The sequence below is a fragment of the Triturus cristatus genome, chromosome 9 (assembly GCF_964204655.1).
Source record: "Triturus cristatus chromosome 9, aTriCri1.1, whole genome shotgun sequence".
In the NCBI taxonomy this organism is placed as follows: domain Eukaryota; kingdom Metazoa; phylum Chordata; class Amphibia; order Caudata; family Salamandridae; genus Triturus; species Triturus cristatus.
In genome coordinates, this window is record NC_140592.1 from 1,023,614,458 (window position 1) to 1,023,737,057 (window position 122,600).

Genomic DNA, 122,600 nt, shown 5'->3' on the forward strand with positions numbered 1-122,600 from the left:
TAGCTTTGGTAATCTGAATTTTACACTCTTTAAAATTTGAGAGGAGCCCATCTGACCAGTAGAAAGTCTGGCCACATTAGAGTTTTATACCACTGCCGGCTTTGCAAAGTCATTGCTACAGTGAACATCAGTTGAATGATAATGTTTGAATCTGTCTAGGCTTGGGTGTTTACAGAAGCACAGGGTAGGTAGGTTCATCAATATGATACAATTAAAAAACCTTAAAAGTATACATTCTTCTAACAAGTTTTTTGATCAACTGGCTTTGATGTCTATAAGCTTTTTTTCTTGATTTTTTTTAAATCACGCTGTTGCGTCAGCTTAGTTTTCACTACACACAACAGAAACATCACAATTGGTATTTGTATTGGCAGCGCCAGCAAAGAGGCCTCTGAATGAATGACTAAATATCTGGCCCAGCATACGAATTTTGCACTATCAGAAGCAGTAGTGATGCACCAGTTCCTGGACTGTTTTCTTGAATGTGAATGAAGAAAAACAGTACTAGTTGCATGGAGCACAGGGATATTTTTAAGATGGATCCTGTCCTCCCTTCTGGGCTGGGGATGACAAGGCACAGAGATCCTGTCCTGCTATTGAAGATGAGAGATGGTGATGTCAAGATACATTGACTAGTATGAGAGACCTGTGGTCCTCACCACAAATTAGATCAGTCAGTCCAGCAAGCGTAATGTAAATACACATTTTATATTTTAAAAATCCCTGCTCTGATTTGGGTGGTTTTATTTAATTTTCAAGTTTTTTTTCTGCAACTGGGTTCTCTATGTTCAGCCCTCCTTTCAAACATTTCCAAGCCTACCCTTAGTTGTGTTCTATTTCCAAGGGATACTAGGCCTGATGTAAAAAGCCCTTCAAGGGTTACATCCACAGAAGGGCTTTTTTATATGTACTAAACCCATTTGGGTTTTGTGATCCATTCCGACTCGTAATTAGGAGGGGTCGTAAAAGGGGTAACCCTGCCTAATTACAAATAGCAAAGGCATTAATAATTTGCTATCATAATTGCGGTCGCAAACCATTGGCCAGTTACCAATACCACAAAGGAAGGGTTAACTGATTCACAAAGAGGAAGGCTCATTTGCGAACTGTGTCCACAGCCTGGGAGGGATTTGAGTAGGTGGTTTAAGGCACTTGGCCAGGGCATAGGTCGCATCACAAAAGAAAAGTAAAGACAGGTCGTAAAATGTAGGTGCACTTTTTCTGCCCATCCTTTTGATACATCTAGGACAAAATGGCTTTTCAAATTACCAGGTGGATTTAAAAAGAGTCCCTTGTCGTTTCGCACTTTACGGCTGGGTTGTTATTTGTTCTGTTAATGGCGGTAGAATAAAGTTGAAATACATGGAGATTGTCTCGAAGTATGCGACATTGCGACAGGCCCCCCCCCCTCCCCCTTCCCTCCCCCCCCCCCCGCATAGCAAGCAGCGCCTTCATAAATGCTAGCCCGCGCGCCAGAGTCCCTTTATGAGCACCAGACGCCTACAGTGCAGCGAAGCGCGCAATCCTTAATGCCACCTGCATTGATATTTTATGGCACAAAAGCGACATAACTGTCGGGAATCCCTTTGTTAAATGGCCGCATTAAGCAAGCAGTCTCATGAAATGTCTAATCCCCAGTAACCCTGGTGAAGTGTGTTTGTTTTTGCCGTGTCATGTATGCTCTGGCCGTAAGACCCACAGTAACTTGGCCAGTTATCAGGGAGCGTATTGGAGAGAAGTCTTAGAGTTCTGGAGTGAGGTCATTATTTACAAATGAGATATTAGGAAGATTTCCAAGGGTGTCATTGCTAAAATAGATAACACGGGGAAAGGAAGGCCTTGGCATTAACGGGAATGAAGTTACTGCACAAACCAAGGGAAACAACAACAGCAGCAATGCAATACAAGAGAGAGTAAAAAAGAAAAAAAAAACACTGTACGAACGACTAAAAACAGTACAGCAAAATCGTGCATCGAAATGCAACGCTGGTGACCAATTAAGAAATGTCCCAAGTATTGTATCAGAAAACCTGGGACTGCATCAGGCAGTAGATGGCTCGATGCGTTTTTCTTTATCTTTGCACATACACGTCTAGAACAGAACTATTTTACTTACTGTACATCGAAGGCCGTCAGAATGTGTGTGTAAATTTATCAATAGTATGTTAGTGCGTCTGACCAGGTATTAGTCATGTCTGAATGCGGGGACTCCAAATGTCTTCTAGGCAGCAACAATCTACTCAGTTTCACAAGTTAGTTGATGAAACGTCACTCCACTGTAGTTCATCTAAATAAAAGAGTCACTGAACGACAACTCCAAACCAAACTCACAGAAAAGGTGATCTTGTACGAGTAAGACAGCAGCAGCACACACCGTCCCTCACGACCACGAGGCTGTCAGGCTGGGCTCAGGCGACACGCACGAGTCGAGACAGAGTGGTGAAGTGAACCCGACCGTTACCTCTTACGTCACGCGCTCGGCATCCAATATGGATTGCCCGCCCCTGCGGTGACCTGCCAATCCTGGCGCAGTGGCGCTGCATGCAGCACCAGGATTGGCTTGGAGGGCACAGTGACTGCTCGCCCTGTCGCCCTTTTGCTGCCAGCGCTGCCGCCAGCAGGTCCTGCACCCCCCCCCCCCCTACTAGCTAATGGGGCCGGCCTGGGTGCGCATGCTCGGGCAAGTTGCTGCCCGAAGCATACATGCGGGGAAAAAAACGTTTTTTTAAAGACCTGTCAATCAATCCACACCAGCCAGCCCGGCCCGCCCCCCCCCCCCCTCCCGATAAAGTCGGGTGCTGCCCGGCGCCGTGTAAATGTGGTAAGTAAAGTAGTTATTTCGTAAAAGTTTCATTTACTTTAATTCTTTAACGCGGGTCCAGGGCTGGTGGGGCTACGCCCCTACGCCCCAATGGACGCACCGCGGCTGCAGGATTGGTCTGAGTGGCCTGGTTTGCCACTCAGACAGTGCCTGAGAGTCTGTGTTCTTTCTCCAACCCGTCTATGCAACACAACTGGGTTGGAGAAACCTAAGTGTGCATGTTTGTTTGGCTGGCATAAGACGACCAGCCAAACTGACATGCGTACTCTACACTGCAACTACTACTCCTCCACCTGCCCCGCCCAAGACTCCTTGGCTCAGTCAGTCAGCAGAAAATAAAATTATAATATAGCCTTATAGCCCGCTACGGCGGGCTATACCGGCTATTAAAGGCCCGCTGCAGCGTTAAAGGCCCGAGCCGAAGGCGAGGGACTTTAACAAAAGCAGCGGGACTTTAATAGCGGTATAGCCCTGCTACGAAGGGCTATAAGGCTATTAGAACATTCTGCCACTAGAGGGCAGAATGTTCTAATAAATTAAACAAAGGCTTCTCGAAGCTCGAGGGGATTTAAATCCCCTCGAGCTTCGAGAGGCTTTTGTAAAACATTGGAATGTTGCTCTGCGGGCCTTTACCGGCCCGTAGAAGCATGGAGCACTCCATTGTCTACAATGGAGCTCCCAACATTCCAATGTTCTAATATTGTTTTGTTATCATTTTATTTTTCGCTGACTGACTCAGTGGGGCAACGCTCCTCTGCCATTACAGAGGAGCCACCCTGGCTACCAGGGGGTTGAGCTCAGGTTAGTTTAGTGATTTTGAGGGACAAGGGTTCGGATTATTTCTTGAGGTGGGTAGTCACCCACCACTAATATTAGTCCAATGTCTTACAAAGCACAACATCAAAACACAACTGACAAAGACCACAAGATAGACACACGCTGTTCCATCAAAGCACTGACACGGAGTAGCCAGCTAGCCATTCGGAAATGTGCTTTGGCACTTCTTCATGGGTTCAAGTGTTGAGAAAATGCAGCTGAACAATAGTGCTTAGTCTTCATTGATGACTTTCAGCCGCTAATGATGACTGTCATTTCTGTGGATGATTTCCAGTAGGGATGTGCAAAGTTGTGGTATTTTTTGTGAAATGTCATTAAATTCCATATCCCCCTACTTGTAGTATAAAGTCTAAAGAGATGACTGCAGAAGATTTGTTCGATCAGATAATATCTCTCGGTGAGACATTGTCTATAAACCAGTCTCCCGTGGACAAAAATTATACGAAATTGTCTAATGCAAAATTGCAACAACAAAAAAATGCAGATTTCGCCGACACTATTAAATTTTATCCAGACCTATGCGTGAAGTTCGTCCTCAATTAAGCTCAGCACCTATTGATTATGCCACGACTCTTATGTATGCTCAATTCATATTAATAATGGTATGCCCAGCCTTCATTGACCTTCAGCTTCCATGATGGTGCAGAACCCTCAGGGATGAATCTCAGATGCCCCTCGCCCCCCCCCCCCCCCCCCCTTTCCCTTCCACCTCATATAGAAGGTTCAGCTACCACTGACTTTCATCCTCCCTCGAGGATGAGTCTCATTGATGATGATGCTATACTCAGCCCCCTCCCCGCCCACGCCCCTTCATTGGTAAAGCTCAGCTCCCATTGATGGACCCAGTGCTGGTTATTGGTGCTTTATTGTAAGCACAAAGAGATGAGCTCATCGGCAGCCAATCAGGTCCTTCCCGAGCGTGTGCTGCAGCCTAGCTCTGTGACGGCAGTGTTACGGTAGGAAGGAAGCCTCGAGGGTAGGAAGACTGCACTTTAGGCAGGAGGTGGGGGGAATACTACAGATGGGGGAGGAAAGGGAGGGGCCGGAAAGCAGGTGAAAATAAGGACTGTACAGGAGGTGGGAGGAGTATTCAGGACTGTAAGGGTTAAGGGTAGCAGGAGAGTGAGTCAGGGCAAGGGCACTGTGAGCTGCACGTGGGAGGGGACTAAAGGGAAGAGACGCGCTGTAGAGAGGCGGGTGGGACACTGACAGCAGAGCGCCTCTAGGGAAGTGAGGGCAGTGGCTCAGCTGGTCCCGCGCCGAGGTGGTGACCCCTGAAACGGAAGTAGTGGCTGCCCGGAAGAGATGCTGCTCTCGCCTTCTGCAGGTATGGATGATGTAACAGTGCTTGATTCTTGGCAGGTCACACGCAGAGTGCTCAAACCGCAACTCATGGTGTACCATCAGAGTACACCACGATTCAGGCGGTCGGTGCCCAGTTAGCCAAGTCCAAGCTCGCACATAGGAAGAAGGCTGGGTTTCTGTTTTATATCCACAACCAGCACACGGTTTTGCAGGAGTGAGCGCTTCAGCGTGGTCTAATGAAGCCACATAAGCGCATTTGAGTGTATCAGTCAGTATATTGATTACCGTGATGTGTACAGCAGTTGGTTAAAGTGTGTCTGACAGCTGTTTGCCTGTGAATCAATGTATAGCTTTGTATTGATGTGGTGTTTGCGCCAATCTTTGGTTTCTTTTACTCAATAGTCGGTGGTGTAACTAAGAAATGTATTCCCGGAACCCATAAATTGGGGGTCAAGATGTGGCAGAAAGGGGTTGGAATCACGAGGGGCGGAGTCATGCAATGTCGAGTCTGACAGAAAATGTACATTTTTTTAAAAAAAAACTCTGCAGAAAATACATTGACAACAAGGACAAACGTGACAGTAAATCTGCTCTGCCTTAATTGGTCACAAACGCTACATTTTGAAACGTGTTATGGAGTTAAGGCACATTTTGTGTGGCCAGCAAATCTCAGGAGATAACAATGATGGTAATATAACTGGTGGTTAATGCAGTAGCTGGAAAGAAATGTGTTTAGTGTCAGTTTTGCCTCCTAAGGTAGCATAGAGGCTTAATTTGTCTCCTGCAAAGCACATTCTGTACATGCAGATTATAGACCATGCACTCTTAACATATACCTACCAGTAAAGATATGTGACTCCTACACTTCATAATCCCCATTGTTTTATGTAATACATTCTGCATATAGATTTTCACACGTTTACATTATTGTCAATATATAAAGTGTGCGTGTGGTGTAAAGCGCTCTCATACCGCACATTGAGATGAGTAGCACTTTTGAAGAATTAAATTTAAAAAAAAAAATAGTGCTATTTAAATTATTTGTTTAAATACTCATACAGACCTATACATCTGACAGTTACATGCATATCACATATATACAGGGATTGAACAAAATCAAAGACTTGCCTCCAATGTTTCTCTTAACAGGGCCGGACTGGGAACCGAAACACGCCCAGGTAAAGAACTCGGTCGGGGGCAGGGGTGTTGTCGCCGAAAGCTTTGTGCCGCTTTTGTTGCAGGGGGCCGATATTACAGCTATACTGCAAAGCTGACCCCCGGTAACAAAAACGGCCCACCAGGGGTCTTAAACCGTCCCTACCCTGGCAGCCCAGTGGGGAAACGTCCGGTGCCCTTTGCGTCCAGTCTGGCCCTTAAGTAGGTGGGAAGAGGTAACCAGCTGCATGCCTTTGTTTATACCCATTGCATTGGCACATAGGTGATAGCCTCCAGATAGCTCTCCGGCAGGAACATACTCAAACAAAAGGAGATGTCCCCTTAAATGGATCTTGGCAAGTCTGCCTAAGACAGTAGACATGTTTAAACAAAAACAAGTGCAACCCATATGTCCATGCGAACGGGGGATCAAGTAATCCTTGGAACAGGCGTTCACATGGAACTTATTCTGAAGAAATGTATTAGTATAACAGAACTTTCTTTGTGGAATCAATCCTAAAAGGCACCGAATCGTGTAAATCGAACAGTGTCATTCAGCTACAATTTGTAATAACAATAGTAGCAAAGCCAGTATTTTTGTCAGAAACTACAGTTCAGCCGAACCAAATTTTTATTAAACAAAAATTATTTAGATAAACAATATTGATTGTTTTTTTAAAGGACGCAAGGAAAGAGTAAATAGAAAACAGGTAGACCCCTGGTGTGCAATCAAACCGAAATCACAAAGAAAAAGGTCAAGTAAGAAAGAAACATTTAAAGTGTATTGGTTGATTCTTTAAAGAGACAGCAGTTTCTATTCAGTACAATGAGGATACAGAGAATTAATCATTGTATCGCAGTTTAAAGAACGTTGTTTGTCTCTGTTAGTGTGTTGACGACTTTCTGACCCTTAAAAGGATAGGAGGCTCTCATCAGGACTGAATTGTCTGGGTTGGCTGAGAGTGTTGAGGCGCTGCTCAATATAAACAATAAGTGCTCCTATTATGGCCGCCTTGCAGTGATTCACCGAGCCGCCTCGGTGAATATCGCTGCTAGGAAGCCATAATAGGAGCACTTATTGACTCATGAGGGACTATCACATTGAAGATAGTCCACTACATGGTTTATGTTTCTACAAGACTCGGTTTCCATTGTAGCGGCTCCCATAACAGTAAGGAATTGTTCCTTCGGTTCACTCCGTAGTCAGTGCAGATGTTAACTCTATGAGCAGGAATTATTCTGATACCCTCAATGGTTTCATGTTTATATTGAGCAATGCCTCAACACTCTCCGCCAACCCCAGACAATTTCAGTCCTGATGAGACCCTCCTATCCTTCTAAGGGTCGAAATGTCGTTGACACACAGAGACAGACAACGTTCTTTAAATTGTGATACAATGATTAATTCTCTGTATCCTCATTGTACTGAATAGAAATTGATGTCTCTTTAATGAAGCAACCTATACAATTTAAATGTTTATTTCTTGCTTCAACTTTTCCTTTGTGATTTCTGTTTTAGTTTGATTACACACCTGGTATCTATCTATTTTCTATTTACTCTTTCCTTGTGTCCTTTAAAAACACTCAATATCTAAATCATTTTTGTTTAGTAAAAATTCGGTATGGTTGAACTTTAGTTTCTGACAAAAGTACTGGCTTTGCTATTTACAAATTGTAACTGAATGACACAGTTCGATATACACGATTCTGTGCCTTTTAGGATTGATTCCATACAGAAAGTTCTGTGATACTAATGCATTTCATCAGAATGAGTTCCATCTAAAACAGTAGACAGTCCCTGCTCCTTCTCAAGTACCAGTTTAGACCTTGGTCTTGAGACCACAGCCCTCGTCTTACTCCGAAGAGTCCTCATACCGGATACCAGTTCAGAGAGAGTGTAAGTTAGCTTTGCCACTCACTTCCCAGTTCCAATAAAAAATCTTAAAGTCCATTTCCAGACCAGTTGCAACCGGTCTGCTTCTTCTGGGTGCTCTATTATTTATGACCCGTAGAGCTAATCAATGATCAGCTGAAACTGACCCTTCTGTAGGACAAAACATATAATACTTGGTTTGGGCGGGTTACATTCCCATCCACATTTCAGCAGTCTGTCTCCACTTCCTGGCCACTGTAATTGTACAAGACCCTGGGAAGCAGATTGAAATGTAGGAATTCCCAGTAGAAGTCATGTGGCTGCGTACTGAAGAATTAGCATTTTTTTGTGGACCCATTTTATTGATATTGATGAGGAATGCGTTGCAGTAATCTATTTTTGAGATAATGAGGGTTGAGGATACGCTTATTTGGAAGTAATAGTTTTAATGTGCCCCATAAAAGAAAGATTACTGTCAAAGACAACACCTACATTTTTTGCCCTGGATTCAGGAATGGGAGGTGTTCCGAAATCCTGCGGCCACCATCTCTGAAACCAAAAAGATATGTTCCTACCAAACAGCAATACCTCGGTTTTTCCTGTGCTTAGTTTAAGTAATTTTGAGACATCCTTTTCCCAGTCTGCAGCATGCAGTCATGGAATCTGGAGGCAGTGTTGTTCAGGTTACTGGCCACAGACACCAGATCTGGGTGTCATCAGCGTAGGACACTTCTGCAAAACCAAATGACTTGTTGAGATCAGCAAAGGGGGTCACGCAAAGATTAAAGAGCGTGGGCTAAGTGATGAGCCCTGTGGCACCCCACATGGTAGAGGGAAAGAAGTGGGGTGTTGAACTCATCCAGGTTGACGAATTGCTCTCGGTCTGAAAGAAAAGTCTTCAGAAGCTGAAGGGCCTTGCCCCAATACCTAAAGAGGATAAACAGTCTATAATAATGTTGTGGTTTACTGTATCGAATGCTGCAGAGAGGTCTAATAATATTAGGGCAGCATTCTCACCTGCATCTAAGGTTTGTCTGATTTCTTCCGAAACAGTAATGAGGGCTGATTTGGTGCTGTGTTGACTTCTAAAGCCAAAATGGGTGTCATCCATTAGACCATTGATACTGCTCAAAGCTTTCAAACTATTACACTAGTAACATTAGAAAATTGGGCTGCCCTCGAGTATGCCATTACATTGATTCTCTCCAATGGAAGACCGAGGCGGTCTCACCCAAATTGGCTTGTTGACCTCTCATCTTAGGCCGAAAGGCATAACAGTCTGATAACATAGCTCCCCATTCTAGAATATCAACTCTGCTATTCTTTTGCAAATTTCTTGTAGCAGTGGACTAGGCCTGACCATTCACATTCCTTTTTTAATCTCTTTTTGGGCTTCCTAGTTGATAGAGGATAGAAATTAGCACCCCCTCTCTCTTTGGACAGCAGACCCCTGTGACGCATTGGATAGGGAATCAGCCCTTCTGCAGCTCCCTCCTGCAAAGATCAGGAAGGTTGTTCATCTGTGGCTAGGAAACTGAATACAGTGAACTTTTATACCATAAAGGAAAAACATGCCCTGAGAAATCAGTCTGTGTCTAGTGGAGAGAAATGACGGAAACTAGGCAAAAAGCAGATTGTTTTACAGTTAACAAATATCTTTCTAAATGTACTGTGATGATACCCAAATTCACTTCTGACTGGACAACAACTCCGAGTCAGAAAAACATAATAGAATGCCTCGACCAAACTTCCTAGTAGACAAAAGAAAATTGTCTTTGACTGGAAGAAAAAAGCACATGAAATTAGGTGGTCCTCACAGGGATACGTTTTCTTTTAATTGGTCCACATGCCTCTCTCCCTCCTTACTACTTCTCAGACATAACATATATTGGGGTAATCTTTAGTACAGATTTTTAATTTTTTTCTCAAGTTAATGCTGTGTTTAATGGCCTTAACCTACAATTGTAGTTGCTCAATAAGATCATGCCACTTTTGCAAAGCAGTCATCAAATGGGACTGACAGAGCATTAGCAAAGATTCAGCATGGTCCATACAAGACTCCCCAAAAAAGCCTACTGACGGGATGAAAACACTGCAGATTAATGCAGCCTAACTCTGCCTCAACCTCTGGAATCATGGGTATACGAAACCGGCCTTGAACTCCCTTCACAGATTCCCAATGAAATCCAGGATTTAATTCAACATTCTGTGTATTACCACAAGGCCTACTGGAAACAAGCATTTACAATGCAATGGTCTCGGCAATATTTTAGGTAGAGCTATTGGTATTGCTCATTATTTTTTTATCATTTTTGTATCTCTAAATAAATGGCATTGTCATTTCTATTGGCATTAGCTTTTTTTTTGCATATGTGATACCTATTGCATTAGCAGAGAGAGAGTGAGGTAGTGAGATAGAGAGAGAGAGAGAGTGGGGTATTGAAATAGAGAGTGAGGTAGTGAGAGAGAGTGAGGTAGATAGAGAGTGAGGTAGTGAGAGAGAGTGAGGTAGATAGAGAGTGAGGTAGTGAGATAGAGAGAGTGAGGTAGTGAAAGTGAGGTAGTGAGGGAGAGGGATGTTGTGAGGTAGTGATATATAAGCATAGAGTGATGTTGTGATGTAGTGAGATAGAGAGAGAGGTAGTGAAAGAGAGAGTGAAAGTGAGTTAGTGAGATAGAAAGAGTGAGGTAGTGAGATAGAGAGTGATTGAGGTAGTGAGTGAGAGAGTGAAGTTGTGAGGTTGTGAGCTAGAGAGTGAGGTAGTGATGTTTTGAGAGAGAGAAGTTGTGAGATGGGGAGGTAGTGAGATAGAGTGGAGTAGTGAGGTAGAGAGAGTTATGTAGTGAGAGAGAGTGAGGTAGTGAAACAGTGATGTAGTGAGGGAGAGGGATGTTGTGAGGTAGTGAGATATAGGAAACATTACAACACCCTAAAGACCAAGAGATGTAAACATTAGGAAGACGGTAAGGGATGTGGCGTTATGGCCAGCGCCGTCGAATTTGAAACCGAGGAACCGGTTTCGAATCTCGGCGTCTGCTCAACCACTTGTGATTCGAGACAAATTACTTAATCTCCTCGTGGCTACAAAAACGAATAAACCATGTGTAATGGAACTGGTGAACAGTAATGCCCTCCAATAGCTCCGTTCGACGTAGCGCTACATAAAACTGCAAAAAATTTACCAAATTCTGGCGAAAGGGCAACAGACCCCCGAAAACACTAGACCTTTTCACCAGGATTTAAAAAAAATGTTTTACTGCCTGCAGCACACACATCAACACATTTTAACTCAATTTCAAATGTGATTTCTAAGCCTTTTTATCTCAGAAGTATGTAAAACTCTGTGATGGCGAATTAGAATTTTCGAAAACATTATGAAATCTGAAATATAATATGACGTGTGCCCACAAACTTTTTACATTCGATTACGCTGACGGTGGGCTTCCGAATAGTAAATTGCTAGGATATTGGGGACTGCTTGGGTGCCAAGGACGGTTTCTGCTGTTTTTTGGGGCAGGGTGAGTATTGGGGCTATATTCACTAACTCAGATTTATTATGAAGGCAGTAAATACACCCGCCTGTGAATATTAACCATTGATGGGGTGGCAGGCTAAAATTCATGTTGTCGGGGTGTGATTTATATTTGCATAATGGCATGTTCACATTGTGCATGGTGTTACTGTGCTGCTTCCCATCCCCAGAAACGCACACACCTGCAGTGGCGTGATGCAGGGTCCTTGCCTAGTCCCAACCAAGGCTTCAGGAGTGGATGGGAGGGTGGCTTCACACAGGGGAGGCGCAGGCTCGCCTGGGAGAGAGGGGTTAATGCCCCGCCCGTGCCTTCAGTGCGACGCTGTGCTGACGGCGGCGCGGGCTCTGAAGTCCAGGGCGCTCCCAGCTGTAAAAGGGAGTCTGCAGGGGGGGGGGCGCAGAGCTGAGGGCGCTCCTGGAGCAGAGAGCCAGTTCTGTAGTGGCCTTCCATGGGGCTGTGGTGTGCCCCCATCCCTCGATCTGACCGGTTCCTTGTTTGTGCGAAGGCACCTTCGGGCCGTGTCCCTGCACTGCATGCGGTGTGAGTGCACAGCTGTACATAACCCTCCAGTGTAGAGGAAGGGGGTTCTTTCCACCCAGACCTACGGCTCTAACAGCCCCCACCAATAAACACTCAATACGTGGCTGTGTTCGATGATAGTAATCGTTTGTAGACTGGCAAGCTGCGGACCGACCTCTCACCTCAAAAAGATACGCACAACCCCAATAATCATTTTTGGGGAAAGTATGGGTCATAGTCATTTACAGTAACATTTGTCAACTTTCAAAGCCACTATATGGGACACAACTGGGAGCACACGGGGCTCCCGGTTGTGCACAATCCCAGAGCTGTTCGCTGCTGGTGCCGCGGCGCGGACGGCACTGGAAGATAGCGGCCGGGCTGAGGGTGGAGCGCAGCCACCGGGATCCTCGGGAGGAGGCTGTCGGTCTGTGATGCGCACAGGGCAGCCGGGCATGGAGCAGGCTGCACCTGGGAGCTGTGCACAGGATTCCCGAGCCCGGCGCCGCCTGCAACGCCCTCGGAGCTTCGCATGATTGCTAAAAAATGGCAGATGGAAGCTTCGAAACTTTTTCGGATTCGAGGGCGTGTTCCTGCTGTTCGAAAAAGGGCGTGGCTAAAAAGTGGAAAGAACAGCACGGAACACGCCCCCGAATCCGGAGCCTATTTGGAGGGACGGCTCTCTCCTCCAATGGCTGGCCTCCGTTTAGGAAGCCAGCCAATGGAGGAGAAGCAAAAAGAGAGGCGGGCTAAATAGCCACTCTAAGAAACATTAAATCTCCGACTTCCGGTTCTGCCTTCGGCAGACCGGACGGTCCTCGACCTAAAAAGGAACCAGCTACCTTGCAACCTAGTCCCACTTACATTGCAGCTAGAACCTTTTGAGAAAGACATCTGGACCATATCTAGCAGACATCTTAAAACATATGAAAGCATATCATTTCTTGTCAATGGCCCTAAACTCTGGAAAGTCTCGGGCCATTGCGTGAGAGCAGCCTCCCAACAACATCCTCTTAGAAGACGCCTACAGACCGAACAGGAAATCAGCTGATCGCCGACGTGGAGAGTAGCAGAGCTAGAGAAACACCTATTTGGGATGCTTCATCTTAAATTCAATGAGAATATCCCCCCTTCATTCAGACTCCTTTTATTTCAGTGATCTGCAGTAGCCGCTGGGCTATATTTGCGGAGCTTAATAAAACGTTTAATTTAGTATTAAATACATTGCACTGAGCAAGCAAAATAAGCAAGTCCAAGTTCCTCCATTGAATTGTTTGGGGGGGGGGGGGAGCATGGTGCAGCCCCTTCCTTCCCCAAAATGCTTAAACTATGGGCACAATGGTGCATTTTATTGCCAACTTTTCACATACAATTGCTAATAATCCACAAGTTATATATTGCAATATGTTCATGGTGTGTGGAACAGACCTGGCCATCCTCACAGAGGTGTGGAGATTCAAACTGAAATAACTGCATTTTTAGCAAAAGTTATACAAATTTGCAAAAAGACAGTTTATATAAGTTAGGTATGTAGTTTCACATGGTCTTTCGTTTTTCAAAATTTACTATGCATTTTGCGTTTCTTCAGATCTGCATTGCACTTCCTTAATGTCCCATTGTTTTGTTTCTACGGATGTTCACAGTCACATGTTATATATACTCAAGAAGATGGGGACAAAAGTGTTGTTGACGGTTGGCTCCACTTCCAATGTACAAACAAATATCAAAAAGAAAGACAACCCACTCTCATTGTTTTATTGTCTCCCTAGACTTACCCAGAAGGTCATTCTAGTTGTTTTTAAAATCGACTATCACCCCACAGAACTTCTAGTGGCATGCTTCATCATTTAGTCCCCACCCAGTAAGCCCGTCCTAGCTGGTCAGGCTCTATCGACCTTGAATCTCAATGGAGCACTTTTTTAGGAGACCGGATCTAATATTACAAATGCCTAGTGGGCACCCCTAATATTTTTCTTTTTGAGAAGCTTGCTGGCAAGATAAAAAACAAATGTAATATTTATGGAGGGAATTAGTTACACCAGCATCCATAGGCCTACATGTTTCAGCCACAGTAGTTGGCCATATGGTTGTGTGTCTTTCTTCAGGACCAGCCTTAGATCCCTGTTTTCCAACTCTTGTTGAACGTATCATCGAACTTGATGTTTCACTCGTGAATTTGACCCATTCATCCTCATGCCAAACACACAGGCCAGTCCAAGATTCTTTCTTTTTTTTCTGTGGCTAGAAGAGATTAATGGCGTATTATTCACTGCGAGAACTGCACGTACTAACTGTAGACCAACAAGCAAATTGATTTAAAATGTGCCACACGATGGGACCCACTTGCAGATTAGTTAGGGAATGCGTATTCTGATTTGCTTGTTCGTTATCGTGATATTTCAAGGAGAACTCTTTAGTGCAAGTCATTTAGTGTCCTGTATGCTGCTGACCTATATGACCGGTATACTTCCTGTGCCCACTAGTGTGCTAGAGTAGGGCGGACCTTGTAGTTAAACACTATAGGGATCAAAAGCCAGAGCCTGTGTTTTAATTTGCACTGAGCATCAAAGCTTTCTACTAGTGAAATTACCCCCGACCCCAGGACTTGTCAAATGAAATATACGTGTGGACCCAAGCTCCTGAATGTTAGTCGGAGTTTGAGGCCGACACCATTTAACCTGTTTCAATCCTTTTCCATGTTACATGACCCAGCCATGTCTGCATCATGATGTCATACGTTGAAATAGCTTAATGAGCATCACTACTGTTCTTGTTCACTGTTGTTATGTATAGTGATAATTTAAGATTGTTGGTTCAAATCCCACGGCAAGTAATAGCGTTTATGAGCGGTTACGTTTACCTTGTTGTTTTAAATATTCAATTATGTACATAAAACATAAGTTTTGTAGATGTTCTTCTTATTGCGAGAAAGTAACAAAAGACAGGCTGAAAAGTGACCAAAACTTTCCTAACGCTACTCCTGCACCTATTTGCTGTCGTTATGTATAGGGTTTACATAAGAGTGCTGGTTCAAATCCTGCCGGCAATTTAAGACGTTTTAATTCATCCTACGTTTCAAATACTCAACTCAATACGCAAAACATAAATGTGGTCTTTGTCTTTACTTTTGGCAAAAAAATTAGTACGAAACTGATTTTAAAAAATTCACCAAAATATCTGGTTTTCATTTTAAGAGTCCATCATAGGTCTGGCTTAGGTAGCATGTAATACTTTGTTATCATCTCAAAACTCTATAGTCTTATGGTCTCAGTGGTGCTACAAGTCTCACATATTCATGGCCTATTCAGATGTACCCACACTATATCCTCACTCATGCCTGGGATGTGGGTGGTTGGCCCATATATCCACAGTTGTTCCTTTTCTTATAGTAATTGTTGCGGTTTTTTTTTTACCATTTCGTCAGTTGTTCAATAATGACCCAATTCAGGTCATTGACAATATGATCCATGCTTAGATAGTGGTTGGTCATTTTTTGGGGTATTGTGTTTACGTCGTAAGTTACTCCGATGTTTGAATGTGTGTGTTTTGACCTTCCTGCGTGTCATCCATACATACGTATGTATGATAATGTAATCATGTATTCTACTAGTGTTGAGTTACAATTCATGCATTTGTGTAAGACCCACAGTTTTTGTAAATACAGTTCCAGTGTCTTTGTTGGTTCTGCCAGATGGCACAATCTACAGCTGCCAAAGGGGTAGTGCCCTACTATCTTTGATAAGCCCCACGTGCTTGTTAAATAAATAAATGTTAGTATGTTCTTTCTTTGGTCTAGTGTGTATTAACATGTCCTTGCGACTCCTTCCCCTCTTGTATGAAAACATAGGCTTCTCTAGGGAGAGTTTCCCTGTGTTTAGTAGGTTCCAGTTTTTATTTATTATCTTTTTTAACGGTCTTTTTGTACATTTTTGGAAATTTTCGCTAAAAATGCAATGTTGTTTTAAAGTTTTCTACGAAAGGATGAACCTGAAAGCAACGGATCATTAGCCATTGTGTGTGAAAGCTTTGCCCTAAAATGCACCATTGTGCCCATCTTTACAGTATTTTGGGGAGGAGAGAGGTTGCTCGATGATGCAGCATGCCAGCAGAAGTTCTGGAAGGCTGAAGATGTACACTAAATGTTTCTGGTCTCTTCGGCTGCAAGTTCTTGGAATCAACCAGTCCCAAGAATATTCTTTTCCATTTGTTTGTATTAAATATTTAAATTGTTCTGAGTCCGTGAACATTTTTTAGTCCAAGACCGTTCTCACTGTGTGTTAGTGAAGGAGCCTCCACTTTCTGCCTCATTTACAGTGTAACTTATTTGAATGCAGTAGTTTACACGTAAAACACACCTACATTTTTGTAGACAATAAATGTATATCTTTGAATATGTTCTATAATTTCCTTACTTTTTACTCCGTATACAATTATTTTAGGCCAGTGCATGGTCATGCAAGTAGAAAATGGGAAAAACTGTGAAGAAAATAAATAAAATGTCCAAACATCAACTGATTCAGAGGGTCTCCATACCCATTGAAGAGATTCTTTTTAAATAACTTCCTACACCTCTAAACAAAATGGGCAGGCTCTAGTCGAGGCCTTTTTGAGGAGCAGGTTGGCATATTCCCTTTGTCTCTGTGTCAGGTGGCCCACATGTGAGGCACAGAGGATTGAGAGGAGCTCCTGGCCCCGGACCGCTGACTCCTTTAAACTGTTAATTGTAAATGCACAGTGTGATACTAAGGGTTACCAACCCCACAGGAAAGTGTCAGGATAAAAGGGGAGAGTTAGTTCACCTAAAGACTTTGGCACACTGCAGCTCTTCTTAGACATACATTTATCAGTTGGAAACATCAGCCACAGCCTAATAGGGTACTTGGACTTGAAAGCGCCTTGCAAGGTGGTGGGGATTGTCCCCACACCTGTTAGCATAATGTAGTTACCCACTTATGGTTTCCTAAGCTGCTAAATCAAGAGTATGACCTTTATGGGTGGATATAACTAGGGAAGGTGACGGTGTCTTCTTGCGTGGTATGAGAGTGAATAACTGTAGCTGGAGAGTGAGCCACATGCATAGGCATGTGTGTGTTTCCCGAATGGGTGAATGTACTGTGTTTTCCAGAGAGGGGTACATGTGTAAATAAACACTCCAGAGTGTAAGTTGCTGTAGTAACAGCCTGTAGGTATGGAGTGCCAAAATATATATATGCACATTTATATCCAAGAGTTTCTCTTACCTTATTAGGTGAAAAGACCCGTTGGGTGGGCTGCATCGTGATGGACGGGCAGGAGCCAGTCCGGAAAAGCCAGAAGCGGAGATGAACCGGAGCTGTATGGAGGGCCATCCTGGCCCAGAGGCTGAGACCCGCTCTAGAGCACTGTCACAGGCCCGTGTGTACATCGAGCAGATCCGTACCCGCGTGTCAGCCGGTGGCTCCTCTGACATGCAGAGCATGCCGAAAGGCTCCGCTCTGGGTGCCAAGCGGGACTACCTAGTGGACGCTGCCAAGCAGATCCGCTTGGCACTGGAAAGGGATGTCGGCGAGGACTACGAGGCCGCCTTTAACCACTATAAGAACGGAGTGGACCTGCTCTTGGGGGGCATTCAAGGTATGAGGCATGGTGGGTATGGGGTGACATGGGTCTTCCACAGTAGGGGGAGAGATACCATGATGGTATCCATGGTACCAAAACTAATGTGTGGGAGATAGGACCCTGCTAGATGTATGTAGTCAAAGGTGGAGGGCCTTTGGACGATTGAATTCTTGGGAAGGCATTCTAGAACGCACTAGTATCTCAGAATAAGAAAAGGCTCTCTGAGATCGCAAAAACGGTACACAAGCACACCCTCCACTGCTTACCATAAAGCATATTAACAGGCGATTTATTTACCAAGGTTTTGGAGTGAAAGACCTAATTCAAAATCATGGATAATGCATTATAAAGTCTGCATAGTTGCAACCTTAATTAGTTTACAGTATCCAATTGTATGTATGGAATGTCAATTAAGAATAGATATAAAATGTATTTTTAGTTTGTTTAATAAGATTTTATTGAGGTAAAAAGAGAAGCAAATACAAGCATAAAGTATATGAAATGTACATAAAGAATTATCATCATGAAGCAATAGAGAACGTTTCATATAACTAAAAACATTGATGAATCAAATTATATGGTAATGATATAAACTCCTACTATGAAATGAAAGAGGTGATAATTGAGAAGAGAAATAAGACATTAATTAAGGAACAGTGTTTTACAATGTAGTAAAAGGTAGCCATAATCAATCAGACTTAATTTTAGATTGAACAGTTTGAGTAGACATTGTATGTATTCTATGATTGGCACATATAATATTCCACCAAGAATAAATCCAGAGTTAAATAATCTTTCCATGTGGCAGTAATCTGTCTAAAAGCAGTAGCAAGAAGATTATTAAATAATATAACATAAACTATAGGATATAGAGTCAGTGAGAAACAGTTGGACCAAGAAAGATATTATTAAATGTTAACAGTGATGACAACTTAAATATTGATGCACATTTACCTCAAAGCTGTTTCCAATATTGTTAAACATTAGTGCATTGGAATAACATATGTAGTAATGTACCAGTTTCTTTAGCACAGGACCAACATAAATTGGAATCATTAGGGTGAAACTATCCAATTCGCATAGGAAAAATCAATAATTTATTATAAGTAGAAAGGAAAGATTGTGCAACGACTGCTGACATGGAAGGGTGAAACGGTTTCTTCCAAATTATTAACCATTCAGATATTTCAAAACATTGCTGCTGGTCACTTTCCTACGTGAGTTCCAAAGCAGATTTAGTTCTATTTGAAGTTGGGTCATGTAAAAAAATGTATAAATGGCGGCATCCTGGGGAATAGTATGATTACAAATAAGCTAATAGTAGTTATTTGGTGGAATAGATAGGCAGTTGACTGTGGCATTGGATACTGGAAACAAAATCATCAGGTAAATTATATTTCAACTAGAGCGTCATATAAGGTAAAACAGAAACACCACCTCAAAGCTGATTAATCCAGAATATTTCTTTTATTTGTACAATATTCCCAGGAGAAAGATGGATTATTGATTTTTTTAAACATTTGTTGTGCAATAATAAGGACTAAAGCATACATTGAGGTTTAGTGTAGTCAGAAAAGAGTAAGTTTGAAACAGTTTTATGTGTGAAATTCAGTACTAAACAATAATTCAAATAGTTAACATTGAACATATGGAGAGTATCATGAAAAGAAAAACAGTCCAGAAAAGGCTTTTCCATACATACTTATAATGGAGTAAACACTCTGAAGTCTAAAAATAATATATATGCTTACCCAATAATAAATAAGGTATGATGCAATTTGAAATCAGGGACTCTAACTCCACCTTCTGAGTTTAGTTGTTTAAGTTTAGCCAAATCTATACGTGGAGTTTTATTGTTCCACAACAACATTTGAGCTAATGGCATCTAGATGCCTATAAAGGAATCTCATTGGGTAACACAGTTAATAAGTTTTATTCTCAAGTAACAACCATAATTTTATCGTATCCAGACTACCCCACCATGACAGATGTAAAGTGGACCAAATAGCTGAGAGAGCGAGATGGCTCTATCTTTCAAGGAGAAAATGGTCAATTCTTTAGTCTTCCTGGGATTTGTAGCAAACAATGTACCAACATTTTTAATTTTACAGAGAGTCCATACATAGTACCTTGAAAATATGTTACTAGTACAAAAACATGTAATGGTACTACTTTGGTTTTATTTAAGTTAGATTGAAACCCTGAAACCTTTGAGTATATGTTAACCCATTCTAAAAAGTGGAACAGTGAGGAAGAGGGATTGGACATGTCTAATAAAAATAAAAGATCATTGGCATAAGCAGATAATTTGATTTCCTTAAAATTACATTAATTGCCAGAAATATGGGAGCAGAAGATCAGATTGAGGGCTAGATCCCTGAGCTGACAATAGACAACACAGAAATGCATTCAATAGCAACATCTCAACATAACCCCCAGAGCTACAAAATATTGAAAGACTATATATTAATGAATTTGGAATGGAGAATATCCATTGAAGGTGGAGACGTACCTGTTAAATACTCCTTCAATGTAAGTAGATCCTCATAAGATCTAGTAACACCATTGTGCGTGATCTTGCACAAACAAGGATGTATAATATCATATCTTATAATGTCTGAACATGGGACGAAGAGCCAAAACGTATTTTCATGAAAGGTTGTAATGCTAGTATTATGTCAAGGACCTTATAGAGAAAAAGATTATTAGATGCAGCAATAAAAGCAGGATTCTTTTTTTTTGTCTTTTCTGCTTTGCATGATAAGTAAAAGATTAGGGTTTACTAATAATCTGTAAATCCGATATTTTCCCAGTATCAGTTTTGAAACTTTCAATAATAGTTTGGAACTTTCCATAAGCAACCTTTAATAAGTATGGCAAAGTGCTAGCAGTACAAGAATATTACAATAGCACTCCATAGATGTGTTGTGCAAAAGATATTTACCCACAACATTTGTAGAACATGAATTTTCTCCAGCAAACAGATAATCCAGTAGAAGAATACATTATAGGCAAATACTTCATTTAAGTTAATATGAAATATTCATCATATTATAAAAATGAGAAGCTCACAAAATGGTGGACCAGTAGGAGAAAGAAAAACTGACCTCAACGTTGTTTCAGTGATGCAAGCAGTAAAAAGCTTTCGTATAGAAAGATAATTTTAGAATATATATTGAGTACCTCATCTTAAGAGCGGTTATGGATAAAATGATTGCCTACGCGCAGCATTACAGAAAAAACAAAATGCTGGCTGACTGACATTTGTATGAAAGTGTGGCGGTCAAAAAATACTTCTTTAAACAAAAGTAAGTAAGCTAAAACATGAACATAAAGATAGTATTACCACTCCTGAGGTGGAAGCCGGGAGAGTTTGTTGCACATTTCGTCTTGTTTTTAGCCTTGCAATTGTTACTGCTTTTAATTTGCACTGTACTCTTACCTGTGAGCACTTTACCCCTTGAAAGCTGCTGAATCGCCCCTGCACAGCGGATCCTAGCGCTGTGACGGGAAGGTGACAACATCGACGCCATCGCGCGCCAAACCTCGGGGCCACGCCCACTTCCTGAGGCCACGCCCACTCCAATTTCAAATCCTTCTTAATCGCGCAGAACCGCGAGCGCGCTAAAGATAGTATTACCACTCCTGAGGCGGAAGCCGGGAGAGTTTGTTGCACATTTCGTCTTGTTTTTAGCCTTGCAATTGTTACTGCTTTTAATTTGCACTGTACTCTTACCTGTGAGCACTTTACCCCTTGAAAGCTGCTGAATCGCCCCTGCACAGCGGATCCTAGCGCTGTGACGGGAAGGTGACAACATCGACGCCATCGCGCGCCAAACCTCGGGGCCACGCCCACTTCCTGATGCCACGCCTCCCCTCCCCCTACATCAATGTGCCTTCCCCGGACGCGCAGCGGACGTGCGCAGCGGGCGCGTCGTATGCGCGGCGAAGGCGCGCCAAAGGGAAGCCCGTCTGCGCCCGTCCGCGCCAGGTCGGGCCTAGGGACCTCCTCCCCAGGAGCCCACGTTTGTGGACAAAGGGTGTACTCGTCTCATCTGATAATGTCCATGCGACCGCCTGTTAAGCAACACTGCAAGACCCTACCAAATGACAGGTATGACACCATCTCATGTTCTAACTGCAATTTCCAACTCGATGTCCCCAAGCTTTGTAGGCCCACCTCCCAAGGTCACAAGCCGACACATACTTGGCGCCTTGGAAGCCTAAACTGTAGATCCCTTGGTAAACATAAAAGAAATATATACGATCTACTATCCGACAATTTACTGGATGCCTTATTCCTCACTGAGACGTGGCTTCACGCCAGCTCAGGCCCAGATATAGCTGAAGCTCTTCCGCCAAACTATGCGATAGTCAGACAAGATCATACCACCGGAGTAGGGGGCGGCATAGCAGTCATTTTCAAAAAATCACTGCATTGTACCTTGGAACATGTCTCTTTAAATGCCTGTGAGATAGCCCTCTTTAAACTTTTACTCCATCCGAAATTCTCTTTCATGGGTCTCTTGATTTACCGACCACCTGGCCCGTTGAATTCTTGGGTCACGCAACTGGTGGACTGGATTGCCTCGGTCAGGTTAAATTATAGCAACCTATCTATTATTGGTGACCTGAACATACACTTAGATGACCATAAGAACAAATTTGCCACAAATCTAATTCATGATCTGGCTGCCATGAATCTTACTTTGTGGAATTCGGGAGCTACGCACAAAGGCGGCCATTTACTGGATCCAATTTTTTCCAGTTTTCCCCTGTCACTTAGCCATCCAGCCACGCCCTTACAGTGGTCAGACCACTTTCTCATTTACTTTAGTGTGTCTAACCATCTGACTTTCAGATCCTCCGGCTTGACAGGGCAGTCCGGCAAAAGAAACTGGAAGAGACTGGACATAACTTACTTCATGTCTGTATTAAACTCTGCCCCTCTAGATGAATTCTTTAATACTGAAGATATTGAGATTGTTGCCTCTAATATAAACAATTGGCTATTAGGAGCTCTAAACATCTGTCTCCCGTTGGCACGTAATAAATTTGCATCCCACAATGCTCCTGCGCCCTGGTACAACGAGGAATTGAAGGCAGCCAAATCCAAGTGTAAACGCTTGGAACGTCTTTGGAGGACGGACTACTCCCCTGCAGCCTGCCTGACTTACCGAAAAGAACTTAAGCTCTATCACAAAGCATGTTCCATGGCCAGAGCTAATTACGTGGCGAAATCAATTTCAGATGCCACAAATAAATCCAAAATTTTGTTTAATCTTGTAAAAGATTTAGCAGGCTCAAACACTGCAGCCAAACCTCTTCCACTGAATTATGTTCAATGCGAAGAACTGGCGCGCTTCTTCACAGATAAGATCGACATAATTCACCAGGACATAGTAAAGCAACACCAGACACAAACAGCGACAGATCGGGACCTCGTCCCGAAGATGATCACCTTCTCCCCTGCATCATATCTGTCCTACGAGCCACTTACAGTATGGCCCGAGATAAATCTTCAGGGTCTCCAAGACATTTTAGGGAAAGTTAAATCTGGCTCTCCCAATGACCCCCTCCCAATCTCTGTACTTAGACTTCTCGACATCCCACAACTCTCTATCATCTGCCAAGCCTTAAATTTATCTCTCACAACAGCTAAGGTTCCAGCCATGTGGAAACATGCCATGGTCTCACCTCTTCTTAAGAAACCATCGGCAGATCCAAAAATCCTGGCAAATTTCCGCCCAATATCTCTCTTACCTGCTTTCTCCAAAGTTATGGAGAAACATGTTCATGGACATCTCGCTAGTTTCTCAGAGGCGAATAACATCTGCCAAGCCTTAAATTTATCTCTCACAACAGCTAAGGTTCCAGCCATGTGGAAACATGCCATGGTCTCACCTCTTCTTAAGAAACCATCGGCAGATCCAAAAATCCTGGCAAATTTCCGCCCAATATCTCTCTTACCTGCTTTCTCCAAAGTTATGGAGAAACATGTTCATGGACATCTCGCTAGTTTCTCAGAGGCGAATAACATACTTCATCCCTCCCAGTCGGGCTTTCGCCCTGGTTTTTCAACAGAGACCACACTGCTGGGTGTGACGGAAAATCTTCGCCTCCTAGTTGACAGAGGTGAGACCGCCGCACTGATCCTACTCGACCTCAGTGCAGCGTTCGATACTATCTCCCATGACACTCTGTTAAACTCACTTTCCACTATAGGTATCAGGGGCACAGCATTGGACTGGATATCATCTTTCCTAACTCTTAGGACTTTTCAAATCACCTCCAGTAATGCGACCTCGAATGTCCACCTATCTCCTCACGGTGTCCCCCAAGGTTCGGTATTAAGCCCTCTGCTCTTCAACCTATATGTCACTCCGCTTGCTCAGATCGCTGAAGCAGCAGGTCTAAACATGTTTACCTATGCCGATGATTCACAGATTATTTTCTCACTCTCCAATGGTGACCATGACTCCCCCTCCCTTTTGAAGTCTGGTCTTAGGAACATCTCCACCTGGATGAGCAAAAATATGCTCAAACTCAACGGTAGCAAAACGGAGGTTGTAATCGTGGGCCCAAATCAAACCCTTTGGAACCCAAGACACTGGCCATCCGAAATGGGTTCCCTACCCATTCCTTCACAAAAAGTTCGCAATCTAGGCATTATCATTGACAACGGCCAAACCATGGAGCCCCAGGTTATTAACCTAACATCCACCTGTTTTACCATCCTGAGGTGGCTCGGGAAAATCATCTGGATGCTACCGGACGACACCCAAAAGTCTGTGGTCAATGCACTAATCACCTCCCGTTTAGACTACGGAAATGTTCTCTACCTGGGGTCCTCACAGGGAACCATGCGCCGCCTACAATTGGCGCAGAATGCTGCGGCAAGGTTGCTCTGCAAATGCAACAGAAGGGAACATATGTCCGGACATCTTAAGGCACTCCACTGGCTACCGATCGGAAAAAGGGTCAAATTTAAAACACTCAGCCTTCTGCACAGAATCAAATTGGGCAATGCCCCTAGTTATCTGCAAAACCTTGTGCGAACCTACATTCCGGCTCGCTGTCTGAGATCATCAAACCAAGGTCTTTTCTGTGTACCTAAAGTTCGCTTAGCAAGGATGGGGGGCAGATCTTTTTCCCTATTGGGTCCTAAGCTTTGGAATTCCCTTCCTCAGCACTTACGTTTGGAAACCAACTATACGCGCTATCGCAAAGCCATCAAAACCTGGCTCTTTTGCCAGTAATCTGCTCCAACCTCTCCTCTAAGTTTCTAGTTTCCTCAAGTGGTCCATATCTTTAGCGCCGGGAAACCCTTTTTGGGTAGCTGTCGCGCTTTATAAACTTATATAATAAATAAATAAATAAACCCTCATGCACTGCACACCTCGGTGACCTAGAGACTATAAAAATAATATCTCCAGGAAGAGAAAAGATCGTAAGATTCTGTGAAGCCGCACGCGCACTCTGAGCTCACAGAAGTGCAGCCATCTTGAATGTCGCCTGAAGACTGCACCCAGTTACAACATTTCTAATAGATGATAAAATATGACAAAAATAACAAGATTTCTTTTCAGCACCCTGCAACGTTTCGCATTAAAAGCTCTAATATGTATCTTGGAATGGCATCCTAGTGTGAGCTATTACTTGGGGTGGGAGAGGCCTATCTTACCCTCTCTGAGACAGAGATGACTCTGACACAGAAAGAGGCAGCCGAAGGAAAAGACTAACAGATGCATGGATGGTCAGGGCTGTGCACAGGTTACAAAAGGCCTTTAAACTATCAAATAATCTGCACGCACTTCTGTTTTTTCCCAAAATGCAGTGAAATGGAAAATTGCGTTTGGCCAGTAGGAAAAATCAGAACACTTTACAAAATGTTAGACAACGACTTCTAAATAACCACTAGAAACAAAGGCAAATGGAAGTACCCTGGGATTTTAAAGTCTCATTCTACTACAGGTGCAATGTGATGAGTAAAGAAGATTAAAATGAAGCGTGGAATTTAAGGGAAGAGGCTGGTAAAAACACAAACACCTCCCACTTTATCCCTGTTTAATCTGAAAACGTGTGCTGTGTGGGGTTCTTGGTTTGAATTGGACACACATCCCTGTGTGGGATACCGAAGTATGTTGGGATTGTAGCAAAGGTGGTTTGGAGAGACGCATGGTGGTACTCCCTCCACCCCTCACATCCATGTTTTTTTTATCAAGTCAGGGATTGGTTTATGAAAATAGTCCCCGTACACACTCACTCATTTACCCATCTCTCTGGTGTCCCCGTATTTTGAGATTTAGGGAAGGGTAATATGGAGGGTCAAAGAATGGCAACGCCTGCCCCCAACTTTATTTGGTGACATGTTTTTATTCTGAGGTTATAAATGGTGGTATAGGGATTATGAATGGTTCCCCCACACACTTCTCAATGGGACACCTGTATTCTGACAATACCACTCTGGGATGCAGGAAAGATGGTATTGGAGGGTTAAAGGATGGTACAGCCTGCCCCCATCTTTGGTCGGTGATTTGTTTATCTTGGGGTTTTATAAATGGTGGGGTATGCATTATGAATGATGCCCCACACACAAACTTAAATTTCTCAGGGGCACCTGTATTCTGGGATACTAGCAAAGATGGTATGGAGGGGTCGGAGCACGGTGTCTTTATTTATTCTAGGGGTTTGTAAATAGAGATGTACAGATTATGAATGACGTCCCCACATGCATATGTCCATGGGCACCTGTATTCTGGGATTCACATAAGGGTGGTATGGAGGGCAGCGGATGGCACACCTTGCCCCATATTAATGTGGTGCATTTGTTTATTCTGGGGTTCGTAAAGGTTGTACAGAGATTATAAAAAATGCCCCACACATATACATATCTCTATGGGGCACCTGTATTCTGGGATTTTGGCAAGGTTGGTATGGAGGGTCAAAGGATCGTACATCCCGCACTCATCTTTATCGTGCCCTTGTTTATTTGAGGCATTTGTAAATAGTGGTATAGAATCATGAATGCCTGGCGCATATTCTCTTCTCGTGCTGCTGCCCCTGAATTCTGGGATTATGGGGAGTGTGAAGGATGGTACAGACTGTCCCCCCATCTTTATGCAACGCCCTTATTTACCATTGTGTTTTGTAAATGGTGGTGGAGAGATTACAAATGGTTCCCCCACACACACACGCATATATCTGCTGGGGCACCTAAATTCTGAGATTCTGGAAAGGATTGTATGAAGGATAAAAAGGATGGTTCCGCCCCGACCCATTGCTCTCTGGTGCCTTTGTTTATTTTGGGGTTCTGGTGAGGGCATTACTGGGATGACGGAATGCAAAAACCCTTCCCATGATTTGCAGTGCTTCAGTTTATTATAGGGTTCTGGGATGAGTTGTGTGTAGGCCAGCGCATATAACCCCTTGCCCCATCTTTCACTATGCTATTCACTTATTCTTGGATACTGGAGAGAGGGTGACCTTGATGTAGAATGGTACCCCTGCAGGCCTGGATACATAGACTTCACTCTCTGGTTCCACTGTATTCTGGGCTTGTGGTGATGTGTGTGAAGGGGTATTTGATGGAATGTTTCTCTGGTGCGCCTGTTTGCTTTGGGGTCTGGGAAAGGGGTATGTGCTGCAAGATGCTGGGAAGCTCTCGGGCAGCCATGCGCTTTACAAATCCCCAAAGCATAAGCAAATGTTACATCTCCATATATCCTTTTATATCCCTGCTTTCTCTACATGCTGGATAGTGGAGAAGAGTGGTGTAACTCTTCATTATCACAATGCTCTTTTTATAGTTTTTTAAAACAAAGGGCTTTACGATGGAGAAAGTTCCAAAGAAAGGTTTTGGGGTCTGTTAGATGTTATCCTTTCTGCCCATAGTGTCAGTAGAAACCCCCTCTTTTTTTCTTGGTGAAGTGCAGGTCGTAGGTTTGCAGCATTGCAACACCTATTTGCTCCTGTTTTATGAAGTATGGCACCGTACACTTGTGTGTCTGTCCACTATTTATTCTGAAGTTTTGCATAGGGTGGTGTGGAGGTGTCGAATGGTAAAGTCCTCTGCTCTTCCTGCTAATGTGCTTTCATTCTGGGTTTTTGGTTGCTATTGAGTGCATGGCAGGACCCGCGCATCTCTCCTGCCTGTCCTTCTGCATCCTTGTAGTGATGGAGCTGTAGGCAAGTGCAGGTTGGTGGCTCCCATATATTTATGCAGCACTTTTTTCAGTCTGACTGTTGAAAAGGGTCTATAGTGGTTGATGGGTGGTAGCACCCAGATCTGTGTTTTTTTTTTTTATTAAGCACCGTGTAAGGGGGTATGGGGATGCAGGATGTTTGACTGTCCTTACACTTCTCTGTGACTCTCCATTTGACAGTTGAATCGAACAAGGAGCGTCGTGAGGCAGTGAAAAGGAAGGTAGCGCAGTACTTAAAAAGAGCCGAAGAAATATTCAATTCTCACCTGCAAAAGGCTTTGGGGAATGGACTCTCGATTACAGAGGTAAGGCCACTTGGGTAAACTGTCAGAGGGCTGGAGAGGCCTCTTGCGAGAATGGGGTGATGGAAGGGTGGGGGTACATCAATGAAAACAATGGAGTTGTCGAGAACTCTGGGAGGAAAGGTAACTTGAGAAGGGCTCTTTCAAACATCTCTTGATCCAGAGGTAGGGTTCACTGCAAAGGATTCTGGGAAATAAACTAGTAGGGCTCCAAAAAATGCCTAGAAATCCATCAATGGGAACAAGCACAGTCTCGAGGACTTGGGGAACAAAACGAATGACTGCAAATGAAAATCAGCTGAAGTAAAGTATACTGAAGGGTGAGAAGGCATCACTTCTTTCTCACAACTAGTGACTCTTAACTTTTACTTCCTCACAGGGTTACAGCAGCCTGCGGTTTCGACCCATCAGAAACCTGAGCTCGCCCATCGAGCACCTGAGGATGTGCAAGGTCGTGGGAATCCTAGATAAGGTACTGCAATGCGGGATGGAATCCTAGATAAAGCACTGCAAGGCGGGATGGAATCCTAGATAAAGCACTGCAAGGCGGGATGGAATCCTAGATAAAGCACTGCAAGGCGGGATGGAATCCTAGATAAGGTACTGCAAGGCGGGATGGAATCCTAGATAAGGTACTGCAAGGCGGGATGGAATCCTAGATAAGGTACTGCAAGGCGGGATGGAATCCTAGATAAAGCACTGCAAGGCGGAATGGAATCCTAGATAAAGCACTGCAAGGTGGGTTGGAATCCTAGATAAAGCACTGCAAGGTGGGTTGGAATCCTAGATAAGGTACTGCAAGGCGGGATGGAATCCTAGAGAAGGTACTGCAAGGCGGGATGGAATCCTAGATAAGGTACTGCAAGGCGGGATGGAATCCTAGATAAGGTACTGCAAGGCGGGATGGAATCCTAGATAAGGTACTGCAAGGCGGGATGGAATCCTAGATAAAGCACTGCAAGGCGGGATGGAACCCTAGATAAAGCACTGCAAGGCGGGATGGAATCCTAGATAAGGTACTGCAAGGCGGGATGGAATCCTAGATAAGGTACTGCAAGGCGGGATGGAATCCTAGATAAGGTACTGCAAGGCGGGATGGAATCCTAGATAAGATACTGCAAGGCGGGATGGAATCCTAGATAAGGTACTGCAAGGCGGGATGGAATCCGAGATAAGGTACTGCAAGGCGGGATGGAATCCTAGATAAGGTACTGCAAGGCGGGATGGAATCCTAGATAAAGCACTGCAAGGCGGGCTGGAATCCTAGATAAAGCACTGCAAGGCGGGATGGAATCCTAGATAAAGCACTGCAAGGCGGGATGGAATCCTAGATAAAGCACTGCAAGGTGGGATGTAGTCTCATGCTACGGGTCACAAAGAGGAACTCTTCAGTGTTTCAAGGGGTCTCAGTGTTACAAGTGAAGGAATGGGAGTCACTGGAGAAATCTAGGGTTTATGACAAGCATGACTTGTCGTATAAAGATTTTGGGTCCCAGAGAATGTGTGTGGTACTACAAAAATGTAATTTAAGATTTACATGAAGCAGAGGGGGTTAAAAAGGACGTATGAGATGACAGGACACGTCTGAAGGGCATAAGGGAAACTGGGGGCTTATCAATGAAGTATCCGAGGCAAAGGTGGTTTACAGGAAAAGTTGGGCGCTCTCTTAAATCCAATCAATCAACCCTCATCGGCTCTAGACTGTCGGAGACAGAATGTTGAAACTTTGCATGATCTTGTGTACATCTGATCTGAAGGATAATAGGCCAGGAGGAACATATGTCCTACATATGTTTCCTGGACAAATATACATTGCATCTGTAAGGCCTCAACGTGCTTTGCAATAGGGAAAGAGAGGCTTCACCATACCTCATATTGTATTGTACTTTCCCAGGGATAACTCACCCAGACACCAAGCACATACATAGGTGTAAGCATAATTGTGACTTTGTATCTCTTGGTTAAATGTCAACTATTAGAGCTTTCATAGATTTCATTAATCCGCTATATCAATTGGTGACTGTGGAAACCTTTTGAGAGAGTATACTAAAACGGTGTTAATGTCTCTGACTCACAAACCCAGATATGTAAGTTATGGTTCGAGGCATATGAGCTGCAGATCACACACTAAGGATAAGATCGCCATCTGGGCTCGGATGATTGCAGGTTGTTGTTGTCTTCGGAAGAAGTCTTTGGTCACGAGATTGATGACTCCTCCCCTGGACAACAGTGCGCATGGGCATCCACTCCATCCTCAGATTGTTTTTTTCCGCCATTGGGTTCGGATGAACTTTTTTCCGCTCCAGCAGAAAACTTATAGCAATCCCTACAACTCTCATAACTTCAAAACTCGACGTCGAAAAAACCATATCGGACCGACTCCGGACGCGGCTGATGGAAAGGACACCTTTTAAAAAATGCCCCCAATGTGGAGCAAAGTTCCCTCATAGCGATCACCACGAGGTCTGTAATTTGTGCCTTTCACCAGACCACAACGAATCCAGCTGTCCAGCCTGCGCCGCATTCCGTTCGAAGGAAACCATCCGGGACCGAAGAGCTGGATGCCATATCATGGCCAAGCCGGTTCCGGAACCAGAAGACATCTTTGCACAGGACGTCCCTGACGATGACTCCGAAGATCTCCAAATCGTGTCCGAGGCCGACGATTCAGATCCGGGGCAGCCTGTGAGTACCAGCCCCCCTACCCCAACACCACCCAAAAAGACATTGGTCAAGACTCTGCCAACTGGGCCCAGTTGCGATCCAAAAACATCTTCTGGAGCCCTGCCCTCGGGCCCGGCTCCGAAGAAAAGTAAGCCTGCAGGTGGCTCGGGCTTGAGCAAACCTCATGTCATTGTGCCTATAATACCTTCGGCACCAAAGCAGGCTTCGGGACCGAAATCTCCATCGGGCCCGAAACGTCACTCGGTCCCGACATCTCCACCGGCACCGAAACGTTCTTCGGCGCCGAGGTCTCCACCGACACCAAAAGGCTCGTCGGCACCTAAAGGTTCTTCGGCACCGAAAAATCCACCGGAACCGAAAAGTTCTTCGGCACCCAAAACATCTTCGGTGCCAAAACACGTCCATAAAGTCCCGAAAAAGTCGGCGCCACAGCCGCCTTCGGACACTGAGGAACTCTTTCGACCTGATCCTAAGCAAATACGGATTTACATAAATCCAAACACTGGACATGTCACAGCGGTGCCCTACAAGAAAAGGAAGCTGGACTCACCACCTCCTCCAGCACCTCCAAAGAAGAAGGACTGTGCCACTTCACCCATACGTCCTTCCTCTCCTACATTACCTCCTATTCCATCCCCACAACCCCTACCGCCTGCACCTCTACCATCTCCTTCTCATACACCACCTCCACAGGATGATGATTATTTTGGGGGAGGGGGAGACCCAGATTTCTTTACTTATCCCACTGATCCTACTGATCCCTTTACACTCCCGGACACAGCACCAGTAGATGACTCGACTTACCCTATGCCTGATGTGCCTGACCCCGCTCCATACCCCTCGAAACCCTCCCCTCCTGATGACCATTTAGGGTTTGGTCAGCTTATTAACAGAGCAGCATCGTTTCATGGTGTCACCATGCACACCGACACTGTTGAGGAGGATTTTCTACTTGACACTTTTGAGCAGTCCCAGAAAACAGTCCACATTCTACCCATGATTAAGGGAGTGATCAAGCATGCCACTGAGGTTTTTAAAGACCCTGTCAGGGCCAGGGTTCTCAACCCCAGAATAGAAAAAAAATACAGACCAGCGCCACAAGATCCTGCGTACATCAAGGCACAACTCCCCCTAGACTCACTAGTCATCTCCAATGCCAGAAAAAGGGCCAACTCCCAAACAACCGGAGACACGCCACCCCCAGACATGGAGTCGAAACTCCTGGAGGCTTCCGGCAAAAGGGTTGCCGCTCAAGCGGCTAACCACTGGCGTATCGCAAATACACAAGCCCTATTGGCTCGTTATGATAGAGCCCATTATGATCAACTGGAGGATCTCTTGCAACACCTGCCTGAACCTTTCAAAACAAAGGCCACTGACCTCATACAAGAAGGCAAACTAATATCCAATGCCTCCATTAAATGTGCATTAGACGCAGCGGACACCGCTTCTAGGGCAGTCAACACAAGCGTATTGCTTAGACGCCACGCATGGCTGCGCATCTCCGGCTTCAAGCCGGAAGTACAAACCTCCATTCTTGCTCAACCCTTTAATCAGGAGCGACTATTCGGCCCGGCAGTGGACACTGCCCTAGAAAAAATGAAGAAAGATAATAAAACTGCAAAATCTATGGGAGCATTGCAGTCTACTCAACCCAGAGGCTCCTTTCGTCGCTCCTTTTATAGAGGAGCTTCCAAAAATGTGGGAACAGACAACTCTTCCACTTTCAAAACATCAGGTCAAACATCCCCTAACAAAGGATATTTTAGAGGAGGGTTTCGGGGAAACAATAATAAGGGACGGGGCAACAACAACAACACCCGTTCCTCTACAGCCACCAAACAGTGACTTGCCACCACTCCCCCCAGACCATTCCACTCCGGTCGGGGGCAGACTTCAACAGTTCCTACCTGTCTGGAATACCATCACTACAAACAGGTGGGTAAGACAAATTATCCAATATGGCTACTGCCTCGAACTCATAAACCCGCCCCCAAACATACCACCCAGACACCGTCCCATGACGTTTCACCACCTCACGCTGCTGAAACAGGAAATACAGTCTTTGCTTCAGAAAAACGCAATAGAACCTGTTCCACTACAACATCAGGGCACAGGAGTATATTCTCTATACTTCCTCATTCCCAAAAAGTACAAAACCTTGAGACCCATACTGGACCTCAGACTACTGAACCAGTACATACAATCAGATCATTTCCACATGATCACTCTCCAACAGGTCCTTCCATTACTTCAACAAGGAGACTTCCTTGCCACATTAGACCTCAAGGATGCATATTTTCACATCCCTATGCATCCCGCTCACAGGAAGTATCTACGATTCGTGGTAGACGGTCAACACTATCAGTTTACAGTTCTCCCATTTGGAGTAACAACTGCACCAAGGGTGTTCACAAAGTGCTTGGCAGTTGTGGCAGCATATCTCAGGAGACAACAAATCCATGTCTTCCCCTATCCGGACGACTGGCTCATAAAAGCCAATACTCTAGACAAATCTGTTCACCACACCCACCGCACTATTCAAACCCTGCACAACTTGGGATTTACCATCAACTATCCCAAATCTCAACTACAACCCTCCCAAGTACAATACCTGGGAGCCACCATAGACACAGCCAAAGCTGTAGCTTATCCCAGCATAGCCAGGATAGCCAACATACAAAGTCTGATCAAAACATTTCAAACACAACACTCTCTCCCTGCAAGAGTGTTCATGCAACTCTTAGGCATGATGGCGTCATGTATCTCCATAGTACCCTACGCACGCCTTCAAATGCGTCCCTTACTGGAATGTCTAGCACAACAGTGGAATCAGGCCCACGGACAACTTACCGATCTGGTGTTGGTGGACAGCCGCTCACTTCACTCACTGAAGTGGTGGAACACCATCAACCTGTCCAAAGGGCGGCCGTTCTTGGAGCCCCTTCCACAAGTTGTGCTGACCACCGACGCATCTCTCACAGGGTGGGGAGCCCACCTCCTTCAACACACCACTCAGGGACGGTGGACCACTCAACAAAAACAGTTCCACATCAATCACCTAGAACTTCTAGCGGTGTTCCTAGCACTAAAATCATTCCAAGTGCATCTCCAGAACAAAACTGTCCTTATCCGCACGGACAACATGACCACAATGTATTACATACAGAAACAAGGAGGGACACATTCTCTACAACTGTCCCAACTGGCGCAACAAATTTGGAGATGGGCGATTCCCCGGAACATCTACCTGCTAGCAGAACACCTCCCAGGGGTTCAGAACCAGGTGGCCGACCTCTTAAGTCGCCACACACAGCAGATACACGAATGGGAACTACACCCCAAAGTCTTACTCCCATTCTTCCAAAAGTGGGGACAACCAGACATAGACCTGTTCGCCACACCAGAAAACGCAAAATGCCCAACCTTCGCCGCCAGGTACCCACACCCGCGATCAAAGGGCAATGCAATATGGATGAACTGGTCAGGCAGATTTGCGTACGCTTTTCCGCCTCTCCCTCTCATTCCATTTGTGGTACGCAAACTGAAACAACAGTCGCTGACACTCATCCTAGTGGCTCCCACTTGGGCACGTCAACCCTGGTTCACCACACTTTTGGAACTATCGCTAGTTCCACATCAAAAACTGCATCTCTCCCCGGATCTCTTAACCCAGAACCATGGAGAAATCAGACACCCAGATCCTCAAACACTGAACTTGGCAATCTGGCTCCTGAAGTCTTAGAGTTCGGGTACCTCAACCTTCCTCCAGACTGTATGAATATCATTAAAGAAGCCAGGAGACCTACTACTAGGGCATGCTATGCTGCAAAATGGAAACGATTTGCCATTTACTGCGCTAACAATGACATACAACCACTGGATGCTTCCATCCAGAACATCATTTGCTATTTATTGCACTTGCAAAGATGCAATTTAGCGTATTCCTCTATACGTCTACATCTAGCGGCATTAGCAGCCTATCTGCAAAATAGACAACACCTGTCCCTCTTTAAGGTACCAGCTATTAAAGCATTTATGCAGGGTCTTAAAAGAATCATTCCTCCTAGGTTACCGCCTTCCCCGGTGTGGAACCTTAATATTGTTCTAACAAGGCTCATGGGTCCACCATTTGAACCAATGCACAAATGCGAACTGCAGTTCCTAACATGGAAAGTGGCTTTCCTCATCGCAATCACATCCCTGCGAAGAGTAAGTGAAATACAAGCCTTAACTCTAGAAGAACCCTTCCTACAACTACATCGGAACAAAGTGGTTCTTAGGACGAATCCAAAATTCCTCCCTAAAGTCATTTCCACTTTCCATCTAAACCAGTCTGTGGAACTGCCAGTCTTCTTCCCTAATCCAGACTCAGTAGCCAAGAGGGCACTTCATACCTTAGATGTTAAAAGAACCTTGCTCTATTACATCGACAGAACCAAACCCTTTCGGAAAACCAAGCAACTGTTTGTTGCTTTTGCTCCACCACACAAAGGCAACCCCATTTCAAAATCGGGTATCGCCAGATGGATAGTCAAATGTATCCAAATATGTTACCAAAAAGCTAAACGTACTCTTACCGTTCCCCCTAGGGCGCACTCCACGCGTAAAATAGGGGCCTCTATGGCATTCTTAGGGAACATCCCCTAAGAAGACATTTGCAAAGCAGCCACATGGTCTACTACACACACCTTCACTAAGCATTACAGTGTTGATGTGCAATCCAAACAACAAGCTTCAGTAGGCCAAGCTGTCCTAAAAACTCTATTCCAAACTGCTGCAACTGATACAGGTGATCACCGCTAGGGGAGACACTGCTATATAGTCTATCCTTAGTGTGTGATCTGCAGCTCATATGCCTCGAACGGAATATGCTACTTACCAGTATGCATCTGTTCTTGGCATGTAGAGCTGCAGAGCCACACACTCCCACCCACCTCCCCGGGACCTGTATCTGTTCCAGCATTGTCTTAATTAGACACTACACATGGACATCCTTTCTCTTTACTTCTTACACACTCCATCATTTCCCATCATGGCGAAAAACAATCTGAGGATGGAGTGGATGCCCATGTGCACTGTTGTCCAGGGGAGGAGTCACCAATCTCGTGACCAAAGACTTCTTCCGAAGACAACAACAACCTGCAATCATCCGAGCCCAACACCAGATGGCGATCATATCCTTAGTGTGTGGCTCTGCAGCTCTACATGCCAAGAACAGATGCATACTGGTAAGTAGCATATTCCTTACTTATTCCAACATCTGTTTTTTTATAGATACAAGCACCAGACGTTGTTGTCCAATTAAAGAAATCACCTTTGTTTTTGGTCATGGTTTCTTGAATATAATTTAATATTGTTTGGAATATTGTCTAATGTGAAACTTATTTCTCGTTTATTATGATTGCTCTTTTTATTTAACTGTGATTATTTTAATTATTCAGTGCTCTGTTAACCTACAGAAAGATTCATGCTATAGAAGAAAAAGAGGCAAGCATTGGCAAAGCCAGTTGATCTGGCTTTGATGTGCCAAAGCCTGTGAACACAGACATTCCCAAATGTATTTTTCAGATGTAAAATATTCTCTCATGCATTCCGCCGGAAGCACTTCTCAGAAGTTGGAATCGTACACCAAACCACCCATAGCATTAAGTGAGATAGTTACTGTTTTGAGTGGAGCGAAATGTGTATTGTAAAACATTGGTAACGATAGGTCGTGCATACAGCTTCCAAATACCGAAGTGTCCACTGTAAAGAAGGTATCCTAAAAAAACGCTCCAGCAGATCTGGACGGACACTTGATACAGCAGACACCAGTAGGAACGGCCCAGGCAATTGACAGCATGTCCGGCCTGGAGCCTGGCTATTGGTAGACAGCTGAGCACCTGAGCCTTTGTAGTTGTCTAAGATGTTAGGAACGGCCCAGAGCAAAGACAAGAGAGAAATGGATAGAGAGATCGAGTTACAGAGGGAGACATGAGGGGAGAGCAACAGCAAGAGAATAACGAAAAAGACAGGAAAAGGTAGACTAAATTCAGGGGAAAACATGGGGAGAGAGTTTAGGGAAAGACCGAGAAACAGATAGGGAGAGGCAGGAGAGAGCGATGTGGAGAGAGGGAGGAGAGAGGCAATGGGCGAGGGAGAGAGAAACTGAAAGACAGAAATACAGGGAGAGAGAGGAAGAAACAGAGAAGCAACAAGAAAGAGATGGAAACCGAGAAAGAAGCAAAAAGAAAGGAGGACAGGGTGGGATGGGGAGTTGGAGTTGGGTCCATCTGCCTTTGAATTCTGCTTTGTCTACATGTTTCTTTCCCTTTATCTCTATACCTGTCTGTGGGTCGATCTGTCATATCTATGGGGCTGATTTATGATTTGACGGACAAGGTACTTCCTTGAAAATATGTCAGAGTACCCTGTTTGCCAAAGTAATGGTCTACGCGGCCTATTTAGCATAGGGAGGGCCACCAGCTTTCTGTGGACAGAGCCCCTTTTGACTCCATCGATGGAAAGCCTCCTCTGACGGCCTGAAACACTAGGCGTTTATCGGAAAAAGGGCATTACATAGCCTACCCTAGTCAGAGTGGACGGTGTGATGGTTTTTTTCTGTCAGTCTCATAGCAATTTCTGGTTTTCAAAAAAACTTCTAAGTTGTATTTAAAAAAAAAAAAAACTTTTTAAAGTTCGATGGCGGCTATCAAAACTGACGGCGCCGTCCCCCAAACATTTTGTACCTTGACAGGGATCGCCTGATGGTGGTTCCTGTCAACGTACAGAGATTGCTGATGGGCCAGTGGTGATCTCTGAATGTGCCAGTCGCTAGTCCTTCAGGGTGGCAGATGTATTGTCCTCTGCCACCCTGACTGATGGGGTACCATTCACCAAACTATAGATCAGCTCACTTCTTCCTACCTGTGGCCATTTATCTGTCTGTCTCTTACATATCTATATATTCATATATCTAGTTGGCGATCTCATATCTTCCGATATCCATCTCTGTCTGTCTGCTCTGTCTACATATTTATATTTCATCTCCCTCACTATTATGTCTCCCCCCCCCCCCCCTCTTAATTTGTGGCTGTCACTATGTTTGTCTCTGTGCTATATTTGTATATATATCTTTGTATAAGACTGTGTCGCTCGGTCTGTCTGTTGTCTATCCAATTGCCTGTCTATATATCTTCCCCTATCAGTTTACCAGTTTCTCTAGCTGCCTCTGTCCATCTGTGTATCTCACTGCCTGCCTGTTTGTCTCTAAACCTATCTATGCCTGACTCTCCTTCTGTGTTTGTCCGTCTCTAAGTCCCTGTCTCTTTTTCTTCCTCTGGCATCAGTGTCACCCTTTCATTATCTTTACCCTTCCTTCTGCCTTCCAAGCCTTTTTAAATTGCAGTCTCTTGCGGCACTAGAGGGGCACAAGTGCATCACGGTCACAATGTCTCTGCATCTGAAGGGCGGCAGTCTCAACATAAATAAAGGAAGTAATGTGTTTACTTGGCATATGTAGTTGGCAATACATAGAATACCATAGGAGGACTTGGCTTTCAAACTATGATCGCGGTGCTACGAGGGAAGCCTGAGTCCTGAGGGTTTGACAAGGAGGGGTAGATGGGCTTTGCACAGAAGTATGGTACAGAGGTGGCTGGGAGTATTGGAAGAGTGACACAGGAGTAAGGTGTATCAGTGGCAAGTGGCCTTATATGTGATAGCAAATGTGAGATATGTAGGCATAGAGGATTAGATGGACAAGCACATGAGGTAGAAGGCAGGGCCGGGGTTGTATTAATGCATGGGTACTCACAAAAATGTTCCCGAGGGTCAAAAAGGTTTGTCTGTGGTGTGGCCGAGGGCCGCATTGATGCTAGCAGGGTGGCAGTATTGGAGGGGAGGTGGCGGTGTTGTCTACTGTTAGGTGGGTGTAGGGGAAGTGAAGCATGCACATCTATTGGCTGAACTGCATAATGTGTAAACCAGAATACCTGGGTCAATCTCGGCTTTCCCACTTTGTGTGATTCTAGACAATTGTTTTATTTCACTTTCCCTCCTTTTTTCTTCATTATCCCATATAAGAGGAACTTGAAATACATGACTTCGTGAATTCAGGACGTGCGCTGTACGAAACCTTCTCCTGTGTATGACTTAATAAACTATAATGTTGTCCATGTATAATAGCAACCCAGGCCACCCAAAGGGTGCATATAACAAGTAACTTGCCTCCTAATTCACTATTGCGATTGTTGTTAGTATGGGTGGAAGGAAGTAATGAATGTTTCTTAAATTCATGTTTGAAAAATATCACTTTAAAAAAAACACTTCTCAATGCACTGATATAATCTGATGTTGTAAGGTGAGCTGTATGCTAAAGAAATACACATTTTGAATTTTGAAGCTTTATCATATTTTTATAGATTTTAAAGACCAAGGTCCATATGTATGAAAATGCTCATTTGCGGTTCTCAAATAGCGATCTTTTGCGAATCGCTATTTGAGAATCGCAAAACCCTATGTATGTAGGATTTGCAATAAATTTTGCGAATCTTACATATTCCTTAATTGCGAATCGCAAATTGCGATTTGCAATTAAGGAATACCTCCCCATTCATTCCTATGGGCCTAGAGGCCCATAGGGATGAATGGGAAGACATTCTCAATTTGCGATTCCCAATTAGAGAATCGCAAATTGGGAATGCAATTTCAAGGGTGCCAGGGTGTCAAAAGGACACCCTGTTGCACCCCTGAAATGAGCATGGGTGCAGATGTGGCGCACATACATGCCCTAAGGGCATGTATGTGAGTCACATGGCACTTTGAAAAATGCATAAAAGTGCATTTTTCATAGAAATCGCAAATTACCACCAACTTAAAGTTGGTGGTAGTTTGCGATTCCTTAAGTCCAAATTGCACTTTTTGTGTGCTTTTTACATTGCATTTAAGGAATCGCAATTTGCGATTCCTTAAATGCAATCGCAAAATAGGGAATTGCAAAATTTGCGATTCCTTATTTTGCATGGGGTGGTTTGTGTCATACATATGACACTGCTGTTTTGCGATTGCAAATGCCGAAATTCTGCGAATTTCGGCATTTGCGATCGCAAAATTGCCTTCATACATATGGCCCCAGATGTCTTTAAAAATGAATGTGTTCCTAAAGTTAATTGGTGCAGGAAACCTTAGTTACCTCCTTTCTATAACTTCAACTAATCTGAAAACAATACTTGCATGTTTATTTAACATCTTTATAATAATAGGGCTGTTTTGAGTAAACGGGAGCCAATGCTGCTGACGACCAAGGGGCCGCATCTAAAGGTTAGGAGAGCCGCATGCAACCCCCGGGCCATACTTAGAGTATCACTGTTATTTTAATGATGCACGATATAATATAGATGTATTTCTCTCTCTAATGCATTTTATTCCTCGTTCTCTAGGTACAGTTGGTCCAGGACCCCTGCACAGGCGAGACCTTCGTCCTAAAGGTACCCGAGACTTCTTTCTAGTCACCCCTAACCTCACTCACCTAATTTTCAACTTGCCATTCACCTATCACACATCACTTAATCCTCACACCATCTAGATACCCTTTAAACATCCTCCTCTCACCCACCCTTGTTAATGCCATCCTTGTTCCCGCTATTTATCCACTAGCCACCCAATCTTGCATTCATCCATCCTCCCAACATACCTTCAATCTATTCTCCTTATATGTCCGTTCATCATATTTTAATTTTATCCTCCAACCCTGCTATCCATCTGTCCATCCTTTCAATCAGTCATGCATCTTGTCCACCTACCAACTTACTCTCCCATCCATGTGCTACCCTGTCCCCCATCAGCAGCCACAAGCCAGTGGGTAACCGCTTTAAAACCTGTTTGGGGTATTCTCTGAAAAGTCCTGGGAATATTTTTGTGGCATTGTATAAATGGGCATTATAGTTGGGTTACTTAATCTCTGCATGGTGTAAAGCAATACTTTGTGAGAATGGAGGTGAATAGTTTCAGACTTGTTATTTTGGGGGTTTTCTCTGTCTATTATCACTAACCATATTTTACCATTTGGCAAATCTATGAATTGCTTTTGTCGAAATCGCTAGTTTTGCTGTGACAAACAACGTATTGTGGTGCACAACGTTATCATACTCCAGCACCGATAAAAGCTGCTCCTGTAAAGCCCCCAACTGCTACTCATTGTATTGGCCTCAAAAGGATCTAAGGCTAAGTAAGGGGGTAATTTAGAGTTTGGCAGGATGAGAAAACCTGACGGTGCACCAAGCCTTTCCAAGGTCACTGAACCCCCACTCCATTGAGAGGGCTGAGTGCTGCCAAGGTTCAGATGAAAGAGGCTCAGCTGTCAGAAACCTCTTCATGGCCACGCGTCTGCCAGAGGGTTGCTGCAGCCAGGGCATCAGATGTGACATTTTAGAGGTGGGCATTCCAACGCTGGTGACGCATGACGGCCTTGGGCCTTAAAAATCACAGAGCATCCTCGCAGAGGGAGAAAATTCCCTTTGAGTGAGGGCAATTGATTTATTTTGTTTTAGTAATAAACCAGGGTTTTTTTCCCCCCACCTTTACATGTTTGGTAAAAGAGCTCAGGGCCATCCGTGGATTCTTTTTTGCCAAAATTATCCCAGGCTGACTTGGATTTCCTAGTACAGCAGGCTGGGCTCTGTCAGGCGGGAGGTGGTATTTGCCTGGCTGGTGGGCCTCCCTCTTCCCTCCTTAAGTCTTCAGGGGAAGACTGGCATGGCTCCCAGTCACCGGACTGATTAGGTGAGCATCCATCAAGGAAGATTAACCCTTCTTCCTTGTGCATCTCTGTGGAGTCACTGTAGCAGATGGCGACTCGGCCCACATGAAATACGCATATAGATTTAAAGCGACTCAGCAACCACTGGCAACATTCTGGCACCACTGCACCTAGAGGGAGAGGCAAGACTCATCCCCTAGTTGACTGGGGACCCTGTGCCCAGAGTGACAATTGGACATAAACCTATAGCTCAGTAGTGTAAGATGAACAGGAGCAGATGTTGCCCTTGATCCAACTTTTGCTTATGGGCATAGTAGAACCTCCCTTTATCTGTAATAATTGGTTCCAGGTGAACCACACCATCAGGTAGAAAATGATTGTTTCACCCAGTGCCTTCGGTCCTTGTACCTAGCCGGCTTTGAGCGTGGCCATAGATGGTGACCTTCATGAGGAAGGTGCGGAGGCTTAGGTATGGTCTCTGCATGTTTCAGAGTAGCCAAGATTAGGGACTCTCCCCTGGTTGAACCGTCCCCATCGACCTCCTCAGTGCCCCTCTAGTTGACTGCAGCGGCCTCTACAAATTCAGATTGCCTCACGATAAAGAAGTCTCCTTTGTCCTTTATGGCTTTCCCTCCTTTGGAGGTCTAAAGGCTCCGCCTGCCAGCACCATCAACTTTATTAACACCAAGAGCAAAGAAGAATACACCAAAGCATAACTAGTTCAGCTGTTTTCCGCCATAAGCAAGGCTTTGTTATAATGTTTGAGTACACTACCGGAGCAAAACACAGAAGCAAGATTTCATAAAAAGCTTAATAGCCTAAAAGGTGTAGGCTTCGATTAGCTTATCATAACTAGATCCTTACGTAAATTCATTTTGAGTATCTGCCATGCTTGATTCATCCTAAAATAATACTTCACAAGATGATAGTGAAAAATAACTCTATCCCTTTATATCATATTCTCCCTAAGACTAGTGGTAATTTAAGTTTTAGGGTGCTCCTAATTTGTTAGAGACCTTGCGTTTGGCTGCTATCATTGCTTGTCTTACTTCTGTGATGGGACTTGTCCATGTAAAACGGTATTCTGTATCTGTTCTCTTTCAGCTCTCATTCCTCACTCTTCTAGCCTCACCTGATAGGTTTGTTATGCACATACTGCTAAACTACGGAGTCCTGACCGTTCACCTTAGCACTGCTTACCTCAGGGTCCATCTGTCACCCAGCAACGCTCTAAGTGAGCAATGGAAGCTGGTTCACTGAAACAATTCTGTGGTCTCAGGAACATGGGACCTCTTTCAAGGTAAGCCTGTAAGAGGCCCCAGGAAAATCTCCAAATGTAAGAGCTACCTATGCCTAACTTTAGATGGGTGTACAGAACTACTGCAGCTCCTGGCCTCTTCCCCTCTTGCTTCCCCCTCCTCACGCGCTGACTCTTCACCGCAGCACTGAACATTCTAAATGATGATATCACTGGAGGCATCAGCTCTGGCTGGCCCTGGAACATTCTACACAACAGCACATACGTATATCTCAATCATACAAATAAGTAAATAATGAAAAATTATTCATGTGTAGGCTCTGGAATTGTCGTCCTCATGGGCACTATACAAGGGGAATATAAAGGTCTCTAAATATAAATCTTTTGACTGTTTAGCATCCCTGAGTCTAGTTGAACACGTTTCCTATCTGCTGTGGCGTTGGTTAAATTACTGTGCTACTTTGAATAGTCAGAAGTGTTCTTTTAGGTAACCCCTCCCAGGCATGCGAGTTCGCCCCTCCTTTGTGGCCTTACTATGCAGCACCCCCCTTGCATTACTCGGGGACAAAATATTATGGGCCGCAGTTTATTTTCAAGAATCATGGATCGTACATTTCGCAATTTCTGGTTGGTCATTCGAAAACCCAAGTTTATTCCACATTACATTTATCATTGCAAACATTGATCCACTGGTTTGTTTCTATTTCCGGTTGACTGCACTGGCCCTGTGCGAGAGCCCTTTTAAGCAGGTGTCTCAGTGTCCTGCGGATTCTATGCTTCACTTGCTACGGAGTTTGTGGGCAGCCGTCAGACGCGGCCCAGGCTGCAAGTGCTGTTCCGCTCACCCTCAATCCTTGCTGACCACCCTCCTGCTCCCAGTGCCTCTGCCTTGTGGCATCCCAAGAATACTGTTTGAGCAGCTCTTTTACTCTGGCCATCATTGTGTGCTGTCATCTGCCCCCTGTGACCCTGCCGTGAGGCATCACAAGTACACCGTTTGAGCAGCTCTTCTACCTATGTTGCTCTTTCTTCTGTGCATCTTTCTGGGCTGCCTCTGCCGTGCTGCTGCTGGTTTACTGATCGGGGGTAGCTGCCCGCTTAGCACTCACTCATGAGAAACTCACATATTTTAGGACCCCGACTATGTTAAGTAGGAACATATCCATTCCTACCCCGGTCAAGTGTACCCCATCTTTTAAGTGGTAGCCTAGTGTCTTAAGTTTGATCAGCTCGTGCTGCAGGAAGTCCCAACCGTTCGCCCTACTTATCTTAGCCATGATGATATTTAGCTTATGCTTAGACTTGTCAATTGCCCCCTGGTTGATTGCCTCTTTCCAGACCCAGCAGGCGATCAGTTTGGACCATGTGAACTCTGCTGGGCAAATCAGTCTCGTCAGTGCCACCATTTCCCCTTGCAGTTCTCTCCCTCCACTGCTTGCCAGGTCATTTCCTCCTAAGTGAATGACCAGGCATCGGGCCACTCACACTGCTGCAGTGCCTCCTGCACCACCAGGAGCATCTGGGCCCACTTCATGCTTGATTGTCCCAGCCATGCGTGAGAATAGCGGCCTGGCAGCGAAGGTTCTCTGATCCATGTACTCCTGCATGAGACAAACCCGGCAGCATGCCCTGTCCTCAATACAGTTGATCCTTGTGTGTTTTCCCTTGCCCGCCTGGTCCGTCTTGGACCGTCTTGGGTGTATACCATGTACCCCTGTCCTATGTGTAAATCCTCTGTGTGCACACATTCCGTCCCGAGATTCCCTCTGGCTGGGGCTACTAGCTTGCTGATTCTGTAAGCCCCGAAGAAGGCTAGTGCAAATGCTGCTTTAAATAGAGCCACTTTGTGATTTCCTGTGCATAAACCTTTCCACATGCCCAGTACCAACTTCAGGACCGCAAAATCAATGGGCCTTCTTTTGTCACGATCCCTGGGCTGAAGCCTCCTCCAGCCTTTCACCGCTGTCCTACAGAAAAATAACCCTGCTAGGTCCCTCTCCATGGCCAGTCTTGCGTAGTGTTCCACTGTGCTAAGATGTACTTGGGCCCTCTACTTGTTCTTCCCGCTCTGGAATACCCAATCAATGAAAGCTACAACCTCAGCTGTGTGAGTCCTGGTACTAAAGACCTCCCAGCACTTACGATATTTCCTCTTCGTTTTGGGGGCCAGTGCATTGTTCACCAGCATCATTATTCCGTGTCCACGAGGTCCCATAGGTGTCCGGGAACCAGAGTCATGCTGTGGTCTGCATGGGGTTGCCAGCTCCCTGAATCTGTCCCACTAAAAATGAGAAATTGCATCGGCTATTGAATTCGCCACCCCTGCTATGTGCCTGGGCCTCACTGCTATGTTTATACCCAATTGGCAGCTGACTAAATGTCACAGGAGCCTCACCACTGGCGGGCATTTTGCTGTTCCCAGATTAATTGCCTGTACATCTACATGATTGTCTGACCACAGCGTGATCTGCCTGTTTGCCCACATTGTAAAAGCCACTATAATAGGGAAGATCTCTAGGGGCCTAATGGTGCCTGTGACCCCTGAGCTGTGCCAGCTGTGTGCCCATTGTGATGCTGACCATGCGAAGATGGCCCCAAAACTGTGACTGCCAGCTGCATTCGTGAAAAGCTCCAGTTGTTCGGACGTTACCCAGGGTTCTCGCCACATGAGCTTGCCATTGAACCCGGCTGGAAAGGTATCCCACTACTATAGGTCCTCCATCACCCCTTGTGTGAGGGGCACCCTAAGATGCCTCTTCGTCATCCCTTTGGTCAAGCATGCTAGCCTCCTGGTGAAAGGTCTCCCAGCTGGGATCACTCTGTTTGCAAAGTTCAGTTTCCCTAGTAGCTGCTAGAGTTTGCCAACGTCGCCTTCCTTTTTTGCTGCAGTTGTCCTATGATGTGCCGCACTCCGCTATCTTGTTGCTGGGCAGCCTGCATACGCCCTCTACTGAGTCCAGCACAATTCTCAAGAATGATATCTTGGTGACTGTGCCCTCCATTTTTCCTGGCGCCAATGGGACTCCCAGCTCCTCCGCCAATCCTTCAAACTGAATGAGTAGTTCTGCACATTCTCCTGACCCTGATTTGCCAATGAACAGGAAGCCATCCAGGTAGTGTATGCGCTCTCCCACCAGGTCACGTGTCCCCAGCGCCCACTCTAGGATGCTGCTGAATGACTAAAAGTAAGCGCATGATATTGCGCACCCCATAGGTAGTCATCTGTTGTGGTAATTCGCCCCATCTAATTGAAAACCCAGTAGATGGTAGCTGTGTGGGTGTACCGGCAGTAGGGGAAAAGCGGACTCTATATTTGTTTAGGCTATCAACTCCCCTCTTCCCATCTGCTTAATCAAATCCACTGCATCGTCCTGCGAGGCGTACACCACCGGGCAGCTGTCCTACTCCAACCAGTCATTTACTGAATGTCCTTGTGGGTGTGACAAATGGTGCGTGAAGCTGAATTTACCCACCTCTTTTTGTTGGTACCACCCCCAACGGGGATACAATGAGATTTTTTTTTTAAGGGGGGGGGGCGCTGAAAGGTCCCCTGCTCTACCCACTGGACCTCCTTTCCTACGTTCTGCCTGGCTACCTCAGGCTTTTCCTGCATGGATTTTAGGTTGCGGCTAAGCGTGGGCCCTTGTAAGGTATGGGAAACCCGTATGTGAAGCCATCCACCAGTAGCTGTCTTTATTTTTCCTTTGGGTAATTATTCAGTAACGCCACTAATCTTCTGATTCTGATGGGTGAGTGTCCCTTCCTCCTTTCGTTCGCTTCCCCCTCTGCGATTGCTCGCACCCCTTGCTATTTTCTATTGCCATGCTCTCTGCTGTCCCCTGCTCCTTTCGCCTGTTTGCAGTGGGCTGCTGGGTGTTTGCCGTCGCAGTTACTACAACTGTGTTTAAACCTGCTGGCGTGTCCCCACTTACACTCGTCTTTGTTCTATTACCAGCATGTAGCCGTGCACCCCTTCCCAGTCTTTCCCTCTGGGGGGGGGGCCCTCGATTTGTTGCCCTGCCCCTGGCCTTCAAATTTTTCCTTTAGGCCAGAGGGACATAAAATTTGTTCGCGCCCCTACACTGTCCGTGGCCTCCACCATGTGACGCGTAAAACCTTCTATGTCTTGGTGACCCCATTCTATGACCGACTATGTCTGCATCTTTTCCCTGAATCCCTCATCCTAACCTAACGCAACCAAGCTTCCCCCTGGTATTTCTATTGTGCCTCATGCACTTTCTGTTTGTGTAAGAACAAGGCAATTGCGCTTTGCGGAAACTTTTCTGTGAAAGATGCACGCCAAGGTACTAAAGGCCTGCAGCCAATTTTCAATTTACCTCTCTATCCTGGGTTTGTGCCTATCCCTCCTGTCCTCCTTTTTGTCATGCTCCGTTAGATCCAACCCTGCTTGGCACACCTCCAATAAGCCTGTCTGGGTTGCCTTGGTCAACCATCCCCTCATCTGTGTTGTCCCCGAGCCTTGATTCTCTGGGGCTCTCAGTGCTTCTGCTAGCCCCTGTCTTTTTGAGTACTGCTTGGTTTGTCCCTTTTCTCCCTGGCTTCCGCCTTCCCATCATACCTGGGTGGTGCCCTGTGTTGAACTGCGAGCCTGGCCCTGCCAATGGCCACCATGGCATACACGAGGGTGGGTGCCGCTGGGAGGGAACATGCCTCCAGGCCTCACCCTGTCCCTCCCTCTGATTTGCTGGCCAGAGGCGCCTTGTAGTTGGTAACTCCCAATTGTGTCCTGTGGTTGGCAATGTTCCCTGGTGCCCCTTCACTGCCCTGTTGCCCCTTCACTTTGTGCCTGTTGCTCACCATTGATCAGCCCTGCGCCATAGTTTGTCGAGTTCCCTTTCCCCCTGGGGGCCAACATTGTAGCCACAGTATGGAGCTTTCGCTGCAGTACCCTTCTGGTTTACTGCTCTCTCCCTCGACCATCAGTGCAGGTGCTGTGCTTCTGCCGCAACCGTCCCGTCCTCCTCTGGGCGGGCCTACGTTAACCGTCTTTCGCAAGCAGGAGGCTTTCGCCCCTGACCCCCTCCCCCCCACCCCCCCCCCCCCTTTGCCCAATTTGGTGGGGGCCGTCGTTCTGGCTCCATGCTCCTTTCCACCAGGCCTTGGGGGAGGGAGGGGGGTCTGCATCCAGTCCTGCTTTCTTCCTTTGTGCTTGCTTGGCTCGGTTTGCTGGCCTCTCCTCCAGGTCCCCATTAATTTGTTTATCCATCCACATTTTTCCTTTCATGGCCACCAAAGCCCTTGTTTTCTCAAGGAGGACTTGCAGATCGTCATCCAGCTCTGGGACAGCTTCCACCCGCGGCGTGACCTGTTTCCCCTGCCGTGGTCCCGCCTCCTCCTCTTGATCAGCTTCCTCGCGGAAGCGCGCCAACCTTTTTCTTTGCCTGCCGGCCTCCCTCAGTCTTCCCGCCATGTTCTACTGCCCCAATGAGCCTTCTCCGGTTTGCTTTGATCTCAACTTGTTCAGGTGGGGCCGCCGCTTTGCACCACTACGATCCCGCTTTGCTGTTTATGCCACGTCCTATCAAGCGTCGCAGCTGAGCGCTCTTTACCCTGCTCGGTGATGCGCCTCTTCCCCGCTCGTGTCCCGCCTTCCGCTGCTGCCTCGCTTCGGTTGCCAGGGGGTTGGAGAGGCACACTCCGCTGATCCGGGCAGTCCGTGTACGGGGCACAACCCCGCCGAGTTCCCTGCCCCGCTCAGGGAGGAGCTGTTGCCCTGCTGTTGACCCTCACCTGTAGCGCCGTTCTGTTTCAGTGGGCGTTGGGGGGGGTCTGCAATGCCTTGCTCTGCTTCCCCGAATCGCCTTGGTGTTCTCTGGTGATCTGATGACTGCTCACCTCCCCACGATACTCCCCGCGGCGAGAATAGGTCCCCCCGCCGGCGTCGTCCACAAGCTTCCTGGGGCATAGGTCAATTCCCCCACCGGCATCGTCCACGATCAACAAAGGTTAGGATACCGAGGCCAAGGTGGGATTCTTTGTGGACAAAAGTGGGGCCCGTGCCCACCTTTTGACCCCTTAGTCCACTCCGCCCTCCTTCTGTCATTGGCGGTTATAAAGGATGCACCCAATCTTTGTTTGTTTCAGGTGCTCCCGCTGCCGTTAGGCGTTCCATGCTGGCCCCTATTGGGTCCCGCTTCGCCTTCCCAGCCCGTGCCTTTTCTCAGTTATAAACAGCTGTGTATCGATTCCTGAAGTGCATTAGCAAAGGCTGCTACAAGAACGGATTGGCTCATGTTATTGACCTCTCTTCGCAAGACACACTGGTTGGCTGGCACACTGGCTGGATGCACCAGATGAGGATTGGTTGCAAAGTATAACCCACCAATCTAGTGCCAGAGAAAGAGGAATAAAATAAATGCTCTGTGAACCTCTGGTAATGTCGACCAGGTATTCAGGTGGAGGCTGAAGTCTGGCTGCATGTATGCATGGCCGTTCTTGTATTAGGCTGTGGTTAGTGTATAGTCGCAGACAAGAAGAGACTGAAAAAATTAAGGTTATCACATGAGTGTTGCTAATTTGCATGAGGTATTGAGACCCTGTGGGATGCTGAGATTTTCCTCTGAGTCAATCTCACACAGAATGTGTGATACTTGGGAAGAAGGCTGCAGGTAATGATCGAGGTGCATAGATAGTAGCGCTTGTTGGCTCAAATCCTGGCTAGAGAAGGGTGCTGCAGGCAAGGATGTATGTGGGAAGGCCAGGAGTGTAATAGGGAAAGGTTTAGGCTAGCAGCAGTACCTCCTCATTATGTGCTTGCTTTGTCCAGTGATGGAATTTTCTTGTGTCTTGCAGAGTCTCCCCAAATCACTTGTGGAACGGCGGGAACAGCAGACCATCATTCCACAGGGAGTTCCATACATGGTGAAGCTCCTGCGGTATTATGTCAGTGAGGACTCCATCTTCCTGAGGCTTCAGCGTGTGCAGGGTGTGTGTAACTAATAACTGACGTCAGATAAGCTCTTCATTTCCATCTACTCTGCTCATAGCCTACAGACTCCTTATTTGCACATCACATCAGGTTACTAACTTCTCTCTCAGCACTGTTGCTCCATTTCTATTTCCTGGGTCTTTTCCAAGGTCGTACAGTCCTATCTTCACTTCCTCTGTTGACGCATTTGTTGGTTTTCATGTGAAAAAATATCTTCAACCATTGTTGCACCTGACCCCTGCTGTCACAAGATTATATTGTGAATTTTTAGTCCTGAGCCCCCTCTCAGCTACATATTGTAAAAACTTCTAAACCCCAAATGGTCACTGGCTCACACGGTCATTCACTCCGTCATTCACTCCGTCACTGACCTGCTACATCATCTAAATTCTGTTTCGCAGTCTTATTCATTGTCTCAGTTGTCAAATGCTCATGTGCTCATTCATTCACTAATTCTCAGATGCGTCAACTCATTCATTCCACCTTTCACTCATCATCTGCTCTTTCACACTGTACCACTAGGCCATTCTCTGACTCCCACGCTCCCTAAATAAGTCTTCTCTATGCTTTGCATTATATTTTCCCCTTCCCCTTCTCAAATTTGAATTTTGGCTTTACCATGTTCTAATCCCCCTCATCTCTTCTTTTCCTCTCTTATCCAGGAAGCAAGCTCTGGTCACACCTCCGCCGACAGCTTCATCCAGACATGGAACGGGGGAAGGAATACCCAGAATGCTCCAGTCCTTTCAGAAAAACCATCAAACTTAAGAACAGTTACACCACACCCAGCATGAGCTCCCGACTGGAAGAGGGAGGAAATTGGTGGCACTGGGAGTCGAAGGGTACTTGGGATGGATGCAGTGAAGCTATGGCAGACGGCAATATGTCGTCTCCTACAAGCGTTCATCTGAGCCCAGGACCCAGCCAGAGTCCTGATTCTAACCAGTCCTTCTGCTGGGATGAGCGTTCCAGTCAATCCTCTTATCAGGAAGTATCAGCGGACCCATATCTTGATGGCCGTGGGTCATATAGCAGTATTCCATCTGGCACAGTCTGCATTGGCCCGATAAATAACATTAGAGCGACAGCCCAACGTCAAGGATCAAGGTTGATTACTGTACATCCCACTTCCATTACAGCCAATGATTCCCATTTAAGCCAAAGAGAGCCTACTAAAGAGAATGGTTCCATAACCCAAAGTTGCCAGGATCTCTGGTCACCAGAGTCGCAGGCGCTTGTGGATAGCTTTAGGAATCTACAGGGCAAGGTTCCTCTCTTGGATCACCATTGTCCCAATGGGAGATTAATACAGGACACAATTCCTGGGCCAGATTGTGGACCCAGGCTACCTGCTGTGGCAAACATAACAGAAATGCATCAACCGAACCCTAACATGGTGGAAAACCAGAATACACTGTGCCTTGGAGCCAAAGACCCAGATGAGGGCAACACTACCAATGGCAAACCCTTGGGGGACAAACCATTGGATTGCACTGAAACTCACTGTACATTGTTGACAGACCAGCACTCAAAGGACTTAAGTGGGAAAGAAGACAAGAAGGTTCTCTCAGGGTCAACAGCTGGGATGCTTCCAGCAAAGATTGAGCACAGAACTATGTGTGCCTTAGAGGCACCGGACATGAAGGTGCCTGCCTCCCTAGGGCAAGAGGTGCGCACTGGCACACGATTGGTTTCACCTGATGCCAGTCCGGACATTGAAGTGGATGGCTGGTGTTTTGTGTCAGCCCCTCCACCATCTGCAGCAGAGTCGAGGAGAGGAGCACAGGGGCCATGGGGCCTCTCCGAGCAGCAGATTCAGCTATGGGCATCTGAAATCCTTCTGGCCTTGGAAGGTTTGCACCAACAGGGGGTAATATGCCAGGATCTGAACCCCAGGAATGTACTACTGGATGACACAGGTGTGGAGGAGCTGGGACCTCGCAATTTATATATCAGTTGTAGGCAGATTGGGGAAATGTACACCAATACGTATCAGGTAAAACTGGGGATGTATAATGTAGTGTCAGTTCCAGGGAAATAAACTAGGGATGTTGCATATAATAGCACTGAGGGTATACTCTTGGAATGACCCACTTAGATTCACTTCCAGGGACAACCCCTCAGGATGTGTTGTATAACTATGTTAATAGGGGCTGATACTTGGAGTGTATTATAAAGAGTCACTATGGGGAAGTTTGCGTATGTCAGACTTTTCCTGGGCTCTATTAACAAGGTACAGCTATTTAATCCAGCAGACTGCCCAGAGAATTCAGTGCAATACTGCTGCTCATATGCAACTTAATGGTCCAGTTGCTATGTCTGAAGAGTCACTCCAAGCTTGGTTATGATTGTTTGTGAGGTGGAAACACAAGGCAAAGGTTTCTCAGAGTTGGGGAGGTGTGTATTGACAGAGAATTATGCAGAAGTGCAGTATCAAATTTGTGTGGTCGAGCTAATAAAAAAATAGTTCTTTAGTTGCCTTAAAATGATTAACATAATCAACAATACTAAGAGTTCAAACTGATGCTATAAGTGTAGGAAGCTGGCTCCTTATGTAGGATACCAAAAAGAGTTATACTGTGTAAAGAGTCCAGGTATCACTTATACGTGGACAGGGGCTTGCTCTTGCAATTCCAAGGTGCTCTCTTAGGGGTGTAGTGTGGTCGAGCAGCCTTAGGCTTATCAGAGGGGAGTGTAGACATCTACGATACACACACAGTCAGTAAATGGTACACACGACTCAATAGGAGATCCACATTAATTTATAAAAATAACACTTATCTTTTTGTAATATTTGGCACCAAGATCAACGAGATCAGGCGAGTACGTTTTGAAATAGAAATGTTTGTAAGTTTCAAAAAGCGACAGAGTACAATTTTCAGAAGCAGTAATGTTATCCTATAGAGGAAAGACATATACTGCAAACAGTTACTTCACAGTGAGTTACAGGACCAATCTTCAGGACTTAAGGTGAGTACAGGGCCTGGTCCAAGGCAGCACTAACAGGCCACCTTGGGCAGCACTGGGGCGGCCAGGGTGTAGGGGTGCAATACAGCGTTGGGTGCCCCATGTAAGTCAATGGGGATAGGTCCAGTCACAAAGTTGATGCAGGTGGGGACTGGGAAGGGGGGGGGGGTCAGTCATACTGAACCAACAAAAGGGCTCGGGTGTCACAGTGGTCAGGGATGTAGGGACACCGCTCCTCTTCTCCACTGGCCGGGGCGACCGGGTGCAGAGGTGTTCTGAGGCGTTGGGTTTTCGTCACTGGAGACTTGCAGTTGGGGGGGGGGGAGGCTGCAGGTAGTGTCGGGAAGTCCACAGTTGGCAAACCCAAGATGGGCTTTGTGTCTTGAGGGTCTGGGGACCACGCTGGCACCGTTGGCCCACTTCAACTCGAACTAGGTGGTTCGGGTGCTGTGGTGCTTTCCAGTGTCGGGTTTTGGCAGTTGGGAGTCCTCACAGGTCTCTTGGGGTGCCTGCAGGATGCAGGGAAGCAGCTCCGCTCCCCCACAGGAGTTCCTGAGCCTTTGGTGAAGGGCTGGCAGTCCTCCCAGGTTTTTGGAGGTACAGCAGCTTACAGATGAGTCGACTTTGGCACAGTGGTCAAGGACAGCAGGCAGGCCAGATGGGTTGGCGCCAAGTCAGTAGCTGTTCCTCTGTTCTTGCTATTGCAGCTCTTCAGGGTCCGTCTCCTTCTTTCAGGTTGGCAGGAACTGATTTCTGGTGCCAGGGCTCCCCTAAATGCTAGATTTAGGGGACTGTAGGTTATTAGGCAATTGGCTACTTACCTCTCGGGTCACTAGGCCCCCTATATGACCACTACCTGTGGGAAGTGGGCATAACCCTTTCCTAGAGTCCCTAATTCTGCCATCACATAGATGGCAGACTTTTACATTTCTTATCCACATCAGGTAGCTCACCTTAGGGGTGGAACTAGCCTGAGGGTGATAGGTTCGGTCACAAAGTTGATGCAGGTGGGGACTGGCGGGGGGCGGCGGAGTTAGGCTGAACCAACAAAAAGGCTCGGGTCTCACAGTGCTCAGGGAAGTAGGGACACCTTTGCTCCTCTTCTCCACCTCTCTGACTACTAATTTTCCCACCTGTCCAGTTGCCAAATGGGCGCTGGTCAGTGGGGTGGCATCCCTCTGAGAGAAGCTAGATTTGCATAGCAAAGGTGGCAGGCTCTTTGAAGCCCCCTGCATTGGAATGCAAATTTACAGATCATCCTGTTGGAGGGGGTGTAAACACCCTCCAACAGACAAGTTTTGTTCCTGACCTCTTGAGAGTGTAGGCCTTCAGCCCTGGGGGTCAGAAACTTGTCTGGGGTGGCAGTCTGGTCATGACCAGCCAGCCAGCACACTAGTAGTTGGTAGGTTTTCAGGGAGCACCTTTAGGATGCCCTCTTGGTGCATGTATTCATAAATCCACCACTGGAATCAGTGTGGGTTTATTAATACAAGATGTTTGATCCCTAAAATCCTTGGTTTCAGTGAAGCTGTCATGTAGCTATGGAATTTGTTTTCGACCAGTGTCCAGCACATGTACTTAAAATGGCTTCCCTGATCACTTGTGCTGGCAGTAATTGAACTGACGAGCACAGGGACATGTCTGCTCATGCAGATGTGTCCACACATGTAGTATACTGCACCCTGCCTTAGGGCTGTAAGGCCTACTGTAGGGGTGACTTACCTATACTGCACGAAGTGTCCGGTGGCATGGCACATAGGCTGTGTGCCATGTCGTGTTTTCATTTTTGTCTGCACCAAGACACGCTACCTGCAATTGTAGTTTGCATGAGTTTGGTGAGCGGTCCCATAGGGTGGCATAATTCTTTCTGCAGCCCTTTGGGACCCTCTTTAGCCTCCTTGTTCTGGGTACCAGTGGTACCATTTACTAGGGGCTTGCAGGGAGTGCTAAAGGTATTGTCAGTTGGGGAAACAATTGTACATTTTACGGCAAGAGATCTGGCACTGAGGACCCGGTTAGCAGGAACCCTGTGCACTTCCAGTCAAAATTGCATTAAATCCCAGGCAAAAAGTGGGTGTGACAGTGTCAAAAAGGGGCACTTACCATCAATAACCATTCAAAAGAAATAACCCTATATAGTTCTGGAATCAAATTTGTATAATATTGTGGCCAAAATCCACAGAAACTAGTGCAAACGTCTGTTCTTTCACTGGCTTTAATGCACATTTCAGTCTAAGGGACTGACGTAACATTCTGACCACAAAGCTGACATGGGTAAAGCCACTGCTTTTCTTTATTGATCTTCATGCCCCCCACACCCGTTGGGCAAGTTAATGGGCCCATGCTGCATGATATTCCCCAGGACACCGTAATAAAGATGCTTACTAAGGGATCTCCAATAGCTCTCTAGAGATCACTAGTTCTGAACTAGATATGCGTAGTGCTTCTCCAGCAATCACTAGTGCCTGCTTGGGCCAGTAACTTCAAGTTGTAGAGTCACTTGGCTCAGGGCAGTAATCTCGTACTCCAATCCATAGAGGTGGCAGGATAGCCTCACAGGGTGGCAAGCATATTCGCTTTCTCTCCTTCTCACAGGTTTCTCACTAGCAGGTAGCTCCCCATGAAGGCAGAAGAATCTGGGGCAGGAGGAGCCGTGGTAGGCTATCTGGATAAGGCCTTTCCAAGCAGGCGAGGGCAGATTTGCTGAAGTCAACGTCTGAGTAAACTGGACACTCCTCCAGGAATCCCCTCTGTAACCTCTCTTGAGGCTATGGTTAGAGCTAGCTCTCTCTCGATGAGTTCATAGATTTAGTGTGACCAGTTTAGCCTGTGGGTAGGGTACAGTGTCATACTTTAAAATGCACTAATCTGGAGGGCTGCGTCTTTCCTTCAGACGTAGCAGTCTTTAGGTTTGGAGGGAGGCAATTCATAAAGGGATTAGAAAGCCTTTCTGACGCACAATATGTAGGATGTATTCAGCCAACAGTGATGTTGGGCTGGAACAGACTACCATGGAGACTTTGCAGGCAAGCTGTAGACTGGTAACCTGATGCTCAAAGTTTTTTCGGTGATATGGCAGTGATCCATTTCTGAAAAGGAACTCCACACAGCGAGGCCACCTCATGCATAATCAGTTTATCCCTTCATCCCAGGTATTTAAATAAGACTGCACAAAATGCTTCCAACTGCTTACAATGCACTGAGGAATACAGAAATGTAATTGGTGAAATGCTTAAATTAATCCTAGCCACCAGGATTTGTTGGGACTGCATCATAGTCCATAGTTTTTTGCCCACTATTCCACCTCCGACTAGACTCAGCCATATGCAAATCCATCTTGGTCCTGCTCCAATAGTAACAGTTCACCCTACACTGCCGGCCAGTTCCCTTCTGAACCGGTACACAAGTATACCTTGAAATGTTTTGGCCTCATCAGTAAGGTGCCGCTTGGTTCCGTTAGCAGGGACCCGTGTCTGGGCTTACCTGTGATATTCATGGTGTCACACTGAGGAATACAAGAAACGGAGGGGTTTAGTGGTTGCACTAATCTCATACATGGGTAATTATTTGCTAAACCCATACATGGGTAATGATTTGCTCCATATCACAGCCCATAGTCTTTTAGCCCACCATGCCTCTTCAGACAGGACATAGCTATTGGCTCATCAGTATTAGTCCTGCTCCAATAGGGGCAGTCCAGCCTGATCTGCCAGACCAGCCCCTCTCCAAAAGAACACAAGCAACATTAGATTGGTTATAGTACACAACATGTAACTCTAAATCACAAACAGCAACCAGGGCTGCTATCGGCCAAATATACAAGTAGTCAAGCTGCAATAGCTTACTTTCTAGAAATACAAGAGCTAGGAGATTGAAGGAAACTGCTGAAGCTGCAAATAAAAGCATCTGGCTTGCAGACCAATCACAAAAAAGCAGAGAAAATGCAGTCCTCAAATTAAGTTTTACAGAATGTTTCTGTGGGTATTCCTTGTAGTGTCCTATACCGAGGGCAGATTCTGAAAATGTAACTTGCCACAAATGACATCTACATCAAGTAGCATGTTTTTACACCTAAATTGTACCAATTTGCAAAATAATGGGGAATATTGTAGTCAGATGTTCATTGTGCCCGCTTTGTGTTAATCACCAAATTTGCCCTCAGACATGAAGATGCACTCCCATGTAGACAAAGGGATTTATTTGCAGGCAGGAGGTCTGGCGCTAACACGGAGAATTCTTTCAAGCCTTACGCGGTTCGGATCCTCCCGATCCCTGTTCACAGGCAACCTCATGGCTTTACACCAAATAGCTGCAGCACTTTTTTCTCATGCTTATAAAACTTTATTGTCCTCCAGAGGACCTTTCAGATAAGTTTGTTTTTAATTGCATGCTGGGAAACGTAGTGCTGCAACGTTCATATATATAATTAAGGGGCAGATTAAGATTGCACTGGATGGAAAGGGTCAGCTGTTCAGAGTAAATACAACATACGGTGGGTAGATTGAAAGGTATGCTGGGCATTAAATAATGTTACCTCTATTTAGAGAAGAATTAGGCATTCAAATTAAGCATTTTACATATAATAAGGTTCTTCTTTACAAAAACAGTGAAGGGGTTGCAGTGGGCAGAATACAGGCCATCCTGCGCCTATTTTGGAAGTAGCATCTAAGTTAAGTTGTGAGGTAGCGCTGGAAAATTATTTTTAGTCTTTTTCTTTTAAAGATAATGAAGGATGGGTTTGTCCTGGCAATGTATGGAATAGAGTTTTATAGCTTGGGAGTAGATCAATTGAAAAATCGATAATTTGAGGTTCTCCTCTCTTTGCAGACAGGGAGTTCTAGTTGTAGGCAATTGGTAATGCATAATTGCCTTTGCCCTCATGAAACAACATTTTTTTTCTGAGCAAGAGCTTGGAGCCGAAAGAGGATAGTGAATTGCACTTTTACCGCACTTTTAGCTTTGACAGGGAGCCATTTCAGAATATCAGAAGAAGTGTGATGTGGTCAGATTTCCTGGTACCTTAGACCAGTCTTATAGCTGTGTCGAGAAAAGCTTTCAGTGGTGTGAAGTAGAGTTTCGGGATGCTTGCAAGCAAGGAGTTGCAATTTGTCCTGTCTGCATAGAACTAGGGATTGGGCAACTTTTTAAAATCTTCAGCAGGCACGTGTAATTTATTGGAGAAAGGAGCACATGCATCAAGCTTTTTACCGGTCGCAAACTGGCCGATTCTCAGAATCGGCCCGTTTGCGACCGGTAAACAGCCATTTCCGATGCATCAAACCTCAATGCATTTGCAAAATAGGTAATCACAATCTTTGCGATTACCTATTTTGCGAATGCATTTGGGGTATCGCAATTCAAGTTGATGGTAATTTCCAAAACCTTAGAGAAAAATGCACAAAATTGCATTTTTCAAAGTCCCATGTGGCGCATACACATGCCCTTGTAGCATGGGTGTGTGCCACATGTGCACACTTACCTTTTTTTGGGGGTGCATCGGGTGTTCCTATGGCCCCCTGGCACCCTTGCAATTGCATTCGCAATTTGCGATTACCTATTTGGTCAAAGTAAATTGAGAATGCTTTCCCATTCATTCCTATGGGCCTCTTGCATTCCCTCATAGCGAATCACAATTTGCGATTCGCTATTAGGGAATGTGTAGGAATTTCTATTTATTTTGCGATTCCTACATGCATAAGGAATTGCGACTCCTAAATAGCAATTCCTTAAAATTCGCTATTGGAATTGCTTATCTTGATGCATATGTCCCTTAATCTTTTGCAGTGGAGTTGATGTGGGTTTGAAGGCTGGGAGTATTGTCTAGGTGTAAACCCAAGGATTTGGAGGTTAATGATGGATGGTTGGCAGTCGAGAAATTTTACAGCATTTGTATTGTCTAGGTGTAAACCCAAGGATTTTGAGGTTAATGATGGATGGTTGGCAGTCGAGACATTTTACAGCATTTAGCCAAGATTGTATTAGCGTAGAGCAGTTTGCTGGTGAAATCCATAAGAATTCTGTTTTTGATGGGGTTCAGTTTAAGCTGATGATGTATCATTTAAGCTCGGATTCCTTTCAGGATTAGAGCAAGAGACTCTGTGTCTTTCGGGGAGGATACCATTAGGCTGAATAGCGTCTGAGTACAGGATATTATATCCTTTTATTACAATTAACACGGGCTAATACCACCACCTTAAACCTAAACCTTCGCTAAAACCAGAGCAGCTGCTCCGTTCCTAATAGTCCGTGGTATTAAGCCAAGAACAAATTGCGTTGGCACCTGTTGTTACCACTTGCATTCCTTTCTAAATTACCCTGAGTATCAGAAGGTGGCGCTATTTATATACCATATTCACCCTATGGTTGTTGGTTTAAAACAGAATGGCTTCCAGTAAAATGCTGAAAAACATGCTTCCCCCTATCTTTCAGCTAATACATGAAGCTCTTTTGTATAGTAGGATGCAATGGGAAATGGGGGCTTTGGACATTTTCAAACAACCTGAACATAAGTTATAGCCAAATAAATTGCATATTTACAATTCCGTAAGCAGCTTCTCTGCGCTCCCCCGCCTATGGAGCTATTCTTTAATAAACACTATTTTGTATATAGGTCCCCTCATGGTGTTTGCCACTGCCAATCGTCCTAATGAAGACACCCTAGGAATTGACTAACACCTCACAGTGACACTCCTATTCTCATATGTGCTCTTCCTAACACATACTCTTCTTAACCTAGCCACACTCTTCTAACAGGTATCATCCTACTTACATCATTCCTTACAAAGGTCCCCTTCCAGAATAACTCTGTCACATAACATTCCGCACAGACACTCCTCACTCAAACAACCCATCACACTGACAGCTCCTTCTCACATGGCTACATTACACAGAAATTCCTGCCACACATGGTAACTAACATCTTCTGAGAACACCTTTTACAGGAACAACCTTCATACAGACAGCCCTGCGTCTATAGACATCCCTCCTCACACAGACAATAGCTCTTCACAGAGATACGTATAGGAGTTGTCCTGTCCTATCTCTAAGTCCTGTAAAGATTGGCCCGTACAGAATCTGCACTGATGTAGACAAGTGATTGACAAAGTAACATCAAAGATCGTAAAACAGATTATGACCACCTACTGCCATCACCCGGAGGCTTCTTTATCACCAACTGTGCAGAGGACTGATATCCCCCTCTCCTACACTCTTGCTTCTTCTATCAGGGTCACAGGTTTGTATGTTGCAATAGGGTATGAAATTTGCCTCCCCTACAGAACCTTGCTCTGTCAATAGCAGTGAAAAAAGATTGTGAAAACACTGATGGAAAAGCCCTCTCTAAGTACACATTGTCTTAGTTTCCCAATTACAGGCAAAGTGTCTGTATCGTCTGCGTGCAGTCTTTAGGCCGACTTGGTTCATGGTCTGTGACAGTGTGCTAGATGATCTCTGTTGAGCAGTCAGTGGAGGCAGTGTTGTTAGCCTTGCATTGTGAGCCCTTTTTGGGGCACTTGGCACCATCAGTCTCAGCGTCTTGATCGAACAGGTTATCTTAGCAAATCCTCTTGGCTCATTCCTAGCTTGGCTTTATTCATTTCTACATCTACTTCTTTTCCTTCCACCTTTTAGATTTCAGGTTTTCTCATTACTTAAGGGGCAGACACATGCTCCTCCTTTTCATCTATCATGTTTAATGCCTACTATGCCTGGCTCAGCCTAGCCAGTCATTGCTGATGACACTGAACCTGCTTTAGTTGGACTGAGGCCTGAGTTTCATTGTTCATGACCTAGAGACTCCATTCTGCAGTAGGGGATTGGATGATTTAGAAACATCTTCAAATTTTAGCCAGAACCTATGGCATTTGGATGGAGAAAGAACCTCTGAAACGCTTTAGGAAGGCCCTGAGACATGTGTGGGTGATCCGCCCATTCCAGTTGTTTGAGTTAAGCGATATGCTTCGCGTTGGACCGGACTCTTTCTTTGGTTCTACAAATGAATGTTTTGGTGGCCTCTTGTTGCTCCATCTGTAACTTATGAGCTTTCAGACAATTATGCCCTAATCCATCATACTATCCTGGTTAGTGACTTTATTTATGGTCGCCTGGCAGTTCTGTATACCTGCCAATATCACTGACCGTCAGAAAATAATTCTGCACACCTATCACTTTTCTACAAAATCTTGATTTGTGAACCCATGCACCGGGGGGAGTCCGCAGGCAAATGGCACAGCATCATATTTCAGTGCTGTGCATTGCAGAGAGGCAGGGCGGTATGTTAAGCTTAAACTCCTGAATAGAAATGGGAAACCATATATTTCAGGTCATGTACTCGATCTCGCAATAATGTGTTGTTTACTTTTCTTCAGTTTCATAAACAATGTACTAGGGATTGTATCTTTTTGGTTCTGACCCCTTCCTTGTGGAATTTGCATTCCAGCCCTCTTTGACTATTCAAACTCATATTTTTACGCATTTCAGAGGACATCTTTTTGGTTCCTTGCCTGAGCAATAAGTAGCCATTGTGAGTAAACTGTGCATTATAAAAGCAAAACACATACATACCCACCAGTGTCTGCCCTGAGGCACTAATGTATGTACCATGTCCGTACTGTGGGCAGAATCTGGGGATGTCCCAATCTATTTAATTCCCCAGTGGCTTTGCAGAATTTTTGTATGGTGTCGCTCCCTGGAGGAGACTCTAGGGATGTAACATTCACTCATTCTGCATAGGGCAGACTCTACGGGAGTGCCATAATCTGTCGCTGTTGGGTGCAAGTTCCCAGATCAGTACGTAGTATGACTGCGGGAGACCCAAATTCTGGATTTGACATGTATGGTATCAGTAACTTTTGTGTGGCTCATTGGATACGCCATATTGTCACTTGTGGGGGCAGTCTTGGAGAATGTACAGTATAATTTCTATGTTTGTAGCAGATTCTCTGGATGTATTGGGCAGTAACGGAGTTGAGCAGTGGAGGAGCAGAGTTACGTCCAGTAACACGTATGGTGCAGGCTTTGGCGATGATCCCTGTACTATCTCATCTGGGACAGAATCCGGGGCATATCATGCATGGTCTCTAGGCAGATCCTCGATATGTACCACATAGTGTCATTGCCTCTGCATAGCGGTGTTGTCAATAAAGACTTAGGGGATGTATCGCACATGTAAGTGTTGGGAGATTAATATAACTATGTAATATTTAGGCTCTTATTGCGAGTGGCCTCTTAATTCTAATGGGAATGTAACCACAGTTTCCATCCCCAGCATGATTATGAATTTTCAGCTTTCAGCTAGAGTTTTTGGCTCCTTAGAGCAGCTGAAAATGAGGAATCACTGTGAGTATCTGTCCCATAATTATTGATAACCCTAGTAATTCCTCATTTCTTAATGGCATCCAGAGTTACTGGTAACCCTGAAATTAGTAATTCCGGGGGGTGGGAAACAGCCTCTCGTAATGATCGTTGTGGTGTCACAGCTGGGGATCGACAATTGGGTATCCAATAGTGTCATTGCCAGAGTGTATTTTCGGCATCTACAATATATTGACAATGCTGGAAGGCCATTGGAGATTGGTCAAGGAGTGCCACCCCTGGGGCTATTGTTTTTTTTTAAATATAGATATAGCATAAAGAGTAATTTATGAGCGGACACACTGATGGTGTGCAGCATAGTAATCCTACTATAGAGCTGTCTTCCGGGGGTTCTTTCCTACTCTCGAACTGCTGTGGATTTCTGAAAACTGGAAGATTTTAAGTTTTGGCAGGAATTAGGTGTCTGTGTGGTGTAACTGGGAGTTCCCACCTCTACTGAAAGCCTGTGAAGTTTCTGAATGGGAGAACATGTCCAGAGTTGGAGGAGGTGGTTGTGAGATGCGCTGTCCACAGATGCAATACAAATGTGGCAAGTTATGTTTGAGTCGAGGATAATGCCTTGGCTTCTCACTGTGCCATAATGTGGTGTACACTCATACTACATTATTAGTTTTCTAATAGTGGGTATAAGTGATTGAATGGATGAGTAGCTGCACTTGTATAGTGTGCTGTACGTCTAAGTAAATGATCTCCAAGTGTTAGAAAATCCCAAATCACATACTAACATAGTATACGATTCATTAGAAGGACATCCAAGACTCTGAACATTGCAACTCAAGAGCTCTGACATAGAACATAGTTCTCCTGTCACAATATCCTTATTTCTAGAACCTCCTAAAGTTGAGGTGAACCAAGACTTTCCAGATGCAGAGATACAAGGAGTGGCATAACATTGAAGGAGCCTCTGAAAAGCATTTAGTCATGCTCTGTGTCAGATAAGTTCTGTTTTGGGATGTACCATGTAGTTGTGTATTTGTACAGCAAAGGGCCCATTCTGAAAAATGTAACTTGTGTTATAACTGCATGTGCAGGATTACTAAGTTGTATTAAGGGTTGTGGCTCCTGGCACACTGCATTTTCTGGGACGCAGCATTTGTTCCCATCTAGAATTTTCTTCCCTTGTTGAACGTTGTTTTCTGTAAGTTGACTTTAACTTACATCTGTCTCTCTTCTCTCCCTTTTTAACGTCCCTATCATCTCAAATCCAACTCTGTCTCCCTCCCTTTCTATCCATAAACTCTCTCCCATTGGTCTGTTCATCTTTCCTTCCTTGACTCTTCATGTCTTTCTCGCTCCCTCCTTCTTTCTTCATATTAGGTCACATTTGTCTCACTTACTTTGGTCAGTGGCCGGAGGTAGAACCGCAGTTCAGCAACCGAGCTTTGGAAGAGCTGTATGCAGCCCCAGGTAAGAACATCTCCAGCATTCTTCTCTCCATTGTACTGGGTAAAACCGTCTCGCTCTCTTCTCTTCACACACCACTAGATAAGAGGATCCCACACCCGGTACACTGCACTATTCAATATTATGGGCTTCATGTAGAGTTTGGAAGGAACTCAGAATCCTCCTATTTAGTTTTCACCTTGTGAAAAGCAACCACAATATTATCCTTAAAGTGGAGGAAATCCAACCAGTCAAGCGTACTTCAGACACTAGAATTTTTTGTTTGCTCCAAACTCAAAATGATGCCCTATGTGCTATCATCTATACACAACAATGGTAAAAAATGTAATCCCATAAATGTTAGTTAAAAAAAACCTGGAATTTGATCTCGCCCTACAAAGACGCCTGGCATAAAGTAACTCTGCCCCTCTTCATAGAACATTTTTCCTGTGATCCAACTAACCCTAACCTAGATGTAAATCAGACACTGCACACCTTGGAGGATGCAGTTTTAACTGTACTGGATACAATTGCTCCCCTGACACTGACAAAGACCAAAATAAGAACTGCTCCATGGTACACTGACCAGCTCAGAGTCACAAAGACCACTTGTCGGGTAGCGGAACGCAAATGGCGTAAGAGTAAAAGTTCGGAGGATCGTGCCATTTATAAAGAAGCTCACCATGACTATATGACGAAAATCAAAACGGCAAAAAAATTGTTCTTAACTGAAAGGATAAATAAGGCAGGAAACTCAACCAAGGAGCTTTATAAGGTCATGAAGGAATTTACAACCCCTAGAAACCTGCTGTCCACACCTGTTTCGCAACACTGGGTGGATTCTCTTTCAAATTATTTTGAAGAAAAGATTCTAACCATTCACCGATCCTTGACTCCGCATGATAATAATTTGGATTCAGTCAATGAGTCAGAAGCCCCCAGTGCCCCTCCCCACTCCCTTGATGAATTTACTAATATTGACTCTAAACTAGTTCTCACAGCCCTTCAAAAGATAAAATCTGGTTCCCCCGTTGACCTAATTTCCCCAAAGCTACTTACAAAGATTGCCCCTGCACTGCTCAAAAACATTACAGACCTTTTTAATAAATCACTTTCAGAAGCCGTTTTCCCTTCTAATTGGAAGTCTGCCCGTGTGAAGCCTATTTTGAAAATGTCTACGGCTGACCCTAAACTTCTTCCCAACTACCGTCCTATTTCCCTACTCCCCTATCTGGAAAAAGTACTAGAATCCCTTATTAATCAGCAACTTGTTCATCAGGAGAGCCACAATTTACTGGACCCTTCACAGACAGGGTTCAGAGCCACTCACAGCACTGAGACGGCTCTGGTCGAGGTCACAGATAACATCAGACGGGCTCTGGACAGACACCAATCGGTTATTCTTGTCCTTCTCGACTTGTCGGCTGCATTCAACACCATCTCCCACAGCATCCTAGAACACCGGCTGTGGGAGACTGGTGTCAGTGGTAGGGCTCTGCAGTGGTTTAGGAGTTACCTTTCGGACCGTAAAACCATTGTTCAGTCAGGACTTAACATCTCCTCCGCAAAACCTGTCACGATGGGTGTACCACAGGGTTCTATCCTGTGTCCTACCCTTTTTAATCTGTATATGACTCCCCTGGCCCCAGTGATTAGGGCCTATGGATTTAATGTCATATCGTATGCAGATGACACTCAGATCATAGTCACAATGGGCCCGATCCAAAGGAAACTATGGTACGTTTTAAAAACTGCATGTCCCACGTCAACAGGTGGATGAAAAGTAATTACCTTCAACTGAATGGTACAAAATCTGAAATCATGCTTTTTGGGAAAGCGCCTGAATACTGGTCGCCAGATTGGTGGCCCCTCGACCTTGGTGCCTGTCCTGTTTCCAAAGAGGTGGTCCGGAATCTGAGCTTTCACTTGGACAACCAATTGTCCATGCGGGCCCAGGTGAACCACATTACTAGTACATGTTTCGGAATAATGCGCACGTTGCGGAAAGTTCTTAAATGGATCCCCCTCGAAGCCAGAAAACCAATGATTCAGGGTCTTGTCACTAATGGAATGGACTACGGCAATGCACTTTTGCAGTCCATTAATGAAACCTTTCTAAACAAACTGCAGATCTTACAAAACACTGCGGCTAAATTGATCCTGAATATGCCCTACCGAACACCGTCCGCCCCATGTCTCAGAGCTCTACACTGGCTCCCAGTGAGAAAGCGTATTCTCTTTAAAGTCTTATGCCTTACGCACAAGTATCTCCATGGAAAAAGCTCTAAATACTGGTCCAAAAAACTCTGCTGGTACAAGCCTCGGAGGGCACTCAGGTCTGGTACCAAGTTCTTGCTCACCCCATTCAGAATATACACCACCAGACAAGGTGGTAGATCCTTTTCGTACCTAGCTCCGGCCTCCTGGAACGGACTGCCTGTCGACCTCCGATCCACCCTCAGTCATAGCTGTTTTCGAAAAAAAACTGAAGACATGGCTGTACGATTAGTACCCTTTCCAGTCCCTCCCATTTCAGAGCCGCTGGAAGCGCCATGAGACTCTTCGGAGTGATATGTCTGCGCTATAGAAAAAACCTCTGACTTGACTTGACTAGAGCACCACCACTTCTTGCTTGTCATTGAAGCACAGAAGCTCTTCCCAAGTGTCTTTTACCCAGTGTAGCCAGTCAAAGTGTTCTTAATACTCGCCAGTCTGGCCAAGCAAGTGAAAGTGTGTTGCTCTACCCTGGCATTCTTTAATAATTTGGTTTACTAAGAGTTTTATATGGCACAATGCTGCCGTGATATCCCTTATATAATGTCCTATTTAATTGGCCTTCATTAAGAGCAGCCCCTGTCCCTCATGCAGTGTGACCAAGGCAAAGTGTCCAATACACTGAATCACTAGTCTCTTGCATAAAGCCTCTCTTTTCCAAGTGACCCATAAACTTTACAGTACTTGCCAAGTGCCCATTGTAGGAAGTTGGCTCTTTATAGAGTGGGACAAAATAGAGTCCGGGCAAACCCCAATTGGTTGACAGAGGCACAAATGACAACCAAAATGTTCTATTTTGTGGTATTTCTTTTTTTTGTGGTAGTGTGGGTGAGCAGTTAGGCTTATCAGAGGATAGTGCTAAGCATTTATAGCAAACACAAAGGCAGTGAATGAGACACATACTCAATAAAGAAATCCAACACCAATCTATAAAAATAACACAGATTTTAAATGTGAGTTTAGATACTAAGATCATCAGATTCAGGTAAGTACTTTTAGAGTTATTATTTTTTACAGGTGTCAAAAGTTTGCTCTTAGTGCAATTTCTGGAGCGGTAATGTTACCCTATGGGGGTAAAACATATACTGCATTCAGGCACATGTCAACGGGACCCTTCTCCTGGACTTAAGGTGAGTAGGGGGGCAATGTCAAAGCCAAAACTAAGAGGTCACTTCGGGTGGCACTGTGGTGTCTGGGTACAGGGGTGTGTTTCAGCTTCTGGTGCCCTGTTCACTTCAGTCAATAACGGTCTGGTTTTAAAGTGGCTTCAAGTAGGGACTGAGGGGCCAATCCGGGCGAGCCCACAGAGGGCTTAGTCCTTGAGATGCTTGGACACGTAGGGACACAGTTGGTCCTCTTCTCCTCAAGCTGTGGGCCTTGAGTGCAGTGGTGTTTTTAGGCGTCGAGTTTGTGCTGCGGGAGACACTCGCGGTTGAGGGGGCCGGCACAGAGAGGCTACAGGTGGCGACTGGTAGTCCAGTCTAGGCAAACCGAAGGGTGGGCTCAGCCTTTGAGGGTCTCAGGACCCCGTTGGCACAGTCAGCTCCCTCCGACTCGGGCTGTGGTGCGCAGGTACAGAGGTACTTCAAGGTGTTGGGTGGCTGCAGTCGGAGGCTCACTCTGTCTTGGTTCTGCAGAAAAGGGGCTACAGCACATCTGGGCCACTCTCGAAGTGGGTCTCACTGTCTCTGAAGTCCCTCCATGTACAGGTCGCTCTTCCTCTGTGTTTGGGTCTGGGCTGGACACAACAAGCCTCTGTTGTTGCAAGGGTTCTGGTTCCCCAGGTATTGGTACTGTACAGCTCTGGTCGGTCCTGCCATCCCCACAATTGGAGGGAGGACGGATGTGACCTGTGGGAGCACGGCAACCTCTTCCTGGGCGGCTGCACAGTTGGTAGTCCCGGTAAGCAGCAGGAAGGTGAACCGGATCCTTTTTCTTTGGTGCCTGTGGTTGCAGGAAAGTAGCCCCTCTACTCCAAGGGATTTCTCTGGCTATTTGCGAAGCATTGGCAAGCCCTCTGGGTTTCTTGGAGTCTGCACAGTGGCAGAACGAGTCAGTTGTTCCACGAGGGTCAGGAGCAGCAGGCAGGCTGGAAGGGTTGGCACCAAGTGGGTAGTTGCTCCTCTGTTCCTGTGTCAGCAAACTTCCTTGTCCACTCCTTCTTTGTGTCTATCAAATGTGTAGTCCTGGCACCAGGGGATCCACCTAAATACTGTATTTAGGGGGCGTTACAGGGAGTGTAGCCAATGGGCTACCAATCTTTAGGGTGACTACACGCACATAACCCTGACCCCAAGGACCTAATTCCACCAAAAATCAAGGTGGTGAAATTGTCTGAGTCATGTTCACTTTAGGTAGCCCTCCTAAGGGGTGGTACTAGCCTGAGGGTTAACACACCTCTTGGCTAGCTAATTTGCTCTCCTGTCCTGGTGCCAAATGGGCCCTGGGCAGGCGGTGACATTTCCCCTGTCTGAGGGAAGCAATGGCGGCCTTTGAAGCCTCTTGCCTTGATATGCTGATTACTATTCATCCTGCTTGGAGGCGGTGGTAACATCTGCCACAGCAGGCATTGTTTTCGACCTCAGAGAGCATGGACTCTCACCTACAGGGGTTCAGAAATGTGTTTGTGGTGGTAGGCTGGACAGGACCAGTCAGCCAATGCACTAGAGGTCAGTAGGTGTTCTGGGGCTACCTCTAAGGTACTCTCTGGGTGCATGTACTAATAAATCCATCACTGAAATCAGTGTGGATTTATTAATACAAGGTGTTTGATACCACACACTGTAGGTTTCAGTGAAGCCATTATGTAGCTGGGAAACTCGTTTTGACCTGTGCCAAGTACATACCTTAAGATGGCTTCCCTGTTCACTTGTACTGTCAGTAATTGAACTGGCCAGCACAGAGGCATATCTACTCATGCAGCTATGTCCTCATATGTAATATAATGCAGCTGGCTTAGGGCTGTAAGGCCAGCTGTAGTGGTAAGTTACAAATATTACATGCAGTGTTAAGTGACATGGCACACAGGGTGTGTGCCATGTTGTGTTTTCTCTTTTTAGAGCACCTTGTCACGCAGCCTGCATTGGCAGTCTGCCTGAGTTTGGTGCGGTGTCCCGTAGAGTGGCACAAGATATGCTGCAGCTCTTAGGGACCCTGTTTAGTACCCATGCCCTAGGTACCAGGGGTACCACTTACTAGAGACTTGCAGAGGTGCTAAAGACTTGGCCAGTCGGGGCCCAATTGACCAGTTACCTTATTTTGGGGAAAGACCACTGCCACTGGAGACCTGGTTAGCAGGAACCCAGTGCACTCAAGTCAAAGTTGCATCAAATACCAAGCAAAAAGCGGGCGTGATTACTGCAACAAAAACCTAGTTTCCTACACCCAGCCAGCAATGCAGACCTTTCCAAGTGTCACATTGAGCGAACCTTCTCAGTCGTACCTTGCACAGTGATGCCCTGGTCAGTTGCACCCTAGAATAGTACATCCATGCCCAAGTTTCCCATTCTGTCATGCACTCCTGTCAAGTGACTAATTCATCTGTGGTAGAAGAGGTGGCTTTTCCCCCTCCTTTTACTTCCACTGTTTACCTACCTGTGCAACCGAGGGGAGGTGTGGCTGCTGGGGCGCTGAGGATAAGTGGGACAGTGCTGTCACTCCTAATGGAAGAAAAGTGAAAGGGGAGAGGGAAGAGGAATTTAGTTTAGTCTGATTAACTGGCTGTATCTCTAAATCCTATTGGGTGTTTATGTGCATGAGTATGGGTGACGACATGTCCCCCTTTCTCAAAGAAATAGACTGCAGCTCTGTTTTCCCATGATTTCGGCTAGAACTTTGAAGGCGACAAGGCTGATTAAATCATTCATCCGAGTTAATTCTAAGAATCAAGAATTGTTTTGTCTTAAAATACTCATTAACGTACAATCAGGTACAAATTACAATTAATCTCTAGGCTACTTTTTCCCACTGATTACACTCCTGATGAATATCTTTCTGGTGAGAGACTAGATCCAGAAATATGTTCCCTAGCAGTAGCTCTCCAGCACCACCAGGTGGCATCATGCAACTTCAGCTGAGACTTTGTTGGATGTTTTTCAGCACCTGATTGCTGCGGATCGGGGATTCAGAACTCTTCTCATTGTCGCACTGACACTATTCCTCCGCAACAAATAGAAACTCGGTCAAATGTTTCCTCCTTGGGTCTCAGTGGTCAAGCACTATTTAAGATTCATTTAGATGTCCTTATTGGATCCGCTCTTCATGAACTACATATCTGGTGCCTTGGACCCGACCACGTATGCTTAGCCTTTTAGTCTTATTCTTGTTCTTCAATGCACCCAAAGGCCATTCGGGAGCAGGAGATCAAGCTATTTCTGTCCATTTGGAGACTTGATGACATTCCCCAATTCCAGTCTCTGCCTTGTCGTGGGAGCCTGTTCTTTTTCTTAAAAAGTTGAAACTGGAGTTTCGTCTGCACTTGTGTGTTGATCCGTCTCGAAGACAGACCTTTCGGAAGTCCATGTTGTTTATTTTCAAGATGGCTCTGCTGCCCTCTGGGCCACTCGCCAAGGGTGGCCTCTTTACTGTGGTTTTAGAGGTTTAGCTGGCTGCAAACTCACCAGACTTTGTACCTCCAGAGGCTTTGGCCATGGTGCTGCCTACAAGGAAGCCCCTGCCAGTCGTGACCTCTGAGACGTCTGAAATCCTTGTGGCCTCATAAAAAGTGTATGTCTTTTCTGGTGACATCCCCTTGGCAGAATTTTGCCCTAGGGCCCAGAGATTCGCCGGGGTGCAGAAAATTTCAGATCAGATTCTGATGCCCTAGGAATGCCCAATCAAGGCTCTTGGCACAGAGAGGTAGAACACATGCATGCTGATCACCTTCTCCCTCGTTTCAATATAGATGCTGTCCTCTACTTAGATCTACAAAATCCATTGGCCTGGACACATCGTCAGGAGGAGACATTCCTTACTCTCAGGCCCTCCTTCAGAAAAATTCTATTTACCTCAGTGGTACGGAAAGCAGCAGAAGCACTGGAGTTATCCTTGCACACAGTTGTAACCTAGTCTGATATCTTACTAAAATTATCCACTTGTGGGGGCGGAGCTAGCGCACGGCTAAGATGGCCGCCTAAGCGAGAAGCTCCGAACGACCACCGCAACATTCATCACTTATCCGCCGTTAGAAGCGTGTTTCGAGCTCCCTTGGAGCGGTATTAATTTACGCCAGGGCTCCGGTGCCGTGAGAACCGACTCCGACCACTCTAGCAGCCCGGACGGCGTAATTAGAGACCTTGGCCTCCACGAGACTGAGCGCCGACGAGATCCCCGAGCTCGGATTCTGGGCGTGTGCGGCCCTGTGTACGGAGAAGCCTCATGGACCTGCCCTGACGCTGTCCGATTGCGGGAGCCACAGATCACCAGCTGTGGTAGCACCCTACACTGTTTCCATCCCTCCGACCTGAGCTCTAGAGGGGGATAACCACTGAGTGACGGAAAGCAGAACACTGTGACTGACCGTACCTGCATCGGAGCCGGCGGCTGAAGTAGGAGTGCACGCTGCGTGCTGGAGCCAGAAAGCTGTGTCTCTTAGGCGACGTCTGACTTCATTGGCCAGCTCAGGGGGTAAGGTGCCGGATCGACTGAGGCTAATTGCTGTTGGTCGTAGCTTGAGGCCCCGCTGCCTGGGGCCCAGAACAACTGAACTTGGTGCTGAGGTGAAGGCGCGAACTGCCATCTTGAAGGCCCACCCTGTATGCTTCGAGCGGAAGCAGTGAGGCTGCCACCAGGCTGCACCTAATTAACTTGGTGGGGGGATCGCTAGAGGAGCACCCATGCGTCTCTTCCTGTGGGGCATGCTAAGTAACTGCTGGTGGTTGGGCATAGCGGAGTCCCTGGTGCAGCGGAGGCCATTAATACCTGCTTGGGGTCTGCGTGACGTGGCCTTGGGGTCCCCGGAACATCCAAGGACTAAAGATGCAAGGAACACCAGCCTGACGAACCGTGAACGTGGTGAGGACTAGTACGGTGGATTATTGGTGACACCCGCCACCCCCCCCCCCCTCCCCCCGCCCTCTGTGTTTTCTTGCGTGGGATGATCTGAAACTACTGGGACTGGTGGTGTTGGCTGCGACGGCACTGTATTCCTCACCGGTCTTGGCTGCAGTGCCTGGAACGCTAATATCCCTACTACAGCAATGGGCAAAGTAGATTGAGCACAGCCGAGGATATCATTCGACCAGCGGAAGCCTAGGGGACGGAAAGCTGCTTCAGATGAAGCAGATAATGTACAAGACCCTCCACAGGAGAACGCGGACTGCGATATTCGCACCCTGCTCACCGCAGTGGAGAAGGGATTGCAAAGCAGCCTCTGAGTCCTCGGCTCCAAAATGGACTCCCTTTCCTATCGCATGGATAGAATGTTGGAAAGGCTAGACAAGCATGCAGAAAGATTGGATATGTCAGAGCGCCGTGTCACGGAAGTGGAGGAAGCCCAGACAACACTGGACGCTGACCATAAACAATTGGGGAAAGTGATGCATATCCTTCACGATAAGACTGAAGACCTGGAGGCGCGGTCTTGGCGCTGCAACCTGAGGATCATGGGGCTGCCAGAATCGACCCCGACTGGCAACCTGGAACACTTTGTGGAAAAATTGTTGGTCGAACTACTTGGCAGTGAAACCTTTTCTCAGCTGTTCGTAGTAGAGAGAGTGCACCGGTACCTGGGGCCAGGCGCACCCCCGAGGCCCATCATAGCTAAGCTACCGAGACAGCGATGCGGCGCTGTAGGTCACCAGGAACATGCATCCTCTACAATACGAAGGCTCCACCATCTCTCTGTTCCCGGACTTCAGGCTGCAAGTACAAGAGGCCCGTAGACAGTTTGCTCCCTTGAAGAAGCAGCTCAGGGACCAGGGTATCGACTAAGCTATGTTATACCCAGCTAGACTCCGTGTGAACCGTCAAGGCCAGTCTAGGATCTTCACAGACCCTAAGACCCTGCAGAAAGCCCTGAAAGACTGGTCCAAGGACAAACAGCGCAGCCCGGAAAGACACTTCAGTGATGGCGCAGAAGGCGGACACCTGAGTGAACAGGACTAAACGTATGGACCTTCCTTCCACACAGATAAGCCTTATTCACAAGAAGTTATCTTTGTAAGGTTTCTTAGAAATGATGCTGACGTTAGATACATTGCAATGTTTTTCCTCGTCGCTTAATGTACTGCCTGCATATGTTGCGTTTGGTCAATTGAGACTTGGCGGGGGGCAGAGCTAGCTATTGTAAATTGTCCGCACTCACTACCTCTATTATGTTTTGAATTATGGTCACCGGAAGGGTCTGGTGTTCTCCTATTTGCCCCAAGCGCTTCGAAGCATACTGGTGGGGTGTGGAGCAGCAGAGTGATTGAACTTTAGCAGCTCGATCTTTGGTATTGCGGAAGTGCGAGCTACCTCCGTCCACGCGTGTAACACACACTTGGGGTATTGTTTAGTGGGTTAGGGAGGGGGGTTGAATTCCATTGGATTTACATTACATTGTTTGTGTTTTCAGTTCAACCTGATGCTAGTTGTGGGTGGGTTGGTAGCAAGTCGCCCGGGCTTGGTTGGGGACAGCCTGGCGTGGGTGTGGGGAGGGATGGATAGGGGTATTGTTAGGATGATCACATGTTGTGGACACTGTGCTGGGCATACGACAAATGTACACACAGACAGACCTAATAGCAGACATAAATAGATTGGCAGCACCTTTCCCTGACCCAACAAACAGACCGTCTCATCACACAACAGCGCAGTTGACAATACGCGCCCTCACATGGAACGTGAGAGGCCTTAACAATCACAGAAAACTGCGGAAAGTCCTAGCGTATTTAACAAGACATAAAATAGACATTGCACTACTCCAGGAGTTGCACCTCCCCCTTGATAGTCCCATGCAACACGCTAGGGGTTTGCACTGCTCCACCCATGCTGCAGGGTTTACCATGCACGCCCGTGGTGTGATTATTACCTGGATCAGTCCTAGATCATCCCTCTCACTTGAACCTTTAATCACTGATGTAGATGGCCGATATGTCGTATCCAGATGCCGTGGACAAGGCCTAGATATCCTGGTTATTAATGTGTACAGACCTAATTATGATAACTCTGACTTTTATACTGCACTGAACAACCGGGTCGCCAGCTGCGGCATAGAACAACAATTCTGGGAAGGTGACCTTAACCTGGTCTTGGACCCTACCCTTTGACCGCTCGGGGGGGAAGGGGCCAGAAAGATGACTTACTGCTTCAGCCAGAACACTTATGGATATTATGACGCAGGAGAGTCTACACAATGTATGGAGGCAGAGGTCTCCCGATAAAGGAGGGTTCACACATTATTCAGCATTCCACGACTTGCATACACGTATTGACTTCTGGTTGGTCTCCTGGCCAATTGTACTACCACACGCGGGTGTGTGAGGTCCTTCCCCGTACACTTTCCGACCATTCCCCGGTCTTGTCGATCTTGGATGCCCCCCAGAAAATGATCCCCCCCATTTACTTGGCGGTTTCCTCCGTACTCCTCGCTTGATCCACTTTTCAAGGAAGAACTAGCTGAAGCGAGTGAACTATATTTCGATATAAATGTCGGTTCGGTCGAGAGTTTTCAGATTGTCTGGGAGGTTTTCAAGGTTTATATACGGGGTGTTGCCATGTCTAAGCACTCTGGAGTCCTTAGAGCATTACGGAAGAAGCTTGCCGATTTGGAAAAAGCTCTGGCTAGTTTAGAGGAACGCTTGATAGTGGGACAAAACGAAGAGCTTCTGCGGGAGTTCAAGACCCAGCTAGAGGAATACCATGATGCCGCGGATACCGAGATCAAACACCTTGGAAAATATGCAATGGCTCGCTCCTACGGGGAAGGTGAGAGCCCGGTCGGAGTGCTAGCCCGCCTCTTAAAAAAGCGACGAAACTACGCTGTTATATCCGAACTCAAATCCGCAGAGGGGGAGACACTTACTGCTAATACAGACATAGCTGAGAGATTCAGGCAATTTTTATGCGACCCTGTATTCCTCTCGGAGTTCAGGTATGGAAGACGACATACTGGATTATTTGTCTCATATCAAACTACCCTGGCTTACTAACACTCACCGTGAGTTCTTGATGCGGCCTATAGAGAAAGAGGAAATCACTTTAGCGATAGCAAGCATGAAACCAAGTAGTGCCCTGGGCGCGGATGGCCTGACTGTTGCCTTTTACAAGGCTTACCTAGAGTTGCTCTTGCCGCACTTGACCACTCTCTTTGAAGATATGTGCATCTCGTGCACGATGCCTCCTATGAGAGAAGCAATAATCGTCACTATACTAAAAACAAACAAGCCTCCAGAGGAGTGCTTGTCGTACCGCCCCCTCTCACTGCTTAACGTAGACACTAAAATATACGCAAAGATATTGGCGAATAGACTTCTGCCCCTGGTTCCAACGCTAATTGCCCCGGAACAAACAGGGTTTGTCATGGGCCGCAACCTCACTTATAATATACGTACGGTGTTCGGAACGCTCCAACACACCAAGCCTGATGTTCCGGCAGTCGCGGTCTTTCTTGATATGGAAAAGGCATTCGACTCTGTCGAATAGCCCTTTATGTGGCAAGTTTTGTCGAGAATGGGGCTGGGCGAGGTTTACTTACAGCTGTTAGGTGTGCTGTACTATAAACCCATAGCCAGAATAAAACTCGGTGACTTGGTGACTAACTCGATACATATCACTAGAGGCACGAGACAAGGCTGTCCGCTCTCCCTGATTCTCTATGCCTTGGTGGTGGAACCCTTGGCCTGTGCCTTTCGCGAATACTACGGGTACAGGGGTATTAGCATCCCAGGCTATGAAATCATAGTCTCGTCTTAAGCGGATGGTACCCTCTTATATGTCCGTGACCCTGAACGCTATCTTTCCCTTTTACTCCGCGAGATTGTGCGTTTTGGCGGTACTTCCGGACTGCGTGTCAATTGGCCGAAATAGACTATTTTTCCCCTTACCCCTGCCACGACCCAGTTTTACCCTGACTACCCGCTACAATGGACGACGGACCCGGTGTGATATTTAGGGATCCAAATCCATTCCGACGCAGACATGATTTTAAAAGAAAACTACGGGGTTCTGATTAGTAAATTGGAGGATGAAGTAGAGAGCTGGATAAGACTCCCATTGTCTCTCCTGGGCAGAATTTCTATAATGAAAATGGTTGTTCTGCCTCGCTTTCTGTTCCTCTTTAACAATATCCCAATGGTTCTTCTGAGCGTATTTTTCACAAAACTCACTTCACTTATGGTCAAGTTGGCATGGGCGTGCAAACAACCCAGGGTTAAATGGCAAATACTCACATTACCTTACCATATGGGAGGACTGGGCGCGCCTGATTTAGATATGTATTACAGGGCGGCACAATGCGCACACGCTTATCACTGGATACATGGCCCATCCAACACTCCCCATTTGCGCATCGAGAGAGCGGTGACCTCCCCTTGCCCACTGCCCATGGTCCACAGGACCTGTATACTGGACTCAGTCAATGCGACAACACATGCATGGCACCACCTACTTAAGCTTCAGTCTGGGGCTCTTATGTATTCTACCCTTGCCCCTTTGGAGTGGTGCCAGTGGTTAACTCCGTGCAGAGACGCGGGGGTGGTTCAGGCGCTCCGCTCTATGGGGGTCAAAACTATAGGTGACCTTTTTGTAGATGGCACGGCGAGGAGCTGGGACAGTCTAGATAGAGAGGACGCTAGGCCCACTCTCCTCACCAGATTCCAGTTCCATAGGACCAGACATGCGCTGGGTCAGCTTCTGGGAAGCGACCTGGAGGAACCGCCGGAGCTAGATACCCTTACACTAATCATTAAAGCTAAAGAACCAATGAGACTTGTATCCAGAATTTACAACCTAACGCAGTCCTATAGAGAGACCCTTTTTACTAGCGCCCGCCTGGCATGGCAGAGAGACCTCAACAGAGACATTGATGATGCGACATGGACGTACTGCTGTACCAGCACAAAGCATGTCTCCCTTAATGGGCGACACCAACTGACCCACTTTAAATACCTAAATAGGGTTTATTATACCCTGGAAAGACTACACCGCTATTGCCTTAGAGACGACCCCAAATGCGAGCGCTGCACCGAAAGCATGGCAGACATTATGCACCTGACGTGGCGCTGCCCTGGCATTGCAAGGTTCTGGGGAAACGTCTTCTCAGAGATGACGGCGATAATAGGGCAGGAATTGGAGCCGGAGCCGGCCCTGGTGCTGCTAGGCTTTTCAAAATTAATACCAGAGGGGCTCCGTAGATAGGTAGACATGGGACTGCTAATGGCCAAACGTAGAGTTGTGATCTGCTGGATGCAGGGACCGCTTCCCGCGCCCTCACAATGGGCGAGGGACATGTTATATTGCTGCACTCAAACGGAACACTACAGTGAACTCCTCTACCCTCGAAATCGCCCCAAGAACTTTTGGGCCCTGTACAGTGCTTATAGAAATACAGGAGGCGGTGGGGAAGGGAATATTAATTTGAAGAGCCGTACTGTGAATGTTGATGATCCTGCCTGATTGCGCACCTGGAGCTAGATCTAGGGAACTCCGGAATGGCATAACACACCGCATGCTCTTATCAGGTCCAGAGGCATGCAGATAGTCTCTGGGAAATCCTGAGATTGATTGTGCACAAAATAAAAAATAAAAAAATGATCTACTAGTCTTCAGTCTCAGAAGCTGATCTGCCTTTCAATGTGGCGCTCTTGAAATGTGTTCTAGCTGGCTAGGAGAAACCCTGTAAGGGCCTGGCACAGGGCCAGAATCCCTGTGTCTTCTAACCAACATTCTTGCATATAATCCTTCACTAAACAGTCTGGTGGTTCACGTCTAATCTTCCAAAAACAAAAAAGATGTTTGACTCTCTAGGCAGAAAGGTTTTTGCTTTAGGCATCCTAGCCTGGCACAGTGGCAACAACTCGTGCCCTTTTGGCTAATGCCCACACCTTGTGCAGATTGGCAAAAATGACCGTGATCAGTCTTCCTGAACACTTGATAATGCCTTTTATGCACTCGATTCGGGATGGTTTGGGCACCTCTAGAGAGATCTTGTAGTGCAGTCTGGATTCAGCTGACAGTGGCTCGTCCATGGCCCTAGCAGTGGCCTTGTGCTGACACGGCTAATGTGAGCCATTAATTTCTTGAAAGATGTGATGGCTTCCTTTATGGGGACATGCCCTTTGATGACAAGTGACTCTTCTTGAAGAAGACCGACATCTCCCTGGAATGGTTTAATAACAGTTTGACTTCAGTGTACTTTCTGGGCCTAGCCTGCACAGGAAAGCAATTCCACCAATAGTACAGTCGAATCCAGAGCTACTCTATAGGACAACTTTCCCAGCAAGTCCAGCCCTTCTGTAACAGCTATAACTCTCCTTTATGGGCAAAGGTGGACCTAACGGATTCAGAAGCAGAAGCTGTAATCTCCACCATCTGCTGACTCAGAACTTCTCAGACTAATCACCCCTACCACCAGCTTATGACGGGTTGAGAGTTTTCTAGTTCACCACCAAGTGGGATACGATTAATTGCTGGGTGTGCCAGGGTATCTGCAAGGGTGTCAACATTATCTTCCTGTTCTCCACACTGTCCTCCTGCTGCCCACAAGTGCGGTCTATGACACGGCTCAATCTTGAAGGTGGAGGTTTGTGCCCTGTTGGAACAAAGGGGCTCTATAAATGGTTCCTCTGCAGGAGATAGGAAGACGATTGCTTCTTAGTCCTTTGGAGCTCTTCATTTGTAGGGCAAGTTCAAAATGCTTTCTGTGAGCCAGGTGTGCTAGCCGTGGATACGGGGGACTGGTTGGTGTCCATGCATCTCCAGAACACCTGTTCCACCAACTGATCCTCCCCTCCTATTGGCTTTCCTTCGGACTTGTTCCAAATACCACTGTGCATGTACAAATGTGGTGGGTGCTTCACAAATTATATTGCCTGGTGCAAGTCAAAATGTTTAAACTTTTTCGACGTTCTGTAATTTACGTTTTCTCTTGCCCCGCAAGGCTTGGCTGTTTTCAATGTAAAAGGTATCTGGCTGCCTTCACGTGCCTTATTGATCAACCCTCTTTCTTTGTCATCACTTGAGGCTCACTTATATATATCTCTTTCCTTCAACACTTAACCTAGTTTATTATATATATCTCTTTCTTTAGACAAATTCAAATACAACCTTCAAAGCAGTGGATTTTTAATTGTGTGTTAGCCTTCCGTACGTATTCTCCATTCAAGCCACTACACAGTTGCCTGATCTGTTCGTTCATAAGACTGTTTTCCTGCTGCAATAACTTCAGCCCGTAGGGCCAGTGATTCATAAGACTATCGGTCAGAACACCTTTCACGGAGTTCCACCAGGACAAATTGGCACTTCGCACCTGCCCTTCTTCATTGCTGAATGTCGCTACTGACCTTCACATAGGCCAGTCTGCCACTCTTCTTCCTCAACTCACCAAGTAAAAGGACCGCAGAAGACAAAACAGAGTGGCTGAACAGCTCTTTGTGGGACTCGCTAAGCTAAGGGCAACACTGTGACCTAGCTCTATCTCATGCTGTTACCCTTAGCCTAAAGCTTTGTTGTGCCTTGGTCAAGAAAGACCCTTCGCTTGGCATTTGGACCCACTCCACAAGTGCGATAGATGCTTGGACTGCTCGTACTCGAGGCGTTCAAGGCGGCTACTTGGTCATCCTTGCTTACTTTTGCAAAGCACCGTTGCCATAGAGCTCAGGCACCGAGAGATGCATACTTGCCAGGGTTGTGTTGCTTGACTTTCTATGTTAATCTGCTCCACTCAAACCTGTATCCTAGAGGGGATTGCTTTGGGACTCCAGAAGTTGAGGTAAAAGTATCCATAAGAAGAAAAAGTTAATTACCTTCGATAACATTATTACTGGTGGAAATAGCTTTAGCGAAGGCAAGTAACTTGCTTGATTGTTCTACAGTAGGTTCTTCAGCTTAAGTAATAATCTATAAAAGGTCATAACTGCTAGATACATTGTAATGCGCGCTGCTCATTAAAGGCAAGATGTCTGTGGTCGAGTCCATCACCAAACTTTCTAGTGCATGGAGTAGCCTTGCTTTCCTGTAAAATGGGTAACTAGACAAAAGGATATTACAGCATTTGGTTCGGCCTATGAGGTTTAAACGTATGCTATGCTCATGAGGAGCATTCCACTGCTGGCAGGGCAGCTTGCCCTAGTATGACTTTACTCATTCTGCTGTCTCTCACGGAGTGTGATTAGTTTTGCTGGAATCGCTCCCAACAGTCGTCGCCACCTAAACCCTGTGTTCTTGTCCGCAGAAGTGCGTGGGATCACAGAAGTGACGGAGGCCTGTGATTGGTGGAGCTTTGGGGCACTGCTGTACGAGTTACTCACTGGAATGGTAAGTGGAACTCGCTTCTTTAACTTAAATTCAGCCGACACAGATATCTAACATTGGACTGCCAGCATATCCTTTATACTCATTGAAGCCAGAGGTTGTTCACCAGAAGTTTCTCACTGAATTCATAAAAACAAAAGTGCCCAGTATTTTCTGGGCCAGGGAACCGACAACAAAGAGGTTTGCCACTTTTTTTCTCTACTTGATTTTAGTTCAACAGTGAGCCCTGTGGCCAGGTTATTCTACAGGAGAGGGTTTAGTGGCAGCTGGGTCCATGTAAAAGTATTCCGTCTTAAAGTTCTTTTAGATTTCATTCCAAAGCTAATGTTCCTGCTAGTTTTGGTATGCAGAGGATTTCAGCTTCAGAGTTTGGAATGTGCCCATGAAAGCTCCTGCTGCAAAATCCCAAAATTGCTTGACGATGCCCAAAAGACACAGTACCCAAAATAAATTAAATGTCCCCCTTTCCTAGTAGATAAAACTTTTTCTTATTAGGGTGTCAAATGGGCGTGACCCAAAATCTTTGGTTTCACCCTAGATGTCCTTAGGTGGTCAGGCAGCTGCTGCCCTGCATCTCAGAACCCACCGTTCAGGTAGAGATTTATTGGCTGCGGGCACCCACAGCGGACATTGGATGTCCTGTGGCTGATGGACGGCTGACCTCCACAAGGGTTTGAGACTGAGGAGTTAAGACTGCATAGCCCTCGAATCTTAGGGGCTGGAAAGAGAATGTTAATATTTCTGAAATCGGCACAGCTTTTTCCAGCTACTGCCAGGGATGAAGGGTGGCATTTCTTGTGACATCCTAGGACATTTGAAGACGTAGGTACGGGCACCTTACGGGTAAAGGGAATGTCTGAGAGAGAGCAGACACGCACTTCTCCATGATTGAAGGCAAAGTCTCTTCTGGATCCAGGTGTCGTCGTCCTCTTTTTCCTGGGCAGCTGGCTGGGGCAACCTCCTGTTTCTGGGGGAAGTCATTGTTCCGCAGAAGTCCTTCTAGTCTTACTGGGTTTTGGTGGTCCTCCTTGAGGCAGGTCACCTCCACTTGGCAAGGGTGCCTCAGCTCTTTGTGTATTAATCTAAATTGTTCTACGTGTGTGTGAAAATGTAGTTCATATTGCAAGGGTATGTGTCGGATTGCCTGCGCCCTTTCTTGTTGCTATTTAAGTTTGCTTCTAACATGCCAGATTTGGTGACTCTTTGAACATAATGATGAACAGGCTGATGATTGGCTGTAGATCTTTGGTAATGGTGCTAAGCTGTGCTAGTTCTGGATAGTACGTTAGACCCTTGTACTTTCTTTATTGTTTAATTTCTTTGTATTTTGTAAGGTTTGCTCTAGATATTTGCAGAAGATGTGTGAATTCCATTTCAGTTTGTCTGGCAGACTGCGCTTATTGTAGGAGTGCAGCTTAAAGTGCAATGGGTTGTTAGTCTATGGTCTTTTGTGAGTGATTGCATTAGTAACTACTTGACGGAAAATCACCAGATTCCATTCCGTAGTTGTGCTAAAACCGTGTCCCTCACAAGCCTTTGTTACAGCCTCTTGGCTTTTTATATGCAGCTTTATCTAGTGTGGCTTCTTGTGGTTTAGGAAGTCTTTTTCAAGGTTAGCAACAAAAATAGGTTCCTATCACATGCCATTCTTGTTCCCACTGCATTTTCCGTATTTTATTTAAAGAGTCTGCCAGTCTAAGGGAGTAGTTGTGCTCCCGCACTGGAATGTCCAGCCTGTCTCTCTTACTTACATTGATTTCTGGCATTTTTGAGTTAGGCAGCGACTTTGGTGGGTACCGCACAGAACAGAAAAAGTCCTGAGATGTCACCTGTTGCACCTGTGAGGGGGAGTGAATCTATTACAGTAGTCTGATCCTCCTAATATATGTTGTGTTCGACCCCTTCTCCATGATGCTGTGTAACAGTGTTCTCGTTCATGGTGCTGCTTACTTTTTTAAGAACAAAGGAAGCGTGTGATGCAGTTTGAATAGAAGTGCTACTTTTGGGTAGTGTAAGAACCGGACACAACCCAGTCTATGCATTATGAGTGGTGATGAGCATTCATGCAGAAAACCTTTTGCATCTTTCAAAGTGATAATGCATGTTTAAAAAGGAGATTGGTTAAAAAGGTGAGAATTTAGCTTATCGTATCATTGCTAAGGGACAGAGAGCGATATTCTGTAATAGAATTGACTAGAGACTATATTATTTGTCCCTTTAAATCTTACAAGGCGCAGGTTTACAGCCCAGACGTTTGTGATTAGGAAGAAATATTGTTCCCGGTTAGTTTTTAATGAATGCTAATTGCCCTAAATGTTGTGTCTTCACTAATTACGATGCAAAAAGAACAGTTGATGGACAGAATGGCAGAACAATGTCGTACATTCACCCCAGTACAGAGATCTGGGCCTAAATCCATTGTTGTTTTGCTCCCCATGCCATTCCAGTTTGAATCCAGCCATAAGCAAATAAGTCTTGACCCTGCGCCCAATGGAAACAGTCCAGCCCGATCTGCCAGGCCAGGTCCTTACTGGACTAGAAACAAGCATCCTAGGACTGGTTTCGGGGTTTCATCCCTCATCAGCCATGATAGCTTCATTACAGTGGCATGAAGAGCACCGGACCCATGTCTGGGCATACCCGTCCCTCTCGGAGTGACACATGCAAAAAGAACAATTGATGGACAGAATGCAGAACAATGTCATACATTCACGCTAGTAAAGGGATCTGGGCCTAAATCCATAATTTTTTTGTTGCTCCCCATGCCATTCCAGTTTGAACCCAGCCATATGCAAATCAGTCTGGACCCTGCGCCCAATGGGAACAGTCCAGCCCGAACTGCCAGGCCAGGTTCTCACTGGACTGGAAACCAGCATCCTAGGACCGGTTTCGAGGTTGGTGAGCAAAAGAATGATGGATTTAATCCAGATCTCTTGACTGGGGGTGAATGTTTTGATTTGTTCAGCATTACGTCCATCAATTGTGTGTCTTTTGCTTCCTCGCCCTAAGTGTGCCGGGTATGCCCAGACGTGGGTCCCAGGCTCACTGTGCCACTGGATTCAAGCTATCCTGGCTGATATGGGGTGAAACTCCGAAACCGGTCCTAGGATGTTTGTTTCCGGTCCAGGGAGGACCTGATTTTGCAGATCGGGCTGGACTGTTCCCATGTGGCACAGGGTCAAGACTGATTTTCATATGACACTTCTCGGTGGTTTGACAAGCAGTATAATTTAGAAGACAGAACATTGGTAACCTAGCTCAGTTAATAGGCTTCAAATCTTAAAAAATGTAAATTTTGTGTGAAACAGTATCACACACATTTTGCATTTTTGAACTTGCTATGTAATTGTTTAGACACTGTATATCATTGATCTTAAAAATGTTTTGATAGAATAAAAGAATATTTTTGTTTTGTAAAAAAAAAAAAAAGACTCCGTCCTATAAAGATTCATCCAGGATCGAAGCCACTTTGTCTCTCAGATTGTATACACCCATTGAGATAGTATATGATTTACTATAGTAACGAAAACATCATCCCTGTCAACCATTTGATGTGATCCTATCATAAAAATGCCTATATTATTGTAAGAGTTTTATCTAAACTATCAAATAGTATTACACTAATTTTGCATTTTTGAACTTGTATTACTCATACCTTGATTATGGTATGCTCCTCTAGATGAGAGGCAGTTCTATCATGAATTATTCTGTTTTTAACTTTCCATGTAATTTTACAGACACTTTATATCATTGATTTTAAAGATGTTTTGATAGAATAAAATAATACATTAGTTATGTCAAACAAAATAGTTTCTTCAGCCCTGAAAATGCCAGGCATTGCTGATTACTCGTCGTGCTGCATCTTGTAATGCACCCACCTCCTCTCCCTCCTAAGAATATTTTAGTTTTGTTTCTATGTGTGCGCCTGCCCTTCTTAGTAATAAATTAGCAATTGTCTTATACAATGCTAAGTAAATAATTACTTGCCACAGGATTTGTATGCACAATTGCTTCTTGATCAGTGCCACACACTTTAACCAAGACCTGCTGTGTAGACATTAACATTTCAACAAGCTCCAGTTGGCCAAGCGGTGTTATAGAACACTTTTTGAAACATCTGCTAGCTATCCTCCTCTATGGAGAGGGACTGCTTTATAGTCGCTGCAGAAGATGTGCATCTACAGCTACTCATGCTACAAACTAGTAGTATCGGGAAATTAAGTTGATATCTCCTGTGTAAGGCCTTTTGGGTTTTTGGTGGCTGTCATAGTGACATCTACCAGGCAAATGTGGGAGATAGGAGAGCAGGCAAGAGATGCAGTCTTCTGAAACTGTATGTATAAGAACAAGAGTGCCTCCACTCTTTCCCTGTATTTTACATTGAGGTGTTCATCTTGATGTAGATGCTTCTCACAATGGAGAGCCTTCTAAAAGTAATCAAAAATAACAAGGGAGTTACCCCAATGTGACACTCACAAAGGGACGGGGTATCAATATTCAGCAAAACACAAATGTCCCCATCAGAAAAGGCCTACGGGGTTGTCCTCAGCCAAGTGTCTAATGTTCACAGATTCAATTGATTATCTCAAAAACAAGTTTTGCCCTTTGATCTATACACAGTAACTTGTATATGCACTAAATAAAGTCTATTAATAAAACGTATTCATTAAAATCAAAATTATTTATTATTTGTAAACAGCAAGCCAAAATGAATCGCATAAAATATCTTTCCCTCCCAGAATGGGTTACAATCTTTAATGAGTTCAATTAATCACAATAAAAATTAGTCATTATGAATACAAGTCATAAAAGTCGACGCAGCGTTTCGGTGATTTCACCTTCTTCAGGACTAAAAACGGTTTCATCAAATCTAATTTCTTTTTGAAAAAGAAGGGGGTAGACGTTTCAATAGACTATCCAAAAGGAATGACCCTTCAAAATGGAGGTTTATACCTGCTGATTGTTAAGCCTTATTATTAGTTGAATTAAAATATTTTTGTCCGCAAGAGCCACCGTAAATGTATTCGTTTTTCGAGAAAAGCCCACTTTAAAGCTTTAGGGAATGGTTTCTCGCAATACTCAGAGACGTGTAAATCCTTTTCTTTTCTTCAATTCTTGTCATGTGATAAGGAAATTACATCTGACAGGTCTAAGGAAGTGATTATTCTCAATTTTTCACTTTCCTGTAATCGACCCTTGTCAAACCAAATCGGCCTCCCTGCTCTTACGGACCCATCGATAGTGGCCACTATTGAAGGGTCCGTAAGAGCAGGGAGGCTGATTTGGTTTGACAAGGATCGATTACAGGAAAGTAAAAAATAAAAAATAATCACTTCCTTAGACCTGTCAGATGTAATTTCCTTATCACATGACAAGAATTGAAGAAAAGAAAAGGATTTACACGTCTGAGTATTGCGAGAAACCATTCCCTAAAGCTTTAAAGTGGGCTTTTCTCGAAAAACGAATACATTTACGGTGGCTCTTGCGGACAAAAATATTTTAATTCAACTAATAATAAGGCTTAACAATCGGCAGGTATAAACCTCCATTTTGAAGGGTCATTCCTTTTGGATAGTCTATTGAAACATCTACCCCCTTCTTTTTCAAAAAGAAATGAGATTTGAAGAAACCGTTTTTAGTCCTGAAGAAGGTGAAATCACCGAAACGCTGCGTCGACTTTTATGACTTGTATTCATAATGACTAATTTTTATTGTGATTAATTGAACTCATTAAAGATTGTAACCCATTCTGGGAGGGAAAGATATTTTATGCGATTCATTTTGGCTTGTTGTTTACAAATACTAATTTTGATTTTAATGAATAAGTTTTTTTAATAGACTTTATTTAGTGCATATACAAGTTACTGTGTATAGATCAAAGGGCAAAACTTGTTTTTGAGATAATCAAATGAATCTGTGAACATTAGACACTTGGCTGAGGACAACCCCGTAGGCCTTTTCTGATAGGGACATTTGTGTTTTGCTGAGCCTTCTAAAAGGACATGGTAACCTCACCCACACATTAGTGGTATTCCTCATGAAAGGGGAGCTCATCGTGAGCAACAAATGTAGCTGAGGGGGCTCATCACAAGCTCTTTATTGAATACTTTTTCTTGTTTGTATTTTTTCAGGTATGGGGGCCTCCTAAATTCCTATTGGGGATATGTGTTTTATTTTCAGTTTCCAATATCGCACAGTAAAACCCTAAAACAAAAAGGCTAGAAATGTATGTTGCCCCTGACTGTCTGTTCAGTAATTAGTCAGTTATTGATATTGTTGATATTATTGAATAAATACACAAGCAGAACATCAGTTTCCAGCCCTGTTTTCACTGATTACTTTTTAGGTGCTTTTTTTCACCTACAAAGACAGAATATAAAATGATAATACTGGGTGGTCCTAGAAGTATCGTCTTGGCAATAATATTGCCCTACCCCCCCCCCCCCCCCCCCACCAACACCCTCACTACTGATTGTTCTTTGGATGTTGTGTGCTATAAGCTCATTCTTCCTCTCTTTCTTACCCTTCTTGGTGTTTGTCCTTGGAAGTCTCTCAGTCAGAATCATCCATCAGGAATTCACGCACATACTCGGCTCTACCTTCCAGACTCCCTCAGCTGTGCCGCGGCATCTCTGCTCACTGAGGTAAGGGTGCTGTGAAGGTTAAAACCTTTAGTAGAAGCTGCCTTCTGTGGAGTTGGCTCTGAATAGAGGAAGGAGGGTGATTCAAAAACACGACTTGAAAACTTTTATTTGAAAAAAACATGGACTGAAAAAAGGAGACATTTCTTTTTTAAGTTTTTATTTCAAACTGCATAATTCGGCATTGAAAACTGCGATTTTACTAGAGAATTATGGCGGAAAGTATGGGGAGGCACTAAATAACTAATCAAGTGGGAAAGAGAAGATTGGGTAGTGATGGAGAGGTGATAGGCAGATGGCAGGAAGGGAAGGTGGGATAATGGCAGAAGCGGATGGTAGTGTAAAGGCAGAAGAGCTTTATAAAAATGGAAGAAAAACTGGAAGTAAGAATGTAGAATGAGAATATACTGGAGATCTCTCCATTCAGAAAAGACATGGAGGGGTAAAACTGTCATCCCTTGAAAATGGACCTCCAGTGAAGAGAAAACACTAAATGGTACTGCAACTCTGGATTTACACCAAGAAGAACCAAATGAGAACAGTATCTCAGATACTCAAATCACATGGATAAATGTACAGCCCCTCTCTCGTACTATACCCCACCCTCCACTCCTGCATTTCCCAACTAAAGTACTATGAATGATATAAGTCAGCAAAAATGGTAGAGACCTAGGTCTTACTCCTAATATTTACATTACTTGTAAAGAGGGACCAATTTATTTAATGGAATGGTGGACGACTCATAGATCCGCTAGGGAGAATGAGTAAATTACTCCGTCATCCTGGTGGAGGCACCATCCACCAAATTTATAAATGACCGCCAAGCTGGCAGTCATTTGTAAAGCATTGACAGGAACCGCTGTCACAGTGGTTACTGTCAATGCGTTTTGCTGTTTCCTGCAGGGTTGGGTCAGCATGACGCAACCCTGCACAAAACAGGATTTTATTTTTATTTTGAAAAAGAAAATCCCAAAACGGGGTTTTCTTTTGCAAAAAAATAAAAAATAATGCACCCCTCACCATGAGAATCAGCTTCCATGGCGGGGGAGCATTATTTACATTTTACTGTCCCTCTGGCACTGATGGACAGTTTAAAAAAAAAAATGATTACTTATCCGCCCATCTAAATTGGGTGTGCAGACATGTATCCATTTCTCTTACTGCCCTTCATCGTGTCGTCTCAGAGGTTTGGCTATGGCGGTGACGGAGTAGTCACCACTGTAGCCAAGCCTATGGTATGCCCGCAATTAAATATGTGGACCTGCCATAATGTTAGTGGTGTGTATACATACCGTCAACATTTAAATCAGACCCAGAGTTATTGCAGTAAAGCTAGTCTTAAATTGGAAGAGCCAATTCTCTGTAACTTGAATGAAGGCCTTTGTGTCAGGGACATCTGTTCCGAAGGACGGTCGCCATACTGGATTGGATTAACTTCGTAAGCTTGTGGGCAGCTTCTTTGAATGGGAACTCCTCTCTGCTCAACTTCCCAGTTTTTCTAAAAAGCATAGTTACCATCATAAAACTAGGCAGTCACCTCCTTGTTGAATCTTACCTTGGTGGTTCTTGAGGAGGGTTTACCTGACTGTCCCACAGAATTGTGGTGGGGGGTACATGAAGGTTATTTAAACAGTTGCCCAATGTTCTCTTCCTGCTCTGAAAAGTGTCATCTGCTCATGTCGTTGCTTCCACCATGGATATTATATTCTCCACTGCTGTATCAACTATGAGCAGGGTTCACCTGCAGTTGGTTTGGCAACTTTGGCATCAGAAACTGAAACATTGGAACATGATCTGAAAGGCCTCACATGAGGTAGCTCCTAAGTCTTGATGGTCTCTTGGTATGTTTCTCTGGAGCTAGTAAGTAACAGGGTATGTTCAACAGGTTAGTAGCTGGTTTTTCAGAAGGTGGCGTAGGGCTTACCACAGATGGCACAGCGGTTGAAAGGAATTATTGAGAATACACTGGGCTAGAGGTCTTAAAGGAGCTGGCATAGAGTATAGAAAGATTCATTCAGGTTGCATAGATTCTCAAGGTCTCATTGAAGGCAGCACAGGGCTGCAGGTCTCAATAAGGGTAGGGCAGGGGCAAGAGGTCTTACAGATTTGTGAACTGAGGCTTGAAGTTCCCACATAAAGTTGTACGAAGACTAAAGTTCTCACAGATGGTGACTTATGGACTGGAGTTCTCATGTAAGGCAGTCTAAAATGTTATGGTCTCTTTGGAGGTGATACAGAGACTGAAATCTTCATGGGAGCTGACGTCAGCTCCGGAAGGTATCGTGAGACCTGCCACAAAGTGGTGGGAGGATCAGGAGAGGTGGCACAGGGCTGGAAGGTGTGATAATAATTGGCACAAGAGCTGGAGTGTTCAGGGGAGTTAGCACAGACTTTGAAAGGGCTCCTGTGAGGTTGCACAGGGGCTGGTGTTCTCATGGAAGGTCACACAGTGCTAGAAAGTCTCCTGGGAGGTGGTAAAGGCTTTCGGTCTCTCTAGAAGTAGAACCTGGGCTGGAACACTTGATTTTTAGATTGCAACGGGGCTGTAGAAATCATGTGAGGTGGAACCGGGGGAGTTGGGGTTGTGATATCACAGGAAGTGGCATCATGGCTGTAGGTCCTGTGAAAGGTGGCGGAAGCACTCTGTGGCAAATGATGTAGACCACACTTGCATTTCTTATATTTACTTTCATAGTTTTTCATACACAAGCCTGATGTTCTCATACCTGTTTTCTTCTCTCCAGCTACTGCAGTGTGACCCTGACAGCCGGTTAGGGTCTGGAGCAGATGGAATCAACAAGATCAAATCTCATCCTTTCTTTAGAACCACTCACTGGAACCAGATGCTTTAGACATGTGGCAAACAGTCCCTGCAGATCTTGAACTAGAAGAGCCTGGAATTGCCATTCAACTTTTTGAAGTTGCACGGAGTCCACAGAACTTCCAGCGCTTTGTGAGGCTTCTTTCAGATGGAACTTGGGCAATCATGTTGGCACCTCTAATCATTGTTGTATGATTTCTCTCCAGCAAATTAAGGCCATCACAGGTGCTTCCACTAAAGAGCCATGCATTCCATATATATTCCGCTGATGCTCGAGGTCCTTCTGCTGAGTCAGAGACCTCAGAGTCTCTTCTACTGAAGCATGAGTTCCATCCCCATGGTCCTAGCCCCTGCATGCCTTTCCATTGATACAGTGAGTTCTTTCACCGAGCCATCACAGGCTGCTCCACTGATGCATGAAATCCCTCTGGCTAAAAGGCTGTTCCAATGATGCATGAGCTCCCACACTATGTCATAGCCCTCACAAGCTCTTACTGATTCATGAAGTGTCTAGGCTGAGACAGCCCTCACATGCCCCTCCACTGATAATTGAGATTCCTCTACCAAGTGTCATCACAGGCCTTCCTTTGACGCACCCAATCCCTCCGTAGATTCCTCAACGACTCTTCCACCCATGGAAGATGTCCCTCAACAGTTATTGCATATCTTCTGACTGCTAAGGGGGTCCTGTAACAGCGCCCTAGCTGTAACAAGCCCTTCCCCGGATGCATGAAGTCCCTTCCACTGATGCACTTGCTCACCAGCTTCTGCCATAACTCTGCCAGGGCCTTGCAGTGCTCAGCCAGTTCATACTAATGTTTGACCCTCCTTAAGGGACTTTGGCCAAAGGCAGGTCAAGAGGTTGGGTATGTGAATTTTTGGCTCATTTTCAAACGCAGCTCACCAGGGGATATGTACACCATTGAAGATGAAACGCACTGCTAAATAAACATGTCAAAACAGCAAACCTTTCTTCTGAGTTGAACTTCACTATCATTTAAACTGCTCCTGCCTGATCAAGTTAACAATAAGAGGTAAGACTGTGAATATGCTAAGACATTAATCAATCTGTGAACCCCAGCGTAACAAATGCCACGACTATTTGTATTGTCTCTCTCTCCTGCAATGAAAATGTTTTATTTTATAAAGTACTACACTTTATATGAAAACATTTCTTTATTACAGATCCATTTTTTAAGTCGAGCCTAGAGTCAGGGCGCATGCGCTGCTCTGTGAGGCTAATTGTAGAGTAGTAGGTGAATAGAAGCTTTGCCCACTGTCTGCCCTAATTTGCCATTAGCTTGTGTCATTGTCTGTCCTAAATGCTGACTTCTGATTCGTCGATAGGCTTGTTAGTCCCTCCTTAGTACCGCTTCCTCTTCCTTTGTCACCTCCCCCTCTTCCTTTGCCACTTCTTATGGCGACTGGCCCCTTTCCTTCTAAATAACAAATAATGTGTAACACTTGACCGTGAGCACTATTTTTAGGTCTCGCCTGACCCAGCGCATGCGCTGGTCTGGCGAGACTTATTGAGAGGGCTCCAAAAAGTGCTACCAGACCAGCCTAGAGCTACAGTGCATGTGCGCGGGCGCGCACCGCACTTTACCGTGATTACTTTCACTTTAGCCGCTTTGATGTTTGAGCGATCGCGATCACTTTCGCGGCCGCAGGGCCGCTTGGCATAGCCAATAGATCTCGCTTTTGGGACCTTATAAGTATTTATTTATGCACTTATAAGGTCCCAAAGGCGAGACCTATTGGCTATGCCAATGCTCGTTAAAGCATCCCATACTTCGAGGTAGATGAGGAATAATTCTAGGTCGTCAAGGTTACAGAGGTAGGAAAGTGATAACTTCACACCTGCGTGCGATGTGGGTGCAAGGATTCCTTCTGTGGCTGACAGCGGAGGGCAGCTGGAAGAGGAAGCATTGTTTGTGACAGTTCCATGTATTGGTTCCTGGCTCTACTGGTCTTGAGGTGTGTTAGACCCCACTTCTAACAAGGTGACACTACTGGAGTGGAAGAATGGCACACCCTGGGATCTGTACACATTTACTGAAGATTCAAATGCTGCTAATCGATCTCTTAAATCCTGCCTAATGCTAATTCGTCCCTTAATAATCAATTTAAAATAGGCCATGTATGCACTCCTGTGAACCAAGGCATTCTCCCTCCTCACATGTGCAGACATTAGATAACATATATAATACCCTTGACCGAGGAGCAGCCACATGAAGCGATGTGTTCTACAGAACCCACATGAACCTACGTAAATACCTTGTAAAACATCTACTCTGCTCAAGTGTAAACATCAGTGCTTTCCAAACCCTTTTCCTGACATCCCATAACCTTCAATACTTGCACTACCCTATGTTGCTCCTCACCTGGCTCGCATCCCGTCTTCCAACATCACTTGTGAAGCCACACTCATCCAGGAGGGCATTTTCGCGCTGAATAACAGATGGGTGTTGTTAATTGATTGAACAGTACTCATTTTATCGACCTCAGAAGGCTGACAGGCTGATTAGCCCCAGCAGTCTGTGAACCTGTGGCCATGATGCTGAACACAGACCACCACAGAGGAGGCATTATTCTCCTAAGCCACCAGAACCGGTGTGTGCTCAGCTCTGTGAGCGTCTGCCTCTCTTCTCTCCAAAGCAGCATAGTCCATGCTCTGCGGTTAATCACTCCAAGACTTGCAGTTTTACTAAAGCGTGGCGAGCTGGCTCAAGTTCCTCAATCTTACTTCTGAACAACCTGCTACTTAGTTTGACTGACACACAGGCACCGTGCTCACTGGCGCTCCTTTCAACTGTCTTATGCCCATCAGATTACCCCCTTCTGCACCTGATGTGTCCCTGCAAACTAGTTATTCGTCTTAGCTTCTTTTTATGTTTTCTTGCTTTCATTTATCTCACAAACTCACCTTTCAGGACACTAACACACAAGCATACTTTTCTTTTGTAACTAGCGTTGCACCCTAGTGTGAGGAGTCTCCCTATTGAAATCCACCCACACTCCACAGTTAAGTTCTTCCCCTTATGCAGTTGTATGAGGGAGGCTGTCGTGTCCAGTGTCCGAGCCGTGTTTGGTGTAGCAAACACCAAAGCCACAGAGACAACTTGGGCTTACATGCACTTGCCTGTTTTGGGGGTCAGTGTGTTGTACATTAACATTACTTTTAACAATATTAATTCATGCCGTCTTGGATGGATGCTACTCAAAAAGCTTACTTGGAAAATGTTTCATCCTCTGGCTGTCCTCGTGCAGAAACAGATCACAAGGCTGCCACTCATTATAAGGGGGAACTGAGGCCCTCCACTTCTCATAATTGTGTGTCTCAGTTTTCTCTTTTTAGCTGACTTCTCCATTCTATAATTAGTTAGCAGTATGCAAGTATCTATCCCAACCCCAGATACAACATAGTGCAAGTTCAGTATAAACAAGCATTAGCATAGCCAATAGGTCTCGCCTTTGGGACCTTATGAGTATTTAATTCTGCAACACAATATCCTTGGTGCAACATCAAATGTTGCATGGCAAAACACTTACAATGTCCCAAAAGCGAGACCTATTGGCTATGCCAATGCTTGTTGTTAATGAGGTTCTCCTACTGCAGGCACGACCTACTTTGTTGCCTTCTCCGCCTGGCCCCCATCCGCCTGCCAGGCCGCCCTCCCTCCTGTTGTCCATGCCTTCTCCCGCTGCCCGCCCTACCCCCCTCCCGTTGTATGTGCCTTCTTCTAAATGCGAGACCTATTGCATTGCAAATGCTTGTATTAACAATGGTCGCCACGCGTGATATTTTAAAAATGTGCAGTTCGCCCGACTTATTCTTATTGAGGTTATCTGAGGGGAAGTTTCTCGTATCTTCACCCGTGACTGTATCCCTCAAGTGAGTGACTTTATGACACCCGCTGAATCGTCTCGAACTACGTGCCTGCCTGTCTCTGTGGGCATGTCATTTTGTGACCCTATCAGTGCATGGTGAATGTTCTTCTCATGCGCTCGCCGATACCACCCCGTTATTCAGCGGCAGTGACGGTGGCGTTTGTCCAGGCTAATCTTTTGGAGCCCAAGGTGTTTCTCGACAGAGCGACCCATGACTTCCGTTTCCGCACACCGTTTGGGGTGATGCTTCACTTTCCTGTTCCATCAGTCCTGCAGCCATTGCCTCCTCTCAGGATTCACATGAGTGTAAAATATTCCCAGGCCCTTGTGAAGATGGCGGATTTCTTTTAAACCTCTCTGTAGAAGCCTTCACAATATGTACTGCAGAAGGCAATTCTTTGAGTAGACTGTCCGCTGATAAAACGTTAAGACCCGGATTGGTCATACTGTTTGGCAATGGGGTGTAAGGTTCCTGGAGCTGGGATGAATGAATGGGATAACCCGTGAGCTGCTCAGTATGGCATAGTTTACTAACTTGCAAAGTTGAGAAGTTAATTTTTGTTATCCCTCTAGGGGTGTAGTTTGTTCCTCGTTTTCTAAAGGCCGGCTGCCAGGATCTAAAGAAGCAGTTGTTACATGGGAAAAGAAGAATTGTGTGATTGCTGTTTTGTCGGACTGTGGCGTGGAAAGGGATTTTAAATACCATCTCATAACTGGAGGGTTTGTGTGTGCCGTGTTCACTTCATTAGGAGTGGCGTGATATTCACTGATTGCAAAGGGTTGAATGATGCTGTTGATGAATACCTTGTCAGGTATGTGCTCGGGTCATGAGATGCTTGCAGAATTCCTTTTCAACCTACCTTTGTGGGTCTGATGTTGCCTGGACAGTGGGTGAAGTTTGCGTTCCTGATGACTGGTTATTTACTGTTCTTTGGTGGTGTTGACCATGAGTGGGCGACTGTTTGTTTCGGAGAACGTTTTGTTGGTAACTAGTTTGTCATGATGTGCATTTCCTGTTCTTGGCTGAGGGTGCTTACATTGGTGCTGTTTATATTGGATGTACTTGATTGATTCTCTATGGCTGTTCTGCACAGTGGATGCATTTTTGCTTCCAAAAAGCTTTTCGCTTTTAAAACAAAATATTTTTTTCCCATTCGTACTGTGTTTGTGTTCATACATCCACTACACTCCAAACCAAAACACAAAAGATGAAAGACATTATCAGTTACAACACCAGCTCTAACTCTGACAAATGCGAGACCTATTGCATTGCAAATGCTTGTTTTCTCAAAGACACCACCAGCTCTCCAGACATCCTCAGCACCATTCCATGCCTCTCATGTCCCCATCGTCTACTTATCTGCCCCTTTGGTGTTTTGAAACCATAACTGGGAAAGGAATTTAAGACCTAAATATACAAACCAGATGAAATGATGCTGGAATGTCAATAATGGGACACATACATGAGCACCGGCACTAGGACATTGACACTAGAAGCCTCATCAACGCGATGCCTGGAGTTTGGAGGGGAGGCTACTGAAAACACTGGTTCTGAGCGCTATCGCCCCCCTCCCCCACACACACAAGCTCCGAGCATTGGGGAATAACATGCTGCTTTGGTACCACTGGGTCACTTTGAATATGAGGATCACACAAAGGGTGGGGGGGGGGGGGGTTAATAGCCTACTGTCGAGGGATATGGTTTTACCAGACACACCCATCTTCAAGAGAAGGGGGGGGGGAGCATTTAATGCAATCGGTCTCGCATTTGTGAAAGGTTGAGTTATTGGCGTTCTAACTGATACTGCTTTTTATGTATGTTTAGTTGTTTGAAGGAGAGTGCATATATGTTGTTTGTAATGGAATTATGTGGTTTGAATTGAAATTGTTAGTTGTGGAATTGTTGTGTGTAGTGTATTTGTGTATTATAAATATTTGTTATGGTAAACAGATATAATGAGAGTTGTATAAAATCGATAGTAAGAGCGAGAGGGATAGGTAGTTTGTGTATAAAGTGGTGAAGTAGTATAAATAGTGTGTGAAGGAGAGATAGAAGGGGAGAGAATGTTATAGCTGTATAAAGGGCTGCGGTTGTGTATGTAGAAGATAGAGAAAGGAGAGGAGAGTGTGTGTTTGGTATAATTCTTTGAAAACAATTAAATATGACACATTTTTCGGTTCCACACACAATCGAATTGCAAAAATCTATCATGGGCAGTGGTAGTTTTACGGAAAGAAAACATGATCAACACACAAAAACTTTGTCAAACACATCGCCAGACCTGTTGTCTTTATTAATGTTTGTTCTGTTTTAAGTCAGTCTTCTGCCCCTGCTGTATGACTGTTCAAAATAGCATTATTCCTTATAGCACAGATGCCCCTGGCTCAATTTTAACTGGCTTGTCTCCAAGTTTTTTCCCTGGCACATTTTAGTCACATACCATCCTGAGGCAGAGAAACCTAGGGCGGCCTCTTTCCAATACCCTGCAAAGTTAGTGGATGTCTCAGTAGGAACACTTAAACATTTGTGGCACACTCGAAGAAGAAGTCATGTGCAGTTACTGGAGAAAGACCAAAACAAGCATTGGCTAAATGCCAAAAGATATCCTCGATTTTATACAAAAGCACACATTGCATCAGCAGTCCCTAGCACTGAAGGGGACTACTCCCTGTGTGGATATGCACAAGAGGTGCCCAAAGAAGCCCCAGCAGGATAGCTCCAGGCCAGGTTTTAGGGCTATCCACTGAAAAGTCATGTTATACAATGAATCTAAATGGAACAGTTACATAGTCTGTGGTTATCTGGAAAATGTGGAATGGATCCGAGTCTTTTGTGTCGACATTCAAATTTTTTTATTCAAGACCATAATAACACGGCAAAAAGACCTCGAAACAACACTACACTTTCTGCTAGTTATGTGTGCAGATGCCAAGGCACATGGCGGGCTAAATTCATTAACTGTTTGTGCTCACAGATTATCTCTAGGGCATAAATCAAGTGTTGTTGAACAGCAAGGGCAGAATGACAACTGCAAAGCATGGGTGCTCTGAAGCTGAAATGAAAAAAATTAAATCTATGGCATCCAAAAAGGATTATAGATGTTTTTAAAGAAAATTGTTTATAAGGAGAGCGGGCTGTCTTAGCTGTGCCCTAATACTGCCAGCGTAAATTAGTCACGATTTCTAAATCTAAATGTTCACTGTGGTCAATGCAACAATGGAAAATAGCAACATAGGCATGGCCTGGCCTTTCCTACTATGCACCAGTACTTTAACACTTACCCAGTAAGCTCCCCTTTCCTTCACTATGGCTAAGTGTATAATTTAAAAAGCTAAGCAAAGAATTGTGTTCCTAATTTGTTAACTGTTCATATTTCGTAAATAAACTGAACTCTGTTATGTAGAGACTAGTACCCGTATAACCGAAAAGCTCTTTCACAACCTTGAATAAGAAAACTGTTGTATCTTCCCCTTTTTACTCCCACCTTGATACCTTCCGTCCACCCCCTCCTTCCCACTTACCTTGGTATCTCCTGGAGCTTACCTTGGAATGTTGACATACCGCTCGCCAGAGAGAGAGCGAATGGCCTGAATAAAGTGGCAGTTATACTTCACTCATCGGCTTCACTTGATTATTACACTGGCGACGATCCTGTGAGGGGGGCAGGACAGGTCATTTCCCCTTTTGTGTTGCTCTCGAGAAGTGGAAGATTGATCAGCTGTGCGTTTTGCTCTAGTTTCCAGTCGTTCTGTGGGTGAGGAGTGTCAGCCCGGCGTAGGGTGGATTCCTAAGCGCTCTACAAGTACTTCAGGACGCTTTTCTTATCCTGTGTCCAGTCTCTGTTACGCCGTTTTTGGGTGCAGAGCCCCTCACCATTCGTTGGCATAGAGGAAACTCCGACAGCAGGATCCTTTCATCCCGATGCAGTTCTCCCTCGGCAGCCTTCGCTCTGCGAAACTTCCGCGTTGCTGACAGCTTCCTGGAACGGACCGAAGACGCGGCTGTCGACGCCTCCTCACGCCTACAAGCGGGCGGAGTTGATCGTGGTTGTGCTTTGGGACGGACCGAAGACGCGGCTGTCGACGCCTCCTCACGCCCACAAGCGTGCGGAGTTGATCGTGGTAGGGCTCTGGGACGGCCTGCAGACGCGGCTGTCGATGCCTCCTCACGCCCACAAGCGGGCAAAGTTGATCGTAGTTGCTCCGTAGGGACCTGGTGCCTGGTTCTGTGAAGGTATTTCTTGATGTCTGTTGTGAGTTGTGGATGCCGGCTCTCGCCCACCAGCGGGTGGTAGTCGCTGCAGCAACCTTAGCGGAAATCAGCGCGTCGTGACCAAGAATTCTGCCATTGCTGAGGCGCATTTTAGTCGACTGCCTTCGAGTATCCTTCATATCTGGGCTTGCTTCCTCTCAGTTTGCTGTCGACAAAGAGGTTGGTGTAAGGGCAAATTACCTCACCGTGTCCCGCTGGGGTAGAGTTGCCATTCAGCATTTGTGCGGTTGTATTCAGATTAATCACCTTGCCATTTTTTTGTTTTGTTCTGGCATTACTAGAACTTATACTCTGAGATGCGTCATTCGTAATAGCGCTAACTGCTTTTCATTCCTGGAACTTGTGGTGAATGTTAATTTAAATTCACAATTATTCTGCCTACTATTGAACTATTTTTGGGCCTGGCATTACAGGAACTCTCACATTAAGTGCTTTTTGGCCAAAGTGATACATGGTTATTGCAATTTGATCCAGGAACTGGTGGTGATAGATTTAAGTTAACTTCGCGTTGAGCTCTGCCTGCATTTGAACTAACTTTTGTGAGCAAATTCTTTCTACTTACCTGCTTGCCTTGGACTTCCTCTTGTTCTTCACTCATTTTAGATCTACTTTACTTGCAAATCTTTATTTTACTTTTCCTCTAGAATGGGTACTCCAGGAATGTGTCAACCTCCTTCATTTCTGAACGATTGTGGAGATCCTGATATCCATTGGAAGGAATGGACCAAGCTTTTTGAGTCCTATTTGATTGCTATGGGTGGGGAAAGGTTTTCTGCTTTACGGAAGCAGCAGATTCTCTTACACAATATTGGTGTTCATGGTCGTAAAGTGTACGAAACTCTCCCAGAACCTGAGTTGGATGAGGAAGATGACCTAGATGTGTATGATATAACTATGCTAAAGTTAGGAAATCATTTTGGGGATAAAATAAATGTGGTTCTAGAACGTCACAAGTTTTTCAGTAGGTCACAAGGAAAAAATGAGTCTGTAAAAAACTACATTGCCGATTTGAGAAGTCTCACTCAAAGGTGTGATTTTGGGGATCTTAATGACTCGTTAATACGTGACCAATTGGTGAGGTGCACAAGCAATAGTAAGATCCAAGAGAAATTGCTGTCTTCCAAAAAATGATGCAAAGGGTACTGGAAGGAATTCCGAACAGCATGTGTTTTCAAGATGATGTTTTAGTCTATGGAGCTGATGAAGAAGAACATGACTCCATATTTAGGAAGGTATGTACCAGGCTGTCGAATGCAGGGTTAACTGTCAAAAAAGAAAAATGTAAGATCAAAGTCACGGAAGTGGATTATTTGGGTCACAATCTTTCCTTTGAAGGAATAAAACCTAAACTTAGCCTAGTTCAAGCAGTGGAAAACGCTCCTTTCCCAACAAACAAGTAGGAGCTTAAATCCTTTTTAGGGTTAGTTGAGTATATGGCCAAGTTCATTCCTAGATTTTCAGAAAAATGTAAGTTTTTACGAGAACTGCTAAAAAGAATAGTGAATTCAAATGGGAAGAGACACACTCTGATTCTGTAACTAACTTAAAAAGAGAAATCATTGGCTCACGTGCTCTGGGCCCTTTTGACCATAGAAAGAGAACCATCTTATGTACTGATGCATCCAACAAAGGTCTTGGGGCACACTGACTCAGAAAGGGGAAGGTGGAGAAACTATTATTGCCTTTGCCTCCCGTACCTTAAGCCAACCTGAACGGAATTATTCTGTAATTGAAAGGAAGGCATTGGCCTGCTACTGGGCCATTAATCATTTCAAGTTTTTCCTTTGGGGCAGTAAATTTACAATCCGCACGGATCACAAACCTCTAACGCACATCTTTTCATCCAAGAAAGTACTTTGTGAGTCCCCCAGAATAGCTAAATGGGTTCTAGGGCTAGGGTTCTAGGGCTAGAGAAATTTAGCTTTCGCATTGAGTATCTTCCCGGTCAGGATAACGTTCTTGCAGACTATTTATCCAGCTCTCCTATAACAGTCAACATTGAGGCAGACCCTTTGGATACTCCCATTCTTTCGATCCACCTACCTTCTTTCTCCAAGGAGGAATGGAATATTGAAATGGAGAAGGATTCCAATATGAAAGCACTTAAATGTCTAATCATAAACGGTTGGCCTGACAAATGTTGCGATGTCATGGAGGGTTTAAAGGAATTCTGGGAAGTTAGAAACGAGCTTACCATTTATGAAAACAACATTTACCGCAATTCCAAAATTGTGCCACCTGAAGCCCTAAGAGACAGAATAATAGACCTTGCCCACGAAGGCCACTTAGGGAGGAGCTTCACCAAAAGTAAAGTGAGGAACAGTTTTTGGTTCCCCAAGATGGATTCAAGGGTAGAATTAAAGGTAAAGGACTGCTATAATTGTGCCATAAGTGACAAAGTAAAGACCTCACATAAGGTTCCTCTTTCCCCAGTGGAGGTACCAGTAGTTCCTTGGACAAAATTGGCCATGGACATAATTGGCCCCATGGATGCTTTGGGTCCACAGAGAAGGTTCATGTTTGTTCTGGTGGACTACACTTCCCACTGGGTCAATGCCAAATTCACCCGTTCCACAATGACCAAGAACCTCATTGCTTTCTTAAAGTCAGTGTTTTCTTTTGAAGGGGTACCATCTATGTTAGTGACCGACAATGGGGTGCAATTTACATCGGAGGAAATGATGACTTTTTTAAGGAACCTTAACATCAAGCATGAGAAAACGGCGCTTTACTGTCCCTAAGCTAATGGGTTAGTGGAGAGGATGAACCGTATGATTAAAGAACATATCCAACTGGCAATGTCTAATGGGTTCAACGTAGACAATTCCCTGAGAGACTGTTTGTGGGCCTACCACACGGCACCCAACTTAGTAACTGGTATCTCTCCTTTTGTGGTTTTGAGAGGGAGAGAACCTGGCACCAAGCTGTACCCCCTCTGGCTAGATGGGGGTAAGACCGTTGTCTATGACAGATCAGAAAGTCAGATTAAAGTTCAGCAACATCAATCCCGCTACAAAGGATGGTATGATAAGAAACAAGGTGTGAAGAATTTAAAACCTAATGTCAATGATCCTGTGTCGATAAAGAAACCCACAAGGGTACAAGTGGGACAGAGTAAATTTTTCCTTCCACAAAAGATTAAGAACAAGGGAAAAAATGTGGTGGAGTTGGAGGACGGTCATGTATGGAGTGGGGACAGAGTAGCTATGTAATGTTCTATCCTGTTTCTATGGTCTGTTATGTTGGGTAAGGAGATGTGTTGTATCTTCCCCTTTTTACTCCCACCTTGGTACCTTCCGTCCACCCCCTCCTTCCCACTTACCTTGGTATCTCCTGGAGCTTACCTTGGAATGTTGACATACCGCTCGCCAGAGAGAGAGCGAATGGCCTGAATAAAGTGGCAGTTATACTTCACTCATCGGCTTCAATTGATTATTACAAAAACAATTCCTGCTCTTTGCGCTCATTCTTTCGTCTGCACATGAGACAAAGTCCATGTGAATATTTTCACACTGACAAACTCAGGAAGTGAAATGCTGTTGCAAAACTCATCACCTATAAGCAATTGAGAAACCAACAACTTAAACAAGACTATTATGAAACACAGTGGCAAATGACCCGGATGTTCACTGCGCACTCATAGTAACATCTTCCCCATTTATTCATGGCTTCTTTTCAAGTACGTAAAAAAATTGCTTTAGCATAAAAAATAAATAAGCAGAAAGGCCTAGTATCTTGCGACGTATGGGACAGCTGCCAAACCAGAAAGGTTTATCGCATTGGATAAGTCTTCTTTTTTTACAGTAGACGCCTAAAATATTAATTCAACACTGTCTTCAATTAATATAAATGAGCTGATAGGTTTCGGAAGCCAATTATTTCTAAAAAGCATGCACATTCTAAAAAGCTTGCACATAGAAACTGTAACTTCCCTCACTGGAAATGGTGTCATGCTAGCTTTATCTGGTTTAAGGTGGAAGTAATTTCAAACTTTTTGCGGTAGATGGCAGAAGGGCAAGCAATACATAACACTTACCAAATCAGCATTGCCAAGCATTCCTGTATAACGCATATGTGGAGAAATCCAACTATGCAGAATAAACCGTTTTATCTTCATTCTGTGTTTTACAGGCTCAGATCTGAATGAATAATAAAGGCAGCATCCCGGGAGTGGTGTGAGCGACCGTCATTGTAAAACTGGAAGCGCGCATGGTGCGTTGAAACAAAAATGGAACTAAAAGCGCGAATGGCTCAGTGAAAATAAAAACAAAAAGTGGTGCCATTATTCCTCACGGGCAGCGTTCCATGAGTGGTGTGTGTGGCTGCCATTTTAAAACTGAAAGCAAGCATGGTGCCCTAAAAAACACAATGAAACTAAAAGCGCATATGGAGTGCTGAAAATAAAATCAAGAAGCGGCTGCTATTCTTCCTCAAGGGCAGCATCCCGTGAGTGATGTGTGTGGCCACCATTGTAAAACTGAAAGTGCATGGCGCGCTGAAGAAAAAAATTAAACGGAAAGCGCGCATGACATGCTGAAAGTAAAAACGGGGGAGGGGGAGATGGCTGACGCCTCGCTAAAGCATGCCTTAAAGAGGCAGTGCTGTGTCAGACTGGATGTAAAGGAAGCGGCTGCCATTGCTATGCGCTCGCATAGCATGTCGTGCCTGCTTCTGCAAGGCATAAATTAAGTAAGAACAGGCATATCATCAAGGGCTGAGGATATAATTATCGCCGCTTTAGCGTCCGTTTCCGGGCGAAAAGCGGCGATAATTATATTGCATTATTTGCACGGGCACGCTAGCGCGTGTTTCCTTGATTCAGCTCCCATTTTGTTCACGCCTCGCTTTGCATCTCTATTGAGATGCAAAGGAGGCGTGCCTAACAAAACACCATGGGAAAATATCGCTACCCCAGCTTCGTGATATCATCAACGAGGGGTAGCGATGTTTTAAATCCCGTTAACTATGCCTTAACGCAGGAATTTAACATCTGTTAAATTCCTTACTAAGGCATAGCTAACATGGGAGGCTATCTCCATTTTGGGTGCAACATCGCTGGTTTTCCAGCGATGTTGGCCCATTTCCCTGGAATATTATCGCCCTGGAGTAACGCGTTGTTAATAACGCTTTACCAGGGCGATAAATTCCTGCGATAGACGGCTATAAATAAACAAGCGCTAAGCGCGCTTTGCGTTTATTTATCGCCGTCCTAGTAAATATGCACCATAGTTCTCCCTAACTGCTAATGAAAACTGCAGAGTAAGGACATATGCAAGAGGGGCTGTCCTTATGGGAGATAACAATAGGAGAGAGGAAGGTACTAAGTAGAGAATACTAAACCTATTGACAAATCAAAAGCCATCATTTACAAAATACAGGAGGGTGAGCCAATTGTAAAGATGGGCAGAACATCGGGCCGAGCTTAATGCCCATATCCAGAATGCAGCATGTCTCGAAGCGACAGTGAAAGCGCTGCCTAGGCGAGACTTAAAGAAATGTTAAAACAAGTAGGACTTTCCAGCTCCAACCACTAGATGGCGGAATATGCAGAGTATGTGAATCTAAAAGAGCTTCAGGCTGCAAACCATTGTTACAGGTACGGAATTTTGTTTATTTTCCACTTCCATTTACCACCTTCTGTAAGCTTTTTAGGCCAGTGTAAGTCGTAGGGTGGGATTTTGGGAAGTATGAAGAGGTAGGGCAGGCTCCACCCTGGCAGGTGTCAGGAACCTTAGAATTAAGGGGGCGACTCAAAATGAAGGCCAGTGACACAGTGGCACCAATATTCACATGAGGCCACTGACATATTGGCACCAACAGTGCCACATAATTCAGCACCCACTTCCCACCCCTTGAGTTGGATTTATATGGGCAGATATCTCCTCACCCATTTGGAGAAATCCGCACACATAAATGAATTTATACCTAGCAGAATTCCTTAGTGAATTCCTGGCAGGTGTTAAAACAAAAGTAAATTCAGTTGTAAATTTAAATTTACGACTACCTCCCTCCAGATTATCACGGACACTTTTGCAAGTTCTGATGTTTGTTTTGATCACCTAATGCATTTTGGGTTTTGTAGTCGTGTTTTTTGTTCCATTGAACTAATTGGATCGATACTCCTTAAAAAATAGTGTTTTGTTGGTGAAAAGTTCATGATTGAAGATCGATTCCGTAAAGACCAGGGGAGAGGTGGTCACCCTTTTTACAACCGAACTGGCTGCTAATATGGCCAAATGCATATTGTGCACGATGCTGAGAAAGAGATATGGAGATGGAGAAAGCCCAGAAAAGACTAGCAGTTTAGATCCAAACTGTGGCAAAGCCGCTCACAGCCAATGCTTTAGTTGATTGAGCCCTATTTCAAAACTTCTCATCAACCTCTGTAATATTCTTTCTAATTTTAATCAAAGGTCTTCACTCCGCTGTGCTTTGACATGCAAAATTTCATACGAATTTTTCTAACTATTCAGTGGGATAGAATAACGCTAATACATTTAAGAATTTCTCAAAACTGTGTTTTGTGCTTTAAAATTACATATATGGTAGGATTATGACAAGATATTCCAGGGCCAAACCCCACCCTCCCCTCATTCTTTGTGTCTCAAATATTGGTGTTACTGGGGCCATACCCCCCTCAACATTTACTCCTGGCTATTGGCCTGCCTTGATATCACCAAGCCATACTCTTGACATATCTTCCTCTGATTCGTGAGGTCCCTCCATCTCTGATGGTTGCTGTCCTTTCGGAGAGCATTAGGGCGCGATTAGAAGTGTGTCGCCCAAGTACGAAACCTGTGCAAACCCCTGTTTTCGAAGGGGTCAGAATTCTGAGCTGTTCAAAGTTTATTGCACCAGTTCATTATTGGGTGTGATGAAGTCTGCATTCCTTAATAACTTTTGGCAGATGAAAACTGTCCCATCTGTGCATCTCCCAATGTAATGAAGTTAGAGTGCTGTTCTCTCACCCCTTAGTAAGACGTGAGCGGGAGGCTTTACTGCACTAGATCCCTCTACTGAGCCATCACTGGTGGTAGCAGAACGAGTCCCCTGCAGGCAAGTCTACGTGCACAATATCTGCACATCAGGAGAGAGGCTTCAAGTCACTGGCGATGAGGTGAAAGCTGTGGTCCACCTGGGTCTAAAAGTCCCTGCAGGGTCCCTGTCTACATATACAAGACACACATCCAGAACCATTCTTGAAAAACAGCGCTCGCAGCAGTCTCGCAGAGCCGTCAAATTTGGACACAAAAGTAAAGCCAAGCTGATGGAGGCTCGCCTTGCGTCTCTTCAAATGAATCTTGCCGGAATGTCGTTGGTTTCGAGGCCTAGTATGAAAAAGGCTGGTCAGTTTACTGGGTTTTCCTCTGGGAAGTACTCTTTGAAAAGGCAGTTCACATCATTAAAAGCAAAACCAGTGAAAAGTAAAATAAATAAATAAAAATAAACACAAGTATGTAACAACACCAGAATACTTGCTTTAACCCGTTCCCTGCTCATGACGGAACCACTCCGTCATGAGCCACGGGCGCCGTGTGCTCATGACGGAGTGGTTCCGTCATGCTGCGGCCGATGGCGGCCGCTCCTCCCACGCGGCGCTAATTCCCCGCCTGTGCGGGCGAATAGCGCAGTGGGCGGAGTCGTGACGGAACCACTCCGTCATGAGCACAGCTCGCCCGTGACTCATGACAGAGTAGTTCCGTCACAAGCATGGCGGCGCCGCACTGCCCCCAAACCCCCCCAGCGCCGCGGCGGAATTCGTGCCGCGGCGAAGGGGTTAAGTGGAATCGTTTGTATGCTATTTTGGTACAGTGTGCTTCGCACCCAAAAATGTTTTCTTTTCGAAAAATAACACTGACAAATGTTGCAGAGCATTTACTTATTCAGATCATGCATCAAGTATTTATCATGCAGCTTCGGTTGTTTTAGCAGGGGAAAACATTTTCAGTATGGCTCAGTGGTTCAGCAAATAGTCCCCGCCACACGTTGAAAACAGACCATCTCATGCATTGCATTGCAGCACTCTCTAGGATGGAATACTGGAGCCAATAGCATCACAGCGAAACATAAACCAACACCTCCGGAATATACCCTGGATATGGAACTAGAGGCCATGGGGTCTAAAGGCTAAGCTGGCCTCCCAATACAGTATGTGTACACTCAATGAGCTACCTGAGATTTTTTCAAATATTAATAATGCATCCCTCCCAACACTGCGAGTATTGGACATACACAAAAATGTGCGGGTTGTCCTCACACATGTCCAGGTGTCATGCTTCATCATAAGACAACCCACACTCTCCAAAAACCCGGTTTGATGGCGAGCTGGCCTTCACCCGGAGTCCGGGAGGCACTTCTAACTAAAAATTGAGCCGTGATTAAAGTATATTAAACACCAATGTTACCTCCTAAAAACTATGAGGCATATCAGCAAGGCGGCGCTATGAAATTATCGACACTTTTAAGTCCGTTTTCGGGTGAAAAGCGGCGATAATTTCATTGCCTTATCAGCAAAGACACGCTATCGCGTGTTTTGCTGATTTAGCACCCCTTGCAACAACGCCCAGCTTTGCATCTAATGAGATGCAAAGTGGGCATTCCGTGCCAAAATAACTGGAGAAATGTCGCTAACCGACATTTCTCCAATTATCAAGCTGCACGCAAACAAGCAGAGCGATAAGAAAAGTAGCGCTAACCACAGTTATCACTACTTTCCTTACGCCTGCTTGTAATCTGATTTAGCCATGTAATCCAATGGGAGGTGGATTACATGGCTAAAACCACCCTGCCCTATCAGCAAGGTATCGCTGGTCGCAGTGTGATTATCGCTGAATTTCCAGCGATAATCGCACTGTTTTCCAGCTAAGGCATGGATACCTATCGCTTGGCATCTAAGCGTTGCTGAGAGCACGCTATCTCTGCGATAGAAACCAGCGTTAGCCTGCGATAATTATCCTCACTCTAAAAGCGCTGAGCGATAATAATCGCAGGCCCTTGCTGATATGCCTCTATGTATTTGCTAGACATGACACTTCGTATTAAAATCGAATGTCGGGACAAGGGGATTTGGTACCCCGCCACCACTATTACCATCCGCATGTTTAGGCTCAACTGAGTCCGCAGTATTCTTCAGGATGGGCATACGGGATCCTAGTGAGGCAACCTTGCATTCAGAATTGCCTCTTAGAAAGAGGGACCTATGTCTACCTCTTAACCAGCCTCTCTCTCAAATACCCCAATGTTGGGTCTTCTAAACCCCATGCAGGAAGGGCTCAGGGACCCCTGTAGTCACACGTTCGTCGAGGTGTGTCCCTTGCGATCAGTCTAAATGCGTCTGCTCCTCTGGAAAAACAATATTTGACCAAGTTGCATATTGACCGAGAACGTAATGGTGCAGGGAAAAAGCTGATTTCTGTTCAACGGCAAATTCGCCACCAGGTCGAGCTCCCCACTCGTGGGCGATGATTGAGTAACCTTGGGGAATTGCCAGAGAAATAGCGGGTGCAGTGGAGTCCTACTCCAGGACTCCTTAAGTAACAATTAGTCAGGTGTTGGTGTCTGAGGGTAGTCTCAAATATTGTAGCATACATGCCAGCATTTCAGAAGAGCAAAGTGGGAGATTTTTTTAGAAAAAATCGGGAGAATGGGGCCTTGAATCGGGTTACTGTCATGTATGGGCTTTGGAAGTGTGCTGCTGCAGGATGGGACATTTGAAACGCAAATGCACGTTTTGTTCTTCATGGACCGCAATGGCAGGCAGAGAGAGGGTGATGTAAGTGTTGTGCACTGGCCTGGCAAGTTGCTAGTAGTGCATACACCACCTCCCCTGTGTGGCAGCCTGGGCTGAAACAGCTTCCCGGGCGCACACACAACCGCCCCCGGTACTTCACAGGTCTTTAAAAGACCATTCGCTTGTTAGTGGGGGCTTTGTTGGTTTTTCACCCCTTCCAGAGCCCCCGCATCGCCACTCTGACTGTTGCTGGAAGAATTAGCACGTTACACAATACCAAACCCTGTCAGCTGAAACCCCGAGGAATCGGGTTTCTGGTCACTGGTATGACGAGGCAGTAGAATCATAGGGAGTTGTAGTTGTCGCCGATTTCCACCAGAGGGCAGCCTGTCACTGTAGATTGTAAATGTAAAGTGATTAAGAAGACAATACATGGTGGACCCGCAGATAAAGGAGACGAGTCTTGATGCCCAAGTCGTCCCGTTTCCGCTCTATGCTGGAACAGCCAAGGCCACCCCTTCATTGGGATTTCATTCAGACCTCCGTCTTTTACTCGTATTTTTGAAATGTTTTTTTAATTCAAGTCACTGTATCTACCACCTTTTATGTGAAGAGGGAGGGTTATTGATGAAGGGCACACGGGTACTTGTGAGTTGTGCAATTTTGCACTGCACGTGCAAGCAGGCCTCGGACCCGGTAGTAATTACAAACTGACATTTTAAACGGATCCCTTTCGGGGCCTATGTTCGTCTCCTTAACTTTAATAACAAAAATACTGATCAATTTCTGAACAAAAAAAATTAGGGTAACCCATTACAACAATTTAGTTGCAGTTTATATTTCACGTTCACTTAATCTTACATTTCCTTAAAGAGTTATTTCCATGACGTTGTGTTTCTGTTTTTTCGTCCAGCATCTTATTATTGTATAGTGCATACTTTGAACTGCGTCGCCACCAGGTGTTTATTGATGGCCACGACTGAGAGCTCCGGAGTTGGGCCTGTCAGTGGGTCAATTCTGATGTTCAGAATACAGGGCCATCCAATACTTGGACCCTCTGCAGAGCACACAGGACAATGGTCACATATTCCAGTTGCAGTGGTGATTCTGTGCAAATGTGTGCGCAGGGGGTACTCAGTTGTGAAAATACTGTCAAGTCACTCAAGGAGAAGCGGTGCTTGCAGGAGAGTGTTTGGGGAAAATAAAAGATGGGAGAAAGTGCATTCAGGAGAAAGTAAAAAGAGTGCTGAAGAGGAAAGGGTTTGAGGGATAGGATCTGCATGTGGAGGAGGTGTGGAGAGAAAAAGTGCATACACGTCTAACGGAGTGATCATAACAGGAGTGATTGAGACATTCTGTAGACCACTACCCCATCCACAGGCCTCAGTTATGTTAAATTTATTATCTCACAATTTCAGAATTGAAACATTTTCAATATTATTTATTTATAATATCCTTGTAGACAGCTGGACTATGGCAACACACTCTATGCAGGCACCACCACCAAACTAATTTAAAGACTCCAGATGATTCAGAACGCAGCTGCCAGACTGATCCTCAACCTGCCCAAGAGGACCCACATCACCCAACGCCTCAAGGACCTCCACTGGCTCCCTGTCCAAAAGAGATGCCATTTCAAGCTTCTGACCCAATCCTACAAAGTCCCCCCAAGACCGAGTACCTGCCTATATGAACCACTGCCTGCATTTCCACCTACCTCCCAGGAACCTCCACTCCGCACAACTCACCCTCGCACAGAAACCACACATGCGCCGCGGCTGCTCTGGAGGACACTCGTTCTCCCACCTCGCTGCCAAATCCTGGAAGACCCTCGCCCTCCACCTCTGCACCTAACCACCTCACCCTCGCTGACCCACTTCAGGAAGGGACACAAGACCTGGCTCTTCAACTGATGCCTGCAGCACAGCGCCTGAATACCCTCGCAGGTGATACGCCGCGCTATACAAGTACGACTTGACTGATTGATTATTGTTGTTACTCATGTAACTTAACTCCTTAGCTGTTGTTACTCCTCATTTACCATACCCCTTACCTGCTGGGGTTTCCCTCCCCAGTACTGGGCCCTTTTTTTGGCTATTTGAGGTCCTTTGCACTCAGGGCTCCATAACGTATTTCCACATAATGCATCCAAGCCATATTTTTGTCCTTTTTGCCCCCCCCCCCAACATCCTTGGGATTCTAAAAGTACCCAGGGTTCGTAGATTCCCCTGGCGAAAATAGACAAAATATAGCTACATTTTGAGTTTTTGGGGAAAAATAAACAAATAGTGCTCTGGATGAAAGTGCCGTTTTGTTTCTAAAAATGGCATCAACTAACGATTTGCTGTGCTAAAGTCACATTCATCCCAGCTTTCAGGAACATGTAGAGCTGATTTTCTTTTTTACCACAGTTGTGGCATCTTTCAAACCTAAAAAACACATTTTCCTCACATTTCTGAGATGGAAAGTTCTGGAATCTGTGGGGAGCCACAAACTTCCTTCCACCCAGCATTCCCCTAAGTCTTCTGATAAAAATGGTACCTCACTATTGTAGGTAGGCCTAGTGCCCGCGCCAAACGCAACATGGATACATCACATTTTTCCACGCAAAACTGACCAGGTTTTTGTAATGTGGGTAGCTGTGGATTTTGGGCCCTAGCTCAGCCAACACCTTCGTAAGCCTGATGTTAGGCTGGGAAAGACCCACCCCATTATTTTATTGAAAATATATATTGCTGCCATACAGTGGGCTTTTGGGAGTAATTACTCCATCTGACCTTAGGGGAGCCGAAAGACTGTGTCCCATTTACCCATTTACTTTGGGTGGGAGCATAAGCATGCCCATTATCGGCAGCCTCCACCCCTATATTTAAAAATGAAAAATATCCCTGGCTTCTAGTGGGCTTTCTGTCCCCCCTCACTCCTCCCCAACAGGGGATGATCAGGTGTAATAACACCCATCTGCCCTCGGGGTCAGAAAGACTGTTCCCATTTTTATGGAGATGTGGCATGCAGTCCCTAGACCTGCAGTTCTTTAAAAAAAAAAAAAAAAACAAGGAATCCCTGGTGTCTAGTGGGCTTTCCACCCCCTAGGGGCGCAGATGTAATTTCCCCCCATCTGCTCTCTGAGGGGGTCAGAAAGACAGCATTATAAAAAAAAAAAAGAAACAGCAAGGCGGAACACAAGCTCTTGCGCTAGGGGCCGCTCTCCCACTGCCTGGTGTCTAGTGGGGGATGCCTGTATGGGGATTGCCCTCCTGCATTGCACCTCAAGCAGCGATCCACTGGACAGAGGTACCATTGGAAAGGGAAGATTCTTCCCTTTCCAATGATACCTCTCCCATTAGAATCAGTGGTCGGGGCTGAGATAGCCTCTCAAGCACTGTATCAGTGAAAGTAAAACGAGCCTTGTACTGTAATGCCGTCAGCGCGCCCTGCATGCTGATCTCATCATAGTAAAAAATAAAATAAACCCTGACTGCTCAAGAAACTCTTTTCGATCAACCTGATGTTAAAACAAATAAAAGACACCCTCTGGGGCAGTGTACCATAGGGGCCTTTATTTACCTCCCCTGTGTCGGCCAGTGGCCGACACCCACTGAAATAGTAGTGTGGGTGTTGGCCATTGTCAGACACCTGCACTTAACAGGTTAAACAGCTAACAACTATTGACAAAGCCAATTGCTGGTTTTTGGTGTATGTCAGTTTTTGTGTTATATATCTGAATGGAATAACAGAAAGCTCAGATAGGAATAAAATACTGGTTGGGCGGGACACTATGGGAATCACAGAAATGTAGTTTGCTATTTAAGCCATGCCCTTAATTACATAGGCTACACCCCTTTTAGAGACCATGCCCCCTTTTTCATCCCACTTAAAGTCCTGCCTGCAGGCTTTTTAATGGTAAATAAATCAGTATAATGCTTTGCAGCACACAAGTGCTTGCTCAAATCCTTAGTAAATAATTCCCTTGCAGTGCCCAAACGCCTTCCAATGTTTGGTCTTTTTCTACCCTTAAGGTTGCTGGTTCTGTCCTAGGTAACTGCTAAGGCCTGTTAGGCCCTAAACCTGACCTGTACTGAATTTCATTTAAATAGGAGTCCTACAAAACTGGACACAATACTGCATAAGAGGCCAAACCAAATGTTTTTTTAAAAATACATCACAGACACAGAAATAAATACAGTAGAGTTAAATATCTTCAATCAATCAATCAGGGAATCTTAAAGCGCGCTACTCACCCGTGAGGGTCTCAAGGTGCTGTAGTGGGGGGGGGGGGGGAGGGAAGCTCCTGTCAGTCGAAGAGACCAGTCTTGAGGGTCTTCTGAAGGTGTGCACGGTGGGGGCGCGTCTGATGTTGATCAGGAGCTCGTTCCAAGTCTTGGCCGCGATGTAGGAGAAGGTTCTTCCACCCGTTCTAGCTCTGCGGATGCCTAGGGATTCTAGGAGGACAAAATGTATTGTAAATGAATGAGCTAAACAATGAAGTATAAAATAAACAATTCTAAAAGTCTTATATAAAAACTGAAATAACAGTGTGAAAAAACTAAACACAGTTGGGGGCTATGGGGGAGCGGGAGGGAGTAAAGGGGTAAAAGTCAAGTCAATGTCCTATAAGGAAACTGGTAATGGGTTAAACAGGGATAATAGGTTCTTTCTTTCTGCTGTTAAATTGCATCCTGTGCTACCCACAGAATCTATGTCATGAGCCTAATAAAGCCCCTGTAATAACAGTGTTACTGGCACTTCGTGAGTAGGCCTTGCTGACACAAGTTTCTGCACCACTTTCTGGGTCACTGGAGGGAGAGACACTTCTCATGGTTGGGCAAACGGCTTGTGCTTTTGAGTGTAACAAGTGCCTGGGTGCTGCATAGTGCCGCTCTGTATGATTAGGTTCCTGAGGCTTATGTGAACATCTCAAATATTTTCACCAGGAAGGCCAGAACCATCATCCCATCATAAAAAAAAGCCTAACCATTCATTGGCCTAAAGACAGTGTTGGCTGTTAGTTGTTGAAGACCTGTTATGAACAATACAATAGATAGTGTGCTTTGGGCCAGCCCCCTACTCATGATGGAATGACTTTGTCTGTCTCCCTTCCCTGCTCCTGATTAGAAGGCTTTCCAACTTATTCTTGCTTTTGTCCTGCCAAGGAACATTATATCCTCACTGTGCTTTGACTGGATGTTATGTATCCTTCCACTGATGACGTCAGACCCTGTATTGCAATGCAGCTGATGGACTTTTCTCTCATTCGCTATATCTTCATGCTCACCTCGCGCCACATCTACTCTTGATTTGCTCCATGCCCCATCTACCTCCGCCACTGTCCCCCTTACTTTCCGAGCTACCTAGACATCTAGGGCAAAAATCATTCACAAAGCCTATAGGTTTTTTCGGGTGAGACCTACAGTCTTTGCCATGCCTTTTAAATATTTGTTGGGGAGAGGTCAAACTGTAGGAAGCAGAGGAATTAGTGAGGTTGACTTTGGTGGTTGTTTTCAGAAAAGTAGCAGCAATTTGGACATAAATAAAAAACGACACACTTATGTTTTTGTTATGGCGCAATGGAACTGGTTTCTGGGTAAAGCGATAATGGTAATAGGTGTCTGTTATGCGGTAGTAGTACAGATTTCTTGGTAATGATTTGTTGGGAAAGGCCTATAAGTAATGGTTTTGTGGTAAAGAGATAGCAGTAATGGTTTTGTGGTAAAGGGGCAGAAGTTACAGTTTTCTGGTACTGGGGTAGTAATGGTTTCTTGGATTGGGGTAGTGGCACTGTTTTCTCGGTATAATAGTAGTGGTACACGTTTCGCACTAAAGGTGTAGTGGGATTGGTATCTTGGTAAAGTGGTAATGGGACTGTTTTCTAAGCAAAGTGGTGGTCAGACTAGCTTCTCGATAAAGGGCTAGTGGGACTGACTTATCAGTATTGGGGTAGTGAATCTGGTTTCTTGTCAAAGGGGTAGTTGTACAGGCTTCTCAGAAAATGGGTAATGGGACTGGTTTCTCGGTAAAGTGGTGGTGGGACTGTTTTTTTTATGTAAAGGGTTAATGGGACTGGTTTCTCTGTAAATAGGTAGTAGGACTGGTTTCTCGGTATTGGAGTTGTTGAACTGGTGTCTTAGTAAATGAGTAGTGGAACTGGTTTCTCATTAAATAGGTAGTAGGACTGGTTTCTCGGTAAAGGGGTAGCAGAACTGGTTTCTCGTTTACTAGGCAGTAGGACTGGTTTATCAGTTTTGAAGTTGTGGAACTGGTGTCTTAGTAAATTGGTAGTGGCTCTGGTTTTTTAGTATAGGGGTAGTAGAACTGGTTTCCCATTAAATAGGCAGTAGGACTGGTTTCTCCGTTTTGGAGCTGTGGAACTAGTGTCTTAGTAAAGGAGTAGTGGAACTGTTTTCTCATAAATAGTCGGACTGGTTTCTCTGTATAGGGGTAGTAGAACTGGTTTCTCATTAAATATGTAGTAGGACTGGTTTCCAGGTATAGGGGTAGCAGGACTGGCTTCTCATTAAATAGGTAGTAGGACTGGTTTCTCATTAAATAGGTAGAACTGGTTTCTCATTAAATAGGTAGTAGGACTGGTTTCTCTGTATTGGAGTGGTCCAACTGGTCTCTCGGTATTGGGAGTGGTCCAACTGGTCTCTCAGTGAAGGGGTAGGGGGACTGGTTTCTCTGTATAGGGGTAGTAGAACTGGTTTCCCATTAATTAGGTAGTAGGACTGGTTCTCAGTATTGAAGTTGTCCAACTGGTGTCTTAGCGAAGGGGTAGTGGAACTGGTTTCTCGATATAGCGGTAGCAGGACTGGTTTCTCATTAAATAGGTAGTAGAACTGGTTTCTCATTAAATAGGTAGTAGGACTGGTTTCTCGGTATTGGAGTAGTCCAACTGGTGTCTTAGTGAAGGGCTAGTGGATCTAGTTTCTCGGTATAGGGGTAGCAGGACTGGTTTCTCAATAAATAGGAAGTAGGACTGATTTCTCTGTATTGGAGTGGTCCAACTGTTCTCTCAGTGAAGGGGGACTGGTTTCTCTGTGATTGGGTAGTGGTAACGAATTTCTTCATTATGGAATCCGAGATTGACGTACATCCAGATGGTAAAGCTTGCTGCAGAAGGGTGGTCTTGAAAGTCAATAAACAAACAGTTTGAACAAGGGAGTTCTAGGGAAAGTTTTAAAGACCACTAAAGGATTATATCCCCAAACAACTATTAGCAAAACACAGAAATCCTAGGGTCTACGGACTACCTCTAAGTATTATTTAAACCTATGTGGTAGTAAACCTAACTGGCAAAAAGGTAATGGACAAAATATGTATAAGGGCAGATCCCTTTAAGGACGAAATCCCTCACTCACCAATGGTGACATGCTTCATCATAGGGACTCTCCTCCCAAGGGAAAAACCTAGTTTCCTTGGGGGCTACAACCCCCTCTCTGAGAGGGAGGAGCTCAGGGATGTTTTATCTCTAGTATTTAGGACTGACTAAGTCCACATATGATGAGCAAGGATGTGTGAGCAAGGGTGCAGCGCAAAAAATGAAATTCTCGAGTATGTGAAAAATGGTGATAAGCTAAAACTGGCTAGGAGGCCCCAAAGCCAACTTTAATCAAAAGGTGCCTACTGTCAGGATTAAAAAGCAGTACACCTGCAGTATGGATTTAGAACTGCTATGGTGTGGGTTTTAGGTGGTCAACATGTTTCAGCCCACGAAGACCAAAGGTGGATCGGGCTTTCGTCAGGACCGTTCAGAGAAACGCTACTGCACGTGAATAAAGTGAATAAACTATACCAAAAAGGATATCGGGCCAATGCAATATCATCAGCCTATACCTGAACCTGCATGTACCTAGAATAAAAAGAAGATGCCACATGTCAGGAGAAAGTGATGTATGTCAGTCAAAGAATAACAAGGAATTAACACTCAATAAGTTCAATATTCAGCCAGCGCGGTCTTAAACAGTATTTAGATTTATGTGGAAGTAAAAATAGCTGTTAAACATAATATGATACACAAAAAACATGTGTTACCTTCTGGGGGTTGAGATTCAATCTCAAACGTTTTTGTAGTGTTTATGTGTTTGGTACTAGAGTTTCAATCATTTTGGCCCTAGAGTCATTATTATCCTTGGGGCTGCTCTCCTGGAACCTATTACACAGTATAAACGTATGCTCTGCTGTTTTTGAATTAGGATTAAAAAAAACAGTCCCTAACTTCTACCACGGAAGCAGCAATCAACGGTTTGTAATCGTTTTAGCAGGTCGCGTCACTGGGGACCAAAGCGAATCGGTTTTCAATTGCAGGGGGCTTGGCATAAAATGTTTTTTAAAACACTGGCCTAGGGAACTGAGAGAAAAGTTTACATTTTGCTCCTATGGTGACCCTGGTGGTGAGCCTGGTATGTAAAGGCAGAAGACTCTGGCACATGAGGAAAGGGACTACAGGTCCCCTAAGGAGACAGATGTCCAGATGGTACAGGCTCAATAATTCACTTGATGAAAGATGTTACTGGGGCTCAAAAACCCAGGTGATGCGGGGCTGTTATATGTGTGTTGCTGACCTGGGCACACTGGGATGCGAGGATCTTTCAGCTTCATGGCTTGAGGCTTCCTACATATTCTTCAGTCTGGAGTCTGCCAATATTGTTTTTAAGGGCCTCCCTGAGAAACCGGTGCAAAAGGCGGACGAGAACCAGGCAGTTCAGGACTGCTTGGGGTGCAATGCATTTGGTCATGATCTACAAGCCTTGAAATGACTGCGGCATTCCCCAGCACAACAAAGTCAAATGTAGTCTTATTCACTGAGCCATGACTACCTCCAGGACCTATTACCGACATAAACCCAGAGCTCCAACCATCCCAATCTGCAGATCAAATTCAAACAACCCACATAGTGGTCGAGAGCAGTCGGGAACATGGACCCTTTCTGTAGAATGAACTGTACTCGCCACCGAGGGAACAACAGCGACATCCGATGTTCATGAAGACTTTCAAGACCACCTCTAAGTATTATTTAAACCTATGTGGTAGTAAACCTAACTGGCAAAAAGGTAATGGACAAAATATGTATAAGGGCAGATCCCTTTAAGGACGAAATCCCTCACTCACCAATGGTGACATGCTTCATCATAGGGACTCTCCTCCCAAGGGAAAAACCTAGTTCCCTTGGGGGCTACAACCCCCTCTCTGAGAGGGAGGAGCTCAGGGATGTTTTATCTCTAGTATTTAGGACTGACTAAGTCCACATATGATGAGCAAGGATGTGTGAGCAAGGGTGCAGCGCAAAAAATGAAATTGGTGAGTATGTGAAAAATGGTGATAAGCTAAAACTGGCTAGGAGGCACCAAAGCCAACTTTAATCAAAAGGTGCCTACTGTCAGGATTAAAAAGCAGTACACCTGCAGTATGGATTTAGAACTGCTATGGTGTGGGTTTTAGGTGGTCAACATGTTTCAGCCCACGAAGACCAAAGGTGGATCGGGCTTTCGTCAGGACCGTTCAGAGAAACGCTACTGCACATGAATAAAGTGAATAAACTATACCAAAAAGGATATCGGGCCAATGCAATATCATCAGCCTATACCTGAACCTGCATCATAGCCGATATTAACTTCAGAAAATGGATCTCGGACTCTCTTGACTCCATCATTCCTATGAAAAACCGGGTAGACAAAAGCGGAAAGTTAGGGTCAGCCTCTTGGTACAATACAGAACTGAGAGTTCTCCGCAAATCCTGCAAAAAAGCCGAGCGACTATGGAGGAAGGACTGGCGTCACTCCGATAAAGAGGCTTATCGGAAGACTGTTAGAACCTACAAAGCAGCTTTGAAAACTGCTAAAGCCTTACACTTTGACGAAAGAATAAAGAATGCCTCCAATTCCGCCAGAGAATCCCACCTCATAGTCAAAGAACTCCTTAAGATCCCTCAGCCCCCCTCAACGTCCAACACCTCCCCGGACAGGAGCAAAAAACTCGCCACATTCTTCGACTCTAAAATTACCACTATCCTCGACTCACTTCCGCAGTCGAGTCAGCCAACATGTCGGGACCCTGTCCTGTCTACTATCGGCCCCGAAAATACCCCTGGCCCGTCTCTGAAGGCTTTCAGAGCAGTCACGCTGGATGACGTCGAAACGACTCTGGCCAAAATGAAAAGTGGCTCCCCCCTCGATCCCGCTCCTATAAGATTCCTCAAACAAGTTGCCCCGGTAATTGCTCCTCTTATCACAGATCTGATCAATACCTCACTGGCCCAAGGTACAGTTCCCCCTAGCTGGAAGGGAGCGGTAGTTAAAGCCCTGTTAAAGAAACCCCAACTAGATCCATCAAACCTAGCGAATTATAGACCAATCTCGCTGCTTCCCGGCATTAGCAAAATTGCAGAGAAACTGGTCAATGCGCAGCTATCCCAGTTCCTAGAATCTAACCATCTGCTCCGCCAGTCCCAAACGGGGTTCCGCCCAGGCCAGGGCATGGACACCGCCCTCCTCGCTGTCATAGAGGAAGCAAGGTGCATTTTGGATTCGGGAGGATCAGTGGCAGTGATCCTCCTGGACCTCAGTGCTGCCTTTGACACGGTGGATCACCGTGTCTTGCTCCATCGGCTGGCTGAGGCGGGACTCGGGGGCACAGCGCTGGCCTGGCTGGAGTCTTTCCTTTCGGGCCGCTCCTTTCAGGTCTGGGATGGCTGTTCACGATCTGACCCTCTTCCTCTGGTAAACGGGGTTCCTCAGGGCTCCTCCTTGAGCCCTACCCTTTTTAATGCCTATATGGCTCCATTGGAAGAGGTAGTTGCCCCTTTTGATTTTAAGATCGTTAGCTACGCAGACGACACGCAACTGGTCGTCTCTTTATCTCACCTAGACCAACATCCAGACAGCCTTCTGCACTGCCTCCAGAAGATCCATCACTGGATGTGCGAATCCTCGCTCAAGCTAAATGGGTCCAAGACAGAGGTCATGCTGATGGGAAAAAAATGGACATCCATTCCACCATCTGTCTGGCCCGACTCCCTGGGCGAGGTTCCCACCCCAAAGAAGGAACTCAAGAGCCTAGGGGTCTGGCTTGAACCAGACCTCACCTTGAAAACACAGGCCACTAAAACCGCCGGCACCTGTTTTGGACTTATGCGGTCGGTCCGCAAGATTCTCCCCCTCCTTCCCCCCCTTTCCAGGAAGCTACTGATCCAAGGACTGGTGTTGGCCCGCCTGGACTATAGTAACGCTCTCTACCTGGGAGCCCCGGAATCCACCCTGGGAAAGTTGCAACGAACTCAAAACGCGGCCGCTCGACTGCTGCTTGGTCTCCCCTCTAGGTCTTCTGCAAAACCTGCCCTTAAAACACTCCACTGGCTACCAGTGCGGGAGAGAATAGAGTTCAAGGCTATGTGTATCGCCCATAAGCTCATGAACGGACAAGGCCCAGCCATTCTTAAAGAAATGGTCACCCCGTATAAAGCTTTGAGATCCCTAAGGTCGGACAACGAACATCTGGCGAACGTCCCTAAGTTTAGGAGATCACGTACCGGAGGCCGTCGCTTCTCTGTTAAAGCTGCCACTCGGTGGAACCAGCTCCCCCGCAGATTGCGAATGGAATCCTCCTATTTGGCCTTCCGCAAACAACTTAAAACGCTGCTATTCCCCAATTAGTGAGTCCAACTCCACCCTCCCCCTTCTGAGCCATCCTACAGTTCACAGCGCGGGGATGCCTTCGGGTCACCAGGCGCTCTACAAATCCTTAATAATAATAATAATAATAATAATGTACCTAGAATAAAAAGAAGATGCCACATGTCAGGAGAAAGTGATGTATGTCATAACAGTATGAAAAGTTTACTAAAAAACAAGATCTGCATATACATAAACAAAAGACAGAGATACCTTACCCGCAAAGGCTGGGTACAGGATCTCACCTCTCGCCTGGCAACCGCTCAGGAAGGCAGCACCGCTCTAAAAAAACACACGGGGTTTTATGATATTGTGGGGTGCGGTAAGAGTCATCAAAATCTCAGAGGATGATCGTATGGTAGTCAGGCGCTTAACATATCGATCATAAAAAGATAACCATTAGTATGGGGAGCTATAAATAATGAAAGAAGAAGCGGGGTGAACCCATATAAACAAACACTACACATGTATTATGGGATTTAAGTAGGAGCTCCAAAGATACTAAACACTTAGCCTACTACCCATCAATCTCACTAACAAGAAGTAGAGCTAACCACAAGCTGTGTGAGGAAAAACTGGAGCGTCTAACACTCAGCATTCAAGTCCCAAAAGACAGCATAATTCGTTTAAACTGCCACGCTGATATGCATCAAAAATGCTCACAAACACTCACCTATCCGTCGGCACCGCTAGACCGGGAGAGCCTGCTGCCGGAGGTAGATGTTAGTACACAGCCACGCTCTTAAGTAGCCATTATCGTAACATCCTAATCGCGCTCAGGTGGAGATAGTAGTGTATATTGTCGCGCATGCCCAGTGCAAAATTTGATACAGCGCATGCGCAGAGTCAAAACACCGTTTGTTCAAGATGACGGTAACAGTGTTTTATTGCGCAGGCCCAGAAAAAAATCATAATAGGTCGTATGAACGGAATGAAAGTGCTGTATGTAGGTACAGCTCCTCTAACAGGGGGGTCGTGTTGCGACCTAGCTACCCACGCGTGTACTCAATGTTATAAAAGAAATACCCTGCAATGGTGAGGACACACAAGTCAAACTCAGAGTCTGAGAAGAGATCGACATCACGGCTGTAGATTGGAAACAGAAGGCAATATACAAACCTAAGGGCGTGCATTGTGTGACTCAGAAATTCTACACGCAATAGCGCTATGTACAGAAATGGATTCATGGGCAAGATCATAAACTGAGATAAGAACCCATGTGATGGATATGCGGGCGCTCCGTATAGAAACACGGAGTATAGGAGCAATCATGTACCCTCAAGAAAGGTAGGGATGTTAAAATAAACCCGTGTCTATGACTACGTGTATTAAACAGACCCGCAGAAAGTAATGCAGCAAAAAAACAACAACAAAAACAGTAAGTCAACACAGTGGGTAAATGTAGTCACTGAACCACAAAAGCAAAGATAAGATAACAGGGATGTTCACCCCGAGGTGCACTAGAGTCCATAGCTAAATTCAAGCTTAACCCCTTCGACGCGCATGACGGAACGGTTCCGTCATGCACGTCGGTTGGGCTGTGCTTATGAAGGAACCGTTCCGTCATGGCCCCGCCCGCGCTCAGAACCTTCAGCGTGGCGCGGAAATACGCGCCGCGCTGAAGGGGTTAAAGGCCAACAGACCAAAGGCACTACAAACAGAAGGTAATACCAAAATGGCCGGAGACCTCACACGGAGGAAGTGACATCTAAACCTGAGACACATCAGTAGTGTTATAGTGACACCCAGGGAATGTCATCATTCAGACCGGACTTATCAGTGTCCAATTTGTAAACCCATCGTTGTTCTTTCTTGAACAGAAAAGAAGAAATATCTGTCAAGTGAGTGGGAATGAAGGGGCGTTCCAACACAGTCCATTTCAAATCTTGGGGACTGTGTCCAGCCGTCACAAAATGTTGAGTCAATTTTGTGGAAATTTTCTTGCAGCGAAGAGTGCTCTTGTGTTCCAGTATGCGTGTCTTCACCTTATGTGTCGTCATACCAACATACCGGAGTGAGCAGGGGCACGTGATAAGGTAAATTAGATTATTGCTGTTACAGTTTGTATGACCAGCCAGAATCCAAGGTTTCAAAGTCCCAATATCAATCTCGGTGGTGTGTGCGGTGTGTGCACATGCAGCACAGTTCCCACAAGGGAAGTGCCCACGTACTCTCAGCAAGTCCCACAATGTGTCTTGATGGTGTTTCCTATTCTCAAGTGGGCGGGTATGTACAAGCCTATCCCTGATGTTGGTACTACGTCTGAAAGCAAACAGGGGACGTGGTAAAGGGGTCGTCCCCATATTGAGTTTATTCCAGTTTGCCAAAATGCTTTTCTTGATCTGATTCGAAAAGCTACAAAATGTATTGACACAAGTCAGTCTGTTCGTAGTTTCTTTAGGACTGCTCAGTTCAAGTAATGCAGCCCTGTTGTTGTTCGCTGCACGTTTCAGAGACTGTTTTACCAATTTTTTAGGGTAGTGTCTGGTCACCAGCTGATTTGACAGTACTCTAGCATGTTCGTTGTACTTGTCCGTCGTAGAACAGTTCCTCCTAATTCGCAAACACTGCCCAAAGGGCAAATTTTGGCGCAAGGCTTTAGGGTGGAAACTGTCATATAGCAAAAGTGAGTTTCTTGCCATCGGTTTTTTGTACAATTCGGTGCGAAGACCGCCGTCAGCCGGAAAGATCAAAACATCAAGGAAAGGCAAACTCACTCTGCTGAACTCACAGGTGAACCTCAGAAAGGCATTACGGGTGTTTAGCCAAGCTCTAAAGTCAGTGATGGAAGACAGCGACCCTGTCCATATGACAAAAACATCATCGATGTACCGTCTCCAACAACGTATGTGATGTCTATATGGGTTGAGAGGGCACAAAATGTGTTCCTGTTCAAAACTATGGACATAGAGGTTCGCTAAGCTCGGAGCGAACACACTGCCCATAGAGGTCCTCGGTAGCTAGGGACTGCATGGCCCGCCGCTCTCTCTTATTCAGGTTTTGAAACTGTCTGGCCTCCTTGGTGCGTAATTTGGAGACTTGGCTGATTACAGCTTGCTCAAACGTGAGGACCTGCGATGGCGAAAGGAACAAATCAACGTTTAATCCTTTGCCTAACCAGGTTCCACCGCAGGTCCTCACGTTTGAGCAAGCTGTAATCAGCCAAGTCTCCAAATTACGCACCAAGGAGGCCAGACAGTTTCAAAACCTGAATAAGAGAGAGCGGCGGGCCATGCAGTCCCTAGCTACCGATGAGACAATCACTATCAAACCAGCGGATAAAGGCGGGGCCAAGTGATAATGGACTCCTCTGCATACCGCACTGAATGCTTGAGGCAGTTGGGTAACA

General features: G+C 45.4%; 1 protein-coding gene across 2 annotated transcripts; it reads left to right on the top strand.

Annotated features, from left to right (window-relative positions):
• The first annotated feature begins 4,611 nt into the window (after nt 1–4,611).
• Nucleotides 4,612–90,658, top strand: RPS6KL1 (ribosomal protein S6 kinase like 1). Of its 2 annotated transcripts, XM_085626740.1 has the most exons (11): nt 4,612–4,985; nt 17,293–17,657; nt 28,028–28,152; nt 28,529–28,621; nt 40,257–40,304; nt 49,647–49,779; nt 50,445–51,701; nt 63,439–63,528; nt 80,150–80,232; nt 86,778–86,873; nt 89,615–90,658. In XM_085626740.1, the coding sequence occupies exons 2-11, from the start codon at nt 17,366–17,368 to the stop codon at nt 89,720–89,722; spliced, it is 2,325 nt and encodes a 774-aa protein (XP_085482866.1). In that variant the 5' UTR covers nt 4,612–4,985; nt 17,293–17,365; the 3' UTR covers nt 89,723–90,658. The 2 variants fall into 2 exon arrangements, with proteins under 2 accessions (XP_085482866.1, XP_085482867.1); XM_085626741.1 differs by lacking the exon at nt 63,439–63,528 and having other exon boundaries at nt 4,678–4,985.
• Nucleotides 90,659–122,600: the final 31,942 nt, after the last annotated feature.

Bases quoted from the DNA above. Each gene is read 5' to 3' on its own strand.
- RPS6KL1 (XM_085626740.1), top strand. From the start codon at position 17,366: ATGAACCGGAGCTGTATGGAGGGCCATCCTGGCCCAGAGGCTGAGACC. The intron at 40,305-49,646 runs GTACCCGAGACT...TGTGTCTTGCAG, and splicing joins GCGAGACCTTCGTCCTAAAG to AGTCTCCCCAAATCACTTGT. The intron at 49,780-50,444 runs GTGTGTGTAACT...TCTCTTATCCAG, and splicing joins GAGGCTTCAGCGTGTGCAGG to GAAGCAAGCTCTGGTCACAC.